A 144,179-nucleotide genomic window follows, 5' to 3' on the forward strand; every position below is an offset into this window, starting at 1 on the left:
GAGAAGGAGAATTATCTGGGAAAACATTTAAAGAAGCATTTGATGCCAATGTGACGTAAAAGCTATTATCATTTCCTTCAATAATCATTGTGATAAAAATTTTCGAAAATGAAGTGTAAGACTTGAAACTCCAAATTCAAATGGTAAAATTTTGCCCTGTTCATCCTTTAAATCTACGTGTATAGTATCAAAATACCGTTTCTCAACTTTGATATATTGTCGTGGGTAAAATATAAATGATTTCATACGGCCATATTCATAATCAACAACACTTACTTTTCTTAATAATCCACCGAATGGGGACTGGTGTTTTACAATATCTATGCATACATTAATTTCACGAGGAATATGAAAGTCTAAATTACACGGATATGGTGCTTGTAATTTAGTAATTCTGTGATGTGTCCAAGAAGACGAGTCATTATTGTCCCCCGGATTTAGTTGTATGGATGTATAACTTTCTGGAATGTCTTTAGTATAGCCAAATACAGGAGCTAAATTAGGTGCTAATGATATTTTTATATTTTGATCAGGACCGATCATTCCTTGAATGTAAAGGGAATTATTAGATCTGTTAACTTGAAATAAATTTATTAGAGATTCTATATTAGCAAGTACATGAAAAATACTAGAATAATATCCGAATGGAACCGTATATTCGCGCTTGTTGCTTTCACTTGTACGTTTATTGTAAATATTTGTTATAATCCTATTATCACCGGGAATGATGTTATAAAAGCTCCAAACAATATGTAATTCTGTTAAACATACTTCCCATGCACCTTCTAATTGAAGAGCTTCGTTTAATTTCGTTGTGTAACTGGCAACGGTATTATTCTGAAATATATTCATGCTTGAATTAGAAGGAAGTGTGATATAAAACTCTGGATGAGTATCCATACTGTAACACAGCTAAACTTATACTATGCTTTGAATTGAATATCTGATTCTTTTATCCAGGAATTAAAAGAGGAGGGATAACCTAACCATTTTACATATAACATTGAACCCTTTTTATTAAGAATTTTTTCAATGAGAAAGGTTCGATTGAGTGACGAAACTACTTTTTGAAGCTCTTCTTTATAGAAAATACCCTCGATATCTTCCCCGTTTAAATCACGAAGACGAAATGTAACAGGATTAGACGGGATTCGTTTTGTAATTACAAATATTTCATACGACCATTTAGGAAGATATCCTTTTTCAAGTTTGTGTTTATATTTACTAATACGGACCCAGTCGCCTACTTGTAAAGATGTTTTTACTTTATCTTTTTTATTTGCATTATGTTCATACAATGTCCTCCAAACTTGAAGGAGTGTGTCTTCATTTACATCTACAGGCCGTAAACGAATACTCCGGTGATACGTATGATTATATGCATGGACAATGTCTGGTAAAACGTTAATGTATTTATAAGTTTGATTCGCGGTAAAGTGTTTATAAATTTTTTCTTTCAACGTCCTCAAAAATCGTTCGCATATAGCAGCTTTCAATTCGGAATGTATACTATAGTGTTTTACCTGAAAACGTTTGAATACATCACGTACGTGAGAGTTATAAAATTCTTTTCCTTTATCAGTTTGGCAATAAACAGGTGGGTATTTGTATACAGACGATTTAAATATTTGCGTTATTGCTTTACTCACGGTATCACCTGATTTATTTTTTATGGGAATACAATGAGCATATCGACTGAAGATATCAATAGCACAAAGAATGTATCTGAAACTGTTATTAAATTTTGCCACTGCTTGCATGTCTGCAAGATCCATTTGCCAAGTTTCATTGTAAGTAGTAGCAAAGTACTGTTTTCGGGGATACGTTTTACGTGCAGGCCGATGCAAAGTATACACATCTTGACTTTGTAACCATTTCTTAACATCATACCGTGAATACTTTTTATTACTAGCTTTATAGAGCTTTTCTATGCCCGATAGTCCCGCTGGATGTTTTGGGGAATAATAAATTTCACGTAATTTCTTTTTTCCTACACGTTTTCCCATTTTGTAATAAAACTAGATATTGGTGATTTCTGTCTTTTCTGTTTCCTTGACCTTGAGTGTGGTACAAATGAATGACCAAGATATTCCTGAGGAATGTTAATTTCATGAAGAATATTCATAAACTGAGACATACCAACCGGATTGCGCTTTCTTTTACGCGGACGAACTACATCATTAATCAAGTCAACAATATTTGATTTTTCAATGGGTTTACCATCAATACTAACAATTCCGTGTTTATTCCAAGAAATTTTAGAAAATTCCAAAAGTTTTCGTAACAGAAGTTCAGCACGCTTTTGAAAAGTTTTTGGCACGGATTCGATTATTTCATCGATGCTACTATTTGCAAGTGTTCGATTTTCTTCTTCTTCTTTTTCTTTCGTTTCTTTATCATTATTGTTGGATATAATCGGAAGATAAACGGGATCGCTAGTATGAGAAATAAATTGGAGATATGCATGTAAAGCCTGTTGATACAACTTCCATTTTTCTTTATCATCTATATCGGAACGCTGAAGGATGTGTCTCATTTCTTCGTCCAGTTTTGATTGTTGTTTTTTAGATTTTTCAACTGATGCATGCATTTGAGAAGCTAATCCTTCAGGGACAAGAATCATTTTCTGCAGCTTACTCATCGTGAGAAAATAGTTCCCGCTAGACCACTAATAATCGGAGCAAGAAGTAACGGCAGTAGTCCCTTTCCTGTTTGTACCAAAAGTTTTCGTTTTCTCCGAAGTGATACGCGCTTGGCGGCTAATTTACGCAAAATACTTTTATGCCTTTTGAGTCTGGCTTTTTGTAATGGTGAAATAGGAACATTACCTCGTAATGTGTTCGCGGCACATTGTGCAATAGCTCGTATAGCGCCAAGTGGAGCAGAATTTAAAATATCTTTGCATCGTTTCCCACGTGACTTACTAAGAGCACGTAACGTTGTTACATGTTTCTTCAAGCAATTCATCTTGTGAACTAACGCAACTCGAACGATTTCATGCATTCTTTACTGGGAGCATAAACGATCATATTTTCCCCTGGAAAGATGTTTGTGCGCAGACGCAAAGCATCTGGTGTAGATTGTGTCATATCAAAAAGTAAATACGAATGAGGGTCTCTTGTTGCGTCTTCAAAAGACTTTACAACATCATTTGCACATTTGGGCATAATTTGACGAGCGAAATATTGAATTTGAAGTTTATCGCGTGGGTTTTTGAAGCAAATAATATAATGGCTATTTAATGATATATCCCTCATATATCGACCTTTATGAAAAATATTTTGTACAATGTAAATAACAGTAAGATTTTTATGATGCGAATATTTTGTAAATAAATCTACAACAACTTGTCCGTTTTCAGTCATTAAATCATCTACAATTATGAGCCCTGGTGAAGGTGGATGAAAAACTTGCATGTCTGGTAATCCTTCTATAAAATGAATAATTGATGTGTTCGATTTTAACTGTGGTAATACAGATCCATAACACCAAGTAATACTTCGAAAGTTTGTGGAAAATAAGTCATTTTTATGTTTTAAAAGTCGATCCACAAATACTGTCTTTCCAGCTCGTGTTGGTCCAGAGACCAAAATTGTTGCTGGATGAATAAATCTCAAACTCATACTAATAATTTTTAGAAATATTATTCACCTTTAAATGCTTGTGTGATACTAAAAATTTATACGCGTGATATACGTTTATGTATTAGTTGGTGAAGACATATCCGAAGGGGAGAGAATTAAATTGATTATCATCATCATCATCAATTCGTCTTCGCTTATTAAACACCAATTGATGACGTGTATCCTGAGGAGCAGACACTATCTTATAACCCCGTTTTCTCATGATTTTCCTTGGGTTGTGTAATACTCGTTTATCTATCTGCCCTAAGACCATGGTTTTAAAGTGTTCATAATTTATAATTTGTTTATTACGAAAATTCAACGTAATTCCCCTAATTTTAGCAATAACTTTAGTTTCCCCACTTGAAACATTTCTCTGTCGATAGCAATAATTCTTAGAGCCAAGACAAATAAACGAGTCGATTACCCAACCTTCAGGAATTTCATTAGTCAAGTCCCCGAGGTACGCACCTGTAGATAAACAGGGAGTTTCACCATTTTTACACACAAAATGAACACTATCTGTATCACAATAAAGTAAACGGCCTTCTCCAACTTGTTCCATGGCCTTGTACAAGTCAATTCTCGCATGTGCCGTAATGAACGCTGCCAGGACAACATTTGACGTGCGATTTGGTTTATCGTAATTTTCCAAATTACGATAAGTTATGCACATAATGTCCCCTAGAGGAAGAAGAGAATGAATTTCATACTGCGGCCCGAACATGTATTTATTATACTCTTCAACCTTTTGCACAAAGACAGTTTCTAGCATATCTGTTCTTTGAGCAAACTTGCCATACTGACTGTTAAGGAGCAGTTTACATATAAACCTTAAACCCGGATTATATTCTATCTTGCTTGCATCTAATTCAATATTTTCATGCTCCTTATAAGCAGCTCTATATCTTTCTTTATCAATGTCAGTGACACAGTCTGAGGGGTACCCGCTGCTTTCTTGTTTTATTTTTAAAAAGCTGTTCACATAGTTTTCAAATACACCATGTGACTCATTAGGCACATACTTGGCCATTTGAAAATCCCACACTTCATATATTTTTTCTATAAGATACCCCTTTTCCAACGCTAACTTAAGCTCTTCACTCACCCATGTTCCATGCAGGAGTCTTTCGTTTTTTGTGTGGGAACACTCTTCTTGACTTTGTCCCTCCATGCATGTACGACACAAACCAAACATGAGTTTTTCGTTAGCGCTGCAAGGCAAGACCGGCAGGTATAATCGACGCGGCGGCAGCACGGAACATTTGATAAGACCGTTTATTTTATCAACGGGTGGAATATCTCTTAGGTATATCTTTGGATGTCCGATAGGTAGTGGTTTGCTTTTCATCTGGTGGGGATACAATGATGTAAAATCGTAATAACGTACGTGTGTATCCTCGTTTCCATTAGTATTCACATCGTAGAATAGACGGAATCCTTCTACACGTCCACCTCGATATGCATCCCTAGGAATAAGAGGATCCACTAAACTCGAACATTCATTGCGAATGAACGCAGCCAATGACGAGTTTCTTCGTACATCATTACGAAATTCACATTCCCATTTCTCCACAACAGTATAACCTAAACTTTGTAAACGTCTTGTTACTCCTATCGTGCGCTCATATCTTTGCGCTAATGTTTCCCCTGTGTCTTTATTTAAAACTGCATTTTTTTCTTTATTAATACAACTGACGTGACCATGCCAGTAACAGCCATGAAAGGAAAACACTGTTTTTGTGGAAGGCTGAAAACCATCCACTTTAATACCAGCAATTTTTCTTTCATTTCCGTTACCAGCATGTTGTATTTGCTTTCCAGTGGTTTTTTCTAACCAAAGCAACCACTGAAGAGCAACTACACTTTGTTTATCTTGATGTCGAAAACCATAGGGTGGAATAATTCCCAACTGGTTTTCATGCAAATATTCGCTTCGAAATATTTTACTCGCTAACGATGCAAGCGTAGGACATGAGAGAAATGGCTGCACATTGCTTACGTTTTCAATTAGTTCCGAAAATTTTTCAATGGCCGAAATAAGAATTAAGACATCATTTTTACAATATTCTAAAAGTTCTTTTTGAAAATCAAAAATTACTTCATCTTGTACGCACTGTGCATGCCATTTCAACAATTCTTCCCGATCCTTCTCCATTCTACTATCAGGGTCATAGAAATGTAAAGGAGGCATTTCCCCAACGTAATTTTGATGCTCACTGGTATTCATTAAATATGGGAAATCTCCCTTCCGTAATAATTCTGTATTCAAGCCCAAAGATTTCGGCAAATCTGCCAATTTGAGGGGCATGTAATTAAACGTGTCCCTGAAAATTTTCCTACCCCCGATGTTCATTTCAATGAGCTTATTACCTTGGAGAATTACCTTTGGTGTTATCTTACATTCTATGAGAAGATGACGTAAAACGAAGAGGTTATCATATCGTGCTCCGTTATGACTTAAAAAGATCTCCTTTGCGAACGCAGGGCGCGGCTTTAGCGCATATCTCACAAACTCTGTAATAGAGGGAAAAATGTGAGTTCGAATGCCACAGGTTTTACAATGCTCCAAATCCGCATTGCCTATGCATGCATGACACCGCTGCATGGCTATACAAAGGTTTACTTCATGTTCTTTAATGTTAGGGTCGTCTGTATCTTTTAACATGGTTTCAACATCATAGGCAATGTACAGATATTTCTTTACTTTAGCTGCTTTTTCTTTTTGAATGTAGCATTGGTGATTTTCCTCTACAAACTTATTACAGAGTGTGCAAAACTTTTCGGAGCACGTGTGAACAGATTTTCGACGTCTATAGTCAATTATTTTCAAGCAATGTTTACACTGCTTAACCTGTTCACAAATGGATTTGGAGCGAGAAGAACTTTGTTTGTGTCTATCAAAACAACCTTGACCCTGAAAATGCCTGTGACATTCATTACAAAATTTAAGTGCTACATCCTCATCCTTGTCTACAAGATGTGATTTCTCACAAGAAGAACACTGGACTTTACATGTGTGATTTTTAATATAATTATATCCCATAACGCAATACCCACAAAAATAACTTTTTTGAAGAAACCCCTTGATATTACGAATCACGTCGTAGTGATGATCGTTGTAAAAGAGAAACAGTTTCTGAGGAGAATACTGATTTCCTTTATAAGCAACGTTCATCACTCCGTTCTTTTCTTCATCTTCTTCGTACACGACTATCTGATATGATGTGCCAAAATGCTCTTGAAATTTTTCAGCATCATCCAGTGTTCCTCCGTTCACTGACAAATCAACATCAGCGTCCTCACACAATTTTTCAGCTGCAGCTCGCTGATATTCTTCGTTTCGTATCATCTTTCTCTTCTCTTCACATGTACTTGCACTTACAATAGTTTGGGCCACAACTATTGCACGTGCAAGACACAGAGTATCCTTATTTCTAATCTTACAAACTAGTTTATTATTCTTACGATTAATGTCCCTTTCGTTCCCTTCTGCCAGTCGGTCAGTACGTGCGACACGTCTTCCAGTTCCCCTACGTGGACTAACTACATAAATTTTGAATGTAATGTTAGGGCCGAAAAAAAACTGCTCATTACTGTTCAACACATTTTGAATATGTTGAAAAACAACATCTGAATTAACATTTCGCTTCTGGCGAAAGGGAACGTAGATTGGGGTAGAATCAGGAAGATTGTTATAAACCATTATGCCTACCCTTGCATCAAGATCTACATTATTTAAAACATTATTCAATACATAATCTACAAGGTTTCGTACCATTCGTTCGGGGTCATCAACCTGAAATTCGGGGTTCAGTCTCAAGGTAGTGATATGCCCAGCAGTACGATATCGATGAAATCTTCTCTCCTCTTCGAATATTACTTCAAACGGATCTGCATTTCCTTGACCCTGCCCACCCTGACGATTGTGATGTCGTACGGGTTGCTCATGAAACGGAAGTGTTTCGTCAAGAAATGCAGCTAGCCTCCGTTGAAAATTTCTATCATTCCTAACTGCATCATCTTGACGAAACACTTCAGTAAACTTTTCATATGCTGCAAGTCGTGCATTGTCACTGTCGAAAAGCCCCAACTCAAAGTGCACTAAAAGATCCCCCGCTCTTGTACAGCGATCTAAGATTTGTCTCCAATGATGTTTAACTTCATTTATAAATGCACCATATGGAAGCGTTGGTCGAACTCCCCCAAGAAATAGCTTCACAAATCTCTCATAAATTGTAATGAGTAACATGGGAATGTGATAAACACCCAACATAAAACCCTGTAATATTGCATCCAATGCGTTACCTGCCTCATGTTCACGCCTTTCTTCCTCGTTTTCTGCCTGACGTCCTTGTAAGTTATCCTCCACTTCTCTCGAAAAAAATACTTCCTCATCTCCATGTAACAAATTCCTACAAGAAAATTCATTATTTAGTAATAAGATAAACAAAAACAATAAATATTATTATTAATAATAATAAAATACAAAAAGTACGTAAGAAGCAACTGTAAAACGCAAAAAATCAGACAAAGTATAAAAATGAAAATAAAAGTAACGCTAATGATAACTATTATGCTCAGCTATGGTCATCCTTCTAAGACCTATACTCATATACTTGTATACCCATCCTTCTAAGTACCTATACAGAAAAAGAGATACAATGCTTAACATGTACTAAGGAATAAACTAAAATCCTTAATACTTTTTCAAAAACTTGAGATTAATTGTTTTGTATTACTTTAAAAGTAGATGCTTTTCAATTTTTCTTAGTTATTTTTCAAAAAAAAATGATTACATTATAAGAAAAAAACGTAAAGTTTATTTCCCCTTCCTCTGCATTAAAAGTCTTAAAGAAATAATACTTTACAATTCCTATAAAAATTTTATGCTTCAATATACTCATTTTACTTTCTAACAATATAGCTTATTACCCCCCCCCCCTTCAATTTCTATGACGTTTACTTACAAGCTTTCCGCTTCCAAGAAATTTCCTCTTTCTTCATCATCATCATCAGTTTGAGTTTGTGATTCGTTCTCCTTCCCAAATGCCTGTGTTAACGAGAACTCCCACGAAGCAGACGTAGAAGCTTGTGGACCTTTCTTCAATGCTTCCTCGAAGGACCTATCAATAGATAAAAGAGATACAATGCTTAACATATAATAAGGGAAAATTTCTAGTTCTATTTCACCATAATGTGACTATACTTTCTTAAAAAAACTGAGTTTAAGTTTTATTATTACTGTTAAAAGTAAATGATTTTCAATTTTTCTTACAGTTACTTTTCAAAATAAAGTGATGACATTACAACAGAAAACGTAAATTTATCTTCACTCCCCCCCCCCTTAAGATCTTAAAGAAAAATACAAAATTCCTGTAGGATTTTTTCTTCTTCAGTGAACTCAGTTTTTACAAATATTTTAATATTTTTAGTTCCTTCTCAAAGAATATACTAATGTATTGAAAAACTAAAGTTTTACAATTTCTGTGACGTTTACTTACAAGCTTTCCGCTTCCAAGAAATTTCCTCTTTCTTCATCATCATCATCAGTTTGAGTTTGTGATTCGTTCTTCTTCCCAAATGCCTGTGTTAACGAGAACTCCCACGAAGCAGACGTAGAAGCTTGTGGACCTTTCTTCAATGCTTCCTCAAAGGACCTATCAATAGATAAAAGAGATACAATGCTTAACATATAATAAGGGAAAATTTCTAGTTCTATTTCACCATAATGTGACTATACTTTCTTAAAAAAAACTGAGTTTAAGTTTTATTATTACTGTTAAAAGTAAATGATTTTCAATTTTTCTTACAGTTACTTTTCAAAATAAAGTGATGACATTACAACAGAAAACGTAAATTTATCTTCACCCCCTCCCCTTAAGGTCTTAAAGAAAAATACAAAATTCCTGTAGGATTTTTTTCTTCTTCAATGAACTCAGTTTTTACAAATATTTTAATATTTTTAGTTCCTTCTCAAAGAATATACTAATGTATTGAAAAACTAAAGTTTTACAATTTCTGTGACGTTTACTTACAAGCTTTCTGCTTCCACGAAATTTCCTCCTTCTTCATCATCATCATCAGTTTGAGTTTGTGATTCGTTCTCCTTCCCAAATGCCTGTGTTAACGAGAACTCCCACGAAGCAGACGTAGAAGCTTGTGGACCTTTCTTCAATGCTTCCTCGAAGGACCTATCAATAGATAAAAGAGATACAATGCTTAACATATAATAAGGGAAAATTTCTAGTTCTATTTCACCATAATGTGACTATACTTTCTTAAAAAAACTGAGTTTAAGTTTTATTATTACTGTTAAAAGTAAATGATTTTCAATTTTTCTTACAGTTACTTTTCAAAATAAAGTGATGACATTACAACAGAAAACGTAAATTTATCTTCACTCCCCCCCCCTTAAGATCTTAAAGAAAAATACAAAATTCCTGTAGGATTTTTTCTTCTTCAGTGAACTCAGTTTTTACAAATATTTTAATATTTTTAGTTCCTTCTCAAAGAATATACTAATGTATTGAAAAACTAAAGTTTTACAATTTCTGTGACGTTTACTTACAAGCTTTCTGCTTCCACGAAATTTCCTCCTTCTTCATCATCATCATCAGTTTGAGTTTGTGATTCGTTCTCCTTCCCAAATGCCTGTGTTAACGAGAACTCCCACGAAGCAGACGTAGAAGCTTGTGGACCTTTCTTCAATGCTTCCTCGAAGGACCTATCAATAGACAAAAGAGAGACAATGTTTAACATGCAGTAAGGGATAAGAGTCCTTTATATACTATTAACATGAAAATCAATTTCAACCTCTTTTTTTCTTTCTTTCAAAATTAAAAATTTCCTTTCATAAATATAATTCTCAACATTTATATATATATATATATATATATATACACATTTACTTTAAACACTTACATCTGAGTTCCATTCTCTTCATAATACTCGTTTTCTCGGCGTCCTTGTTCATTCTCATCCTCCTCCTCCTGAACGTCATCTAAGAGCTGATCTAGTTCGCTGTAATGAAATAAGTTTTGTTACGAATATCTATTCTTTAAAAAAATTAAAACATAACCATAATAATAGTTAGTTCTATTTCTTAGTTAATGAGAATTGTTTTTTACATATGAAGAATTTAATAAGATTATTAAAAGAGTATTTAATTATTTTACAAACTATTTTACGTTGTATTTAAGTAAATAGGGTTCAATTATATACTTTCTTAATTCTTTTTTATGACAGTTTAATAAATTCTAGTAACTATATTAAAGCTTTCAAACTATATAAAAATATTCAAATTGGTTTACTAGTTATTATAACTTATATTCAAAAAGTAAAAGTTTACATATGGAAATTCATTATACTTACTTCAACTCATTTAATATCTTATTCCAGCCATCCATTCTACTGACGAATGCACACACAATTCTCTCTCTCTTGCTCCTCCCTTCTGGTGCTCGTGATTGCATTCAATAAAATGTAGAAAATCCTCTTCTGCCATCTTTTTATATCTACAGTAGTACTTAGCAATAAACAAATACCATATTCTGTGTTCATTCATGAGGTCAACGTACATGTTTGCCACCCCGTGATTAAGACTCACTGCAAAACACCCTACTCTGTGCTTGTTTATGAGGTCAATGTACATGTTTGCCACCCCGTGATTAAGACTCACTACAAAATACCCTATTCTGTGCTTGTTTATGTGGTCAACGTACATGTTTATCACCGCGTAATTAAGACTCACTATCGATAACACGTCATTATACAACAGTTTCAATATCAACTTATTCACCAAATTCAGACTTAAAGGATTTATTTAAACCTTTTGCCTTCTCATACAGTAGTCCATAAAATATATATATCACGTAATAAATTATAAAATTACTTTCATTAAATACGAACAATATACTCAGTTAATATGTTTAGTTCACTATCTTACTAAATAGACATTCTCACAGAAGTACCTAGTTTTTTTTTTTCAGGAAATACAACCCACATAATTATTTTAGTAATTTCTAGTTACTACATCTATTGCCATTACCATTCTTTCAAATTTCTTCATTTATTCTTTCGTCTCTTAATTCTTCATTCATTTCGCGATGTCTAACAACGCTGAAAATTTTACATAAATAATCCAGTATATATTGGTTTATTTTCATGTAAGAGAACTAAGTTTGTGTATCCTCTGCGAGTACATAATCAAATTTTTCATCTTGCGTTTTTATTACAATCACGAAGAATCAAATCCGACACCACTTATATGTACATCTACACACTTTACACACTCCAACAACATAAAAGAAAACTTAAGAGTACACACGATTTTTTTTCTTTCTTTCCTTCACCATGCGAAACACTGCTTCAAACTTAAGGCATATTCCTCCAACTCAAGATTCAAATATCTACCAAGAATTCAACGTTCAAACACATAAACATACACATAAAGTACACGAGGTAAGGGTGTTATTATGAAACCTATAATACATTTCGCAAAACCCATTATTTAACCCCCCCCCCCTTAAAAAACGGGAATCGAAGCCGAAAACACTCACACATGTTATTTTCTAATTTAACTTTTTTTAAGCACCAAGTCTTTCTGAAATCTGAATTGACAACTAAAATAAAATTCAAATTCAGTTTACATATTCCACCATTCAAAGCATACGCTAACATACGGATATACTTTTTTATACCATATTTAAAATATTCTTTCTTTTCTGTTTGCAATTATGACAGTTCCACTAGACACACGCACTTCTACAAAAAAGCACTAGAATATATCTAATATTCTACCGTAATTTACTACTTTCGTTGCGTTTTCAAGGGCACAATAATAATGTCTTTCATTTTTAATTCTATGAAAACAACAGGTAATGCCATACAAACAATTAATCTTCTTGAAGCTGGGAAAATTCATGTCTTCTAAGTCTATTACATTTCGTCCAAGTACCTTCTCTAAATATTTCGACTTTTCTTTTCCTTTCGTATACACGTTCCTACATGATTTACTGTATTCTATCAGTAAATTTTTAACTTCATAAAAACTTATGTCCCCATCATTCCAACCAATTCCATGATAATTCCCTCTTAACCAAAAAACACAACGTTGCTCTTTCTTTTTCAGTTTACTTATACAATAAGGGGATCGTATTATCCATTGCCGAATAAAATACATATTTACTCCAACAACGCAAAGTTCTTTTATAATAAATTCATTTTTATTATTTTTATATCCCTGAAATTCAATGACTGCATCCATTTTATGCTCAAATAAAAAACCAATACTTAAAAAATGTCTTATTGCAATCTCATACAAATATAGTTCAGTTTATCCACAGTAACTCGTACAATCAACTATTCAAATTTGATAATGTGTCGTCTATTAACCTGTGATTCAAATTTATTTACATGCAAACATCATAAACAGTGCAATCACTTATATTTGTTCTCTTATAGCATGAAGTCATCCCTTCAAGATCAACTCATACAAACAATTAGTCAAATTTCATAACGTGACTTGTATCATCATATGATTCAAACTTATTTATGTCCAAGTATCGAAAACAATGACACACGCGTACAATCACTAAAGTTTGCTTGTTCTCTTGTATCGTGAAGTCATCCCCTAACAAATACATTTACTCTGGTCATTCATATCAACAAAGTTACATATGATAAGACGCAGCATCCACCATGACGCATCGGCTCTCATACAAACATATCAGCAACGTCACCTCAACAATACGTAGACAATGCACTCATCCAAGAACATGATCTTTCATCACAACAACTGGCAGTGCTGCATACATGATCTAACCCATGATCTCCTATGATATTGACCTTTGACCCCAATTGCACAAAGTGCATACGTCAACTAACTAAAACCTCAGACTATACCCATGATCTGCTATCATGTTGACCTTTGACCCCCTCCCCCACAACATGACCTTTGGACTGGCACTGCTGCATACTATCTACTGATAATCATATTTATCGTGATCATAAATGCTTCATGAATTTATCCTATTGTAATCTTTCTTATTTGCTGGCACTTATATTCTCATACATTCGTTGCATTTTTGTAGTTTTTTTTTTTTAAATACTTAGTTTCAAATTAGCAAAGAAACTATAATCGATTCTATAATGCAAAACTGATTGAACAAACTTTCTAAAATAATAATATGATACTACTTAAACTACGGCCCTTGACAAAAGATAATAACACATGAAAAAAAGACAAACAGCTCGTGAGAGAATTCACACTGTTAAAAATTAGTTTCATTGCTTGAAACTAAGCGAATAAACCTTATCTAATATTAAAATTTTGAGTTCCTTCATGACTAAGCGGTTAGCGTAGTCACGTTGCGCGTAGGAGACCCGGATTTGATCCCGGAGCGAGCTCATGTGGTTCGGATTTCATGTTAATCAGTAGGTTCACGTCTTATATAGCCTCGTTGCTGAAAGGGACGTTAAACTCAAAATCCATTCCACATTAATAAAATTTTCTTCTTTCAGTTTCAAGCGAAACATTTTAATTCTTACCGGAGTGACTTCTCTCATAAGCCTCTGATATGTAATATTATATTTACTTTTGATACAGACTGTACAACTTTGTATTGTGTTGCAATTATGTTTTCCAGATTTATCTATGATGTTTGGAGAGTATTTGATGTTTCGAACCACACAAATGTCTCCCCAGAACCATTTTATTCTAATACCAGTAATATATGTTGGGTACATCAGCAATACCGAGTGATTAGAACTTCGCTTTTCTGTGTATGCCCAGACTTCTATATATTGTTCCGTTACATCAGTGGCGAATCCACGGGGGTGTGAGATGGTCTACTCTAAGCTTAGTTAACTTTCGGATAAATAGACCCACTTTTAGTGTCATACACAAGGCTCAAAATTTCTGTGCACCATTTCGCCATAGTATCTTGAAATACGAGTCCGGTGCCTACAGAATTTAAGCCTAAACATAGGGGAGACCGGAGCTGGTTGGCGAACTTTTCATTCTTTATTTTTTTATGAGTAGATGGTGCACTGTATTGCAATGTAATGGATGTGTACGGACAGACCAATGTTTCCTCTAATAAATTCAATTTTTGTTTTTGTTTTGTTGCTTACAGTTTTCAAGAAATAAAATTTTCTTTCTTTTAAAATGGAGTATGCCAACCGACCCCTACTAAGGGGCTGGTTGGCTGATATTGTGGTTCTAGTTGGCATACTTTTTAAATATAGCAACAAAAATTGGATTTATTAGAAATAAACGTTATTTTTCTAAATTCTATTATATATATTGCAATGAAGTAGGCTATTTGAAGTTTGAAATGACTTTTATTCACAACACTTAAAAGAATCAGCATTATGAAATATGAAAACTTCTTTCTTTCATTCTAGCTTGGTTGTCATGACATTGAAAGCTACAAGATTATCAAACCACATTAGTTTTAATATGATTTGGTGTAGGTTAATTCTTCATATTATTTCAAAATGTAATTAAAATAACTGAACTATCAAGAGACGTAGTTTATTTCCCGCTGTCACAAAGTAGCTAAGAGAAAGTAAGATATGTTTTAGCTGAATTATCGGGAAATGCAGTTTATTTCCTACTTTCCACAAAGAAAGAAAAAGCAATAGCTAGGCCTCTATTTCTTGTAACAAAAGAGCACATACAAAATATTCTTGATACTGAGAGTTAGGTCTATTCAGAAAATTCAGAGTTTGGCATACAGTCTTATCTCGATTTCTAAATTTTGACAGTAGTCCAATACGTACATGCTATTCTCTAACATTGATGTAAAAGATTGGTAGAACTGTAAACAACACAACAATAATCAAACAATGTAACAATAAAAGTAAAATGAAATAAAATTCCACACGGGGTTGTTTCGCGCACTTGCCAACCAACCCCAAATGCTATACGCCAACTAACCCCAAGCCCATCTTGTGCAACAAAGTTGTAATTACTCAGCAATTGTTTGGCATTTACGTTTTATTGTTTGAATATCCATAAAAACAAAGTTCAGATCTAATACTATATTACTCACCTCTGTACTCCAAGTAGTGACGATTCTGTGATGTTGTAACGGAGAACTGAAAAAAATACTTCAGACTGGTAAAAACATTCTTTATCTAATAGACGCCATAATCCGCAAGTTACAAATTCTATATGAAGGTGGCAGCTGCATCCATAGGTCGCTCTTTTATGACAGCAGCAACAGCTCATTATGTTAATTAATGAAGGAGTTATATGCAGTTCGTCAACCAACCCCTGCTGCCAACCAGCCCCGGCCTCCCCTATAGTATTAGTATCAAATTGAGTTTGTGATATTATGTTGGCTGGGTTTCGGAACTGGCGCCAAAGTCAGATTGAAATTTTTCGAGCTCCTTCGATATACACGGTGTGTCAAAATAAGTGTTACAATCCAATATCTCGCGAACTATACATCAAATAAGAAAAATGTTGAGAGTCAATGTACAAAACACAGGGACCTAAAAATGGGTCAAATACGAGGTTCCCCCGTCCTCCATTTTGCGGTAGGAGAGTGTACGTGAAATTTTCAAATGGGAACATAGGTTGATTGATACCTCGTTCGAAAGAGCTTAGAAAATTAAACATTTTTTGTAGAAAACAATTTTTGATATGGGGCAACTTTTTGAAGATGGCCCCCGAAAATTGTCCTGTATCAGATAAAATTTCCAGGACTTATTAATCAGGAAGGGCTGAGTAGGAAATGATGAAACAAAAAACAAAAAAGGAAAAAGCCATAGGCAACGTGGAACGGTGTTGTCGCAGTGTCCCCAGAGCCCGCATCATGGGGCCCCGGTACCAACTTGAAAATTTCAAATGGGAATATAGGTCGAGTGATACCTTGTTTGATAGATCGTGGAATGCCAAATAGCTTACAAGGGACATCACCCAATTGTCCTGCTCCGATTTCAATGAAATTTTTATTGCTGATAGAGGACATGTATTCGTTACTTGTGATGACAGAAATTTTTGCCATGGTGCATGTTTTCTATTTTTTAAATAATTTTTAAAGGTTGTGATGTGATTAATAGAGATTGCTGCAGAAGTCCTTTACTACCCTTTGTAAACGAAGTGTTAATGAAAGAACAACCATGTAGATACGTATAGGGCATAGGGAAAAGTCGTATGGTACGTATGACCTTAACGTCAGCCATCTTGAAATCCGCCATTTTGAATTAAGGTCAAGTTTTTTAAATGGGAATAGGATAATATGATACATAATTTCGGGCTGGAATTTAATCAGGAAGACAATGGTGCACTTAGTTTTAAGATGCGCCCGTTTGGGGAAAAGTTACAGGCATATTAATTTTGTTTATACCTACTATGTGCGTAAGCCCCTTACCTCCGATTCTAACCCGCGTATTAATGATAATAAGTGGATAAAGGTTTCGGTAATAAATATTATGGCTAGAGGGAAGTGATACGATAAGTGCATCATTGACGACAGCCATCTTGAAATCCGCCATTTTGAATTAAAGTGAAGGTTTGAAAAATGAAAACCATAGCATGTGGCACCTAATTGTAATAGTAAATTTTCCCCAAAAAACAATGGTATGCTTGTTTTTGTTCTATAGTTAACTAGTATGAATTTATGACTTTTCTAATGTACACGAAACGTCCATTATTCGATCCTTCAAATTGGCAACACTTCTAATTTTCACCGCATGTTTTAAGATTCCAACTGGCACTTTGCAATTGTTGCCATGGCTCATGTTTTCTCAATTTATTACATTTTTTTAAGAGTTGCGATTTGTCAGTTCATGAATAGTGTTGGGATAAGCATCCAGCAATCTTTCTGAATTTTGAAGACTTGCCATGTAATTATTAATTTCCTAGGCAATGTAATTATTTATTTCCTATACCTGCCCTTCGTTTACTGACATGAATCATCACACAACGAAAGAACTTCAACTTTGCATTCAGGTAATACCGAAGACGTAGCTTGTAATGAATAGTAGATGAGACGAGAAATGAAATGAAAATTCACTTCAAAAAGGAAAACGACATATGATTGTTGTGTAAATCAGTGGTCTTTTGTTTTGTTTTATATTTATTTGTTTATTGTATATTTATTTATTTTCCATGGCAATATTTTAGCTAGTCAGACAAAAAAGTCATTCGTTTTCTAGCGATTGTTGTCGATGGTTCATGTTTGTAAGATTTATAATCAGTGTTGATCGGGAACTCGATTAAGTTACACTTCTTTATAAACAATTTACCTCTTTTCATATTTTGTTCACGGTACAAACAGTGTGTTGGGAACAGTCATATTATGTCTCTCTGTTATTTTCTATCATTGCTGCTGTTCCTTTAAAGTTGTAAAGTTGTATTTATTTAAAAAATACTGTTTATCGTTTGTGCAACATGTAGGCTACATTTCAAGATAATTTTGAGTTCGTGTAACACCAATTTGTTATAATTTTATTTGTATATCTTTACGTAACATAGGTCCATAGGTTCCTCATGTATTCTGGCTTAAAATAAATGCTTACACTGCCTAGGAAATTAATAATTACATGGCAAGTCTTCAAAATTCAGAAAGATCGCTGGATGCTTATCCCAACACTATTCATGAACTGACAAATCACAACTCTTAAAAAAATGTAATAAATTGAGAAAACATGAGCCATGGCAACAATTACAAAGTGCCAGTTGGAATCTTAAAACATGCGGTGAAAATTAGAAGTGTTGCCAATTTGAAGGATCGAATAATGGACGTTTCGTGTACATTAGAAGAGTCATAAATTCATACTAGTTAACTATAGAACAAAAACAAGCATACCATTGGCTTTTGGGGAAACTTTACTATTAAAATTAGGTGCCACATGCTATGGTCTTCATTTTTCAAAACTTCACTTTAATTCAAAATGGCGGATTTCAAGATGGCTGCCGTCAATGATGCACTTATCGTATCACTTCCCTCTAGCCATAATATTTATTACCGAAACCTTTATCCACTTATTATCATTAATACGCGGGTTAGAATCGGAGGTAAGGGGCTTACGCAAATAGTAAGTATAAACAATTAATATGCCTGTAACTTTTCCCCAAATGGGCGCATCTTAAAACTAAGTGCACCATTGTCTTTCTGATTAAATTCTAGCCCGGAATTATGTATCATATTGCTTTTTTCCCATTTAAAAAACTTGACCTTAACTCAAAATGGCGGATTTCAAGATGGCTGCCGTCAAGGTCATACATATCATATGACTTCCCCGTATGCCCTATACGGATCTACATGGTTGTTCTTTCATTAACACTCCGTTTACAAAGGGTAGTAAGGGACTTCTGCAGTAATCTCTATTAACCACATCACAACCTTTAAAAATTATTAAAAACTAGAAAACATGCACCATGGCAAAAATTTCTGTCATCACGAGTAATGAACACATGTCCTCTATCAGCAATAAAAATTTCATTGAAATCGGAGCCGGACAATTGGGTGATGTCCCTTGTTAGTACAAAATTTGTTTTGATTTCGGGCAAGCCTGTTTCAAAATAGCAGCCAAAAATGGTTCCACTTTCAGATACAAAGCGTAGTGTTCAAATTGAGTGTTACAAGCCAATATCCCGCTAATTATGCATCAAATAAGAAAAATGTTAAGAGTCAATGTACAATACAGACGGCATAAAATATGAGTGATACACGAGGCTCCCCCATTTTGGAGGGAAGGGTGTGCGTGGAATTTTTAAATGGCTACATAGGGCGAGTGATACCTTCTTTGATAGGTCGTGAAATACCAAACAGCTTAGTACATTTTTTTACTTCAGGCAAGCCTATCTCAACAGCATTATCACAAGCTAATATCCTGTGAAGTTGTAGAATAACGTTGAGTAATTCTACGGGGTATTTGCGATGTTAAAAATTGTAATTTGAATCACTGTAAAGAAAACAATATTTCAACACTTACCATGCCACAAATGATGCTCGATATGCCCTCCATCCTGCTCCAGACATCTTCGTAAGCGGCGACATAGTGATATTCGTATAGTATGTAGCATCTCTGGAATGATGGATGCACATACACGTTGAATAATACGCGCCTTCATATCATCAGTAGTTGTCAGTACGTTGGATATTACCCGATCCTTAACACAACCTCAAAGGAAAAAAATAAAGTGGGGTTAGGTCAGGAGATCGTGGAGGCCAGGGTTGCCCGAAATCAAAACAAATTTTGTACTAAGCTGCTTGGTTCTCCACGATCTATCAAACAAAATATCACAACCTATATTCTCATTTGAAATTTTCAAGTTGGTGTTGGGGCCCCATGCCCTGGGGACACCGCGACAACACCATTCCACGTTGCCTATGGCTTTTTCCTTTTTTGTTTCATTCTTTTCTACTCAGCCGTATCTGATTTATACGTATTGGAAATTTTATCTGATACAGGACCATTTTTGGAGGCCATCTTGAAAACGATGCCCCATATCAAAAATGGTTTCCTACAAAAATTGTTCCAATTTTTAAGCCCTTTCTAACGAGATATCACTCGACCTATGTTCCTATTTGAAAAATTTTCATGTACACCCTTTCCCCCAAAATGGGGGACGGGAATAACCTCGTATTTAAACCATTTTTAGGCCTCTCTGTATTGTACATTGACTCAACATTTTTCTTATCTGATGTATAGTTCGCGAGATATTGGCTTGTAATACTTATTTTGACTCACCCTCTATAAGAAGTCTTTCTACTCAATTAAATGTTTTATTTATCTCCACGATATTGTTCTTAAGTTTTTCCTTCATAAGACATCCAACAATGCCAGTCTTGCCTCATTCTCATTCTATGCAATAGGATAGATAAACGTACTTCACCTCCATTAATTAATCTTATTTCCTTCTCAATATGCTCATTCCGGTGGTGTCCCAGTTGATCTTCCGTAGCCGTGTTGCTTCTGATGACAGAAGCTTCGCAATATACATAGCAATGGGCAGTTATAAATAGTAACGAAGTCAGTAATTCTAAGTATTATTAGCACCCTTTTCCTGTATGTGTACCTGAACATTGCCTTGTCCAGTTATAATTCAATTTCTGGAGAATGAGGACTTTGGCTTAACCTGTCACAGTAGTAGGAACCAACGAATATCTCGCCGAGTCAGCAAAATTTTTTGTGACGTCATAGGTCAAAGGTCAATGCCCTTGGCCCGGGGCCAATGAACTAGGAGTACATAGGACCACCCCCTCTAAATTTTGGCAGGGGTACCTTGGCCCACCCATTAAATTTTGGCAGGGGTACATAGGACCACCCCTCTTAAAGTTTGGAAATCGCCAAATCTAAAAATTGAATGTGGTAGCCTAGGACCAGGGTATGTACCTCTATCACTATTGGAGGTCTATGTCGTTCCCTTTCATGGGTAAAAAATTGCCAAAAATTAAATTTCGGTTTTTTTTTTACCTAATTTATCCCCTTTGATGAGGTCTTATTACCCTATATACAGTATTTACATGAGCGTATACAGGAGTTCATTAGCTTTCATAAGACATGGGCACATTAATTCACCCCTTTAAAATTTTGGGAGGGGTTCCTTGGCCCACCCCTTAAATTTTGAAAATTGTCAAAATTAAACATTTGGTATCATAGTACTGGACCCTAATATGTATCATGATAAATTTGGGTGGTTCACCTCGTTCCCTTTTAGGGGTACAAAATTGTCAAAATATAAACGTAAGCAATACGTTGTACCACGTGTTTGCTTTTTGACCTAATTTATCCCCTTGGATGAGGTTCTATTACCTTATTTGGTTATATGGTCGTGTATAGGGGTCCATTCCCTTTCATAAGACATGGGTATATTGATGCACCCCTTTAAATTTTTGGGAGGGGTACATTGGCCTACCCCTTCAATTTTGGAAATTGCCCAATTTAAACATTTGGTATCATAGTATAGGACTCTATATGTATCATGATAAATTTGGGTGGTCCACCTCGTTCCCTTTAAGGGGTATAAAATTACCAAATTTTAGTATAACCACGTGTTTGGTTTTTGGCCCAATTTATTCCCTTTGATGAGGTCTTATTACCTTATATGGTTATATGGTCAAGTATATTGGTCCATTTCCTATCATAAGACATGGGTATATTGATGCACCCCTGGAGGTGTACATTGGCCCACCCGTTTAATTTTGGAAATTGCCCAATTTAAACATTTGGTATTATAGTATAGAATCCTAATATAGATCACTATAAATTTGGGTGGTCCACCTCGTTCCCTTTAGGGGTACAGCATTGCCAAATTTTAGTACAACCACGTGTTTGGTTTTTGGCCCAATTTATCATCTTCGATGAGGTTCTATTACCTTATATGGTTATATGCTCATGTGTATTGGTCCATTTCGTATCACAAGACATGGGTACATTTATGCACCCCTTTAAATTTTTGGGAGGGGTACTTTGGCCCACCCCTTTAATTTTGAAAATTGCTCGATTTAAACATTTGGTATCATAGTATAGGACCCTAATATAGATCACTATAAATTTGAGTGGTCCACCTCGTTCCCTTTTGGGGTAAAAAATTGCCAAAATATAAACGTAAGCAATACGTTGTACCATGTGTTTTGTTTTGACCCAATTTATTCCCCTTGGATGAGGTCCTATTACCTTATATCATCATGTATAGGGGTCCATTTCCTATCATAAAACATAGGTACATTAATGCACTCCGGGAGGGGTACCTTGGCCCACCCTTAAATTTTGGAATTTTTCCAATTTAAGCATTCGGTATCATAGTACATGACTTCAACATGTATCATGATAAATTTGGGTGGTCCACCTTTTTCCCTTTCATGGGTAAAAATTTGCCAAAATATAAACATAAGGAATATGTTGTACCATGTGTTTGGTTTTTGGCCCAATTTATCCCCTTTGATGGGGTCTTATTACCTTATATGGTTATATGGTCATGTATAGGGAATCATTTTCTATCATAAGACATGGCTACATTGATCAGAGGTTATTGACCATCCTTTGATAAGGATTTAGCACGTTATATGGGTATGTACAGAGGTTTGTTACCTTTATATGTTCCCTTTTAAATTTGGGAATTATCAAATAACAAAATTCGGTAAACGTTTTCTAGGACCCATTGATGTCCCACTTATTGCCAAATATTTAATTTTAAAGGTTATTGATCTATTTTATCTTTTTTGATACGGCTTTATTATTGAATGAGTACAGGATTTATTACTTTTTCATAAGACAGGTGTATTTGTGTACCAATCTTAAATTTTAGGAGGGGGTTCATTTCTTATTGTTAAATTAATAATTGTTCTTAGAATTGGATGGTATGTCATTCATTGGGTAAATCATTGTCAAATATGAGTATGGTCACGTGATCAGTTATTGACTTATGATGAGATTAGGAGTCCAGGACATTAGTACATTTAAACTTTGTAGGATAATTTGAGAATTGTCAAAATGAAATTATGTCAATGGTTTTGATTATTCCCGCAAAATATAAACGTAAGCAACACGATGTACCATGTGATTGAATAGTGTACAGGGATTAATTTCCTTTGTTGTGGTACTTCTTAAGTTTGAGTACATGTTTCTAGACAACAGTTGGTTCTACTAAGGTAAATAATTGACGGACATTATGGACCTTATTGAACATAAATAATGATATGGTTAATTTTAAGACAGGTATATCGAGAGAAGTATTCTTTAAATATAGGAATTGTGATAAACAGAATTTTAACATAAAGCGCGAAATTTGAAACAATACTTTGAACTTTAATCACAGCTCATAGTCTAAGATCATTGGTGTTAGTTGATTTGACTTTGAGCTTTAGAAATCTGATGGGTAACCTTATTGCAACTTATGACTCATAGTCTAAAGGCAATAAATGCTACAACACTGAAATTTAGTCCCAAGTTGATGTAATCTGACACTGGCAAATTTATTGTTGATGCAATTTGATTGGATGATCACTATCTTTCGTGCAATCTGATTGGCTGATCACTATCTTTCGGGCAATCTGATAGGTTGATGAATTTCAAATCTTTGCTGCATTCAGTTTTAAATTTTGTTTAACATTTAAAAACCTTGGTTTCGTTCAACGTTTTTGCACTCATTGTTAAGTATGATCAAAACCGTTTATTTGTTAATCCAATAGTTAAAAACCGGATAACGTTTGACGGTTAACCGTGAAAGTTAAAATTTTTTGTTTGATTTTTTTTCAAAATTTGTTTGAATTGTTTTGTTTGATTTTTTTAAATTTGGTTTGAAAATTTTTCGTTTGAAATTTTTTCTTTTCAAAATTTTTGTTTGAATTTTTTTGTTTCCAAATCTTTTGTTTGAAAATTTTGTTTGAAATCCTTTTGTAATTTTTTTTGAAAATTTTTGTTTGAAATTTTTCGTTTCCAAATTTTTTTCGTTTCAAAATTTTTTCCCAAAATTTTGTTTCAAAATTTTTTGTTTGTAAATCTTTTGTTTGAAATTTTTGTTTGGATAATTTTGGTTTGACATTTTTAAGTTTGTGCACTCATTAGTAAAGAACCGGAACTGTTTAGAACAAAAACATCTGACAACCCTGTTTATCATGATGGAATAGTACACGTTAGAACATGATAATGCAACGTCATCAGTTTTGCATGAAATATAAATATCGTTCGAGTTAGTATTCATGATAACGTCATCATTGCTACTTGTCTGCAGTTTCTAAACACACGTGATGTGATGAAATCATTTACCAAGATTACTGATTTACAACAGAATGTATCTTATAGAATTTTAGCAAACCAAATAATACCTACAAAGTTTAGATTGCGAATCGTAGTGAAGCTTGAAAATGATATGAATATAATTTTACCAGCAAGATATTTACCCATCGAAGCATCAAAACAAGAACTGTTACGTTTCTTAAATACTAGATCTGTATATTTGTTACAAAGGATTCTTGGGTCGAAGTCATCAATTTGAATTTAGTATATAGGCGGATCAGTGAATTTGGTTTTGTCAGCAATTGTGATGAAATCATGAATTCAAACGTCAGCACATTCCTCTCCAATGACATCAGCAATAACTCTATAAAATCAACAAATTCCGTGTCAGTCCATGAAATCATTCGAGTAAGTGCGTTTCAGCAGGAAAAATGTGTACTTCAAACGATAAAGAATTCTTCTTCGCAAGCTATTATCCAATAAATATATTTCAAACAAAACATGTCACGGTTGGTGTCAGTGCTACAACATTTGAACCTGTGATTCGATTGGGTAAAGCATGGTGTACAACTGAGCTGTGAAGAATGGCAAATATTATGTTCACGAATAGATCAAATGAATGATTATTTTCATGATGAGCTAAATGTGACCATAGTCAAATCATTAGGGTCAAATCATGAAGTGGTGCTACGTACAGTCCTCGAGAAGAAGATGGTGCTGTTACGTAAAAAGAGTACATTGCATGAAGCCCGCAATATGGTGTATCTAATGCAAACGGAATGGAACAAATTCATTAATGTATTCCAGTGTGTTAAACATGCAGTGGAAGTGTGCAAAAAACAAGTATATTCCTGAAAAAGTACTATTTTGAGAAATGTTATGCATATTGTACAACAGTTATCTAGATGTAATGGTTGTCAACATCGTTCGTGGCTGCATACCTGTATTGATAAATAGTTTATTTGTGATCAAATGGACATTGAGTTCCCACCAATTGATATTGCAATAGACCTTAAAAGACTTCAATTGGAATTAAAATTATACACTAAAGACAAACTAGTGCAAGAAGTTCAAAATACATTGTATCTACAATATCCAGATCCTATATCTGGTATGCATGTATGTGATTAATCAGTGTAGTGTAATAAATTGATCCATTTCAATGATTTGTGTTTTTCATTTCAAGTACAACCCCATGTTCTGACGTGTACAATTGCATCATGATAAACAGGGTTGTCAGATGTTTTTGTTCCAAACAGTTCCGGTTCTTTACTAATGAGTGCACAAATTTAAAAATGTTAAACCAAAATTTTCCAAACAAAAGGTTTACAAAAAAAGTTCAAACAAAAAATTTTGAAAAAAAAATTGGAAACGAAAAATTTCAAACAAAAAAATTTCAAAAATTTTACAAAAATATTTTAAACAAAATTTTCAAACAAAATTTTGAAACAAAAAATTTTGAAACGAAAAATTTCAAACAAAAAATTTAAAAAAAAAATTACAAAAGGATTTTAAACAAAATCTTGAAACGAAAAAATTCAATAAATTTGGAAAAATTTTCAAAAAATTTCGAAACAAAAATTTTCAAACAAAAAATTTCAAACGAAAAAATTTCAAACCAAATTTTCAAACAAAAATTTTGAAACGAAAAAATTTCAAACGAAAAAAATTTCAAACCACATTTTAAAAAAAATTTCAAACAAATAAAACAAATTTTGGAAACGAAAAAGAATTCAAACAAAAAATTTCAAACAAATTTTGAAAAAAATTACAAAAAAGATTTTCAAAGAAAAAAAATTACGTTTCACGGTTAATCGTCAAACTTTATCCGGTTTTTAACTATTGGACTAACAAATAAACGGTTTTGATCATACTTAACAATGAGTGCAAAATGTTGAACGAAACCAAGGTCTTTAAATGTTAAACAAAATTTAAAACTGAATGCAGCAAAGATTTGAAATTCATCAACCTATCAGATTGCCCGAAAGATAGTGATCAGCCAATCAGATTGCACGAAAGATAGTGATCAGCCAATCAGATTGCACGAAAGATAGTAATCATCCAATCAAATTGCATCAACAATAACTTTGCCAGTGTCAGATTACATCAACTTGGGACTAAATTTCAGTGTTGTAGCATGTATTGCCTTTAGACCATGAGTCATAAGTTGCAATAAGGTTACCCATCAGATTTCTAAAGCTCAAAGTCAAATCAACCAACACCAATGATCTTAGACTATGAGCTGTGATTAAAGTTCGAAGTATTGTTTCAAATTTCGCGCCTTATGTTAAAATTCTGTTTATCACAATTCCTATATTTAAAGAATACTTCTCTCGATATACGTCTTAAAATTAACCATATCATTATATGTTCAATAAGGTCCATAATGTCCGTCAATTATTTACCTTAGTAGAACCAACTGTTGTTTAGAAATGTGTACTCAAACTTTAGAAGTACCACAACAAAGGAAATTAATCCCTGTACACTATTCAATCACATGGTACATCGTGTTGCTTACGTTTATATTTGGCAGGAATAATCAAAACCAATGACGTAATTTCATTTTGACAATTCTCAAATTATCCTACAAAGTTTAAATGTACCAATGTCCTGGACTCCTAATCTCATCATAAGTCAATAACTGATCACGTGACCATACTAATATTTGACAATGATTTACCCAATGAATGAGATACCATCCAATTCTAAGAACAATTATTAATTTAACAATAAGAAATGAACCCCCTCCTAAAATTTAAGATTGGTACACAAATACACCTGTCTTATGAAAAAAAGTAATAAATCCTGTACTCATTCAATAATAAAGCCGTATCAAAAAAGATAAAATAGGTCAATAACCTTTAAAATTTAAATATTTGGCCATAAGAGGGACATCAATGAACCTAGAAAACGTTTACCGAATTTTGTTATTTGATAATTCCCAAATTTAAAAGGGAACATATAAAGGTAACAAACCTCTGTACATACCCATATAACGTGCTAAATCCTTATCAAAGGATGGTCAATAACCTCCGATCAATGTAGCCATGTCTTATGATAGAAAATGAATCCCTATACATGACCATATAACCATATAAGGTAATAAGACCCCATCAAAGCGGATAAATTGGGCGAAAAACCAAACACGTGGTACAACGCATTGCTTACGTTTATATTTTGGCAATTTTTTACCCCAAAAGGGAACGAGGTGGACCACTCAAATTTATAGTGATCTATGTTAGGGACCTATACTATGATACCACATGTTTAAATTGGGCAATTTCCAAAATTAAAAGGGTGGGCCAAAGTACCCCTCCCAATAATTTAAAGGGGTGCACAAATGTACCCATGTCTTATGATAGGAAATGGACCAATATGCATAACCATAAAACCATATAAGGTAATAAGACCTCATCAAAGGTGATAAATTGGGCCAAAAACCAAACACGTGGTACAACGTACTGCTTACGTTTATATTTTGACAATTTTGTACTCCTAAAAGGGAACAAGATGGACAACCCAAATTTATCATGATACATATTAAGGTCCAGTACTATGATACCAAATGTTTAATTTTGACAATTTCCAAAATTTAAGGGGTGGGCCAAGGAACCCCTCCCAAAATTTTAAAGGGGTGAATTAATGTGCCCATGTCTTATGAAAGCTAATAGACCCATGTAACTATATAGGGTAATAAGACCTCATCAAAGGGGATAAATTAGGTAAAAAAAAAAACCGAAATTTAATTTTTGGCAATTTTTTACCCATGAAAGGGAACGACATAGACCTCCAATACTGATAGAGGTACATACCCTGGTCCTAGGCTACCACATTCAATTTTTAGATTTGGCAATTTCCAAACTTTAAGGGGGTGGTCCTATGTACCCCTGCCAAAATTTAATGGGTGGGCCAAGGTACCCCTGCCAAAATTCAGAGGGGGTGGTCCTATGTACTCCTAGGTTATTGACCCCGGGCCAAGGGCATTTACCTTTGACCTATGACGTCACAAAAAATTTTGCTGACTCGGCGAGATATACGTCGGGGCCTACTATTGTCACAATTGGTGAAAGAAGGTTAGAAAAAATATCGCCGTATTGGACACGCTTGTTTGTGATGGACAGCCTGTCCTCTCCTCGTGCAATGGGAAGTTTCAGTCTGGACAAGTGAGAAGTGCGAGTAAGATATTTGGTAATAAATCGGGTTGGTTCCATGTATACCCCGATTAGCAGGGATATAATGGAGGGTATACTCGGGTATACGCTACATTCGATCCATAGTATATTCACTTCATTGGAACGAACAACTGCTTTTCATGTACTGTATTTCAAAATAAAAAATCCCACTAAACAGCTAGTCTTCAGGCTGTTGCTGCGAATGATGTCTAAATTCTCTTAAAATGTTTGCGTTTTCGGGGGATGAGAATCGACCGAGAATCCCTTGTATAATGGAAAACAGTACCCAGCCTGCAGTGTTTTTAACTCAAGATGTCTCATGCGCTGTTCCTGCCTTCTGAAAGTTGACCTATATTATTATAATAAAATAAAGCCAAGCTGTTTCCAAATGCTTTTCTTGGAAACACTTTTGTTTCTCAAGATCAGTGAGAGATAGAGTTGAGTGGTGAGGAGTAGGGCCTACCTTCATGTGGTGACATTGAAGTTGTTTTGTTTTGACACAGCAATGACCGCAGTTTCTACACCCTCTTTGATCCAAATTCAGTCTACCGATTGTATACAATTTGAGCGAGGCAAAATGGGATCCAACCAATTCCTTTCTAATCGCGGAAGGTAGTTCCGAAATAATGTGGTCTTTATTTTAGTTCAAGGGTTAAGAGGAAATTAATGAATGTATTTGCGCCAAGGAATCGTTGACCTCAACAAAAATAACAAAACATGTGATCGTTTTTTTTTTTCGTTCACATAAAGAATATTTGAAGAAAATTTCTTAACAGGAGGAATAGAAAAAAGTCAGGAAGGTAGCGCATGAGCATGTCACAGCAATTCTTGATCATTTCAGTGCAGCCATCACTTCAAAAATATTTGCTTAGTAGTGTTTAAATTTCTTTGTCGGTTGACGAATTAAGAGTTGCTTTGCAATTTGCAAGATGTCCAAGGTGTAAGAAAATTGGTTAAAAAGGAAAGGAGACAATAGTTGTGTAAATTCCTTGACGAAAACGTGGAAGCAAAGACATCGAGAACTTGTGAGGAAAAATCCACGATGTTAATTTGCCAGTTACTACTTTATAGAAAGATATAAGTACGAGGCGCATTTGAAAAAAAAAAAAGGTCGGTATTTTATTACAACCAACTGGCAATAGTAATCGGATCACGCTTGCGCAGTAACATCACTTGGTCCATTAATTATAAAACAACCATAGTTTCGCCAGTCATCTGTTTGTTTTCGTGTGTGCTGGAGCGTGCTAAAATGGCTGCGTGCATACACAATCCCGCCAGGTGCGAGGTCCGCTCTGGGGAAGACCAAGCATTTAGAGTGACGACTTGGTGTAGCGAGTGAATGAAAAAGTTAAAGAAAATCGTCGCTTCACCATTATCGCTCTACACACAGAATTTCCAGAGGTTTCACCAACAACATTGTTTCGAATTGTTCCAGAAACATTAGGATTTCAGAAATTGTGTGCCAGATGGGTCCCCAAAATGTTGACAGACGTCCACAAACAGAACCAACTGACTGCAGCACGTGCATTTCTGGATCGCTACGACAGAGAGGATGATGGATTTTTTTACCCACATTGTTACAGGTGACTATCACCTCTTTCTGCACCTAAAAAAGTGGCTTTCATCTCAACGATTTGAAAAACCTGATGAATTGAAAACGGCAGTGTTGAAGTGGCTGAACTCCCAGGCGGCGAACTTCCATGCAGAGGGTATAAAAAAAAAACTTCTGCCACGGTACAGAAAGTGCTTGGAAAATAATGATGACTATGTTGAAAAATAAAGTGGATATGTACTTGTTTTTACCCAATAAAACAATGTTGCTAAACTTACTTACCTGTTTCCAATTAAATATCGGCCCTTTCTTTTGAAATGCGCCTCGTATATTTATTAATTTATTTCCCATTATAAAGGTTGTTATGGCATCTCCCGATTGATGTTGAAGATGCAGGGATAACGTCCTTCGTTAAAAGCATTGGAAAGGAGACTACTTGGGGCCTATAAGTTAGGTACCATTCCGACATTTCATGGTGTGAATGAAGAAAACCCTCTCTTAGGATAGTTGATCTGCAAATGCTTTTTTACATTTTCTTGACCGATTTATAATTATTATTATTATTCGAATTTATATACTGTGTGAACGGCCCCAGGCTTAAATTTTGCTGGAAACAGCTGTTCGAGTAATTATACTTTTAAAAAATCAATAACCAACCATCCTCACGGGCCTTTATAAGCTTTTCTTTGACAGATTAAGTTAATGCTGGAATAGTACACTAGCTTATAAGTCCAGACAGCATCCTTTTCAAATACTTTAGTCTGGCAGTGTCCTCAAGACTTGATAATGTATTAAGCAGTGATGCAACACCTTTCAATATCTGAGAAAATGTCTGATCATGGAAATTATAATCTACCTAGAAGAGCTAGATTTGCGGGTTTTCGTACTTGTCTCCTCGCTTTTAAGAAAAAAAAGTAAAAATGCAAATTTAAATTAAAAATGTGGAAAAGATACCATTTTTTTCTTTTTAGTTTACAACTTTCATTTCTTTTAGGAAAGACTTTAAGAGGGAGAACGTTCTTTTTGGCTTCGTCTTTGTCTATTTTTCCAGGGTGTGTGTGTATTTTATTTCATTTATTTAACAATCCCCAGATACAGGTCAGAGGCCATTTTATACCGGATATCTAACAACAACAATGGAAAGGATTTGGGAAGGTATTGTCCAGAGCCTGTCTAGTAGATACTAACCCGGCATTTGCCTGGTAAGACTAAGGAAAATACTGGAAGAAACCCAGTCCCATAGTTTTGGAGCTACGGACCTTTAAAGTTCATTTTTTCATGTTTTCGGCAGCCTATAAGTCCGAAAGGAAGTATTTGTGCACCCAGGTTGGTCTATACTTTTTGTCTTATCTTGGTGTCAGAAATCACCTCCCGAACGTTGTCGGTGTTGTTTTGAAACACCCTAAATATAAATATAACCAAGGAAGTTCTGTCGCTTTTTCAACCACCACCTTCGAACATCGATATGTCATCTAAGACGTACCTAGAAGATGAAAAGTAGTCCCCAGCATCATCGACGACCTTCTGTCAACGTTCTGGGAGGCCATGGATTCCATCGCGGAAGAACTTAATAGGCCGTGAAGCGAAGTTATGCAAAATAGCTATCTACTTCCGCACTTTTCAACTTGTGTACTGCTGAGGTCTAAATTCTTTGGATCTATTGTCACCTGTTCTTAAATAACATTTGCACTCCTTATAAAAGCTTTGAATCGCTTTTGTTAGCACTCTGTTAACCTTCTTTCTGTTAATGATTTTCCATAATTATTTCCATGGAACTTTGTCAAAAGTCTTTTCCAGATCTATAAATCACACATATAAATCTTGATCGTATTCTACCTTCTTTACCATGATTTGCCTTAAAGTAAAAATATGGCCTTGCACTCCTCTTCCTGATCAAAATCCACTCTGATATTGTTCTAGGTTACTTTCTTGTCTTAGTCTAGTTTCCAATATTCATGAGTATAATTTTCCTGCAATATTCAACAGCAATATTCCTCTATGGTTTTTATAATTCCTTGTTATCACCTTTCTTAACGATTGGAATAAAAATGGCTATTTTCCAATCTTTATCTTTTTCTCTTGCTATGCCTTCTGCACAATCTGTAGGAGTGTGTCTTCCGCTTTCTGTCCCATATATTTCTACCATTTTTGGAGTTGTTCCATCATGTCCTGCTGCTCTTTCCGTTTTAATTTTCCTTGTTAGTTCTTCTTTTATAATAATTTGAACCTTTATGTCTTTGATTTCTTGTGAGTCTACTTTCTCTTCTTCCTCTTCTTGTTGGTAATCGATTTCTAGCAGTTTTTGAAAGTAGTTCTTCCATCTTTCCATTATGACTTCTAGTTTTGTCCGTATTTTACAATCTTTATCACATGTAGGTGTTCCACGTATTTACAATCTAAGTTTTAGAAAATACTATTTACGGCTGTACTTGTGAGAGAAACGAAATCCAAACAAAATGAAAGGTCGGTTTTGTTATATAGATATAAATTTATCTTAAAATTTTAATTAACACGAAGCAACTCAAGCTGTGTAATGACTTACTTGGAACAAGCGGCAGGGTTTGAAGAGGAGTGGAAATTTTGTTGTTGTTGTTTACTTCCAAAACAAGCGGAGAGTTATGTTCCCATAAAATACCAACTCAAACACAATAATGTTCCCTAATTTCTTAACATATTTATAGTAATCGAATTATTGGATCAATTCAGTCAGTATTTCGACAACACTTACTTAAGAATGAGGCACTGTTTTCGAACTTACATTGTATCATTGCATCCACTGTATCTGCCACCACGCAATTCCGTTTTATTTTTTCCGCACACATTTTTATCGAGTACTCAAAATCACAGGAACATAAATTATACACAACTTGCATTCGTTTAACTCAGTCTTTAATTAACATATGTCATACATAATCTGTAACCAGATGTCTGATATTTTGCATTAACAAAATACAATTGAAAGGAATAACATTACTTTCCAATGTAGTATCGAAAACTGGATTAAGAACATGACTAGGCATCAAAGAATAACAAAGTTCATAATATTCTCTAATCTCAAAATGTAAAAGGTACGCAAGTGTATCATTTCCTCAGTACTCATAGAACAGCAAAATTCGTGATTTATGCGTATTTATGTATTATATTAATTGTCTGATAGGGAGAAAGGTACACTTCCTTCTAAAGCTCCAATGCATTTTATGTACCATGCAATAAGCAACAACAAGACGTTTAAATATAAGTACTATATACAGAATGCTGTATACATTTTAATACAGCAGGAAGATTATAACAAAAGTGATCCCCTGATGAATCAGAAATAAATACCTACCGATACCTAAATACTTCTTTCTAAATATATAGTAGATAGTAGTGTACCGTTTTGAACAATTCAATTATAATGATCGAATCACTACGAGAATCAAGTAAATCATGAATTGTCCGGAAGTTAATCGATTCTTACAGTGAATCACTTACCATAATCGATATGCATGAGTTAAGAATCACTCAAATTGAATGAGTAAAATAGATAGCATTGCTTTCGCAACATGGAGCGCAGTGGGAATAAAAAATGTCATGCGATTTCACAATAAACGAAAGCTAGAGAATGAAGAGAAACACGAAATAAATGAAAAAAAAAAAAAAAAAAAACGTGTACAATTACGTGCTACTTGCTTCTTGTCAGCAGAGAATACTGCACTAATTTTTCTTCAATTTTAAACAGCAAATTTTGTCAAACTTTGTCATTAAATACCTGGCACTATATATATAAAACAGGATGCTATTTATAACAAATATCACATACGAGGAAAAGTCAAGCATTACTCACACTTTCACCATAACTCTTATTAGATTATGCGTACCATCTTCTGCTCTTGTATGCTATACTGTTGTGGTAATGCTATGAGAATTTGATAGTAATTGCTCCATTTTTCTTTCTTGTATTGCAGAGAGCAAGGCCATTGCGCACTACGGAAGAACACCGGACAATGTCACGATTTTTCTGGTCTGAAAATTTGTCAGAAACTGAAATTCATCGGAGACATGCAACATAATACGGAGATAGTACTCTACCGCGTAGATATGTACAAATATTGAGAAAAGTTTAAAAGTGGCCGAACAAGTGTGACACGCGAAAAAGTAGAACGTGTGTCAAACGCTAGCACTTACTCGACCGCTACAATAATCAAGACATATGTTTGATCAGAATACTCAAAGGAGATGAAATGCGGGCCTCTTATTGTAAACCAGAATCCAAGGAAAATAAGGAGTGAAAACATATATTATAACTAATGAAAGACTCAAACTTACGCTGAAAAGGTGATGCTGACCCTGTTTCGGGACTCAGCCTATATTGGAACACTACGTAAAGTTAACAGTGCAAGATACAGTGAGTTGCTGGCCAACAATCTGAAGGCAGCATTTCACATCAAATGGCCAGACCTAATGTTGAAGACATATTTTTTTCGCATGATTATTTCCCTCTGTTCTTCCTTGGTGCACACTGCCAATGGAGTGGCTATGTTCTTTTCGCAACAGAAAAAACAAAAATGGGCAAATTAAGATCATATTCTTATAACATTACTGCAGTGGTATAACATTATAATAAGTGAAAGTAGAAGGCAGTGCGAACAACATAAAGAGAGTTGTGGCGAAGTTCAGATAACTTATGACATTCCCTTGCATTTGATTTACTTTATATGAAGGAATACAAGAAGCTTGGATTATCTGAATAAAAGTAGTCTGGATAGGTCTGGTCTGTGACTTCTTAGTTACCATGTCGAATAAATCACTGTTGCATCATTTGGTAGTTTGCTCTGATAATTTTCAATGTAACGAAAAAATATATCAACAAATTTGTCTAAAATATTGTCATCGATACCATAATGCATTCTACGAATATTCTAGTTACTAGCACATGTGCCCTAGGTAAATGTTCTGGATTTCATCCCGAATTAAGGACTCTCAAGTTAAACAGGCATTGTCCGTTTGATCTATGGTCACATTCTACTTTTGAGTTAGTTTCCACTGTTTTCTCTCTTAGTTTACAGATAATTTTAATCATATTAGGATTGTATCACAAATTAAAACCAGGTAGTTTTCCTGGTACTATCAATTGCATTTTCAGATCAATGATACCAATTATACATTTATAAATCAATCTTGGAAGCACTTACGTACATAATGTATTTACAATTTGAAATATTTCACTCACTTGTAAATTAGGATTCCCAGGACACACATTAAGATTAGTGGTTGTTATAGTTAATAAGAACCATTACGTTGAACGACAGCGAATTATTTAGTTTTAACATCTTATGAAATCCTGCATGGTGTTTATACGTGCAGATAGATAAAGATGAAAGAATACGTAAAATACAAGGGTGGGAAAAACGAGACAGAGATCAGGAGAAAATGCATCAAAACAAGTGAAAAGCACTGTACTACCACGGAACAATTGTTGTACCCGTCTACTCCTGCGAATAAACTGTATGAAATCAAAAAACGACTATCTTACACTGAGGGCCATTTAAATTTACAATGAAAAAAAAAAAAAAATCGAAAGTGTTCTAAGTTCTATATCATCTTTTTTAATCTTCATTAATTCAAGTCGGTAATATAACTTGGAAACTGCAACAGTACATTTCAGCGAAGTTTTCATTTGAAACTTTGGAGCGGGAAAGACACAAAATTCAAAGTAACGGCAAAGCATACAATGAACTCTACTACCTCACACTACATAATCGATGCGATTAGTACAAAAAGGATTGTGCTTTAAACAAGAGCAGTAGCAACTCAAAAGTGAAGATAGAAAATCAAACAAGACAAGAATTCAGGTGAAACTGCAATGCTAAATAAGGCGATGCTTTATCTACAATATTATTTAATATAGCTCTCCATAGAACAGTAAAAGATATAAATAAACGAGGAATCATATTTACGATATTATGCCAAGTATTTGCATATGCTAACGACTTGAAAATAACAGCTAGAACAGACAATGAATTAAAAAAGCACGTTTCTAAAAATAGACGGAGACAACTTGTTAGATTTGTACACAAACACAGATAAAACAAAATACATGTTGCATTTTTTTTTTTCCGCGTAAACCAATGAAGCGCGGGAGACTTGCTTCAATATAGATGTATAGGGGACACTCATGCGCAGTCGTGAATTTTTTCCTGCCCGCAAAAAGCGTCAGTTGGTGGCAATCGACTAACGAGTGAAAACGTGTAGTGAGCGGCCGTCGATTTTTAGCTGTTTGTAAAATGACAGAAAAACTTGAGCAGCGATATTGCATCAAATTTTGCCAAAAGCTTGGCGATACCCAAGCGGAGACCATTCAATCGGATAGGTGCATTCAACTCTGAACAAGAATTTGGGCAAGAGAAGAGTGTCCGCTCCGCGGAATTTGATTCACGCTTTCGCGCCAAACATTATACCTGTGTGTTGTCAGGCTCCCTACCACCCAACATGGTTCCGTGTGACTTTTCGTTATTTACCAAGCTGAAAATGCCAATAAAAGGGACACGATTTTAAATTAAGAGAATACATCATGCGGAATGCGACGGCATGGTTACTCACCATTCAAAAAACTGCGTTCCAGAAGTGTTTCCAACAAAGGCGGAAGCGCTGGGAGAACTGCATGCATTACCAAGGAGACTACTTTGAAGTGGATTAGTGATTCGGATTTTCAAATCAATCAATGTATTTTTGCCAACCAAAAGTTCGATATTTTTTTGAACACAGCTCGTATATATACACATAACAACAAAAGAAGCAAATAAGAAACAGAAAATTAAAATTTGAGTGAATACATTCAAGGAAGTAAACTGATTTCGGTAGTTGTTAGATAATAAAAGCAACACGTCCGAAACAACAGAAGACAATAGTGCAAGCAGGAGATATAGCGTATTATGCTAACAAAAGATATTAAAAAACAGAAGCATAACAAATAGAACTAAAATGCAGATATACAGGAGGCTAATTACGCCAGTCATTATATATGATACAAGAATGAAGGAAGAATACCAAAGAGAATGATGCAAGGAAGAGTATATTTTAAAAAGAAAAGAGGAAGACCAAAGAAAAGGTGGATGGACTAAGTGCAAGACCACCTAAAGCCAATGCAGGTAGTAAACTGGAAGAAGACAACAATAAACAGGGAGGAATGGAGACGGATAGAATCGGGGCCCAAAGCATCACTGTAGCACCATGTGGTATGGGAAGGCAAGTTGCACTTCAAAGGATTCATTATTATTATTATTATTATTATTATTATTATTATTATTATTATTATTATTATTATTATTATTATTATTATTATTATCTGCTTGTCGGCAGGTCCCGGGACTAATGAGGTTTCTTTTCTTTCTTTCCTACATTCCGATGTGCAACTTTTTCCTCCACGTTCCTCGATCTTCAGCTTCCTCTTTTTACTCTTTTTTTTTTTTTTTTTTTTTTGTTTTCAAATCATCGATCAGTTGTGTTCTTCTTCCTACTCTTCGCTTTCATCTTTCCTTCCATTGCGTTATGAAGAATACAATCTCCTCGCGAGCGGTGTCCAACTAATTGGTCTTCCTACCAAGGATGCTGGTCATCGTCTTCTCTCCTACCCGTGATAAAAACATCTTCGTTTGTTACGGTCTTCGGCAAGTTTTATCTTCTACATCATCACATTTCCAAGCTCTCTAAATATTTCTTGCCTAACGTCTCTAAGGTTTAAGTCTCCGAACCATACAATGCAATACTTCACATATAGCCCTTGACCAGCTTCTTAGTGCAATGTTAAGCCTACTAATTAGAAATGATCTTTTATTGTTGAATACCTCTTTGGCCGGTAATTCTTGACCTCATCTCTATGGAGCCGTGGTGACTCAAAGGTAGACAGTTCACTTCTGGTGCATGAGATCCCTGGTTCGATTCCAGCTTGTGCCAAGTGAGGTTTGTGGTGGACAAACACCGTATGCGTGAGTTTCCTTGGGGTTCTCCGGTTTTCTCCCATATTTTTCATTCCACCATTTCATTCATCACCGTCTCCTTTAGCCTACGTGGCAGAACTATGGGACGAAAAATTGAAAGGTTTCATTCTTTGACCTTATATCTTTGATGAAGTAAGTCTCTCTCGCTAAAAGACTTCCTAGATATTTGAACTGCCGACCTCTTGAAGCTCTCTTTGTTCTAATTGAATCCGCAACGGCGTGTTTCCAAAGGATATTCTCATGACTTTCGATTTTTCTGTCAATTTCCATGATTCATATGAGTGAATAAAATGATCAAATTGTTTACATGAACTGGAATAAAAGATCGATTCATCACCACTAACAGTACAGTAAAGAACAAGGCAATCATTCTTTTATGTACTTGTGTTTTCACTAGAGTGTATGAATAATCATGGATATCATTTACTAAGTTATATAGCAGAGAATAGTGTCAATTTTGCTTTGATATAACTAAGATGAAAACATGACATTTTTATGCATTTTGAAATAGCATAATAATCAATTACTTTGATTGGAGTAGCGTCCCGTTCAGCAGCGAGGCTATATGAGACGTGGACCTACAGCTTATTGTGGGATCCGTACCCGCCGGAAATCGAATCTGGATCTCCTACGCCGAAAGCGCGTACACTATCCACATAGCCATGAGGGAGCTCAGCAGAAAAATGAAGAGTAAAGACCAGTGCAATGTAAAGAGTCTATCCGGTTTGTCATAAGGACCAGACTGTGTCACGTGATCAGGTCAGAAGTCACGTTGCGTGCTAATTTGAGTCTGGAAATTCCAAATCCAGATGTGATATTGCAAACACGTAACCTCCGCGTGGGGCGCAATGAGTAATTGAAAGAAGATGCATATACTTTGTCATTATTATTGATTTTACTCAAACAACTTGACTTTTGACAATGTTTTATTCATATTTACCTTATGTGGTATATATAGTTTTTAAACTCTTTATGTCTTTGCAATAAGCTTTCAATTAGCCATCTCCTTATTATAGTTTTCGAGATAGTATGTCGACGACTTCATTTTTTTAAAATTGATTTTCCATTTACTTTAATATTCATGTTTCGTGATTTATTTTTTACTATGTTCCACCCATTTTAGGACAATTTCCATTTTGAATGTATAATCTACATGGTGTTCTATATTTAAGCTGAATTTCTGCTATCTTCCTCTTTTGGATTTTCAGATAAGTGGGGGGATTATTGTTTTTCTTTCATTTTCCACTGGCATTAATGTTAACGTCTCGTGCCTTTTTAACTATGTTCCATCTATTTTAGGGCAATTTTCTTTAGAAATATAGAATCTACAGGGTCTTTTCTATATTTAAGCTGAATTTCAGCCATCTGCCTCTTTCGGTTTTTGAGATAGGTGGAGGAATTATTTGTTTTTCATTAATTTTCCGTTGACAATGTTAATGTTTCCATTTTTTTTTTTTTTTTTTTTTTTTTTTTTTTTTTTTTTTTTTAAATAATATGAAGTATGTTCCATCCATTTTAGGACAATTTGCTTTTTGAATATAGAATCTACATAGAAGCAAAATTTCAGCCATCTCCTCCCGGACAGGCTCTTTCTTACGTATCTATATTTAGCTTTCAAGTTGTAAGCAAAAGCTATTGTAAACAGCCTCTCTCTGTTTGTGTATATAATGAAAAGGGCATTTTTAGTTTCTAAGTTGTCAGATAAAAAGAAAGCAAACTGAATTTTAAAAACAATTAAATACATTCATGATTTTTTATGACTACAACTTCTGATAAAAAAAAGGGGCAACATAATGTTTTGTCTTTATGAGAAACATAATCACTAACATAATATCACAATAAACTGACTGTGAACAAAATGAAATGTCTTGAGTTACGAAGGTCAATTAAGAGGCCTAATCACTGCGAAATTAAATTAAAATGAAATGAAATCTCTGAGTTTTACGTCCCACGGTTATGCCGGTTAGGCTAAAGGAGACGGTGATGATGAGTAATGAATGAAATGGTGGAATGAAGAAAGTGGGAGGAAACGGGAGAACCCCGAGGAAACCCACGCACACGGTGTTTTTCCACCACAAAGTTCACTTGGCGGGGGCTGGGATCGAACCCGGGAACCCAAGCACCAGAGGTGAACGCTCTACCGCTGAGCCAACGCGGCCCCGAAATCAAAATACCGCTAATTTTAAGTACCTAAGTAATTATGTGATATCTTCAAATTGATAAAGGATAATTGAAATGTGGAACAAGAGCACGCTAGACAATATTATTTTGCATGAGGTACCGTTATCACGAGTCACCTAGTAGCTTTCTTGATTTGCAGCTATTTAGAAACACGAAAATAAATGCCGATTTTCTAAATGGCTGGAAATCGAAAGCAGATAATTGAGTGTTGATAACGGCATCTCATGTAAAATAATACTGTCTAGCGAGCTCTTGTTCCACTTTTCGATTGCCTTTTATCTATTTGAAGACATCACGTAATTACTGTAAAATTAGCGGTATTTTAATTTTGCCGTGATGGGGCCTCTTAATATTTTGTGACATTCAATTCGGGATAGATTTAAGGTAATTTGTTCTATTAATCTGATTGCAATGTTAACACTTAATTAATTAGACAAGAATGTCGACAGTCTTTTGACGTTTATTATTATTTTATGCATGTTGAAGTCCCATCTTCAGTTTGCATACAACATACTGAGTCTCATGAACTGTAGTGATAATTATGTCACGCTGAAACTTAAGAGTATTGGCCACACTACATGAAACTTTCCAACAATTCACAGCAATTTGTTTTGGAATGCCATGTAAGAACTTTTTTGTTTTTAAATTTTAGGTATTGTATACAAACATGAGAAACTTATGTATTAGAACTGCTATACAGCATAAAACAAATTGAGCAAATTGAGAATATCAATTACATTTCACTTTAAGATTCTACTTTAGTAGCTGACATTTTATTATCTGTACCAAGATATTACTCTAGAAAAATAAGGGTATTGCACACTATATCGATTAGTGTAGTCAGAATTTCTGAATTTATAAACTGTCTCCGAAAGCAAAGAGGAACTATAATTGCATGTACATATAATTGTGGATAGAAGCAATTTCAATTTCGAGCAAGCGTGGATTTATGGGCAATCATTTATAAATTATGCAATTTTCTGTTCACTTTGCTCAATTTTTACGTACTACCAGTTATTATCTTAGCCTGGATTCGTATTCACACTATGCATAATTAAGTACTAAAAAACAATTACCTGACTGAAAAAAAAAAACACCATCCGCCTTATGCAGAGTCGTTTTGACGTATGATTAGCATCATACTAAAGATTTGACTACTGCAGGAAACAAATGTTAGTCGAACTCTTTAGTATGGTACTAATCACGCGTCAGAAAGACTCTGCATAAGGTCCTATATATCTAATCTAGGATTATCAATATCAACTATTTGGTCGTTGTTCGTTTTAACTTCAAAACAAAACAAATAATAAATATAAAGGTTATAAACAAGGAAAAAAAATACAGGTCACCTGATTTCAACTATGTACAATGAATATTCTATATATGAAAGGTATATTCCTACATCTCAAAAATAAAACTTGACTGGTATACTGTTCTGTTGACATCACACACCATTTACCACAGACAGTCACTGATTTTTGTTGACTGTATACCTTATGGTGTTCCATTTACATGTCACACATTTTTTATATATTACCAAAAAACTTTGTAAAGCACAGACATATAAAAAACAAGCAAACACCAACAATCGACAACCCAAACAGAAGGTAACCATAACAAATTTTAATTAATTTAATTCTTCCAAATAAAAGGTACACGAAATTTTTGATTTAAAAAGTACGCTAATAAACTATACCGACAAATTACAAGAGGCGATTCCTCACATCAAAATAAGAGAAAAATTTCATATGGATCTGTGGGGAAAAGTACATAGTTTCAGAGCTAAAGCTGTCCAAAATCGTGAAAAAGCTAAATTTCGTTTTCGAGAAACCGTGGAGTAGCTGCTCTTGTTTTATGCTCATAGGTGAGAAAACTGAAATATGTATACCGTGACAAAATACATATCAACAAGCATTATTCCGAACACAAGAAACCGTGGAGCTGGCCCTCCCTAACAATTCCGACTTCCCGCCTAAGCATTCCGTGTCCAATGTTGATAAAGTTTTACCTTTTGCCTACACTGGACTCCACTTTGAAATCAGAGCATATCTGAAAATTCTGTTGAGAACATATCTAGGTATTATACAGGATGGCGCAGTTAAAAGTAGTCCGCTTTCTCTTTGAATGTGAATGCAATATTTCGACTTCTGAAATTGAGTAAACAGCTACAACAATGGACTGTTCATGCAATTATCGATTGTTATTCCTTCAACAATCGATAACATATAACATACGACAAGTGGCTTTTGAATAACATCAAGGATGTAGACCTTTTCCATTACATTATGAGTGATGAAGCATGGTTTAATCTCTCCGGTCACGTGAATTCACAGAACACGAGGTACTGGGCAACTGAGAACCCTAACACTATTTGTCAGCAACCACTCCATGATGAAAAAATCGGCGATTGGTGCAGTGTAACAGGAACGCGCATCACTGACATTACCCTCAATACGGTTGCATATAAGAAATTTTTTGATCCATTTTGTGTTCAACTCACTGAATATGAAATATAATACTGCTTCTTACAGGAAGATGGGCCAACATGCTACACTTCTAAGGTATCCCTGGAACGAGTCTATGATGTCTTCTCTGAGAAGAGAACTGTCAGCAAAGGTGTGTGGTCACCACGTTCGCCTGATCTAACATCATGTGATTTCTTCCTGTGACCAAGGTCCTAATCCACACACAATACAGAAACTGAAAGACATCACCCATGAAGTTGCCGCCATCGATGTCCGAACTTTACGCCGGGTGTATCTGAGTATGCTTACACATGCAGAGCTTGTGTCGCTGGGGTCACTTTCAACATCTTCTATAAATGTATTTCTCACTGTATTCTTTCCTCTATTTTTCATTGTAAATAAATGATACGTCCGTTTCAGCTCTTCGTTTCTGTAATTTCGCTGCAATTCCTTTATTCTTACACGGGCTACTTTTATCTGCGCCACCCAGTATTTTATGGGGAATACCCTGCACACCCATTGAACATTGATGAAATATGCATTTTTGTATTGCGTACGTACGACTTCCTTTATGGGCCGCCTTCTTCACATGTCTATATGATTTTTTTCCCTTTATTTTGATGTAAGGAATCACCTCTTACAGTTTGTCGGTATAGTTCAATAACGTTCTGTATAAATATCCCCAATAAATTTGCCTTTCTTGTTTCGTCTTAACAATAAAAACTTAATTAGTGTATTCAGATGTTTTTCCATGTATATACGCAGTGGCAGCTCCAGGATCTTTTGCAGCCTATTTAACTGACATTGCACTCCCTCTTTCTACCCAAATGTTGTTCTATTTCTTTGAATGTTTCATAAGTATACTTTAACCAAACAATGCATCATTCTGCGACTTGAATAGTGATATAAAGATTTGGTCATTTTTAACATGCAAAAGTAAATAAATAAAAATAATGCGAACTGAGGTTTATCATAATTCACTGGCCATTTTCTCCCCTAAAGGAAATACATTGACAGAATAGACTTGTCTGATATCATTAATGAGCAAAGGACACGGCGAAAGAATTTAGAACCGATATATAAATGTTTCAAATTCAAATTCTATCCTTAAATCTTAAAAAGTACCTATCGCCCAACAAATATCAATGTGTTGCTACTATTTATGGGCTCTGCATTATCTTGTCGATCCCATATATTCTCCACGAGACAGAATCGGGTGTTCTATTAGACAACACATAGCGAACTTTTCAAAAAAAAAAAAAAAAAAAAATGGTAGTGTCTGATTTTGTGCCCTTAACTAATGACATATTTATCATGTGCAGCATAATACCAGAACAATGAAATATACTTTTATTCCTGAAAAACTGTATTCCACATCCAAAATCTTTTTTACAGCAAGATCTTAAATTCACAAACTAAGGCAATCCATTATTTTTTCTTCTTTTTCTATGGTGTATTACCAAATATGGCCATTATTTCTTTTTTGTCCAACTAGTTAAGTCTGCCGATACTTCGATAATGGATATTTCTGCGGCTGTGGTATTTTGGTATCGACAGAAAAGGATGCCATTGGCGAGAAAGTTTTCAGGGTTAAATAACTTTCCCAAAAGAGTTTGGCCCAATTTGAAACATTACTGTGGTAAAGAATAACAAAACCGAAAAAGTTAGAGAAAGTAATACCGCAATAATACCTTAAAGTTACCACAGACACATGCTGGACGTTCAAAAATGATTCTCAAATAGCGACTCTCATTCATCGGTTTTGTACATTTCTAAATTCAAAGGCGACTCCTAAACAAGAAACCCTCTGATATATCTGCTGTATACTCAAGAACGATTCCAGAAAAGAAGCACCTGATTTGTCTGTTGGGCGTTCTACAAAGGTCTTGGAAAGATGTTGTAGACCATGAATAACTATTTTTGTAAAGATGTTCGTGTTTCATCTGTTGAATGTTCAAAAAACATTCCTGGAAAAGCGACTCTGATTCACCTGCTAGAAGTTCAAAGACAATTTTTGGAAGAAGATCCTCTGAATAAACTGGTGGATGTTCAAACGATTCATCTTCTGGAGATTTAACAAGGTGCTCCTGGATGAACCAAGTGATCGCAGTTTACTGTCCTCAATTATGGAGCCACCACTGTGCATACGGAAAGGCAAATTCCAATATCGTTATTGTGCCTTAAGTGTTAACTGCGAAGAGACCACTACGTTGTGTGATAAACAAAGCACAATTAATAACTACCATACAAGCAAGGAATACTTAACGTGATCTCTCATTGGTTAATACTTTCTTTGGCACTTTATAATATGTACCACTGAAAATTTTGCACTCACACAACACACACTCACAAACGCGCACGCAAAATATGTGTAATGTCACTAAGGAGCGCACAACATTGTTGGTTATACAAGGCACCTTAATATTTTAGAAAATAAATAATGTTTACCATAACAGAGTATCGCACCTTACACTGTCACTTATTTTGTAAGATAAATTTAGAGAAATATATAACGGTATAGGGTTGTATTATGAACGAACTTGATATAATACAATAATTTAGATATTTACTTGCCTGTAAGAAAACTGAATTCTAGAGAAGATAAATAAAAAAAAAAAAAGTTCAATTTCAAACAATTACATACTTGAAAAAAAAAAATAGAAGAAAGTTTATGGAGAGCAAAGAAGAAATATTCTGCCCTAACATTTTTTTTTCTTTTTTGCTTGTTTCACCTCAGGCTTTCCGCAATTTGAAACTAATTAGTTAAAGAAATTTCTTAATTCATCAGCAATTACTATTCTGATCTATATGATCAAACCAATGGTGTTTTGAGCATCTATCAAACCACTGCTTTACAACTAACGGTGCAATATTAACAGATGGATTTTGCTTCAAGACAGACCACATACAAATATCTACTACAGATATGGCATTTCCCAGAATCCAATCTCCTTGACGCCTCAAAGTAGAACTTAGAACCTGAATAACACTTGATTTCTCTTTGTTGCCGCCGTGGATCAACAATCCATGAATCATGTCCAGCCATTGATCAATCATTCCGCTATACAAAGCTCCGTTTGATTCATAGGGTAAAACGGATTTAAATTTCACTTCCAACAGACGACAGAAGTACCTTACAATATTGACTTCTCCACTGATTTTCACATGGCCTGCAGGGGATACAACTAACGACGGATCTTTCTCACCTTTAGTCCACACAAATATTATTTCAAACTCGTTCCAAACCAAAACCTTTTTAGCATTATCCGAAAGATTAAATGCCTGCATCAAGTTCTCTAATTTATTTCCAGAATTATTGTTACCACGATGAGAATGCTCCCCTGAAACGCAGTACGTTTCGCGTAAAAGTCGCATAATAACTAGCAATGAGTAAGGTGGGTACCTCGGATCAGCATAGATAGTGATTTTCTTGACTTTATCCTCTTTAGCTGTATTTTCTATTCCCCGTGTATTTCCCTCTAGATGTGCTTCACTGCCATTCTGACCGAAATTCTGCTTCAACTGGTCGACTTCAGATTGAAGAGTGCCTAACTGTTCCATGATGGAGTCCCAGCTCTGTTCCAAAGAGCGTACAATGTCTTCTAATGATGTCCCATCTCTGCAGAGCGGAAAGAACATTTTATTAGTACTAATGTTAACAATTATATGCCAGAGAGAGAGAGAGAGAAAAATATGTATTCAGACTAAATGATAGTTACTTTTAAAAAAGATGAATTGTGAGTACAAGAAGTAGGTTAGAAACAGGCTTACCACCATGCAATCGTCAGCAAAAGACCATGTCTTATAAGACAATAAGTTTGGAACGAATGATTTAAATTGGCTGTCTGAAAAGAAAGTACAGAAAAGCGCACTACAAAAACGTAAGTTAGAATATGAAAAAACAATGCATATGGCACCGTCTAGTAGTTACATTCTCCTTTATAAATACGCCAATATTAGAGGAATTTTGCTTAGTTGTTTTGTATAAGGGGCTTGCAAAATGAAACCAAATGTGCTTGTTTTGTCAACGAGGCTGACACAGCCAAAGATGTCCAAACTCATGAGGTCGGAGTTCACGAGATCTAAATGATGATGATAAGGGTGACGTTGAAAGAATGCGAGATCCAAATGATGATGTTAATGTGACGTTGGATGAACGCGAGTTCCAAATAATGTGAGAGTGAGGTTGGGTATGTGCGAGTTCCAAATGATGTGAGAGTCAGGTTGAGTGAGCGCAATTTACAAGTGACAATGTGAGAGTGAGGTTGAGTGAGCGCAATTTACAAGTGACAATGTGAGAGAGAGGTTGGGTATGTGTGAGTTCCAAATGATGTGAGAGTCAGGTTGAGTGAGCGCAATTTACAAGTGACAATGTGAGAGAGAGGTTGGGTATGTGTGAGTTCCAAATGATGTGAGAGTCAGGTTGAGTGAGCGCAATTTACAAGTGACAATGTGAGAGTGAGGTTGGGTATGTGCGAGTTCCAAATGATGTTCGAGTCAGGTTAAGTGAGCGCGAGTTATCATAGCTCCGTACAATTATTAGGCATAGGCATTCCTGAGACATCAACATGGTCAGTGATACTGCAACAGCATAAATTCAACAAAAGTATAGTGTTGTCAGATCTGGCGATTAAAAAGTACTAAAACAAGAATTAAACCAGTATCAAACATGTTAGTTTTTCTAAAACTATTGTTCGTTATTAATACAATATTCAGCAAACACAACTTTTATTGTATTATACAAAACCAATAATTTGTGATTTCATTTGTGAAAACAAGAAAGCAGCGTATTCTTAAGAGATATAGCCTGCAGATAATTAAAAGTAGCCCAAAAGTAGCGTGTCGCCCAATTTGAAATTTTGGTAGTGAGGGCACTTTAAAAAATCGCCCAATCTGGCAACACTGATCCGAAAGGTATACAATTATATACACATTTGCCTTTATTTTGACTTGTAAAAGAGTGCTCCTTAGTCTTTACAATACCTGATATATATCCTGGAACTAGTAGAATGAAACATAGTTCGTAAACTATAGCAGATAAAGACATGAGGTTTTTTTTGCAACGTGTTTTACGAGTCTCCGAGCTTTATTAAGTTGCCATAATTGAGTAGTATTCTTATTATTCTAATCATTGTAATGAAATTAATGGTTGACTTTTTTTTTTTTTTTTGTATATTTGCAGTTTATGTTGTGGGCGACAATGAGGACAGTACAGGAGAAGGTCCAATATGTATGGTGGCAAGCTGAGTCTGATAAATCATCAGTAACTGTGCAGCGACAATTCCGCCAGAAGTATGGACGAGATCCCCCATCAAAACAATCCATAATTAGATGGGCTGCAAAGCTTTTAGAGACAGGTAGCGTAATGGACTTGCCGTGGAGTGGACGGCCAGGTGTGGCTCAAGAAGTGATAGACAACGTGCAAGCGGCATTTAAGCGCAGCTCTTAGAAATCGGTCCGTCGTGCTTCACGCGAATTGCATGTCCCGAGATCCGATTGTGAGAGACTTTTAGACAGATATTTCCCTGGGAGATGGATTGGCCACGATGGCCACCGCGCTCCCCTGATACCACTCCCCTTGGATTTTTCCTTTGGGGGTACGTCATAGTATGTACTATAAATATGAAGTCAATATGTACTAATAAAAAGGGAAGAGGAGAAGCCTAGCTCGTTACCACAAAGCAAATAAATAGTACGACAATTTAACATGTTCGGTTCCATTAATCTGGTTCGTTCTCTATAATACATGGTAGCTTATAGATTAAGGAATAAGCGCAGAGCCAAATAAACTAGTTGTCCCGTACTTAAGATAAGAACTTGTGGTAAGTAGCTGTATAGTTAATCTCCTTAAGGAATTTTCTTCCTGTTCTTACTTTTCTTCGTCGTTTATACATTAGAGTATGTACCAGCTACTGTAATCTCATATCGCGCAACTACGTAAACTTTAAAACAATATTGTTTCTCTTTTCTCTACTGGCTAAGGGTAGCTCTCTGTGAAACATCTTGGGCCAAGGTATAAAGCGCAGGTAACCCTTACAGATTGGCGACCCAAATACAGAATACGCCTTTTGTATGAGCACGCTTTAGGAATTAAGGTTTATTTGTTTTGTTGTTATGGCATATGGAGTACATGTGGTGGCATGAGAAAAGTGCGAGAGTGAGTTGTTTTGTTGCTGTCGGAAGTATTATCTAAAGGTGGAAATTTATGAATTAGTTCAACTTAAGCTTATTAAAGTCAGTATTAATGAAATTTGATAAATTAACAGTAGAGATAACTACGTTGGAACGTAATTCTGACGTGAGTACTGGTAGTCTTGACACTCGCGAAGGAGGGTACGCTTGTTATAAACAGCTTCTCCACGACGATGGACAAACCTGTCCAGGAAAAGATAAAGCTGTTACGTGTAAGCGTTGTTTTAGATGGCTTCACTTTGACTGTATAGATATGCGTGACACGCCTAGTGTTTATGAAACAGTAAGCTCAGACAGGTTCCACTGGATTTGTGGAAAATGTGAAGTAAACAAAACGGTCCAAAGTAATGGAGAGAATCGAGACGAGGCGAGTGAACTCATTCTTGTAGTCGCGTCGTCTCCAGTTGCTACATAGGACAAGGCTTTAATGTTTGAACGATTGTTTGCTAAACTTGAAGAAACTAATGCCACAAGTACTCACACCAGGGGCGTCATTTCAGACTTCGCTTGGAAAGGGGGGGGGGAGGACAAGAGTACCACAGACATAAGACATTCATGTTTTGTACTAGTATGTTAATAGACAATTGATTAAAGTATATGTATTTCTCAAACTTTTTTTGGGGGGGAATTGCCCCCTCCTGCCCCCCGTATATGACGCCACTGACTCAGACCAGTAAAAAATTGAAAATAGGCTTCTTAGTCAAATGTGTGAAATTGCTCGGACTAATAAGGAGGCAAGTGACAGAATTTCTGCTGCTAATAATGAGACAAATAGCAAAATTGCTAATATTTGTTAAGAAATACAAAATTTTCTCTTATTATTCACAAGATTTCCTCTAAAATTAATGAACTCAATGGTAGAACTGATGACTTTCGGTCCAGTCTAGAGAACATTTCTACTTACGTTACGTGATTAAATGTTAAGGTTAAGAATGTAAAGGATCAAACACACAGGGAGTAAGTTACTGAAACGTATAGTCTACGCAAATTGAGGGAAATGAAGGAAACATTCAGAGTAATTTAACAAAAAATGAAGTATTACAGGTGAATCATAAAGAATTTATGAGTGAAGTAGGAACATGATACCGAATCTGAAGCGCCTCGTCAGTTTTTACGTAATTTTGAAATATGCATAGACATGTATGTTTTCACAGACGCAGAGAAGTTACAGATTGTAGAAAAATCAATGTTAAAATCAGATAATGATGGTTTAGATCAGTTTCATACGAAATTAGATCATATTAGGATTTCGTACGCCTATTTAAAAAGTAATATTGCTCTCCACAAGTGGAAGCACAGAGAAAAACTCTTCAAGCATTGAGATTCGACAAAATAAAGTTTGAAACACTGTTAGACTTCATATGGTACGTTGTTGAACCTTATTACTGCATAACTGATGTGCTCAATCAATTTGGAATTATAAAATTAATTATTGGATTCTTGCCTCGTATGTTGCTCGCTTGTTAGCAATACAGCCATGTTCAAGTGTTCACAAAATGATGAGTAAAACAGCTGCTTTATCGAGTTTACAAGATTTGCTATCATTAAAGTTAAACTTCCGCTTAAGAAAGTTTTTGTTACGTAGGCAAAGGTCATAAAAGGAAAAATACAACGAATATATAGTTGTAGTCAAATGGACTTTTTGAATTATCCCGCTGCCAATAAAAACAATAGTAGTTGCCCAATAATACTAAGTGTGACTCTAACAATGCTAGACTCAACGGTAATAATTATAATGTCTTATCAAGATAATAGAATATTTTGTCGAAGAGGAAATGGACGAGGTAAAAGTGGAAACAATTTTTGAAATAATGGAAGAGGTTTTAATCCTGCACATGAAAATAATAATGAAATCGCTCTGCTGAACGAAGCCAAGCTCCGTTACCAATGACGACATGTTGGAGACTATTACTAAGTCTTGCACGACGGCATTCGTCTAACTTCATCGATAATAATCATAGACAATACCAGTCTGGTCCTTCCTTGTTGTTTAATGTGAACTTCGTTGTAGAGGAGGTAAATAAAATACGGAGCGAAAATTATTTCTCTCCGCCCCCCTCTAGTAAAAAGCACTATTGGTGGTTTAAATCTTTCCCGTACCATCAACAGGGGTTGCGAGTCATGCCTAATGAATTGGGAAATTTGGAGACAACCGAAGCACAGATTTCATTTCGCTAAATTATGTTCCTACTCTGGTTTAACATTTGGAGTGTTTGCTGAAAAAGAGAATCTGTGGTGTCCAGATCTTCAGTTTGAATATTTCAAATCATATCTTCGATATTCCTTTTTTTTTTTTTTTTTTTTTTTGTAATATCTTCGTACTGAACTCATTATGGGATGTCCTTTCTTAGATTACTTTTAAGTGTGGTTGACGGGAAAAGAAGGAGATTCGCTCGCGAGATAATTCAGGGAATCTTGCCATCATTACTACTGACAAACCTAGTGTTCTTCGGGTTACCATTTCTTCGAAAGAGATTGAAGTCGGGCTCAATTTTGTAGCCGATACACTCAGTAGGCATCCTGAAAAACTTCCGAAGTTCATTATGTGCATTTTCTATCCATTCGTGATAGGTCAGTCTTCAATGTAGACGAAATAGTCAAGAACAACAAACAGCTGAGTCGTGCATCAAGCTAAGATTTTCTCTTGAGACTTTTTCCATTCGTGCTATTCTTCATCAAAGTGTATTGTATTTTAATAATCCGAAAACTCATCAATGGCTTTTAGTCGTACTGCAGAAGTTGGTAATTAAGATCATTGACATCATTCATTCTCATAGACACTTCAGAGTAAGGACATGTTGCATTATGCCGTTCTATCTTCTAATGAAATAAAAATAATTTAAGTATTAAACAGTACATACGCGATTTTGTTCCCAGTGCTGAAACGAAGTCCGTCAAATTATCGCTAAGGAAGTTTATATTGAAACGAGTGTACTACATGAGAGATTGGATATAGCACTTGTGCGTAAGCTCCCTTCCAGTCGAGATTATCAGTACGTATCATCTATTATCGACATTTAGTCAAAATATGTGTGCTTTCTTCCATTGAAGACTGGTCGATGTTGATTATTACTGTGTTGGAAAAACATATTTTCATATTTTTCCGTGTCCCAGAGCGATCTGATTAAAGTTCACAATTCCTATCACATTCACGGCAAAATTATTTTAAGAGACATGGAATTAGGTCTACACTTACTGCTAGCTACTCCCCTAATGCGAATGGCATTACGGAGAGAGGTCATAAAGAGCTTAATCGGATTATACGACTCGAATGTAATGCGAAACACTCTAAATGCAGCCAAGTGTTAAAGGTTTTCCAGGATTTACTGAATTGTTCAATCTGTAGTATCATTAATCGTGCTCCAGCTGAAGTGTACTTACAAAATTCAGCCATCACTACAGGGTGGCCCAAAAGTAGGTATACAGTCCCATACTGACTAACTCATTGCTTTTTATATTATTTCTTATTGTTGTATGTCAGTTAGACTTAGTTCCTTTGTTATTTGTTCTTAGTGTCTTTTTACTTATATCTAATGCTCGAAACAGCCGAAGCAAATAAACCTATAAGCTAGAATATTATATTTGATCAATGCCGGGGTGTATACACACTTTTGGGCCATCCTGTATGTTTAAATGATCTTTCATTTGGTCTCCTGGCCTGAAGAAAGTCATTAAGATTGACAAGTTAATTGTGGTTGACTGAAGCAACTACAAAACGAGAGAAGAAACTAAAGACAACAAGAAGTGATGAAGCTCAAAGAAGATAACCATGTTAAGTTACGTATACATCATCTCTCCTGTACTGTGAAGAAATAAGTCAGTAAATGTATAAAGTATTATGCCGGGTCGTACTTAAATCGACTATACTAAAAAAAACAGCGCTATTCTACATACACACACAATGGTGAAGGTATGGGTTCTCGTAAACGTTCAAAATCTTGTTTAATTTTTCGGCCGAACGTAGAGCTAAACTTCCTAAAAATTATCCAAAATCACCCTAAAGTTCTCTTTGTCATTTATCCATTATAACTATTCCATATATTCTAATACCTGTATACTTTATATATATAGTGTTATTCTCTTGTTAATGGTTATGTATTATTGTGCGGTTCACAATACGGGTCGATTTTTGTTTCAATTGAAGTTCCAATGTAACTGACTTATAGTTCATCGCCATTGTCAGTTTCGCCACCCAGACTAGAGAAGGTCAGGGAATAAGTCCTAGAAATATTAATTACAATTAAAAGGAAATGTCTTTTACCATAAGTTATGCCCCTACTCCTCAAATATTGTTCATTGAAGGTTTGATGGTATTTTTTTGATCGTGATGTGTATAACACGCAAGTATTCTTTATATCCACATAGGTAGGAAATCCATCTATACTTGGATCTTGAATATTTAGTCTTTCTACGTTGTAAGTTACATGTTCTTATGTCATTTCGATTGTCTTCATACATATAGTACAACCGATTATTTGGCCCAGGAAATTTTGGGGTCACTAGTAACATTTTTTGAACTTTATCTCTTAAAATAAGCTATTAACATCCATTTTTCTATTTCTTCATTATTATTTTAAACTCGTAGTTTTCGGTTCCTGAAGGGACAAGATTGCAAGGTTACTGCGAAATTAAGAACATTGAGCTATTTATAAGTATATTTTTAAGCAGGGAAGTCCAGTCATATTCTGGTTCATATACTGATATCCAACGGTTTGCATCACGTTCACCAATCAAGTTCAACATCAGTTTCTTTATCTAACTGCACCTGCAAAAGATGTGTCATCCAAAAGGGTAGTTCTCAGTAGTACTTAAGCAATCACCACTAAGATACTCACGCAACAATTTTTAAGAGTTTGGCTACATGATATAATTTAAAGTACTCACCATCTGCTTCTATAAAAATTGTTGCGGAAGTGCCGCAGGATTCTGGAACATGTATATTTGGATAGGACATATTTTAGTTCCTAAGTGAAGTCTTGCCCCGACTACGATAGGTCCCATAGTATTGGTGCTATGGACCTTTAAAGTTCATTTTTTTCATGTATTCGGCAGCCTATAACTCGAAATGACGGATTTCTGCACCCAAGTTGGTCTATATTTTTGTCTTATGTTGGTGTCAGGAATCATCTCCCAAACGTTGTTGATGTTGCTTTGAAACACCCAGTATATGGGCTATATGTAATTAACCATATTATATAATGTCATCTTGCTAGTGTCATAATAAATATATTTCCTTAGAGTATATTTCAGGTTCAGATTCATCTGAATAGGCGATGTGATTATCGTACAACATATATTTTAGGTTTACATAAAATAAGCTTGTTTTTGTAGATTTCCTCGAAAAGTACGCATGAAGATTTACATTACGCATTTCATTTTGTAGAAGTCAATGTAATCTATCGACTCTCATATGTTTTACTTTTGGCCTTCTTTTTTCGATAAACCTAATAATATTGGTGAATATTTAATATTTATTGTGCGATGGTTTCATGAATATGAGATATTTTAGTTTTAACTCTGCAGCGTAGTGATGCACTTTTTGTATCATTCTAGTAGACGTTCAGCTGGTTCTTTCACAGTGATTTTTTTTTTTTTGAATCAGTCAAAATAGTTTAGGTGTTTGTTCCTAGATATCATGCCAAAATATTTTCCTCGTATAGCCACGTGTTTGACTTCTGTCCACAAATTCATCCAGTTAATTTTAACTAATAATAATAATAATAATAATAATAATAATAATAATAATAATAATAATAATAATAATAATAATAATAATAATAATGCTTCCCGTGCAACATGAGGGTATAAAATGTGTATTTTTCTATGTCGCAGAGTTAAACGTAACGACCGGTTAAGTCTTAAGCTTCATTTTGTCTCATCTTCCAGAAAATACAGTTGCTTCTTAGAAGCTAAGCCCATCATTATCTTTTTAAGTTGTGAATCGCAAGCTAAAAATAAAGTGACATTTCTAAGGCACAACTCAGAAATTAGAATACAGTAATGGGAGAAAGATACCATGTAAAGCGTCAACTTATACACAAAAGGGTAGTAGCTCTTGCGAACGGTTGTCAGAAAGAAGAAAATCTCAATATTCCATGTGTAACGTCCAGTTCCATTACGAAAGCTTTCTCCCTGAGATGCTACCTTCCCAGGTAATATATTATTATTTCTTGTCAATGTCATATTCCATATTTATTTGTTTTCAACTGTGTTATTCTGCAGATGGTCCTAATAATTTATTGCTTTCAATGCACTGTTTATGTATTTGTGTTGTTATATTTTTAATTTATGTGCTTTTGAACTAATCAAAATGGTGGATATTATGGAATTCTAACTATCTATACGACGAAAATTTGATTACTCTGTACATTTCTATCCTTGGTTTCTAGTTTTGGAAAACATAAGTGAAAATCGAATTAATATAACCAAATGTTACAAGATATTAAAATAGTATGTTTGTAACTGTTAGGAGAAAGTTGGCAGTATCTGTAACTTTTTATTTTATTTTATTTGGGCCTGGAAATGTTTCTTTAACGTTTCTCGATCTTCAACTTCCTCTTCTAATTCCCAATATTTTCTTCTACTTTTTAAAACCATCAATCAGTTGTGTTGCTCTTCCTATTTCTAGCTTTCCTTCCATATTTCTTCCTATGGCGGTATGAAGACAATCTCTTCGCAAGATGTGTCTGATCCAATTGACCTTCCTACGAAGGATGCTGACTAAAAGCATCCTCTTCTCTCCTACCTGCTTTTAAAATACCTTCGTTTGCTACTCCTTCTGTCAATTTTATCTTCTCCATCTTCCTAAGAAACTAAGCATCCGAATTTACCCTTTGACCGACATCGACGTCGCCATATACTGAAATTTTGATTCCCTATAGCGGCTGAAGGAGGCCCTGCAGGGCATGCCATTATATAGGATTTTCGCTTTACTTTGAGATTAAGAATAACGCTTTGTTGTTCGTAGGCGCCCGAAATTTAGCTTAAAACGGTTTCTTTAAACGGTGGCGTACGCAAAAGGGAGTTTCTAGGTTTTAACCTTCCTTTGAATCAGGTTTTATCAAAACAATAACGGTTATCATAATAAGATATGTATATTAAAATACTGAAACGATATGAACTTGGGAGTTTGCAATTCCCTTGATGAAACTGTGCTTTCGCTACTGTCTTTAAGCAGCAATTGAAATCAGTCGTGGTTCCTAATTTGAAAATCGAAGTAACAAAGAAATCAATAAGATTCATTATTTTGAAAAACTTTTTCACATCAGTGTTTACATGTTTAGATTACTTGCAGCTTCACATCTCAAAAATTACTTAACATTGCTTACAACAATAGAAAATAAAATACATTGCTTTTAGGTACTTTGCTGAAAAAATGGTTGTTTCAAGATCTCGGCTCAAAAATGAACTCGCCGTATCCGCGGCAAAATGTATAAAAGGCATATCAACGCTTCAACTTTTGGTTTACCTTTTACTCTATTAAATGTATATTCTAAGAAGGTAATTTATTGCGTCATGACACTTGAAATACTGTCATTGCCGGTATATGTGCTTTTACTTTCCTGCTTGAGATTTTCAATCCTTTCAAAGAAAAAAAAAAAAAACGAACCTCCTATACAAAAGGTGGATAGGGTGAGTCACATGCTACCTGGAATCAGTAGAAACTTTAGAAAGTTTTCAAATATTCTTGCTTTCAGTACCCTGCCAATTGTGGTGAGTTTTTGATCAATTACTCCCTAGTTTTGGATCAAAGGAAGGTCACCAAATAAGCTGTGTCGGTGCAGTTACGACGTTACTTTCATGTACTTTTTATTTAAATTTAAAATATAAATCAGGAATCAAATTTCAGACTTCAAAATTACAGAAATTTCCTGTACAGTAGTTACAGGATTTGATAGTATATAGTACAAGCTGCAAAATTATGGTATGCATACGAGAATAATTATCGTACAATTTCCAACCCTATTTGTAATTTAAAAAATGCAGGGAAAATGGATCAAACCTAACGAAATTCGTAAGGACCTAGTGTCATTTTTTTGGACTTAGTCTCTGCAAAGTAGTCTTGGTTTCTGTGGTCACAAGTGTACGAATATTTCGATTATTAACGCTAATGACTGGCTTGACAAACGTGAATAATAATATATTTGCTGGACTAAAATGTTATTTCAATTACATCTGAACTCCTAATGGAACACTAGAAGTCCATATCGTTTCAGTAGGTATTCTGTAAGGTCAGTTTACATTCTTACGTGTGCTCTGCATGATGAATTTAAATGCCGACTTATGGTTTTGTCTGTCCAAACATATATTTTACCAATTAAGGTTATTTATTTTATTAACATATCTCTAATTTGTTCTTGTCCTTCGATAAAGTGTACAAAACAAATATAATATTAGCCCTATACCTATTGATCTAAAAAAAATTTTAAAAAAATGCAACAAACGCGTGTAAATCAAAGAATTTGCATTTATTATAATTTCAGAAAGGCAGTGTCTGTGGATTATTGGTCGACTGCTCATCTTTTGTGCGTGGAGCCCCTGGTTTGATCCCGCATGTCGCCATGATGGTTTCGGAGGGGCATGGGTTTTCTCACTGTTCTCCCACTTCCTTCTACTTGATTCCACCATTTTGTTCATTATCACCACCACCGTTCCACTTAGCCTCGAAGCATAAACGTGGGAAGTTAAACTAAAAACACGACGCCACCAAGTGGCCAATGGAAGAACATGGAAAAACAAAGAAAGCACCAAGCAGAAAGCAAGTAGAGTACATGGTATCGGTAGAAATGCAGCTAAAACAGGTATCTTAAGAAACACGTCCAACATAACGAAAATATCTCTAAAATCTCCTCACATAACACTAAACACAACCATCATTATATCATTAAGAAATTGTGTTGATTTAACTGTATTTCGTATTCCAAGAAACATCAGAACCTTCAAACTGCACTCTTGTAAAATTCAATTTTCCCGACTTAGCACTTATTTACTGGAACTAGCCAATATAGCCTCGATGCTGAAAGGGATGCAAACCCCAACCTAACCAACCAACAGTAGTATTTTTACAAAATACATCCAAATGTAGTTAGTTGCTACAAACAAGCTAAAACGTAACTAATTTTCTTCTTCAAGGATCAGGACTACGACATTTTCAGATATAGTATAAGACATCCACACGGAATTTTGCTTGGAACATACTCAAATACTTAAAAGGATGGTTGGAGACATGCTAACACATACAGTATAGGTACATAGCATTCATTCCAGCTTATATATCGAACATGCAAAATTGTTAGTATAATAAAATACGGCAATTATACATAATTACAATGCTCTTTTGCTCAATATACTGTATAAAGAATAACTGAAAGCAGCATCATTTTAAATGCAATCCAAAACGCTGAAGATTAAACATCACGATGATCTTGTATATGGATCTAATAACCTCCATATGCGATTATTCTTGTCTGAAGTCTGGAATTTTTCGCGCTGTCAATGAGGCAAGAAACAGCCAACAATCCATTCGTTTCCAGACATTTTTCTCTGAATGTCTTAAACAGGAGACTATTAAATTTTACGTAATATTTTGCGCTTTCTGGAAAATTATACAGAATAATGCTATTATTATTTGACTTCTGCAATGTTCTGAAATCAGTGAAGCATGTTGCATCTTTAAGGCAAATAAAAGACATCGAACAATTGTTTATCGGTGTATGTTAAGGTATTATACAAAACAAAAGCAATCTTTGAAAATAGATAACAAAAGAATTTATTATGTGAAAAGAAATCAAAATTGTTGGAAAGCAAAAACAACCTGATTGACAATTTCAGTTCTCTTATTCGAAAAGCTAATTATGCCCTTAATATATAATTTTTACTTCGCAAAAACATTAAACTGATTCAGTATATCGACATTAATAAAATTCGTCAATATCAACTCCAGCAAACTATCTACATACCAAAATCCCTGATAAAATAAGGTATATTCCAATCAACAAAAACATACCGTAGTATTATACTAATTGTCGAAGTTCTTTAACTCTCCAAGTTTCCACGGTTTTGTATTCAATTTGACGAACCACTTATTCGTAATTTTTTGAAAAACACTAGATGTAACTCTTGAAAAAAACATAATTTGTTCACTAGTTAATAACGTACTGTGCTATTATAACCTATGCAATTACTTGGAACATTTCTATTATGTCCATTAAACTCAATAAAATTGCATAAAAACAACATTAAAAGCTCATGTATTAACTTCCCTAATATCAGAAGCTGACGGTAGTACTTTTTTCCACGGAACTGACGCAGGCAAGGTTTGGAACCCACTAGATTAACTATCCCAGACGGCAGCACTTTTCGTGTCTTACTTATGGAACAGCAGATGTCTGTTTCATCAGATATGTTCCAAGGCCAGGCGATGATGAACACAGTTAAGAAAGGACATACATCCCTATGCCTACCCCCTTTTTTTCTAAATAAATAAATAATTATTAAGTGGATTTCAGTAAGTTCTTATTGTAAAGTGCATTTAAACCTTTAGAAATACAAATAAATAAAATTCCAATGGTAACTTCTGTAGATGGTATCGCCATCGCCATTTGTCATTTCTTATTACAAGATAATAGTATTATAAAACAAAGAATAACTCCCACTAATATTGTACTAGTGTTACTCAAGCCGCGTAACAGGCCCAATTTATAACGAGTACCAAACGATCATTACTACGAATTCTGAATGGAAATACGTATGTAATGCTATCATGAATATATCTGTTACTAATTTAACGAAAGCTGAATTCTTGAAAGAACATTTATATAGAGTCATGAGTGCTGAAGAATCCCTTTAAACATTTCACTGAAGAGAAAGAGAGCATCTTAGGTATATTTCATATGAATATGGGTAACATTGAATTTTGTTAATAGTACGTTAAGCGAACACAAAAGGCTAAGAAATCATGGGTCACAGAACAGATGTTGAAAAAAAAAAAAAACGCTAAACAATGAGTTACGACGGAAAATAGACAGAACAAGCGAAGAGTTATACCAAAAAACAGAAGAATAAGAAAAAGTTGGGAACTGTAAGGAAATGAAATCGGTGGGACTTCGGAGGAAACAAGGGGGTGTTACGATGATAGTAGAAAATACAAATAGGAAGGTGGTCGGTCGACCAGAGAAGTGAAGTCTTAGGAAGATGAAAAATGTTGAAGACTTATATCAGAGTAAAGATATACCATCTGGCCAAGATGTTGAAGTAGAAAATGAAGTACACGAGGATGATAAAAGGGTTTAGTATTCTTCGGTATGAATAATAAAATCCACATCCAAAATGAAATCTTTAATTTTAACGTCCCACGATTATGCCCTTTAGGCTAAGAGAGACGATGATTAAGAGCCTGCCTTACTAAAAAAATACAAAATTTACTATTTTTCTTTTGCTTGTTTATTCATCAGTAAAGGAGATAATTAAATGCAAGTCACCACAATCATACAAAATGTTATTCTACAACAGAAAATATGAACCTAAAGAATGTTCAGTGTTGCCATCCATAGAAATTACAGTGTTGCCAGAAAAACAATTTCCCTAAAATCTAAGTTAAGGCAGCGAGTAGAGGAACATACTTAACTGCATTTGGTTACGTATCATATTGTTTTGGTTTCCTGAGAACTACTTTTTAAATAATAGTTGTATTTAGTTTGTAATAAACAAAATAGTTTTAACATACAGTTATTAAAACTAAATAATAATGTTAATTAAAAAGTAGTTCACAAGAAACCAAAACAACATGATACGTAATCAAATGCAGTTGAGTTCATTCCTCTACTCGCTGTCTTAACTTAAATTTTAGGGAAATTGTTTTTCTGGCAACACTGTAATTTCTATGGATTGCAACACTGAACATTCTTCAGGTTCATATTTTCTGTTGTAGAATAGCATTATCTATGATTGTGGTAACTTGCATTTCATTATCTCCTTTCACTGATGAATAATCAAGCAAAAGAAAATGGTAAATTTCGTATTATTTTTAGTAAGGCAGGCTCTTAAGGCAAGTGAATGATGATGGAAAAAATGAAATCTTTAAGTTTTACGTCCCACAGATATGTCAGGTACGCTAAAGGAGACGGTGATGATGAGAAATGAATGAAATGGTAGAATGAAGAAAGTTGAAGGAAACGGGAGAACCCCGAGAAAACCCACGTACACAGTGTTTGTCCACCAAAAAGCTCACTCAGCGCGAGCTGGAATCGAAGCAAGGACCTCATGCATCAGAGGTGAATGCTCTACCACTAAGCCACCGTGGCCCCATGATAATGGAAGAATTGGTAGAATGATAAATTGGGAGTACCCCGAGAAAACCCTGGGACACAATGTTATCCACCACAAACTTATTGGTCGGAATCGAACCAGGGACTCGTCACACCAAATGTACGTGCTCTGGTCACTGATTCATCGTTCCCTTCTAACGTAATAAAAGTGTTCCATATAATTGCGCAAATTGTAACAACACAGTTCGTTATTACTCACAAGTAAACCTTACGTTTGGGTGAATCGAGTTGCTGACTGAGACACATATGAGAAAGTAGTACTAAATGTGGTCAGTATTTCAGTGAAGTTGTAGGTGCGAAGCTCCAGGGGTTTAGGAGATACAGCTACCAGAACATCACATGGAAGTACAGAATAGTCTTCATACAGTTGGAGGTAAAAGCTCTGTAAGACCTCTTGTAACGACAAAAGGTGAATAACAAATATATGGGTACATATTAGGACTAGGGGGAAGTCATATAGTAAGGGTATACCTGACGGCGGCCATCTTGAAATCCGCCATTTTGAATTAAGGTTAAGTTTTTAAAATAGGAATAGGGTCATGTGATACATGATTTAAAGCGCAAATTTAATCAGAAGAACAATGGTGACGTTAATTTTGATTTACGCGCAATTAGTAAAAAGTTACAGGGAAATTAAATATTGTTGCAGCATATGTATTAGTCCTTTACCCCACCTTGTAAATTTTATGTTAACGATAATAATTAAATAAAAAACCAGTTGGATAAATATTAGGTCTATGGTAAGAGTTGCCTTGATGTCGGCCATGTTAAAATCCGCCATTTTGAATCAGACAAAAGTTTTAAACAATACGCATAACAGTGACACCTTACCAATAGCAAATTTTACCATAAATCCAACGGTATAACCATTTATGCTTTATCATTAACCAGCACAAAATTAAATGATCGCTCCTTACGACTACTGCTTTGACGGAATTATTAACGACAAATGTGTGAAGTGTAACTCGATTGCCTTTGTCAGGTGTGCTCACTTTGAGCAGAGCATTTGTGCAAGTCATGCGCTCTTTTCTGAACTACACATTGATTGTACTAATGGAGGACTTTTCTGGAATAAAGACCCAAATTCAATAATGACTCAATCCTACTTTGGTGATTTTTCCTTAAATTAGCAACTTGTTTATGCGATAACAAATGCTGGTTAATGATAAAGCAAAAATGGTTATACCGTTGGATTTATGGTAAAATTTGCTATTAATAAGGTGTCAATGTTATGCGTTTTGTTTAAAACTTTTGTCTGATTGAAAATGGAGGATTTGAACATGGCCGACATCAAGGCAACTCTTACCATAGACCTAATATTTATCCAACTGGTTTTTATTTAATTATTATCGTTAACATAAAATTTACAAGGTGGGGTAAAGGACTAATACATATGCTGCAACATTATTTAATTTCCCTGTAACTTTTTACCAATTGCGCGTAAATCAAAATTAACGTCACCATTGTTCTTCTGATTAAATTTGCGCCTTATATCATGTATCACATGACCCTATTCCTGTTTTAAAAATTTAACCTTAATTCAAAATGGCGGATTTCAAGATGGCCGCCGTCAGGTATACCCTTACTATATGACTTGCCCCTAGTCCTAATATGTACCCATATATTTGTTATTCACCTTTTGTCGTTACAAGAGGTCTTACAGAGCTTTTACCTCTAACTGTATGAAGACTATTCTGTACTTCCATGTGATGTTCTGGTAGCTGTATCTCCTAAACCCCTGGAGCTTCGCACCTACAACTTCACTGAAATACTGACCACATTTAGTACTACTTTCTCATATGTGTCTCAGTCAGCAACTCGATTCACCCAAACGTAAGGTTTACTTGTCAGTGAACAAATTATGTTTGTTTCAAGAGTTGTATGTATTTAGTGTTTTTCGAAAAGATTACTAATAAATTCTTCGTCAAACTGAAGACAAAACTGTAGAAAATTGGGGAGTTAAAGAACTTCGACAATTAGTATAATACTATAGTGTATTTTTGTTGGTTGGAATACATGCTATTTATACAAGGATTTTGGTATGTAGATATTTTCTTTATTTTATTGTGTTTTATTGGACTGATTTTGGAAGAGGATTTGGCATTGATGAACTTCATAAATGTCAGCTTACTGAATCAGCATTAATTAATGTTTTTGCCAAGTACGTATTGTTTATTGCGGATACAATTAGTTTTTCGAATAATAGAATTGAATTTGCCGATGAGACTGGTGTTCTTGCTTTTCGAAAATTTTGATTTCTTTTCGCATAATAAGTTCTTTTGTCATTTGTTTACAAAACTTGATTTTGCTTAGTACAATACCTTGACCGATAACTAATTGTCCGGTATCATTTTATTTGCCTTAAAGATGCAATAAGCGGGACTGATAATTACGTTTGATGTTCTATATTACATCAGCGTTTCTCAAACTGTGGTCTAAGGACTAGTGACCCCTCAATGTCTGCCCTTGCAGTCTTCTTAGATTGAACGTTAGATAAAACACAGAAAAAAATAATTTGCTTATCACATACTATATTTGAGAATTTCAAACAGTGTTTGGAAATTACATAAGTAAGCGTCTTTCTGTCCAGCGACTGACGTTTTATGAAATGTATTACTCTCTCCATTCTAATAAATTAATTGTTCTTGACAGCTTTTAATTATTACAAGAAACTAACATGTATTCTGGGTCTGCGGTGGCTCAGTGGTAGACCGTTCATCTCAGGTGCATGGGGACTTTGGTTCGATCCCAGCTCGCACTAAGTGAGCTTTGTGGTGGACAAACACCGTGTCTGTGGGCTTTATCGGTGTTCTCCTGTTTCCTCCCACTTCTTCATTCCACCATTTCATTCATTCTTCATCATCATTGTCTACTTCAGCCTGCCCGGCATAAGCATGGGACGTAAAGCTTAACATTTCATGTCATTTCATAACATGTATTCTCTTCTATTAATAAGAAAATAAAATTAAGGGAATTTTAAATAATACTAAATTAAGAACATAATTATACCAATATATATACTCAAAAGAGTTTTAGGGGGCGCAGTGGCTCAGTGGTAGAGCGTTCACCTCCGGTGCTTGGGGTCTCTGGTTCAATCCCAGCTCGCGCCGTGGACTTTGTGGTGGACAAACACCGTGCTCGTGGGTTTTCTCGGGGTTCTCCCGTTTCCTCCCACTTCCTTCATTCCACCATTTCATTCATTTCTCATCATCGCCGTCTCCTTTAGCCTAATCGGCATAGCCGTGGGACGTAAAACTCAAGGATTTCATTTTCAAAAGAGTTTTTCGAAGGGAACAAGAGAATTGCAATCTGCATAATATTCTAGTAAAAATGTCCTTCCTTGAAAAAAGTTTAGAAACGATGTTATTGACTACAGGACAGATTATAATTGCCAGTAAATGATGATAAATGATGGTGGACCCCGATAAACGCCCAGAGATACCATAGTGTACATTACTGACTCATATGGCTTCGGAGAAAACTTACAAACCTTCACATATACACAAAAGTGTCAGTGAGTCATCTTGAACCCTATTGATTGCTATACAATGCAACAATTCAGACTATTCCATCTTTCACTGGAATGTGATTACTTCTAAATCAGTGCCACTTAAAACTGTCGTGCTTCCTATTTAATGTGGCTTATATAATCTTGACGAAATATTTCTATGCTTTGTTTGTGTATATCAGTTACTTTGCTCAGAACTACTACAACATGTATCACTAAAAAAAAAAAAATAAATAAAAAAAAAAATCCCATTGATTCTTGTTGCATTTGTTGGAATTAAAGGAATTCACGTCTCTGCTGTTAGTGATATTTGGATCAAAAGATCCAATATATTTCAGGCAAAAATTTTCTTGTAGGCCTTATATCTGGAGAACTACATATAGTGTGGAAAAATCCAAACTATCACTTGACTCAGTATGATGTGCCAAAAAAAAAAAAAAAAAGAAAACTTGATTCTGGGGCCGTTCAAAAATTTTGTGGCCCCTGATCCAAAAAATTCAATATATTTCATACAATCAAACATTTTCTTATGCGCCCTATATTTTGAGAACTACATATAGTGTAGCCAAAACAAAACTAAAAATTTACTCAGTACGGCTTGCTTATTTCGTAAAAAATATGAAAACTCGATTTAGGGGCCTTTCAAAAATTTTATGGCCCCTGATCCAAAAACTAATTATTGGCCAAGATCGCAATCTTTTGATGCATTTTTTGGATCATTCCTAAAATTCTTGTTTCTATGAGTATATTTAGGGCCATGTAATTTATATAAATTAAATTTTATGTACATGTCAAGGAATCTTTTCTATATACAGTATTGAGTGATTCATAGGTAGCTTCATGGTTGTTTCACTATTGGTTTCACGTTTTAGATCTAAGTTTTCCAAACTATCCTTTACGTATTAGAAATGTTATTAAACTATTTTCTCAAATGTCGGTTTTAATTTTTATTGTCTGCGAAATGCAAACTGATGTCTGGCTAAATAGGTTTAGAGTCACTGCTGGATACGATCATCGCACCAGGTGAAAGCTTGTTTCAAATTGTCAGGTCACGTGAACAGCCATAACTGCGTACTCTGCGCTGATGATAATTCTCATATTGCCAGAGCAGCTTTTCATGATAAGACTTGTGGATGGGGCAAATTACCTAGAAATACTCTGTGACGTGCTAGCCACAACTCAAGACCAGTGTTAGCTTCGCCGAATTATTCTTTCAGCAAGATATAGGAACCTCCTCATCACGCTTTGGCAGTATGACACCTTTACTCAGCGTTGGTTAGGAAGATTGACCAGCATCGAATGGCCTCTACGTTCATAATGTCAATAGAGTTCCTTTTCTGGTGAGTAGTAAAGAACAAAGTTTACGAGAAGAATCCCCACATAATGGATGAATTAAAAAAGTACATCTCAGAAGCATTTATTGAAATTGATGTAAGTAAGGTTTTGTGTTGCACCGTGTGTCATAGTGTTAAGGAAAGGTTCAAAGCAGCATCCTGCAATGTTAAAGGAGGTCAATTTGGACATGTACAAGAATAAACTGTGTAAAAAAAAAAAAAAAAAAAAAAAAAAAAAAAAAAAAAAAAAAAAAAAAAGGTGTTAAATGAACTTACATAAACAGCACTGAACATAACTATACAAGAAACAGATACATATAAATGTAGTGTACAGCGCATACCCTGTAAATGGAAGGTTACTTTTGGCCCACTCTGTATATGAAGAGCGGGATTCATCAATTGGATGCAACAGCTGCTCGATGGTTCTCAATTTACTTCGTGAAATAATGGATTTGGTTTTCATCATTACGTTTCAGTCATGAACCAATGAAATGTTAGTTTGGAAACTTTTGTGAATTATGTACAACTAGACTAATAACTAACAATTTCAGTATATTAGTTCCGTCTAGTATCTTCTAAGAAGTACTGTACTAGGAAAATTAGCAGAAATTCCAGAAAACTAATTTTCTGTTGCAATATTTACTTATTTATCACTTATTTTTGACAATCGGAGACTCTTTAGCTCCTGATCTTACTCAGCAACCTTCCTGGTTCTTTACCTTGAATATAGTTAACGTACGACGGAGTACCTGATGTTTCACTAGGTACTGACAGGTGCTGATCTCTAGAGAAAGAACATCTCGTGAGTAAATCACCTACCAGTCTTTAGTTACATACAACAGGTAAATGCTTCAACATTTTTATTTTATTTATTTATTTATTTTTACATTTACTTATAAGTGGAAAAAATGAACTGAAATCTTTGAATTTAATATCCCACGATTATATCCTTTAGGTTAAGGGAAACGGAAAAAAAAAAACGGACACTAAGACTGGAGAAACTTCTTGTCCATCACACTCTTTTCCCGCTCCACATACGAAGTCACACTGACAGATGCGAATTTGAAATGTGTCTTGCGTTTCTCTCTAACCACTAATAGTGGGGATTAAAGCACCCCACCAAAATTTTTACAGGTCTTAATTGAATAAGGCAAGTGAATAGTGATGAAATAATTGGTGGAATGAAAAAGTGGGAGGAAACAGAAGTTACCCCGAGAAAACCCACGGAAACGACGTTGTTCACCACAAAATTTACTTTTCTGGGGATCGAACCAGGGACTCCACGCACCAGAAGTACGCACTCCGCCACTGAGCCACCGCGCCCCTTATTATAAATTGAAGACAGGCTTTCGTTATGAATAAAATAGTTAAAAAGGGAATACAATGCCTGATAACTTCAGTATCGATATAATAGTGTATAGTGTACAATTTGTTTGAATAATTATCAATTAGTGTAAGAATATTCTTCATAATTGAGGAATTCAACCCGATTTGCAATAACCTATTGAAAACTATGGTACTCTGGAAGTACTTTGAAATGGGTATTTTTGACCTTGCAAGAATACGGAATGGAATAATGTTAACATTTTCTAAACTTTTGGTATGTAGAAAACTATTATTACTATTTTCCATTTGCTTTTTTGGAGGTTAATAATTAAGAAAACAAATGGTATTGATTTAATTTGTAATTTGTAATGAAGAATTTATGTATTTCTGGCATACATTAAATGGAACAATTCGGACAAACTAAACTGTGCATGTCTATGAATCAGTTTTGTCCATAGGGCTTTAAGTTTTGTTTCGTTAATTTTGATTATTTAATAAAATTTGTTACTTCTTTCTTTTAAATCCAGCATTTGTTTAGGTACTATTCTTTATTGAAAGAAACCTGAAAATATGCATCTTTCTTCTTTTTTGACAAAAATAGATGCAACAATTTACAACTTCTACATTCTGCCAAAATACATCTCTGACCTCCGAGCTGTACTTAACACTGATACCTTTAACACATCGGGAAGAAAGCAAATAACAGCGTATTTAAATCACACATTGTTCTCGAAAAATTATAGAGAAGTCAGAGGTAATTCGAGTAGTTAGTCCACCACATTCACACCCAGCAACTCACCTCCTGACGTTTCTTGCCGAAAGACAACTGGTACTGTAAAAAAGAGCCGCTTCCCACCTATCTTCTCTAAATTCTTAATCTTCATTTAGTTCGATTATAAAGATCATTTCAAAAGAACTCCAATTTATGGACCACTATCATTTTTATTAAGTTTTAGGTGTACTTCTGAAAAATCTAGCCTCATCGTTGCAATGAGGACCACGCATTATACACTTTAAGTATTGCAAGGACTTGGCAATATTTAATTTTCCTCATACATTTCTTTCCTGCTGATTTAATAGTGTTCACACAGTTCCCATTTACTGAATTAAACAAATAATAATACCAAGGTCGATTCGCGAAGCATTAAAAATTTCAATGTATTCAGGTGGTTAGGACTACATTTTAAATTTTAGGTCCACGTCTCATATAGTCTCGGTGCTGAAAAAGACGTTAAACTTCAACAAACATTCAGTTCGTAAAACTATCTGTTAGTAACACTTTTTTTTTTTTTCTAAGAAATATTTATCGGCAATCGAGAAAGTTTAAACATTTTACAAGTGTGATGTGTATGTATATCCTTCATAAAACTTGCTGCTTCTGCTTCCACATGCCACAATAGGATTCATTTAATCAGCATAATTTCGAATTCACTTCTTGTAACACACACCTCGTACACATTTCATGCACTTAGCTTACTAAGTGGTCAATTCAACAAATATCTAATCTACACATCCCTTCTGGCTAAGCGGTTAGGGTACGCGCCTTTGGCGTGGGAGACCCGGAAAGTAACTTCTCATGAACAATTCTACAGCGCACACGCACACAATTTTTCCCAATCATAAAGGACATCAGAAAAATGTCCATCAACCTGCGAGTGAGTGTAGTTTACACCCTCAGATTCCCATTTGATGCGAAATGAAGAAGTGTATCCAGTAGCGGTACTGCATCAAAGTTTTCCAAAAGTTCGGTGATATTTCGTCGAAACCGTTCGGAAAATTAAGCAAGTTTTCGGCTAAAATATAATCATACTCTCGAAAAAAGTTCGAAGAATAAATAAATAAAATAAACACCAAATTAATAATAGCGAAGTGAAAATTATTTTCGTTCGTTTTCTTTTAACTACCATGAGATAGTTCATCAGAAGTACCTACCACAAGTCCAAAAGAGCTGACCTATACTTTAATGAGGTCTTGGACCATGCCTAAAAATAGCAAAAACTTGTCAGTTACACCACGACAACGTACCTAAACACCCAATTCAGTATTTTCTGAGCAAACAATCTACAGCCTGTTATAATCTCAATTCTACCAATACAGACTACTACTGCTTTTTAAATACTCCCCAACCTAAATATGAACCGATCCGAGTCACGAGAAAGTCCTATTTTATTCCATTACAAAAAAAAAAAAAAAAAAAAAAAAAAAAAAAAAAAAATCTATCTTCCAAGATAACGAAGTTATTGAGAGAAGAGCGTGCAGTCGCAAGCAGACTACTTTAAGGGGCACTAGGGTTTCAGATTTCTACAAGAGTAAGTGTACTTTTTCCAGCTAAAGGTCAGATACTTCTTGAATATAACACGAATATTCAATTAATCATTGCCCGATCGAGATGGTACTACTTAGAACATATTCTGAAACAAATACAGGACGTCCCGTTAAGGCCCAATATAGTCGACACTACATAATCAGTACACACATGCAACAACGTCATTTTACATGTAACAACCCCTTTTTACATATGCATGCGATGTATTCAAAAAACAGACTTTTATGAACAAAGTATACTAAAAAGTTATGTCATACAGAAAAAAAATAATGTGTGGATTTCTTAAGTTGAAATATACTATTTTAATTTACACATGTAGTTTAATTGTGTATATATATTTTGGTTTGGGTGTCTACAAAACTTCCGTCAAGAAAAAATAATGAACCTAATATTACGACATCCCGTCATGCCTCACGAGTTAGGCTCTTCGCTAAACTCACTTCTACTTTTCTTAATTTTAGTGATTAATTTCAGATTATCAGATAATGAAGAATATAGAAGGTGATGGTAAGGCACGTAGTATCTATAAAGCTCTTTTAAATAAACTAATAACTATTTTGAAATTTCTTCTTATGGAGCAGAAATTTGAATGCGCAGCTTAAGACATCATAGTTGTCGGGCACAAAATTTATACACTATACGAGAGGTCTCATAAACAATTGTTAGTTTTTTTTTTCTTTTTTTCTAGTAGTTTGAAAATTTGCAGACAGTCTTTGATTTCTTTTCCAGCTGGTAGTACAAAGCATATGGGTTTACACTTGAGTAACAGTTGATTCAATACAGCGGTACCACTATGCAGTAGCACCCAGAACAGCGTGGAGCTATTCGGTTTTTATGGAGTGAAGGTGTGAAACCGGTTGATATTCATCGGAGAATGAAGACAAAATATAAGAGTCCCTGTCTGTCACAGCGGCAAGTCTACGAGCGATGCAAGAAATTCACAGAACATACGACTTTATTGACTGATGCTCCCCGTCCGGGTCAAATTCATCGAGTTCTGACAGAGCAGTCCATAGCTGCAGCGGATCGGTTTATTCAAAAAAACTGGTGCGTCCCCCTAGTTGAAATGATTTCCTTCTGAATATGAGCTTCGATTCAGTACAACACATAGTGCATGACGAACTCCGCTACAAAAATGTGTCCACCAGGTAGACTTCTTGACAGCTCATGCAGGAACTGAAAGATCGTCGGATTGACACATGTCAAGAGCTGATGAAGCGTTATGAAGTGGGTGAGGATTTTCTAGCTCACATTGTCACCGGGGATGAAAGTTGGGTACGCCATTTTCAACCGGAGACGAAACGTGCAAGCAGAGTGGCGACAGTCTTCTTCGCCGAAACCAACAAAGTTTCACAGCCAGCTCTCTGCAGGGAAAGTCATGTTGACTTTATTCTGGGATAATAATAATCCTATTCTGGAACACTACATGGCCCGTACCACAGTGACTAGTGCGACCTACACCGACCTCTGAAGCCAGCAATACGCACAAAGCGAAGGGGATTCCTGAGTGCAGGTGTTTTCCTCCAACATAACGCCCGTCTTCATTCTGCTCTGACAACCATGAAAACGATCGATGACCTACGCTTCAAGTGCTTCACAGACACATACACACACCATACTCGTCAGATTTGGCAGCATAGATTTCCACGACTTACGTCCATTAAGGGAGCATCTTGAGAGCAGAAGTTCAAGTCTGATGAAGATGTTCAATCGGCTGTGCATGAGTGGCTTCAGCGTCAACCAAAAGATTTTTCTTACGCGGTATCGAAGCACTTCCTATTCGATGGTGTAAGTGCACTGAACTGGGAGGGGACTATGTAGAAAAATAATATACAAGCGCACATTCTCCTTGAAGTAAAACTGTGGTTTTCACTTGATTCTCCCTCGTACAAACTCTAGTAAGTTTTACAAAATACTGAAAATTAACAAAATTATTACAACCTAAAGAATTTTGGTGGGGGAGAAAGTTGATAATTTGGGGAACCAAATTGTGACAGAAAGAATATATTTTTAAGGAAAGTTTTCTTCTAAAATTTGTTAAAAATAAATCTACGCTAAATTGAAATTAGTTACAGATTGAAAGTGTTATACAAGTATATTGGCAATTTAATGGTTTCTTTCTTTCTTTTCTTTCTTTCTATTTTTTTTTTTTTTGTAATTTTTTTCCTTTTTCCTTAAAGTATTATTGTTTGAATACGTGAATGTACTCACGCTTAACACGAGCCCTTAGACTGGGACTTACATATTCCTTTTTATTATTTTTTTTTTGGAAAATAAAATTGTACATAAAAAAGAAAGTTCGCATTTGTTTTTATTTATAATCATGATAATTCTGTATTTATGTTTAATGCCATTTATTGTTGATGCTATTATTTTGTTGAGCTCCATAAAAAAATTATACAATAGCGTTTGATCGTCCATATCGTCTTAGCAGGTGATCGGTTGTGTTGCTCATAAGCGCTCCATGGTTATTATTGAAATTCGTTTTTTCCTTTCAACCAAGTTTTTCAATATCAGGAACGCTAAACTTCTCTGCTATAAGAGCGCGTTACACTCTCTCTCTAATAGCGTGAGCCAAAATACTACACAAACTCTGGGTGCTTCATAGAACTTAGTAATTGAAAGGATCTCACACAATTTGATATGCCGAAGAGTTGTTCACACATTCTATAAAATATACTTGAAGTGAACAAAAGCCTTTTGTGCAATCTCGCTCAAAAGTAATTTGAGATTGTTGATCTAGTTAATTCCTAAGAGCATTGATTGAGAATATACAGACTGTTATCAAAATAATGGAAACACACATAATTTGAAACATGTAACATGTGCGAGTTTTTAACACTGAAAATGAATGTGCACAGCACCTGGTCATGATAAGTGGTGTGTTAGGTGAACGTCTGTAGTACGTCAGGCGCGGTAGTTCGGAGGCGTGTGTTGCAGTGGACAGGGTGGTGATGAAGGTGAACAGTTTCAATCAGGCTAAATTGTGAATGCGCAGTTAGTTGGCGTAAGAGTATCTAAGGTTACTAACGTACTTGGTGTGCTGCGAAGAATATTGTCCAACGTGATGACGCCCTACAGAACTAAAAGCAAAACAAACACTGGCGAATAGTAATTAATGGACGGAAAAGAAGCCTTGGTAACTTTGATCACAGGGTATTGAAGAAGACTCACAAACGACGAATAGTGAACGGGACAAAAGTGACTGGCGGAACTGAACCAGAACCTGAAGCAGTCTACTGCTACAATCACAGTAAAATGCATAACTTAAACATCCGCAGTCGGGTTCCAATTTCCAAACTACTTATCAATGTGAACAACGCTTCAGCGCGTAGAAATTGATCCCGAGAAAATGCAAAGTGGACAGTCCATGACTAAATACGTAAGATAGTACGACTATTTTTCCACCTATTTTTAACAACAGACCGTGTTGATGTATAGCGGACATGCAAAGAAGTTTATGCTCTGAACTGTCTTTTCCCTGCTGTGAAATTTATGGCGGCAGGTCTATGGTGGGCCGAGATTTCCTTGTATTCCGAGAGTCCTGTGATTACGCTCACAGGATGCATTACTGCCAGTGACTATGTGGACATTTTAGATGCCCACAGGGGTCCTATAGTTGTAATGTTTCTGACAAATAACGCAGTTTTCCATGATTACAATGTCGCAATTCACGCTGATGGAATCCTTAAAGCCGTGGTTTCTTGAACATTGGAAAAACTAGAACACCTCTCCTGGTGCATCCAATTCCCAGATCTGTATAATACTAAACATCTGTGGTGAGTTCTGGAGCTGACATCCTCTTCTATCCTTACTGATGGAACTGAGCGCTGCTCTGACGAGGAATGGTAGAATATTCCTCTAGAAACCATTCATGACTTGTACCTCCATTCCACGACAAATCAGCTTTCTGCAGACTAAGAATGGTTCCACGCCGTATTAAGGCTTTACCAGGTGTTCCCATTATTTTGATAACCAACGTGTAGTGTTCAATGCATTATATTAGAATCTTTACGAAGTTAAAGAAAGCTACACTGAAATTATATAGTTATTCCAAGGTTGCAGAGAAATTAATGGAAGTATTACACAACTTTCCAATATATCTGTACTCTTGATTGCTACGCTGTCTGGAACCTAAACTTTAAAACTAAAATACAGAGAAATAAGATCTGTATCCGTAGTAGAAAAGCAAATAATATCGCTCAGCAATTATACCTATGACAAGGGCAAGGCAAATCTTAAGAAGTCAACAGAAGCAAACAAAGCAATAGCATGTCAGACTCAGGGCAAAGGATAAAAATTACAAAAAAATTAAATAAAATGAAATGTTTAACATCCCTTTAGGCTAAGGGAGACGGATGCTTAAGGCAAGTCAATGATGATCGAAGAATTCGTGAAATGAGAATGTCTGAGGAAACAGGAGTACCCCGAGAAAACCCACGGACATGATGATGTCCCAATTACTTGGCCGGCAATCGAACCACGGTCCCCACGCAACAGAGGTAAGCGCTCTACCACTGAGCCATCGTGCCCTCGATAAACAGACGCAACGAAGCGAAGCTCAGAAGCAAATTAAGTGTATTGTTTGTATTAAAATAAAGACGTGTAAAATACTTTTACTTTGTATCAGTTCCACATTAGAAGTTAAAGCCAGCATCTCTCTACCTATTATGAGACATACTCTTACGTGGTGAATACACACGAATGAGCGAAAACAGTAGGAAAAAAATCCGCATTTTTGAAAGTGCTCTTTCATTTTCTCGATTAAAAAAAAAAATAAATAAATAAAATAAAATAAAATTGTAATAACCAATTTTAATAATCTAATATGTGCTTTTCGGAACGACAGGAACTAGAATTTACGAAGTTTACACTGCATATTCCATTGAATTACTGAGAATTATTAGATTTCGACACGTACTATTTAATATATATGGTGGCTAAAAACATCTGAGAAACTAAGCAGTGGTGCAGAACATTTACCAAAACATCACCCAAACCAAATATGAAACCAGACTAGTGGAGAAGCTAGGAAACAAAATCATACATTCTCCTGTAACGAACTCAAAAATAAAAGGTAGTTCATGCGTACCAAAATGTACAATTTACAATAACTGTTTCTAAAATCATGTTTAATAAGAAAATAAATAAATTAAAGCAAAACCAAGTAATAAAGCTTAGCACTGAAATTTTATTTCCACTGAGGACTGCGTAACGATACACAAACACCACAACATTAAAGCAGCTGTCTTCCAAACTTATACAATTATCTACAAACCAGGTTCATCCAACTAGGATTTCTACATTCATACATACATTTCAAGTCACAATAAGGTCTCTAAGTTTATGAACAATACTTTCTGAGAAGTGAGATCGCATATACAAAAGGACAGACAGCACTCAAGGTAAAAAGTTATTTACTTAAAAAGGCCCAGAGAAAGAATTAGGTCTATACACCAAAATTACATATCGATCGTCTAATCCCAAACGCAAAATATTGAACCATGAACATGTCTGATTTACAGTTCACTAACATACAGTTTATCCAAGTGTTTTTGATTACTTTTATTTCACTTCACTGTCGCGTAGGCAAGAATTATAAAATACTGTTATCATTAAATAATGGCAGTGTGCTCACAATGTCTAGAAAATAAACAGTTTGTAACTCCACCAATACTTCTACGTGTCTTATGATACAAAAGTTATTTCCTACGTAAGTTTTCTTAGGTACAATATCTGTTTCGTAAATAAATACTAGCATGTAGAAACAAACAAACAACTTTTTAAAGCATTCATACTGGTATTTCACTTAGAACAGTCTCGCCTAGTAACGGAGAAATAAAGCTCGAAATACTTCTTTTAATACTAGGTCAAGAATTTAATACTGGGATTCTAAAAAGTACTTCCAATGTATCTTAAATAAAGAATAATGATAATAATTAAAAAAAAAAAACAAAAAAAGACCAAAGTATAAACATGCAAACACATAGCAAAGTAATAGTTACTTGTTTAAACGGCAGATTGGGTTGTCGTGAACCATCTGCAAATTCACTTTGGGTCCAACGAGGTCACGAATATTGTCCAACCCATATTTTATCATCGTTGGCCTGAAAAAAAGAAAGGTGGATTATGCAAAATCATATTATGAAGACAGTATATTAAGACATGTGTATTATGCATAATATTAAGACAGAGCACAATTTTAATGAAAATGTGTCATATTTTCATAAAACAAAAATCTGTGAATAGTAAACATCAATACGGTTGTAATTGGCTTTGCTTGCTATTACTAATATACTCATCAATACATGTATATTTGGCAATCGAATGTAACAGATCTTGCATTAATAATATTTACTATGATATCTGCATTTTTCCGACTTTAGTGGATCATTTGAAAATAACAAAGAATAAATAATAAAAATAAAAAGTGAGCTATTCAGTACCTAAAAAATAAATGAACCAATAACTTGGACTAACCTTACCATGCGTCTATTAGTTAATGATTACCAAAGTTTTCATTCGAAACTCGCGTCTTCCTCTCGGGAAAGGGAGGGAGGACTTTCTTAAAGCCTTGAATGCAAACTCCTAAAAATCATACCGCATGACAAAGAAGTATCAAACAAAATCCTTTTTTCTAGAAATAAAAACACCGTATTTACGCGATTCTAAGACGCACTTTTTTGTCGATTTTTTGCCTCCAAAATCAAGGTGCATCTCAGATTTGAGTTCTACAAATTTAGGCCAGATTAATTGGAGTTATACCAAAAATTGCCAATCCCGTTCGTCAGGATTCTGTAAAGAATGTGTATTATGTGTGTACAAACAGAATGCAAAACTAAAATCGTGCATTTTACGCGAAATAAAAACCATTTAAAATTAGCCCGTAAACCAGTGGCAAATGAAAGAGATGAATCATTCTTGTGAATTTATGACAACGGAGATTGTTCCTTCCCCTCCCACATACCGTGGCTGGGAGAAAAGAAACAAGTTTAAATAACTGCTGATTAAATGTTTGTGTGTGTGTGTGTACATACTGGTATAATATGATAGCGATAATGGATTGCTATAAATCTGACGCAAGCAAGTGTTGTACCGTAATTACATAAGAAAAAAAAAAAAAAAAAGTACCAGCTGATGCAGATGAATATACCGTAAATTTCAGCAGTAAGTTGAATCTTTCTTTATTTTCCCATAACATTATTTGTTTTCCCATGTTTATTAATTTTTTTCATTCTTTAAAATAAATACAGTATTTTTTTTTTTCCCGTCAACGGTGCGCGTAAATACAGTATACAAATATCTTGCTATTATAGTAACAACCATTCAACTTCTGAAATTACTAAAAACTTACCAGATTAGTGCAGATGTATTATAGAGTGCCCTCGAGGCTATAAATCGTAGTAATCTTCTACTTGTGAATGCCGTAATGCTCTCAAGAGTGCAACTTCTGTTATTATAATAGAAAAGTACTTTTATTTCTAGAAGAGAGGTTTTGCTTGAACTTCTATACCATAACAATTGATGCCACGTGATCATATTAGGAGCTTACAGCCAATGCTTTAACGAAACGCCGCTGAGGAAGATGAGAGTTTCCACTGAAAATTTAAGCAACTATTAAACGATATACGTATACCACGTTAATATTTGTAATCATGCGTCACGTTACTACCTTAAGCTGTTGGATCAATAACTATTTCCACCTTTTGCTCTAGGCCAGGAATCTGAAGCTGAAGTTTGAGATGTTATAATTGTCTGGTACTAAAGTTTCTCCACACTATAGACGATATTGAAAGCACAATAGAACTTCAATTATCCGCATTATTATTAATACTAATAAACTTATCGCGCTCGCATCATATTAATTCAATAGATACAAGGCCTCCTTGAAACCTTTATCATACGCTACAGTGTCGTGAACAGGGTTCACATGCCCCAAACGATCTTTTGTACTTAAGAGTCGTCTACAGGGAGATCTAAAACATTTATCCGTCGTACACTCTATAGAATATCCAAACCAACGTTGAAGTTTGCTGTCAAATACATATACCGGACATATGATTCGAGTAACATGCGTATCTGACCTCAAGTGGAATCTTCTACATACGAACCACTCGTGTGAAGATCCCTACTTAACAACGTGATTCAATGATAAGAGAGTGTTGTGAGGAAAATACGTAATACTGAAGGCCCTTTCTTTGTTTACAGAAATTTATTTTTATTTCTTTCTTCTGCCTTTGATGACTGTTTCCTAGAACTGTACTATCTAGAATATCGTGAGTACAATATGTTATAAAATAAATTACTACCCTCATAAGAACCTCACTTCTGTTACTAAAAGATCACATCATTACTTACAACGAATGTATTTGCTCAACCATTACTCATACATTTTCTTATAATATAAAGTTGCTGCAGGTGTTTTTCTTGACTCGCAACATTATTCAAAACTAATCAAATCTTTATCTTAGTGTCCTGCAGTTATCCATAGGATGTAGATGTAAGGGTGGTAATAAATGCTTTGTGGAATAGCTAGTAGAATGAGAAAGGACAAGGAAACGAATGAACCCCATGAAATCTAAGAACACAATGTTCTATTCACATAGCCAACAATCGAATCAGAATTCCTTCGCACCAGACGTGACTCAGATAATGAGTCAACCATACCCTTTCACTCAAATGCTGATCATTCTTAGTGTCATACGGAAGTTGTTGAAACTACTACTATAGTGTAACTAATATTTTCAACTGAAACTACAATTTGTCGCTGACGACAATAAAGTATTCTGTTTACTGCTGCGAATGGATTAAAAAAAAAATCTTTCTTCCTATCACGCATATGAATGTGAATAAGGAAACGAGAATACAGAAAATTTATTCAAGTACCTTTCAAGAGACAGTCCCCATGCAATCACATTGACGTTTTCTGGAAGTCCCATAGGAAGTAACATCTCAGGTCGAAACACACCGGAATTGCCTACTTCTACCCACTTTTTAAGTCCTGCGTGATAACTAAAGATTTCCATACTCGGTTCAGTGTAAGGATTATAAGCTGGTTTGAAATGCAATTGTGTAATACCCAGCTTTTTGAAAAATTCGTGTATAGTTCCTGGAAAGAGAGAAAACACATGAATTCACATTGTATTCACTACAAAATAGATTTCTTATTCCAGTAATGACATATAAAATATTCAGAAATAACGTAACAACACAGAAACGTTAAATATTGTAAACAGAACTAACTGTGAATCATATATTTCTCTTACTCTCTATAAAATAAAAATAATTTAGGTTACAAGTATTAGAAATGAAAATTAGAGCTATTTATGTTATCAAAAGATAATTAAGAGAACCCGGACTTTATGCAGAAACACCAGCAAATATTTTAATTGAGCAAATTTGCAAAGTTCATCGACAATTATCAAAATTTCCGAATAAACCTAACTTCGGCAAAGTTCACATATTTTATACCGACCTAGGCATTATGATTATTATTTATTTAAAAAAAGAAGTTACATTATTTTCCCAATATGTGAGGGTTGGTCACTTTCTACATAACGAAGTAAAACTATGTCATTTGAAAACAGTTAAAGGACCATGTTAGGAGGGGAAAAAACTTTCTTTTAGAATCCCTATATTTTTTTGTTCGCACTCAAAACTGAAACAAAGATATCTATTCTTCGCTCCTTTAAAGCCTTTCTTGCAAGCTAATAGATCAAGTATGATATCCACGTATGTCAGGTACGCACAGAATTTATGAGGTAAGTAAATATTCATTTATTCTTGAAGGGAAGTACAGGGTCCAGAAGAGAAATCTGACCGTTTTCAAACTGAAATTGTGATGAGCAAGTTCATACATGAGATATTCAGTCTAGTCCCAATTTTAATTTGAAAACAGATTTCTCTGCAGGATTCACTATATGTTAAAACGCATAAGAAAACTAGGAAATATATGTAAACATCCTAAGAACCAATAATATTTGATTCACTTAAGATTACAGATTCTTTTCAACATCAAGCTCATATGACACACAGTACAATGAAAGATCTAACCACATGCGTCCCAATCAAGAACCACATTAACAAAAAGAGATAACTGACTTCAACTAAGCAGGAGATTGCTACACATAATAACTTACCTATTAGATCTCCCAGAGTCAATCCATAGTCAGCAATCACTCCTTCAATCTGATGAAACTCTGCCAGGTGCGTAGCATCTAAAGTTTCATTTCGGAATACCCTGTCGATGCTAAAATACTTCACAGGACTAAATTCCTTCAAGAAAAGGAAAGAAAGAACATTATACAAGTTTTTGTTCCGTGAACTCTTCTATTTGCTCTTTACAAATACACTAACTTTTTGCTTAAAAAAACAACGTGCATGATACTTACTTTTAAACGATACAAGATAGCCACTAAAAGAACGAAACAGATTCATGATTATAACTCTTAACTCACCAATGCGTCTAAATACTTATTAATGGCAAGCTTTCCAATGGAAATCCCACCTTCGTCAGTTGGTTATTTTCTACAGTAACACAAACTGCTGTTTTAACCATATCTCATTATAATTCTAATACATTATTTTTCCAGTTCTTTTTTCTGAGTCACTGTTCTGAAGTTACGTAGAAAGAAGTTTTTCTATACATTGGCTTTCGTCAAAAATGAGTTGAGCTGATTTTTGATGATCCGAAAAGTTCCCTATAGTTACTCTAAAAAAGACAAACTACATCAATACATCTGTATATTACTAATAAAACTAAAACAAGATTCGTGATTTTCACATGTGGAGTGAATCATCGCATCAATAGGACCACTGCTTAAAGAATCTTCACATAATGAAAAGTTTCAAGAACAACTCATCTGTTATTTCGTACTTACTCGTAAAATTGACAAATCATTTATGTACTAACAGCTTCAATAATTATCTCTGTACATAAAAGAAGAAATCCTGAGTGAATGACTGATTAACGTCCAGGCCAAGCCAGAAACTTAAAAAAGTTTTACGTCCCACGGTTATGCCGGCTAGGCTAAAGGAGACGGTGATGATGAGAGATGAATGAAATAGTGGGAAGAAACAGGAGAACACCGAGAAAACCCACGCACACGGTGTTTATCCACCACAAAGTTCACTTGGCGGGAGAAATTTGGACAGTACATAGGACTTCTGATATAAGGCACCAGAAAAAAAATGGAAATTCTACGCAGAATGGGGGAAATAGAGATCGCAATTATTATAGCAAACTATCCGTATCTGGGAATCTTTGAGGGCTAAATTTCATGTCTCTAGCCAGCTGGGATCGAACCAAGGACCCCAGGCACCAGAGGTGAACCATCTACCACTGAGCCACCGCAGCCCCTTTTTAACGTCATAGGAGGAGGTTGTAAAGTCACTTAAAAAAATGTGTTTGAAATGAATTATCTATCAATTACTAAACTATGAAATTATTACAAGTTGTGTCAAAACATTATTTTAGTTTAGGAAAATAGGTTACCTAAATCAAGTGTTGAAGTGTTCTCCATCATTTTCAATGAACGATGTTACGATATCGAAGAAACTGCTAGTGTCAAGCGAATTATGGCTGACGCGTTAAAATGGAAGCTATGAGGTGCAATAAGAACAGCAACATGTGTTTATGATGAAAATAACTTTGACGAATGTGAAACGTTGTCATAGAAAATTTCACTATTAATAAATATTTGGACGCACTCCTGAGCTCAAAATGATAATGGAAGATAGCCTGCTTACCTTTTGAGCCAAATTATACAACATTCGCGCGCTAACAGCGGTTGTATGCGTCCTCAATAAATTTTTCTTTGCCTCTTCAATCTTCCAGTCATAGCCATATCCCTGAGACCCATAGCCACCTTCACTATGAACTTTCTTCACCCGTTCCAGATAATCTGGGGGAAAACCACTAGCAAACTGAGGTTCTGTAAAATAAGATAAAACTAATTACAGCAATTTCATATATAAGAAACAGTTTGAGAAGTTAAAATATCAATTACACGTCGGAAGAAAAATTATATAAACATTACAGAAGGTTGACCCGTCTTTGTGTGTCTGATTTTAACGTCTTACCTATCTTACGAAAAACCAAGAGACCACCGTCGGTTCCTTTGATATGAGCACCACGTGTTTTGACAACAGACCTGCACCGTATCTCTCATTGTAGAAGACTCCGTTGAAGTACACGATCGGGAATCTTGAGTCACTCGTCATGACAGGTTTCCAGAAGCCACGGACAGTGGTGACACGTTCAGATGTAAGTGCTCTCTTCAATAGGCCAAACACGCAAAAATCCATGGGACTGGTATCGTTCATCTTCACTGCTATGTTCTGGAAGCCTGGATGCCGATGTCTGTTGTTATCTGTTGCACAAAACTGTGAAAAACGGAATGTATGTGATGAGGCCTTATGCCATGTGCATATGGACTTCATTTATCGCATTTCCATACAAACGGGGCAGATGTAATGTATAAATTGGTGTGAGGGTATATTGCTGATAAAATGCGGATCTGGTTTGCAGTTTTCACGCACCTGTCGAATCGTTAATTTGCCTTCATAGCAGCATCCCGCGACAACCAGAAATCCCTTCGAGAAACTTGCTTTGCACTGACGAATGAAGTCAGGATGGGTTTTTGCGTCTCGTGAGGTGTACGAATTTTGCCACAATCTGATAGCTAAATCCATCCTTTACTGAATGTTGAACAAACGTCCCCTTTTCCCCGGATAGATGACGTTCGTAGAGGCGCCTGCAGTGAGTCTTTCTCTCCCACCGATAGGCCGAAGTAAGGCCACGTCCACGACTTCTAAACACCAATTGGAGCTTTAATTTGGCACGTGAGTTGCGGTTTACAGTTGACTGTGCCACGTGCAATCGTCTTGCCACCACACGTTGGGTAGGAGGGTTTTCTTGCAGGGTCATTCGACGCTACACCCGAGCTACAGGTTGAATAACCGCAGTACACACTCATTTTCTACTCCCCTTACTGAGTGAACGAAATGCTGGAAGGTCGTGGTGTTGTTGACCCCAATGCATATCCATTTTCTCTGCACTGTTTTTGAGTATGTGTCACGGAAAACTTGGCGTAGAAAAATGTTAAAACGTAACCTTTCTCAAACCGGTTCTCCTTGGGACCCATGATGCACAAACCACATACAAGCGAATTTGTTGCGATACTTGAGGCCTTTGGCTTTCTGCTGCTATTTGAATTTATTCGGATCGGTCATATCTGTGAGCAAGGATGAGGTTTAAAATCGGACACATATAGACGGATCAACCTTATGTTAATGATAAATAGGAAAAACAACCGATTTGTTCACACTATATCCTCTATAGGTACTAATACCGACACTGTGTTGTCCAATACAACAGGAATTAAGACGCAGTGTGCATTGTGAATGGCTGAGCACCGACCTCAAAAGTGAGGATGTTTGGTTGGTCAAAAGGCACACTGGGCACAGTGTAATGATAAGTGTACTAGCACGGTAAGCTAAAATTCGTTGCTCTACTGATCCTAACGCTCCAGGTAAACATCTTCTCTTTCAATTTAATTACGTATGCATATTTATAATGATATGGAAGTACAGCACTTACTTCACCATGTCTGAGAACTGAATATTTTATAAAAGAAGAGACTCTTGAGATGTACAAATGCAAGGGGCTTGGAAAAACATTTTCTTTTTTAAAAAAAAAAGCAAATCGGTGGACGCACTCTAGTTCCAGCGACTTGTTTATAGTTATTAACGACAAAAATGCTTTACTAAAATGTTTAATAGTGTTTGCAATAACTGTCCTGAAAACGTAGTAAATTTCGAGGAATAAAATCATTTAAAATTTAATAATAAACTAAAACCTCATTAAAACTACTCCGTATATATTACATTTGTTGAGGTCGCTTAAATTCGAGAGAGAGAACTTACAACACTATCCACGAATTTTTCATTTCAAAAAATCTGACACGACATAACAGTAAAAAATTACGGGGATTCTGTGAATAATGATGTTAAGCCAACATTATACTTAAAGCAGCCGTTTAGTTTTAATTTTGTAAATTGAACTCTCTGAAGCTCGGAATAAAATATCTCTCGAACAGAGAACAACATGTAAAGAACTTTTGTATTGTGTCATGGTGTATGATATTTTTTTTCTTTCCTGCCAGAGTGCATTTAGGCAACCAGTAAAACCTATATCAAGATGTATAACTTCCAGGTACTTGAGATGATGTTACGAGTAGGCAACTAAAACGGCATTTGGGACATGGTGGTTGCATAACCTACAGTTGTCGAAAAAAAATTGCAGTGGCAGTTTGAAATCAATAAAGACAGCCAACCCCGAACAGAACATAGCACTAATAAGTACTAGAAGTGTAAACGCACTTTTTTAATTGTAGAATCCAGTACGGCGAAACGAAAACTGCACTTGAACAAGTTATAAGAAGTTTAAAAAAAAAAAGCGGAAGTTTTATTTTTTTCCCAGAACAACTGACTTCTTTAATCGGAAAAAACCTCCGTCCCACAAAAGCCAGCTTGATTTTAAAAAAAACAACTTGACGTTAAGATAACTCGGGCATTTTATTTTATTATACGGCGTTAATTTTAACGGAGAAGAGTTCATTATTTGGGAACTTTCCAGCACGAAAGTAACACAAACCATACCCGTAGAGAAACCTGTCAAACATATTTATTTTTGTAAATGTCCCTGCCAACTTGACGACATCTACATTTTCAATGAAAAGGAAGCAAGTAACTGTCGCTGGCAGGCATGGCCAAAGTTTAAGACATCAGACTGGCCATCACAAACTCATCTGTTGCGGATTCGAATCCCGCTTATGGTATGGGTGGTATATATTATCTTTTCACCATTCATTATATTATCACATCTCATTTTTTTAAGTTCCCCCTACACCAATGGGTAAAAATGTGGGACGTAAACGTAAAAAATTAACTAATTAATTATTGTCATACTATAGTAGGAAAGCCTGTAGATAATGTTAGATTTTCTTACCCGATACGAAGAATGTGTCGTGTGCATCACGAGCTGGGTGCTGTTGAGGCTGGAACAGAGCGTCAAAGTTCCAGAAAGAGCTCTCAATAAAATTATTGGTAGGCATCTCAGTGAATCTAGAAAAAGATCAAATTGGGTAGTACAAAGAACGAAAAAAACATTTGAAGTACTATTACATTATAATGAAAAACTATCTTCTTAAAAACGTATAAGTAATAAGAAAGTTTTACAATTTTTTCATTGATTCAATATTATCAAACTACACTTTGGGTTGCAAAATATACACAGTTTCTTTCATAAAGCTCCAACTACTCACTTACAAGCTTCCTATTAATACTAATAAATATAATTAAGAAACTTTTTATCCTCAAGGAAATGATTTCAATTCAAAAGAAAACAACTTTTGCTACAATTTCTACAAGAAATTGCGTGTCTCAAGATAGTAATTGCATTATTCACCTTTAATCACATTTGAATTGATCTCATTTCGAGTTTAGTGTCTCCTGCAGCAGCGAGGTTATATGAGACGTGGACCAACAGCTTAATGTGGAATCCAAAACAACATGAACTCCCTTAGGGAATCGAACTCCGGTCTTCCACGGTAAAGACGTGTATACTAACCATTTAGCCACGAGGGAAGTCCCCTTTAATCAGAGAGCAGTGGAGTACATGTTGGAACTGTTGCCAGCACCACGAAATATAAATAAACGATGCATAGATCGACATATCTGTTAATTTGTAAACAATATAGAAATAGTTTCAACTCGGTTAAATTCTAATAAAACTTTCGCCAAGCTGCAAATCATTTCATATTAGTCACGACAGCCACTGCATAATGGTGAGTCTCACCGCATCGTTGCTCGTGCCGCCTATTCCTCCCAAGCTGTTGATCGAAGGCTGAATAACAGGCGATGCTGTATCTCACACATTGAACAGATTTCATCATTGCGAACACTAATGAGCTCAACGTAAATAGCTTACCGTCTGTAGAAAGTTCTATGTCAAGTTCCAAATATACGAATTACGACCCGTTAGAAGAAAAAACGCAAGCCTCGAAAGTCAGATTTGCTGAAGACTTCCGAACAGACGGAAAAGAACTCATTGTCTGCTCTTATAACAACGACCGTAAATGGAAAACAGAAAAGAAAATCAGGAAGCAATTTACTAGGGTCACTAGTGGAAAATAAGCTCAAAATTGGCTTACAAAGTTTGACGTGTCAAATAGCAATTTATTTGAAACTGTTTTGTACACCAAACATTGGTGCAATATTGTCCAGTAGTGCATAAAATGCCGTTATTTGGGAGATTTATGGAAAATAAGGCGAATCAGAAGATTCAATGTAACTTTGAAATGTAATCAAAATGGCATGAAATTAGAATAGTTCTGGGTAGACCATAAAGTACTCTATCGTGTAACACTTAGAACGTTTCATTGCGTTATCCTAATCCTCCCTACCTTACCCTGTTAGTGAACTAGTCTGTGTTGTTGATACATCCCCCATTTTCAAAGAACACGTTCTGAAATAATTTAGGACGTCATGATCTTAATGTACTGACTAAGAATAGACACCTTTAAAACATTGACTTATTTGCTCAGTAGTATTTAGCACTTATTACAAAATTACGCATAAAAGTTTCAGTCTTACCATTGGTTTCTGTGTTTAAAAAAGAAATCGGAACGGAACGGAATTAAATCAACACGAGAATGGAAAAACAAGATATGTCAGTTCTTGGCCATTTTCTGATTTTTCACACAGGTAGTTGGTCACACTCAGACCTATATTCTGGAAACAGTATATAAATGATTTCTCATCAGTGAACTGGAAGTATTTAAATTGAATTCATAAGGTTGAAATTTGACTGCCTCTACACATAATGTTTTGCCATCATCGTATAGATATGTAAGGCTTTGAGGGTAGTAAGGGCAAACTCTGCATCGAGTCCTTTTTTTCTATTTAACCAAACTAATAATAATAATAATAATAATAATAATAATAATAATAATAATAATAATAATAATAATAATAATAATAATATAGAAGAATGTTTCGTTAAGTTCGCTCTTACTACCCGGAACGCTTCATATATATTTCTAACAACGTCTCTCTTGCAAGATATGTTGAATTTGAAAGGGGCAATATACTTAAAGAATCATCATTAGGAATTTAGATTTCCTTGAGGAAAGAAAGAACAACAACTTGATTTTGATAAAATAGCAAATACTCACCCCATCTCCAAGAATATTTCACGGAATTCTTGACGCACTTTCAACAATGGATGCAAATGTCCTCCAGTCGGTGGGATTCCTAACGCGTCAAAATTATACTTCTTGAAAGTCCTAGTTTTCCAGGAACCATCAGCTATCATATCAGGAGTTAAATCCGTATCAGGTTTCGTGATAGTTGTGGTGAATTCATCACCCCGGGACAAAATATAGCTTTTAAGTATCCTGGAATAAAAACAAGCAACAGGTGACATTATATAAAGGGAAACAACCATTTTTTCCATCATAGTATACATTTAATTGTAATAAAAGCAGAAAAAAATCAAATCCTTAATTCCGTCATTCGAAGAAAGAGGCCTAACGTCCATTTTAGAAAAAGCGATTTCGTAATTTTAATTTTCTTATTATATAATCACACAATCCTGAATTCCAAGATGATGCGCCGCCCGCCTGGAAGCCTTACAGCTCCTTTTTTGTTATTTATTTTTTCTTTCCTTTCTACTTCTTACATTCATTACTTACTAAAGTGATTTTAGAGACTCCTTCTAGCATACACTTTGCTAGCATGAGTGATTATGTTGTTGTTGTTATGTTCCCTCTACTTTTGGATGAATATCACGTGTGCATAAAATTATCTTTACAACTTAGACTTTAATAAATTTAAAATTACACTAGAAAATAAACGGTTTCAACGTGTGACAAAATAACTTAGTTTTATTTTTATTTATTTTTTTATTTTCCAGGTAACGCAAATTTGCCGAAAAATGTGGACGCTACACGAGAAAGCTCAGTGTGTAGCCTGTTTCGTAGAGACGAAGTCCGAGACGAGAGTGCAACGGAACTTTCGGACACGGTATGGAAAGTGAACCAACGCCCCGACCAACTATTCGGGCTTGACATATGGAAACAGGTAGTGCTCTCCATAAACACGGGTGCGGGTCACACATCTGTTTCAGACGCCAACGTAGACAAGGTACGGCAGGCGTTTGCAAGGAGTCTGACAAAATCAGTGCGTACGGCGGTCAGAGTCTTGGAAATGTCATGATCAATAGTGCAGGAAGTCTTGCATAAGAGATTACATCTTTATGCCTACAAGGTGCAGCTGCCTCAGGCACTAAAACTTACAGATAAACCTCTGAGCGAACAGTTTGCAGTGGATATGCTAACGAAGACTGGCACAAAAAATGCTTTTTTTCTTGTGTGTGTGTGTGTGTGTGTGTGTGGAAAAGATTTGTTTCTCCGATGAGTCAACTTTTCATGTATCCGGCAGACTGAATATTCATAACGTTCTATATCGAGATAAGAGCATTTTCATGTTACATGTGAAATGGAAAGAGATAATCCCAAGGCCAACGTATGATGGGGAGTTGCGCACAATTGCATCATTGGTCTACTCTTTTTCAGCGAGTCTACTGTCAACAGTGGTATTTACGTGGACTTGTCACAAAGGTTTGCTATGCTACAACTGTAACACCCGTAACCTGACGTCATATTCTAGCAAGATGGCGCACCACCTCACTCGTCTATACCTGTTTGTCAATTTGTGGATGCAAAATTTCCGTATAGGTAAACCGAACGACATGGTCCGATTCGGTGACCGCTACGATCATCTGACCTCACACCACTAGACTTGTACTTATGAGGTTTTGTAACGGATCACGGGTACCGAAACAAGGCTACAGTCATACAGGACTTGAAGAGACACAGTCGCAATGTATTTGAAAATATTGCCGTGGAGTTCCTGGACAGTACATAGAAAGAAACTAAATACCGACTGAACGTATTCTGTGTCACTAGGGGTACACACATTGACGTCTATAAGGAAACACAACTTGATTTTGATTTGATTTGAGTCTAGTGTACCTTTCAGCAGCGACGCTATATGAAACGCGGACCTACCGCTTAACATGGGACCCGAACCACAAGAGATCCCGCTGAGAATGGAACCGGGATCTCCCACGCCAAAAAGTTGTAAAGATAATTTATGGACACACGGTATGTATATACACGCTGGACCATCTATCTTGATACGTTCGTGTAGCTTTTAAACTAATAGATATATAATGCTGAAATTTTCTAACATGCAAATATCGACAGGAGAACATTGTTTGACATACCCTACGATACCACCAGGTTAACAGTGTTGCCAACCCAACATAAAGTCAAAATCAATCCACCTACTATCACTGTAACCCATAGTTTCAGCAAAGTTCGTGAATGACTGTTTCTGCGTTTTACATGTTGTTCCAAACAGACTTCCAATTAGATTTAAATGTGAGGAACCTAATAGCCAGGCCAGATGCAACAGTATGGTTAAATAATTTTCAAATCGTGTACGAACGCTTTGAAGCCTTTGAAGAAGGTAGTCGTTGACTTGGAAGATGAGAATATTGCAATATTCCCTCATACTGGCAGTGACCACAGTTTGTCTCATATTGATAAGCATAGCCACACGCTTCAACACTGTTACTAGCAAGCAGATGACGCACATCATCGTCACCGATGGAACACAAAGAGGATCTCCTTCAACATTCCTCCACAAGCATAGCTGAAGATTGGCTATACAAGAGGACGTCCCACGGCAAAAAAAACGTAAGTTTTCAACAGGTCACTCCTCACCCAATATCCCTAGCAGCAAAAAACGTAAGTTTTCAACAGGTCACTCCTCACCCAATATCCCTAGCAGCAAAAAACGAAAGTTTTCAACAGGTCACTCCTCACTCAATATCCCTAGCAGCAACGGGCATGACATACTCCTTTCTCTCCAAGGACAAGAGATACATAACCCTACCTCTGTGCTGCAATGGGTAAGAGATATTCCCACCTTTCTTCCGTGCTGCAACGGACAGGAGGAATCACAGACCCAACTGCTATGGACAGAGTCATTCTTAATCGTCAACCTCACCCTCCGTGCTGCAACGAGCAGGTTTCCTTGTACTGAACTTTGAGGAACTCTTAGAAACTTACAGAAATGGCTTATTTGTCACCTGTTGCGTTACAAACTGTACAAAATACTTTTAATAATAAAAGGTGAGAGACAAAATAGCCGTCTACTGCTTGTTCTAACAAATATTACAATATCCACTGCACATGTATCAAGAAGATGGCAACACCTGCCTATTGAGATTGCCCAAATGCAGATGCTGCTTGATGTTTACATTCACCTGTATGATTTCGAATTGAGTTTTATTTACTTCCTTCTGCAATACCAAGGTTATGATGCAGAAGACATATTATTAACGTGGGCTCGAAACGTGAACGAGGCTTCAATCTAGTACAGTTGATGAGTGCAGAGACCATCATGCAAGATCAAGGCCGTTTCCCACCAAACAACTTCACCTTCAACCACTTTCCTGGGCCCAGCTTTCACTGGTATGAATCTGGTATGAAAAAATAGCCAAACACCATCACTCCCCACACATTGTGAGTGGAAGATTTATTAGGCTTTCCATTCACTCAATGACATGGATCATTGGAATACAGACAAAAACGCGACTTTTGCCCCACTTACATGTTGTTGGGGATGATGTCATTAAAGTTGGAGAATGTTACTAGGTTCTTAGTGCTATGTACTAGATTTGTGTGAAGAAGATGAAGGTCACCTATTAGTTTATTTATTCGTTTCTATGGTCTCGATTTTGATTATATTAATTAAATGATGATGTTATAAACTAGATGTAATACTAATTAGAAAAGGTTGTACGCTTGATATGCAAGCAACTTCTATGAACAATTCTGAATATATAATGTGGTTTACGGACGATTCGTATATGTTTCAGAATAGCGCTGGCTAAATACGCATTCAATAGGAAAAGAGGACTGCTAACATCAAGAAACTGTCGCTGGACATTCGAAAACGATTTATTAAGACACTGGTATGGAGTGTGGCGCTTTACGGATCAGAGACCTGGACATTGAGAAAAGCTGAAATATCCAAGCTGGAAGCATCTGAAATGTGGTGTTGGCGCATAATGCTCAGCATATCATGCACCGAAAGGAAAAGGCATGAAGACGTACGAAAGGAAGCTAATGGAGGACGACAGATCATGAAGATAATAGGATAAAGAAGAAACATCATGCTTGGCCATCTTATTGGATCACTGTGCTGATAGAGGGAAAGCCAGAAGGAAAACCAGGAAGAGGAAGACCAAGGCTAGAATATCTAGATGCAGTTACAAAGAAGAGACCTTATCAAAGTATAAAATAGCTCTCCCAAGGGAGAGAAAAGTTTTAAACTTTCCAAGCTGCTCATCAACCTGTAGCTGAGGTGACAATGAAGTGGTGTAAAGCGTAATGCGATAGCTGATGACCAGACCACGGTTAAGCTTTATGATACTTATAACAAACAGATGTTGGAATATTACGAAGACTGAAACAACTACACGTTTCCAGTCTGCTACAGTCGAAAGTGTGTTCTTGAACCCATTGAAGACGTGTAGCTTAATGACCATAGTAAGAAGTGACCTTTTTTCGAGGTACTCGATTAAAAATGTCCACTGCATAAAGTTTATTCTCACTAATTTCCAAAAAGTTGGTTAACCGAAGACTCCTTTGCACATTTACTCTGTCTGTGCGTATTTCCGTCCAGGAGACAAAAAAATTAAGAACCACTTAATGGATCATCAACAATTTTGAACAGGGTATAGAGGCTCAAAAGTTCTGAATTAGTTTTGTGATGGAGACGATCCACACACTGGACGTTGATTACCACAGAGCATAAGCGGTAATAGATAGCGAGAAGCAATTTCCTGTATTCTGTTAAGCATCCCAAAAATCCTCAACTCTATTGAGACCAGAAGTGACAAAAATCCACAACTTTCGGTTTCAATTTTGATCTACAGAGAGAAACAACGGTAAATGATTATGAAAAGCGTTTTATCTTTCTTCGAACAATTTAACGTCCTAGAAACAGGTACAATCTCCTCTCTTAGTCCTCTGTTCAATCCGCAAATGACACAAATTACAACTTCTGGTTCTAACGTTGATTACTATAAAGCAGAAACGATAATAGTGAAAAGCGGTTTTCTGCAAACAATTAAGCATCCGAAGAATGCATTCCATCTCCACACTAATTGCTCTACTAAAATCGGAAGTCGTAAAAATATATTACCACTTCCGGTTTCAATTTTAATTGACAAAATATCACGCCACACAAACCAAAGTCCTTCACGTGGTATACAAGAGACATTATTACTTGTTTATACAATGTGCTTAACATCGACAATCAAATCCTATGAATAATGGCTAGGCCAATATTTACTACAGGGAGGTACAGCATATCCGAAAATACAATATACTGAAAGTTAGAAACACCGAGAAACAAAACAAAATAAAGGTGGAAGTTATACAAGAATTAATACTGAACATTCAACGGGCTCACATTTCCATGCATAATCATACCAATCACTGTAAATATAATACTTTAACGAACAAAAATATGGCGACTTACACTTGACGAATTAGTAACCTCTTCCTGTACTCGTCCTTCAACTTGTCATCTACTTGATCAGCATTGTTGTTAACTATGTGTTGCATATCTGTCTGAACTTGATCTGTGATGGAATCAACATTCCTATAAATAAGAATCGGGTTTTTACTGTTATCTACACGAAGCCATTTAAGAGACATTGCTTTTCGGAAGCCGATTGAAGCATTTCGACCAGAGTTCTGCAAAGAAAAGACATATATAAGGTAAAGTTATTATACAGGCTGGAACTAATGAACAAATTTAAATTTTACATGATCATAGAAAAAAAAATCTTCGGAGCCTGAAGATGTATATTATGTCAATATGTACACACACACACACAAACAAATAATTATTCAGCAATTATTAAAACTGTGTCTTTTATTGTTTTGCAATCACACTCGCAAAAACAACACTAACACGTTACTGCTCATTATCTGTTTCCTCTTCGGCATCACTATCTTTTCCAATTTTGACTTTTGATGGCCAAATAAAAACAAAATATACAATCTTTACAGAAACGTGACTAATGGGATTAGCAATTTTTGGCAAAACTCCATGTAATCAGGCCTAAATTCGCATAACTCAAATGTAAGACGCAGCTTGACTTTGGAGGCAGAAAAAAAAATCAACAAAAATGTGCATCTTAGAATCGCATAAATACGGTACTTCGAATCGTGGACCACCATTTCAGCACGAACGTATACTACATGAATTCTATACATCGAGAAATAAATGGTGTCTGAAAAGAACAGGATATTTTGAAACGGATATAAAGAAATAATTCAGTTGAACGGTTTAATCATGACAATGAATAGATAAGCTGAAGAAATGGGTACGTTTATGTCTTCTAAATAACATTATGCAGATGACCATTTATGCACAAACATTTCTGCAGTCGACTGTGTTAGACGTTGCTCTTACGGAGATCCGTCAAAAAACACAGACGGACAAAGTCAGGGTGTTTTGGAAATATCGGAAAGATAGCAGGCCAGGAAATAACTTGGTCACAGAGCTGCCGCAGATTTCTGTATAGAATGGAACGTTGCCTAATCTTCTTGCTGGAAATAGGCATTATCACGTTGGGGGGAGGGGGGAGTTGTTCTTGTGCAACAAATGAGTACAACACAGCAACATAACGATCGGCCATTACGATGACTGCTAACTCATCACCACCTTTATAGCGCCACACAATGACAGCGTATCGCATAATTATTTTGATGGTGTGTAAAAGAAACTAGTGTAACTGATGCGGATTTCACTTGGCCCGACAACGAAAATTTTGGGTGTAGACGAAGATATTGAGGTGGAAATGAGAGCTCAGTCCAACATTAAGTGCTTCTTCATGAAATCATTGTCCTCGTTTACCTTGGTTATCAGTCGATTACGAACCACCTACTTCGTGAATTATCATTTAGTTTCAGATGCTGGACTATCTGCAACTTGTAAGGATAGAACTTTTTAAATTCTGCATCAATATTTGTTGCATATTTAACCAATGTAACCATAGATATACCAAGAGATGTTACGGGTTTCGCTCGATTCAGAGAGTTTCAATATTCTTTTGTGTATGGGCAGTGCGTGGTTGTCTTGGGAAAAATTTACCTTAGAGTTAGCCCAATTTTCTCAAAATTGCGTATCTATGTGATTACTGCATGGCTGATTGAATTAGTTTATGTCGTGCTGAATTCATATGCCGTCAAAATTATCAACTGTCATTGCTATTATAATATGCTCTTAATCGCAAAACACGCAATGTTCAACGATAACTAAACAACAAGAAGTGTAATGTACGATTATGCATGTCTCACAGTTACCTATCTTACGGTGTTGACAATCCAAGGTCCAAGAAGAATAAAGTATAACATTTCTTTCTCAAGAATTAACATTTATCTTCGTACGGACAAACAACTTTCCTACACACAATTCCTATTTGTAAAAAAAAAATAAAATAATAATAATAATAAAAAAACGCTTTGGCAGGCCTTCTAATCTGTCTCTCGCTTGCCTGTTAGTTTACCAATTAAACTACCAATGACACAACCGTTCTTGTGTTTTGATGCTCTATTTTTCAGATTCTTACTGTCCCACTATTTTAGACGTTCTGTTGTTTATTAACTACTGACACTTAGTACATTTGAAATAATTTAATACAATAACAGCGTAGAAATGAAATGAAATCTCATTCTTTTACGTCTCACGGTTATACCGGCTACGCTAAAGGAGACAGTGACGATGAAAAATGAACGAAAATTGTGGAATGAAGAAAAGTGGGGGAAACGGAAGAATCCCTAGAAAACCCACGCACACGATATTTGTTCACCACAAAGCTCACTTGGCGCAAGCTGGGATCGAACCAAGGGAATAACAGTATAGAACTAGTAATATTATATAGTATGCGAAAAAAATACTTTACATGTAGTTTTTTTTTTTTTTTTTTTTACCCTAGACTCGAGAATTTTCGCTCACCAACTTTGAAAGTTGTTAAATAGCGAGTTGAGTTGATTTTGAGTTTAACGTCCCGTTCAGCAGCGAGGCTATATAAGACGTGGACCTACTGATTAACGTGGAGCCCGATGTTAGATAGCGACTAAGTCTGAAATGTCAATACTGGTATTGAATTTTCCTGCAGTATCCCTGTTCAGTAATGTTGACAGTCCAAGAAATTTCAATGATTTTAAGCAATATTATACATTTCAAAAAAAGTTCCTTCTTAACCGTACTAATATCTTATACTTCTCTTTTGGGAAGGTAATAGTAATGCGACTTGATTGCCTACCAGCTTACATAGAACATTATATACAGCTTACAAAAATATACAATGCACTGGAAACTGACAATACAACATACGTACCATAAGATCTACATGACTAATTCCATTTTCAGGCACCGCATGGAAAACCAGTGCTTCATAACTTCCTCTTCTCGCCACTTCTCTGCCCTCAAATGTCGGCTCCCACTGCTGCCTACTTCGTTCCTCTGCTTTGATCACCTATAAATAGAACAAAATAGAAATTAGTACCAAAAAGTGATAATGTGAATACATTGCCAACAGTGAGCAATATACAAACAACAACTTTAACTTGAATTATTAGTTTATCCTATTAAAAAGCATTTCATCTGTGGATCATCATCTAAGCGGTTCAACTGATTTCAACCAATCGCACAAGCATAGGTTTTAAATAAAAGAAAAATTCAAGTACCACCAATCACCGAAAAATCGCTTCTCCCACAGAAGGCAACACCATTACTACAGATATGCACCGCTTTGTGAATGTTCGTGGGTCCTTGTGTAACTTCTACGAAGCGTTTTTTTTTTTTTTTTTTTTTTTTTTTTTTTTTTTTTTTTTTTTTTTTAACAGTGAATATAGCAAATTTTTTTTGAATAAAGCCTAGCGCAAACTTTGGTTTTTGAGCACCTTCCTAGTTATTATTATCAATGAAAAGGGTTCATACTTACACGGTACATCAATAATCTTTTATTTAAGTTTAACGTCCCACGATTATGCTTTGAGTAAGGTGATAATGAACGAAATGATGGAATGAAGAAAGTGGAATAAAGCGGGAGAACCAGAACAAATCCTAGGTACATGCTAATTTGGATAGGTAGAATGATACAAACACGTCTTTGTTAAACACATTGAAGATTGCAATGAGTTAAAAAAAAATAAACAAGCAAAAAACTAAATGATATGACAAACGAGACCGTGCCAATGTTTAAATCCCAAAAAATCATTTCAAGAACCATTATTGCACTCATTCTTGGCCGCTCCAAGTATGAAAATCAACGAATACACTCTACTTGCATGATTATGATTATGGCAGGGTTGGCAAAAACCATGGTTTTTATTAAAAAAAAAAAACAAAAAAAAAAGTTTTTTTTTTTTTTTTGGTTTAAATAATTTACTCTACGTATTTATATTAGATATGGACAGAAATTAGTTTGTTTCGCCTTGGTGTTATTATGCAACAACAAGGTTATGCTGGAAGGGGTCACATAAGCTTAAAGCGGAATCCAAACCGATTCTCGGCTTACATCCAAGAGAAATTGTCCATTTGGACACGAAACCATGGCTAATTGGTCACAAATGTGATTGCCGACTCGCTCACGAAGGACTCTTGATAAAAATACGTTGTACTGATCTTTACATAGGCTTACTTGTTAATATAATTGTCAAGAGTCATTTCAGAAGGACAAAAAGGTAAACAGTTACATAAGTAAAAACATTATACAGAATTATATATAAATCGGGGAAACTCCCGCCTTAGCCATTGGGAAAATACTGTTATTTAAATTTATTTGTGTGTAAAATTTTAAGGTCAACGTCAGATCACTACGCTAAAACTGGGGTATTAAATTACAAATTTGGTATGTAGATATCATTCAATAAAATTAAATCAATAAAGTCAAATCCAAGCTGATGTTGGAAGCTACGTAGGCAATTGATAAATTTGGTCAATTTCTATCAATATGTTTAAGCAACCTTGGCTTCTATATAAAACAACAGGCATTCATTCAAGTACAAATATATAATTTGGTTTCATTTCGTATGTTTAGGCTTAAAATCCTTATGAAATACCAACGTTATCATGGAGAAGACTTTCGCTTAAAGAGACACCTCGAATCGCTACTTGGTTTACATTTGAAAGATGGGTTGTGGTTCGACCGAGAATTGAACACGGGACCTCTTGATTAAAAGGTGAAAAGTAGATAAACGTAATGCGGATGGTTTGATATGTGGAAACGTCACCATGAAGTCCATATGATTTAAACCAGCCAACCCTGGGTTATGGCCTGAAATTTCAGGTCTGAATCCAATAACCAGATCAGAGTCTGTACGCCATTTTTTTTTTTCGCACAAATCTAACTTAAAAAGAGTAACTAGTTAATGCATAAGTTGATCATAAAATGCCTATCACTAATATCAATTACCCTCTGAGACTGACAGTTAAGAAGCATTCATCTATTTAGGTTTTGCGATAGTTTGTTAGTATATGCAAATGGTCAAGACGATTTACGTTTTATTTCATGTTACTTACGGACCAACAAATATATGAGTTCCGGGTATTGATTCTCAATGTAGCGATTGAGGATGAGATAGTAGCGGCTTATGAAATGATCTCGCTGGGACATACATATTGACACTGTAAAAACAATCATAACGATTAGTGAAGAAAAGTGTGCCAGACGGTTTCCGCACTTCATCTTGTTTCATATATATAACAATGCTGTAGCAAATCAATTAAGACACCTACTAGCAAATTGACATAATTAGGCAAGTACGTGAGATGGAATAGCCGGCGAACAGCAGGATATATAGGGTGGAAGACATAGTAATCAGTGGTGTTGTTTACAAGTGAAATACGTACAGTCGTAAACAGAGGTCCTTCAATTGATTTTTACTTTTTTTTAAAGACTGATCTTTAATTAATATTTAAAGAACATATATTACTTTCTATTATGTCCAAGGAAATTGATTTAGGCATCTGACTTCTGACTTCTCATAATATTTCTCATGCTGAATTGCAGATCAAGCTCTGCCACTATGCCGGTCTCAGTGGCCCATTACCAGAGAGACAAAGGCAATGCAACATTTTATTGGCGTAAATAGCAGGTCAACGTCTACTACCAAAACAAGTTTGATTTCTATTGGATAAGTTCGGTTGAACTCATGCACCTTGTTCAGCCGAACTTTTGTTCAACTCTTTTAAAATGGATGCCTAAAAGTTAATCTGAAACTGAAGCTTCCAAAGAGCTAGTTTATCTGTTAAACCAATATTTTACCTTGTTGGTTAGTTGGTTGAAAATTAGCATCCCTTTTATCACTGAGGCTGTATAAGACTTGGACTTACAGCTTAACGAGGACTTGATTGGATTCGATTTGAGTTTAGCGTCCCGTTCAGCAGTGAAGTTATATGAGATGTGGATTTACAACTTAACGTGAGATCCAAAATACATGAGCTCCCGCCAGGAATCAGACCCGAGTCTTTTGCATTGAAAGGGAATATTATACCTCGTGAACATGTTATACGTATTATAGATATCGTCCTCAATAAGGGAGAAAGAGTTAAGAAAAAGCAGTACATAATGTAACGTTTCGAGACTAAGAATTCCTTCATCAAACAAGAGACAGAGGCATATTCTTGTGTCTGATGAATATAGAAGCTACTGCGATTCTTTAAGTTTTACGTTCCATAGTTATGCCAGCTAGGTTAAAGGAGACTGACAATGAGAAATGAATGAAACGGTGGAATAAAGAAAGCGGGTGTAAACAAGAGAACCCCCAGAAAACCCCCACACACGGTGTTTGTCAACCACAAAGTTCACTTGGCGCGAGCTGGCATCGAATCAAGGACACCATGCATCTGAGGTGAACGCTCTACCACTCAGTCACGTCGGCCTTGCTACTGCTATAATATCAAAATGTTACACTCTATACTGTTCTTAATGAACTGTAACATTTCGATAGCTACTTCGTATTTATTACTGCACCAGGTAGTTATAATTCTTTCACTCTACTGATAATTTTGTTATATTAAGCTGACAATATTCAAAAAAAGATGGATGAAATTTTGACCCATTCAAATCTTTAAATTTTATTCCTAATCCGTGACCAAACCTACGAAAGTGTGCCGATATATATATATATATATATATATATATTCTATAAACAACATGTAGACAAGATTAATTTTCATTTGAAGTAATGACCTTGTCACGAATAACGTTGGGAGAAAATGGTTTATTTAAAAATAAATCAGTAAGTTATTACCTTCCTTAATATCATTGTCGGAAATTTCTCAACATATCAACTGAGGAATTTCAACTAAACAAAGAACAGTCCAAAGTTGGTTCATCGTATTTACACTAGTATTTCACATACAGAGCATACAATTAAAAATTAATTGAATATTTTATATATTCAAGACCTACGTGCTTTATTACATTTACGTATCAGGTTGTCTAAAAAGCATTATGCCTTTGGAGATCAAAATTCAAAATACATTTATTGTAACTGAAAAATAACATTATGAAATCATATATGGACCATTTTGTTCGATGACCTTCTGCTATTCTTCCGGCAACACTATAATCCCGTTGCAATACACCTTCTGTGATTTTTGGTCAATAATGTTTTGGACATAACCCACAAGAACAGAACTTACTGCTGCACACAGCATGTGCAACAACATTTGATGGAAAACAATTTTATGTTCATTATAGAATATAAAGATATAAACCAAAAAGGCACAGAAGTATTAACTAGTTTGAGTTTTATATAATACGCTGTGTTTCTAGAAGGATTACCTCATTTCACAAGGTTGTGTCGTTTACTTGAATCAAGATAGAACCTGACCCGGGTTCGATTCCCGGCGGGAGCTCATGTAGTTCGGATTCCACGTTAATCAGTAGGTTCACATCTCACATAGCATCGCTGCTGAAAGGGAAGTTAAACTGAAATTCAACTCAAGATAGAACCTTGCGGCAAACTGGAAAATAAACTTCAAAGTTCAAAGTTTTCCTTGGCGTCAGTTACAAGTTGTTGGTCAAGGTATTTCACCTCACTGCAGGTAGTAGTCTCCCTGGTGCTGCTAACTCCTTCCTTCACAACCCAGCGTGTGTTTCTGGCTTAATGGTTTGTGAAAAACCCTGTCTGTACGCCTTTCCATCCAACAATTATGTGCGAACTGCAATGCCGCAAAACAACAACAGGCGGAGATGTAACACCAGACATGTTCACGCAAGTATGGAACAAGTTTGACTGCCGCCTAGATGTATGCCATGCGTACAGTGGAAGGTACATTGAACATTTGTGGAAGATATATGAAAACAATGTATTTCTACTTGCACTTCAAACTTTATTCCACGCTTTAGGAGTGTGCATACCAAAAAAGACTTGCGAAATCGGAGGATTCTTTCTGAAATACCTTGTAAATCAACTACTTTTCAAACTATTAATTTTAGGATATTTGCCAACTTCCGCAGTACTTCACTCATATTTCACCATTATTTTTCGTCCACGTATGAGTGAGTCAGTACTTAAAAGCTGGACAAAATCCACACAAGTGACATTAGTTTATTTATTTAATCAGGGTATAATCAGGAATGTGCTATATTAACATCTGTTTACACTCCTGATTTTCTAGAAAGAACACGGAGGTTTAGTTATAGTGTTGTTCTAGTGAAACAAATTCTTACACACTTGAAACATTATTTACATCGTGCACGAAATTACAATCTTTCTAATTCCAAACATAGTGGCACACGTCAATAATTTATTACTTCGTGTGGCTCGTATCATATTATCCTACGAAACTTATAAATTGAATTAGGCAAAACACAGCAGTCAAAGTGATAGTAGCTGCGTAAATAACAAGTAGAAACGTGCATTAGTCTATCATTAAATGATGATATAATAGAAAAGGAAAGCTGTTTCCACAAAAGTTCTATCTAACTTCAACAAAGTCTAAAATCTGAAATATAATACACGGAGGAAAATATTCTCAAATTTACACTTGAAAGTTTTAGTACGGAGTATTTTGTGACAACTGTGTCTAAAAGATAAAATACAAAAGCAACAAGCTGAATGCCAAGACGATACCTTCAAAATATATGTGTCTTGGCAGGCATCCTCCCCCCTATCTCCCCTAGTAATGCTCCTAACATAAAATGGCTTCATAACGAACACTACACTTTCTTGTTTTATATTTAAAAACTGACACACTTTTGAAATCAAATCTTCTATTTAACGTCCTTCGTTTATATCATGTTAAGCCAAAAGAAGCCACGTGATGAATAATTATAAAATAATTTGTCGAATGAGGATAATGAGAAGCTGAAAATTTCCGAGGCAATCAACGGACAGAAATGTACAACACAAAATAAAATGAACTGGGGTTCGACCAGGGACCGGAAATGATTAGGTGATTAAACCAGAACGCAATGTATGACTTCGTTTGACATAATTCCACTTACAGCTGAAATTAAAGGCTTTGCTAATTCAATCCTTAGTCTGATACAGTTCCGTAGCAGTCTTTACCGTCTTCCAATGGATGAGTCAAATTTCTCACTTCCGCTGTCAACCTATGTGTAAGGTTCCAAAATTCACATCGGTTCGAACCGTATATCTGCTAGATACGGAAAGAAGAAACCGTTATGTTTTTCAGTTTATTTTCAAGTAAATAAGTACCCTTACTCCCGTATCTTTCACCCATTTGCTCTTTAAAATTTCTTTCTTCCGCAAACTAACATAACAATTGCAACTCTCTTTTTTCACTCAAAAATTTTCAAGCCAATGCAAAACATAACATAACATACATTATAAGTTTCATATGAAATTCATATCCTTGGAATCCACTGGAAACAAACAGTGCTGAAAGAAATGGTGGAAATACGTCATGCTTAATCCAAACATTGTAGCAATAGTAATCTATATGTATATATGTAATTGAGAAGATTCTGAAATATTCGATGCAAGAAAATGTACAGATATACTTCGTTAGATTCCGAACACGATTATCCAATGAAGCATATGAAAGGTATCAAACTAACCTAACGTAAACTAACGTCACGTCCATGGACAAATTTGCGTAACTTCCTCCAAGGAAATCAGGATTCGAGTGATCACACTGTTGGTTTGTGCCCTTTCATTAGTTGTTGTTCCACCGAATTTGCATAACTCGGGAGGTAGAAGCAGAAGCCAAAGAAAGGTTAGTTTTACAACTTGAGGCTTATAAACAGAATCACATTATAATAAAACATACATAGTGAAACAGGAAAGAAGGCGGGGTCAGACAGCTGTATATCCCCTTTTAACATCCTAGCACTAAAGCTACACTTGTAAAAGCAAAAATATATTGAGTCGTGCAGATTTACCTTACGAAAGCCAAATATAACACTTAAAAATATTTAAATACTTCACTTTTAATTCATTGTGCTGTAGGCATAATCACTGAGCGACTGACACACAAGGTACACAATCTAAGAATTAAAAATCTCCCAACAACGTAGCACGGGAAGTTTCAAGAATGCTGGCCCAGCACGCATAAGTTAAGGTGGGTTAGTAGCCAGGTTGATTTCTTTATCGAAGCTCAATATTTAATTCACATAGTAATGCCGACCAAGCGATAGCGAGTGAAGGCGGGTTGATAGCCAGGCTAATTACAACTCAATGCGGGTCCGTGTTCTTCAACCTTGCCCGCGGCACAGAGGATTAGGGCGCCAAACACATTCGCGAAGGCTCCCTGAATATTATATTATAGCCATATCACCCTACGAATGGATGTTTTTCTTTTATTTAATTTCTAAAGGTTATCTCTAGCTATGGCTTTCATGTCAACTACACGAAAAATGAATCTGTTATCTGGACGACATACTATACTACAGCATTTTTTTTTCATTTCACTAAGTCATGCTGCCATTATGCGCATCAGCACTTCCTTTGTTCCATATGTATCTTGTAAGTTAGTATTACATGAGGAGGAGGAATTTCCATATATACTTTACACCTTTATTAAAATACTAGCAGCGTTCACCCCGCTTCGCTGCGGTCACCCCGGAACGCAATAAACGTTGTTACTTAGATAATTTTTACTTTTTCGCTTTCAAGTGATATGATAAAAACCATAGAAGATTGCATTAAATGTTAACATTATATCGCCTGTCATTTATGTTAACCCGCCCCGCTTCGCTGCGGTCATCCCGGTGCTGGCATATTGTAAAAGTGTCTGTAAAAATAAGCAAATCAATTAAAAAATTTTAAACAGAAGATTCAAGCTATTTTCCGCTGTATATCGCCTGTCATTTATGTTAACCCGCCGAGTGACACGGTCATGCGGGTTGCATATAAATACGTTTATTTTTACCTATGATGAACTAATAACAAAGGATTTGTACGTTATGGACACTTGAATGGTCAATTATCTCAAGACACTGGTAATTAAAAATTAAAGTGATATGATAAAAACCATCTAGGGTCCAAATCCTAATAACCCCCCAAAAATGAAAGAAATTGGTTCAGCCGTATTAGCGTGATGAGGGAACAAAGGATTTTGTACGTTCTCTTTTATATATAAGAAGATGGTGTCAAAACTGACAGGGCAAACAATTATGGGTAAAACTATTTTATTTTCTGGTAGGAAGAAAAAAAGCCACCCACGAACTTACGCATGCCCTCCTACTATCGCTTTAACATCTGCGCCCTGGCACAGATGAATAATTCATGAGTACAGTCATATTAGCCACATATATTTAATCTGAAGAGCGTATAGTTCGTTTCCCTTACATTTAGTTGGTTTCCATGTATCAGAAAACGTTCAAATTATTATTTAGGGTCAACATATGATGACTAATGTTTTCCTGACAAAATCACCCACTACCTTAAGCTTGTCGTTCTACAAGGTGTGTTGCCACGATGAAACCTAACAAACCACCAAGAGGTATAGAGCTAGAAAGAGGGGGAGCACCAGAAATAAGACTAACTTATAACAGAACATATGGAGAGGTAAGGCGCGCGAGTACCATAGAGTGAGACCCCTCTTTTCAGTAAGCTTGGTTTCTGTTATGTCAGTAGTAATTTCTGGTACGGTAAATACATATAGCAATATTCCTTACAGAGGTGGAAAGTTTTTATTCTGAAATTAAAATAAGGTAACGAATGTTAGATCCCTACACTGATACAACTTTTTTTAAATGGCACTAGCCATTTACTTTTAACAAGAAACACCATTACTAGCTCATTCTTATGAATGCACAAAGTAAATCTATACGGATACAGTATAAAGGCGATTCACTGTACAAATTACTTTCCTCTTCACCTGACGCTACAAATTTGAAACCCTAACATTGCGAAATTTGGGTCGACATCTCATGTACTACAATTTAAATAAACGTTACCGTGCTCGGGGAGAGGGGAATACCATTCCGTCCACTGAACGCATAGCTTCTTCATTGTTTAACCAGATATAATGTAATAAAAGATTGCTTATTCTGTTCTGTGAATGATTGACAATAATATAGCTTACCGCAGTTGCTGCGTCACGAAGTGATAACAAGGCGCAGATTCAGAAAATGTACACTAGTTTTCATAAAATTTAATTTAAAATTTGCTAATTCATAAAGGAAGAATGATATTTAACAAGTTTACTTATGCAGACGGTAAAGCTGTAGCGTATACTAACTGCGTATTTTAAGTAGGTTACTAGTCTGAAACTCATATAACTGCTAAAAATGGTTAAAATAAGTGTGTGCATAAGCAAAAGGGCTGTATTAGATATTATTCTCTGCCGGTAGAGTGTTTCTGCACAGTGTACAAAAGCTGCATTTTATGTTTACAAGTATAGCGTCACTGGTGTGAAACCATTCCAAGTGTAAAAGAGCACGTATCAGTGCGAAACCCACATTAAAGTCTTGTAAAGGAAACGTAATGGAAACAAGCACCAACATAAACTAACCTAGCCTAGCCTGCTCTATTCTGATAACCTAACTCACCCTACCTTACTAATCTACAGCAGCGTACTAAGCTAAGTTACTCCACCCTACTAGCCAAGGCTAATAACCCAATTCTTGCTTGGTACGTGTTCTTCACATGACAAATCGTTTGGCTAAGATTTTGTTGATGTACCCGTGATCAGAGCAACATAAAGCTGTTTTAAATGTTATTTATCTAAAGACTTATGGTAATGTGAAATACTCACGATTACTCCTGTTCTTCCCTACTTCAGTTGTAAGTTTACTTTTCAAATATTTGCTAACTACCTGCTTGTTTATTCTTCACTAATTACTTATGGATGTATATTGTATTACTGTGCAAAAATAGTACCTTTCAATTGTCGTCTTGTAAACTTTGTCATGTTCAGAAATAACTAAAACAATGTTCCAATGGAACTATAAACTTGTTTCCTTACGTTATCACTGTGAGGGAGGATATAGGTTGGCATACACATGAATTAATTTCTGTTAGATGACTACTAAAATAAAAAAAGCACGAGCGGAGGAGAAGAGCCCACACAGCAGTGTGTCTTTAGGGAGCAGGGGCCTCAGCAACAGTGGAAATACGCATAAACATGTATGGTGGGAAAACACTCTATATAGCATGGCAATGAACGTATTACGAAAGCAACTGACCGAACATAGCGCCTTTATAGCGACAACCATTATGCACATACCGACCGGCCCTGACGCGCCTGTTCCATATAGATGCACCTTCGCGCAGGTCCACCGGCTTTAGTCCTGCACTCACTCGGTTAGATATCATTCGTGCATTATAAAGCCCACCTAGAACATGATGGTTTTCGCCCTTTAGACTAATTTCTATCTTGTATGCCTTGAAACAGTATTTACTAGCAAAAAATAAAGTCTTTCTAAAATATACCTACACCACGGAATGCAACTCCTGCCTTGGGAAACTGGCCTATGTTTAGCAGAAGGGGTCCAGCTCTTTTTCTCTAAAAAATGTTACAATTTGATAATTTCTGTCCACATTCGGATAGTTTAGTTAATGTTATATTAGTGTAGGGGTCCCGCATAATTTTCCAAAAAAATATAGAATTTCGCTTATTTCTACTAATATTAGGTTAGTTCAGGTTAGCTTAGGTCAGTTGAAGTTAGATATGGTTATGTTATGTTACGCCTAACTACTTGCATCGTTCATTTCTCCTGTAAATTTTGTGTTTTTTACGTGCTTCTGGACCCTTGTACTAAACGCACTCAGAAACTCTAAGTACTGACAGTAAATTTACTGACAAATGACAAATCTTGATGTTTGCAACCCTTGACATGTAGGACCTATTCTGCGGCAAAAAGACCCACAGCACTTCACTTCATAACCTCCTTAAGAATCACACACTGCACTTCGTACTCTTGTTTTAATATACATACAAGTATGATCTCTATATACTTTGATTACTTACATAATTCTGTAGTGAAACCAATTCACATACTTCTTCCATAGATTTTACAAATTTATGACTCCCTAAAACAGGACCGAGTCATGAAGGGGTGAAAATTGTGGGGCACTATTGCTAAGATCAATCGGCAAGTCTCATTCTACTTTAGCATCACACTTCCTAAGTTATTGGGTTAGAAACAATGACACATTTATGCTCCACTGTCAGTTCACATACGATGTCTTCACCACGGACCCTCATATAGCTCTAAACTTCGTTATTTTCCATAATTCGTCATCGTACAATGATGATCCTTATTACGCTCTTCGTCTGATTGATGCATCAATTTCGAATAATTTCTGTATCGCCTTAAGTTTTGGGAGGCCACCTGACGAACTTAACTCCAATATCTGTACACAATTATTCAGGCATGCGTCAACAAAATAATCTTAAGCGCCTTAGAGCATCTGCTACAGCAAGAATATTGATTAGCAATTTCATAAAAGGCAACCATATTCTTATACTGCATGAATAGAAATATTTGCAAAAGCTAAATGAAACCATCAACATTACGAATTTAACAGGTGCTGATGCAATCCTTGCTGCATTGTAATACTTTTTAACGAAACAAAATCAAACATGTTTTGATCAATGTAACATAGTAAATAGGCCGAAAGAATTAACCTAATTCAATCCAAGTAGTCTTTTCAGATTTACAAATGTAACATATTGAGAAATGATTTAGAATTGATGTTTACAATATGTGGCAACATACACAACGTGTACCATCGAAAGCGACATATCACTGAACTTACATTTCCCAAGGCCTGCAAGCTTTTTACGGCTCCAATTATTTTCTGATGGTTTACTTTTAGGTGATTTGCCAGGTCAAGAGTATCAACATCATTATGTTCCGATAAATACTGAAGAACTTTTTCCGGCAAATCGTCCATCGTACTGGTGGCTGCCATGCTGTCATTCCACTACAGTTGGCAGTGATACCAGATCATAGTCCAAAGTTTCCATTTGGAAGCAAAAGATTTCCCTCACAAAGGTGATTTCTTCCTACATAATAAATAATTTTATAAAAAAGCAAATAGAAATAAAATTTAGTACTTACAGATCTACTCCATAGAGTAAATATATTCCACTACTACCATATAAATATATTTACTATATACTACTATTAAATGAAAGTGATCAATAGGCTCATCGGTTAGGGTTCGGCTCTTATGGGCCGTATCACAGCCTTCTATATATGTATTACCTGACCAGCGAAGGAGTGCGGGCGGCCGATTTTGGAACTAAAATGCAAGCAGCAGTGTTTCTAACCGGATTACTTGTAATCAATCTATCACAGTTCTTTTTGTCCTGTTCGTAATAAACAACTTCACGCATATGCTCAAGTCAGGGGCAGATCAAGGGGGCGGGGTGATCGGGACGATTGCCCCCCCACCAGGATAGGGTATTTTTTATTTTAAAAATAAAACCTAAGAATTTTCACCTTTGTATTATAAATGTAAAATAAAACCTAAAATAGGTAGGCCGTACTTTTTTTTTTGTTTTACGTTGCAGAAGTCAAATAAAGCATTAAATTGCAAGAAATTACTTACATTGGCGTTCTTGCTAAAAAAAAAAAAAATATCCACCTTCGAAATCGCAGATGGCCATTTCTGTTCTAGAACTTCTCCTTTTCTAAAGTTGTTTTACTTTTATTTGCAATACACTCTTACCTTGATTTGACTTCGAACGACCCCCCCCCCAAACATTCAGTCTGGATCCGCCCCTGGCTCAAGTTAAGACAATCAGTTTCAAAAGTTATTGAAGTTACTTGCAGAACATCTTAAGTAACAAGCAAAAAAACTACTACAACAAGAATACACCCTCCATATTAACTTGCGAACAAGCTAGCGAGCAGCGTTTTACAGGTTGCTCCTGTTTTATAATGGCATCGAATAAAACGTAATCAATTTTTATACAATCAGCTTAATACACGGTAGAAGCTCACTGAATTGTCAATTGTACTGTGTTGTTCTTAAATTGGTAATTTCCATTCATATATCACTATTCACAATACATCTGCATTACTGCAAGAATGATTTACTACAACCACATAACTTACGGCGTTCTTTATAAAGCGGAAAGAGATTAAGCTATGCATAACATCCAAACTGAAACTTTTAAAAGCCGTTGGATACACTGCAGAGTGAAACTCTCCGCTCCCCTGTCCCACCGCGATTGCCAAGAAACTGATGTAAACACAACAGCAGCGCCATCCTTCCAAAACCGCACTGCTATCCTGGTCAGGATATACCATATAGAAGGCTGTGGCCATATGCATAGTTATTCTGCCGGCTACTTAGAGGCTACGCACGGGACACGTGATAATTTGCGTTGCAGAGTTCTCCCACAGGGTCAAACAAGCCCGTAACCTCACCGTAGTCAAGGGGATGGCTAGGGGTGTTTCAACGCACCGTTTGCTAACCCGTAGCAGTTTCTGTTGTTCTATAAAATACATATGCTACGTGCTGACAAAATATTTGAGTATGTTAATGAGTTTACGTTAATGAATTCGTTGAGCTGATTAAGCGATAAGAAATGACATATTTTGATGGCACTAATTTAAAAATATATATCAATTCCTGAAAGAAAATTGCAGGATATTTTGCTTCCGCTAGTGCAAATATTGAATATAAAATCAAAGAGTGGACTAACAACTTCTACCTGAAATAAAATAAGCGAGTGATACATGATGTTACAATTTTGGTATTATGTTTGAGATTAGCTTAATAATTGATTTCAGGGGACCAGTGACGATTTCAGGGATCAGCCGAGGGGGATTTCTCCCCGATAACCATAACATTCCCTCGGGACCACATAACCTATCACGCTCAATGTGGATTCCCAGTATTTTTGTTACTAATACATTTCATCCGGAGTATATTGAAATTCGCCGCCACACACATACACACACACAAAATACTGTATTTATAGACATAACTTTTATGCCCTTCTAAGGTTAATATTTACTGGAAAATTGTTTAGAAAACACAGTCTCGATAATACTATGGGCTGATTTCGTCAAGAACAAAATAAGGGTCCAGTGTATTTATAATTTATTTATAGTGGGATCTCTATTGTAAAGCTACATATTCACACGTTTTCTAGCTACATATCCTACTTTTTTTTGCGACTTAACAGACTTTGCCTGAAAATTAAAAAAGAACTGTATTCCTAATCTACACTGTTATTTTAACGCCTTTGTAAAAACAAAGTTCAGAACATTTATTTCATTTTTTTTAATATAGCATACATAGTATCTATGCAGTTGCTGCTTACGATGTTAATGCTTTATCATAGTTCAATTGAGGTTCGCAGTCTTACCCTGAACTTTTTTTTAACAAAATTTTAGCCTCGCTTGAGGTGTGGCTAGACCCTCAGCCACACATGTGACATAAAAATGTGGGAACAGTATTTATATACTGTTTCTATTTTATACATATTAAAATAGTATTTGGCCTTCTAAGGACGATTTTTTTAGACCTTTTATACATAAATTTCGCTATTTAAAAGACTATACAAGAAACGCATTTCCTAACGAGTGCAATAATAATTTCTATGTAAAAATTTTGCTGTCTAAAGCCCATGACTAATCCTCACTCCAGATAATCCTAGTAGTATTGGCTGCACTTCAAGACACTTTTTGGCCCCTGGGTCCCTGCCTCAGGACCCATGGTCCCTGGCCGGGGTCAATGACCTAGGGGTACATAGGACCACCCCCTCTAAATTTTGGCAGGGGTACCATGGCCCACCCCCTAAATTTTGGCAGGGGTACATAGGACCACCCCCCTTAAATTTTGGAAATTGCCAAATCTAAAAATTTGGTATGGTAGCCTAGGACCATAGTATGTACCTCTATCCGTATTGGGTGTCTATGTCGTTCCCTTTCATGGGTAAAAAATTGCCAAAAAGTCAAATTTCGGGGGTTTTTGACCTAATTTATCCCCTTTGATGAGGTGTTATTACCTTATATAGTTATATAGGCGTATACAGGGGTCCATTCCCTTTCATAAGACATGGGTATATTAATGCACCCCTTGAAAAATTTGGGAGGGGTACCTTGGCCCACCCTTCAATTTTGGAAATTGACCAATTTCAACATTGGGTATAATAGTACAGGACCCTAATATGTATTATGATAAATTTGGGTGGTCCACCTCGTTCCCTTCTAGGGGTACAAAATTGCCAAAATATAAACGTAAGCAATACGTAGTACCACGTGTTTGGTTTTTGGTCGATTTTATCCCCTTTGATGAGGTGTTATTATCCTATATAGTTATATGGTCATGTATAGGGGTCCATTACCTTTCATAAGATATGGGTAAATTTGTGCACTCCTTTAAAAATTTGGGAGGGGTACTTTGGCCCACACCTTAAATTTTGGAAATTGACCAATTTCAACATTGGGTATTATAGTATTGGACCCTAACATGTATTATAATAAATTTGGGTGTTCCACCTCGTTCCCTTCTAGGGCTACAAAATTGCCAAAATATAAACGTAAGCAATACGTTGTGCCACGTGTTTGTTCTTTTGGCCCAATTTATCCTCTTGGATTAGGTGTTATTAACTTATATGGTTATGTATAGGGGTCTATTCCCTATCATAAGACATAGGTACATTTGTGCACCCCCGGGAGGGGTACCTTGGCCCACCCCTTAAATTTTAGAAATTGCTCATTTTATATATGTGGTATTATAGTACTGGACCCTAACATCTATTATGATAAATTTGGGTGGTCCACCTCGTTCCCTTTTAGGGGTACAAAATTGTCAAAATATAAACGTAAGCAATACGTTGTACCACGTGTTTGTTTTGGCTCAATTTATCCCCTTGGATGAGGTCCTATTACCTTATATGATTATATGGTTATGTATATTGGTCCATTCCCTATTATAAGACATGGGTATATTGATGCACCCTTTAAAAATTTGGGAGAGGTACCTTGGCCCACCTCTTTATTTTGGAAATTGCCCAATTTAAACATTTGGTATAATAGTATAAGACCCTAATATATATATATATTACTATAAATTTGGGTGGTCCATCTCGTTCCCTTTCATGGGTACGAAATTGCCAAATTTTAGTACAACCACGTGTTTCGTTTTTCACCTAATTTATTCACTTGGATGAGGTCCTATTACCTAATATGATTATATGGTCATGTATAGGGGTCCATTTTCTATCATAAGACATAGGTACATTGATGCACCCCGGGAGGGGTACCATAGCCAATCCCTTAAATTTTGGAAATTTTTCAATCACCACACATAATTTTCATTACTATTGCACCACAATGTTGCCAGAGGTTTTAGTTCTAAACAGTTCCGGTTCTTTACTAATGAGTGCACAAACTTTTAAAAATGTCAAACCAAACTTTGAAACAAAATTTTTGAAACGAAAAAAAATTGGAAACGAAAAATTCAAACAAAATTTTGAAACGAAAAAATTCGAAACAAAAAAATTTTAAACAAAAAAAAATTTGAAAACGAAAAATTTCAAAACAAAAATTTCGAACAAAAACTTTTAAACAAAAAAATTTTAAACAAAATTTTGCAACAAAAAATTTCAAACAAAAAAATTTTCAAACAAAAAATTTTGAAACAAATTTCAAACAAAATTCTGAAACAAAAAATTCAAACACAAATTTGAAACAAGAGTTTTCAAACAAAAACTTTCAAACAAAAAATTTTCAAACTAAAAAAATTTTACGTTTCACGGTTAACCGTCAAACTTTATCCGGTTTTTAACTATTCGATTAACACAAACGGTTTTGATCATATTTATCAGTGAGTGCAAAATGTTGAACGAAACCAAGATTTTTAAATGTTAAACAAAACTTAAAACTGAATGCAGCAAAGATTTGAAAATCAGCAATCAATCAGATTGCAGGAAAGATAGTGATCATCCAATCAGATTGCACGAAAGATAGTGATCAACCAATCAAATTACATCAACAATAACTTTGCCAGTGTTGTAGCATGTATTCCCTTAAGACTATGAGTCATAAGATTCAATAAGGTTAGCTATGTATCCCTGTACACTACCTCATCAAGGTCAATCACGTGGTACATCGTATTGCTTACGTTTATATTTGGCTGTAATAATCAATACCAATGACGCATTCTCAAATTATCCTACAAAGTTTAAATGTACCAATGTCCTGGACTCCTAATCCCATCATAGGTCAATAACTGATCACGTGATCACAATGATTTACCCAAAGAACAATTACCAATTATTGATATGACAATAAGAAATGTACCCCTCCCAAAATTTAAGATTGGTACACAAATACAGCTGTGTCTTATGAAAAAGTAATAAATCCTGTACTCATTTAATAATAAAGCCGGTTAATAACCTTTAAATTTTGAATATTTGGCCATAAGAGAAACACCAATGGGTTCTAGAAAACGTTTACCAAATTATGTTATTTTATAATTCCCAAATTTAAAAGAGAACATAAACATATAGAGGTAATAAACCATATAACGTGCTAAATAGTTATCAAAGGGTCAATAACCTCCGAAATTTGATTTTTGGTAGTTCTTTACCCATGAAAGGGAACGATGTGGACCATCCAAATTTATAGTGGTACATATTGAAGACCTGTACGAAGATACCAAATGCTTATATTAAACAATTTCTAAAACTGAGTGGATGAGTCAAGATACCCCTCCCAAATTTTTTAAAGGGTGCATCAATGTACTCATGTCTTATGATAGGAAATGAACCTATATACATGACCATATGACCATATACGGTATAAGACCGCTTCAAACGGAATAAATTGGGCCAAAAACCAAACACGTGATACAACATATTGCTTATGTTTATATTTTGGCATTTTTTTTACTCATGAAAGGGAACAAGGTGGACCACCCAAATTTATCATGATACATATTGAGGTCATGTACTATGATAGCGAATGCTTAAATTGAAAAATTTCCAAAATTTAAGGGATTGGCTATGGTACCCCTCCCGGGGTGCATCAATGTACCTATGTCTTATGATAGAAAATGGACCCCTATACATGACCATATAATCATATTAGGTAATAGGACCTCATCCAAGTGAATAAATTAGGTGAAAAACGAAACATGTGGTTGTACTAAAATTTGGCAATTTCGTACCCATGAAAGGGAACGAGATGGACCACCCAAATTTATAGTAATATATATATATATTAGGGTCTTATACTATTATACCAAATGTTTAAATTGGGCAATTTCCAAAATAAAGAGGTGGGCCAAGGTACCTCTCCCAAATTTTTAAAGGGTGCATCAATATACCCATGTCTTATAATAGGGAATGGACCAATATACATAACCATATAATCATATAAGGTAATAGGACCTCATCCAAGGGGATAAATTGAGCCAAAACAAACACGTGGTACAACGTATTGCTTACGTTTATATTTTGACAATTTTGTACCCCTAAAAGGGAACGAGGTGGACCACCCAAATTTATCATAATAGATGTTAGGGTCCAGTACTATAATACCACATATATAAAATGAGCAATTTCTAAAATTTAAGGGGTGGGCCAAGGTACCCCTCCCGGGGGTGCACAAATGTACCTATGTCTTATGATAGGGAATAGACCCCTATACATAACCATATAAGGTAATAACACCTCATCCAAGAGGATAAATTGGGCCAAAAGAACAAACACGTGGTACAACGTATTGCTTACGTTTATATTTTGGCAATTTTGTAGCCCTAGAAGGGAACGAGGTGGACCACCCAAATTTATTATAATACATGTTAGGGTCCAATACTATAATACCCAATGTTGAAATTGGTCAATTTCCAAAAGTTAAGGTGTGGGCCAAAGTACCCCTCCCAAATTTTTAAAGGAGTGCACAAATATACCCATATCTTATGAAAGGTAATGGACCCCTGTATACGCCTATATAACTATATAAGGTAATAACACCTCATCAAAGGGGATAAATTAGGTCAAAAACCCCCGAAATTTGACTTTTTGGCAATTTTTTACCCATGAAAGGGAACGACATAGACACCCAATACGGATAGAGGTACATACTATGGTCCTAGGCTACCATACCAAATTTTTAGATTTGGCAATTTCCAAAATTTAAGGGGGGTGGTCCTATGTACCCCTGCCAAAATTTAGGGGGTGGGCCATGGTACCCCTGCCAAAATTTAGAGGGGGTGGTCCTATGTACCCCTAGGTCATTGACCCCGGCCAGGGACCATGGGTCCTGAGGCAGGGACCCAGGGGCCAAAAAGTGTCCTGAAGTGCAGCCAATACTACTATCCTTATTAGAAACATTTAAAGTATGATTTAATCAAGTATAACTTTATAGCATTTAGCTATAAAAAGTATACCTAAAAATAATACATTACGTAATATACAAAAAAAACTACAAAGAAATTAATAACCCTACAGCAATGTCTCCATTAATCAATTGATTCTTTTAATAGAATATTTTTACAATAGTCCAACTTAATTCTTTTGCTAGAGATCTATTTCCTAAATCTTTTGTATTTTTATTTCTCCTGATTTGATTATAATTAAGAATGATTAATGAGAGGTTAATGTTGACAAACTTTTGAATTTTCCTTCGTTAAGTTAAAGCGAGTTTTTGTAGTAGAGTGTGAATCCTTTTAATTTCATAACAGTTTGGGTGTTATCAGTTTTGTAGTAGTATCTCTTATGGCCAATGGAACCAAATTCAACAATATAATTATCCTTTCCTACCTAATCTTTCAATTCCCAAAATTACTTAAGAGTTCGTACTTCGTTACGGTTATTAACAATATATATAATAGAATCAGGATCAAAATACACAACATCTCTACACAATTTATTTAACATATAATAAAGTCTTAATGTTGAATGAACTGTTGTAAATGTCGATACATGAATATTATTGGAAGTTGAATTATGTAAACACGACTCCAAAAGTGCATTACCACCTGCAATTCTCCTTTTTCTGCAATAGTAGGCTATCCAAAAAGCTCAGTTGTTCAGTTGGTTGAGAATTCGAAAGGAGTTGGACCAAACCTCAATTTTCAGGTTCAGGTTCAGGTTCAAGGTATTTTCAAATATATCAGTGTGGCAAACTGCAAATAAGAGAATAAAATATAGAACGTAATATGACTGTATTGTGACGGTAATGGATGACATAAAAAGTTACAAAATGATACTACTTAAGCAGCTGAAACAAGATGAATGAAAGAAAAGATATAACAGGAAAGCAGTTTCTTTGCTTTTAAAAAAATCGTAAAAAAGAAAATAGGTTATATAATGTAAAGGTTTAATATAAACACCTGACCGCACAACCACAAACATCCATATAAAACGGAAAAAGAGACAAACACAGACGAAGGGACACAATTAGCGTTGTAGAATTGCGGGCCTCCCACGCAAGAGATAGAGACGCGACTTGTAAACCCAATTGTTATAATAATAATAATAATAATAATAATAATAATAATAATAATAATAATAATAATAATAATAATTCGATATTATTATTATAATTATTGAAAACACGTTTCCTTTTCAAAATCCTCTGAATCTGCCTAAGAGCATGTCTGCATATAGCGGTCATGTGTGAAGTTTTTGTCAATGAGCGGTCTCAAAAGTCAAGTGGGATGGAAGTCTCCGAGAGAGAGGAAGAAAGAAACCTTCTTATAATAAATTCTAGGTCAAAGTTCGAAGCACTTGTTTCTGAGAGCTGCCTTTTTCTTTCTTTTTTTCGCGAGGGGAAAAGTTTTGCAGCAAAGAAATTACAATATATAATATTGTAAATTTGCAAGTGAATTTATTTACATTGCTATTTGTGGTAATAAAGAAATTGTCATTGGAAGACATTATTGTAAAAATTAAGTTTTGTTTCGTCATTCATCACAAGTCATAGGGAACTCTATGCCTCGCCCCCATCTCCCAAGATCAATATCGAAAATTTAGGATATGGATATATTGATGTTGATATATTTGCGATATCGAATGTTGATATGTGTCAATATCGATATCAACGATATCGATATATCCACATATCGCACAGGCCTAGATCCGACAAATAATGCTTGAAATATACTGGAATCAATAATCAAAATCTATATATGTTCTTGCATTCCGTACCCAAGGTTGGGGGGGAGGGGCTGAACCCAATCAATCATTTTAAACCAAAAAATGTTAAAATAAAAGTAGTTATACTCCCCCTACCGTAGGAAACCATTACCGTAGTTTGTCTTTTACCTCTGTTTCTGATTGTCACCAGAAATCAGCGACAGTACACATACTTTACATAGTATAGCAATATACTCTATAATTTTTCACAACTAAGGAACCGGAAGATGAAATTTTTGTGATAATAAAATGGAATGTTCTACAAAATAATCACTATTGTCCTTATCTCTGAGTAATTTTGACACAGACTCAGAACTACAAGAATAATAGAACTAGAAATGAGAGATTTAATTCCTTTTTTCTCTCACAATAAAAGACGTCTGCATTTTGCTGAGGATCTCATTTGTTATAAATAAGTCCGCTATCCCGGGCTAATTCTGGTTACCGGGGTTTGGAGGTAATCGGTACCGGAAAGTGTAAAGTTTGTCGACTCTCAGATATCGGCAGTTTGTTAAAAGAGATTTCACTATTTATGTTGTTATTTCTTCGTTACAAAAACATTTGTCATTGACTACATTTATGATGAATTACTCAACTTATACATTCTGCATAAGAAAAATCGACACCTAACACCTTGCAGCTAGGTCATCGAATATATACCTTCTTATCCCACAATTGTGTCTCGTAGAGAAACATCCCCTCTCTCTCCTAATTTCCCCTTTCCCATATTAAAATCACCAACAACATGAGTACAATTCTAATTTCAATATATACATGTATTAATGTCAAAAAAGTGAAAGAATAAAAATGAGACGAAAGTTGATGTAGAGAGAAACTTAAACATATCTCAATGAAAAATTGAAACCAATAGGTATCTGTTAGACGTAAGGAAGTAAGGCAGAGAGAGAAAAGGAGATAGAAGAAGAGAAAGAAAAGGGAGCACGGATAAAAATATTGAATTTAAACGTATTAAGAAAAGAAAATAACATTATAAAAATCCGTTTGCAGAAACCCAACAGTAATATAGAAATAACGTTTTTTATTTTTGTCAGAACTGATCAATAATACGTAGAGGATGCTTGTAAAATTCATTAAGTCACTTTCAAAATGAATAACAAAGTTACTGCTGAAATTAAATGCTCACTTTTGAATGAAACTATAAAGTTCCGAGACACATCTAGGATTATGCCAAATGTTTAACACATCTCTATATTTCTACGTGGTTCGCTTGGAATAAGGTAGTGTTTATTAGTAGAAGTCCTCAAGCTTCTCGTCAGACAAAGATGCCTTTGTTAAATTGATGGATCTGTCATGTACTTGTCATGTCATGGTACGTAATTACATAATATCATGTACAGACATGTTCAAATTATTAGACTCACGCTTGAAAACTGCAATGTTGATGTTTCATTCCTAATTTCCTAGTTCTACAACATGTAATTTAATGGCTATATCACCAACATAGGATCCTTCATTTGTTTACTGTATAATTGGAGTGGTAATATCATCGTTGAAGAGCAGGTGGAATTAGTAGAGGGGAGGGAATTCTGAAAGTGGGATTTCAGTTGTAGGCAGTTACTGTGGTTTCTATTAACAAGTTACAATCCAAAGTATTGTGTTTGCAGCCGTAAGCAGTTACGACACTCAAAGCGTTTAATAGTCCGAATGGGCCAGTTCAATGTGATGGTGACGTATTTTGTTTATTAATCTTTTATTCTGTGAAATCCTGTAATCACAGCATAATGGGAAAAGCCAGAGACCTTCCTCCACGTAAAGTGGAAGTTGTCAATACACCTCTGGCGGAAGGAAGATATACATAACGACAAATTGGTTGTAGAGTTGGGATAGGGCAAAAATCTATGACTAAAATCTCTGTTGCGATGAGCAAGAAGGATATGTAACAGCAAAATTGGGTTGGGATTATATTTTATTTGTTTTGTTGTTTATTATTGTTTTCTTCGAGTAAACTTAGAATTATTGATTAAGATTTCTTTTACGTACGGGGTTTATTTGATTTTGAGAAAAACTTTAGCTGTACAGACACCTAATATTTTTGTTTGTGTTATTTACAACAAACTTGGATGAAAAAATTAACGTCAGTATGTGAAGAATTAAAATAATATGAAAGGATTTTATCATAGACAACAGTATTTAGAATTATGATAAACCTATTTAACACGAATGAACTTCACTTTATTCATTTTAAGAATTAAAGTTCTACGCAATCAAAGTCAAGTAGGAAGAAGTATATATTTTTATTTATTTTACACTTTTTAAAATTTAACATTCTTTTATTTTTCACTTTCTTTCTTATTTTTATTTACAGTTGCATTAACAATTGAAATAAAGTGTCACACAATGAAACGAACATGTTAAGAATGACATTAAAAATATTTTGAGTTTTAGATTTTTTTGTTTCAAAGTTCCATTTTTTAAATTTTATTCACAGTTTGCATTAACATTTCAAATAGAGATTCATATAATGAAACGAACATGTTAAGAATTACATTTTAATTTTTTTTCAGGTTTTTATTTTTATTTATACTTGCATTAACATTAGAAATAGTTCCATGTAATGAAACAAACATGTTAAGAATTGATTTTCAGATTTTAACTCTGCATTCTTCATTTTCAGTTTTTCACTTATTTGTTTTTTGCTTCTACTTTTAATTTTCTTTCCGCATATTTATTTTCAATTTTACATTTGCATTTTTATTTACAGTTGCATTATAATTTGAAATAGAGTTTCATATAATGAAACGAACATTTTAAGAATTGCAGTTCATATTTTGCAAATCACACTTTCGTTTTGTAAAGATATATTTATTTTAAAATTGCACTTTTATTTTACACTTACTTTGAAATAATGTTTCATTTAATGAATGAACATGTTAAGAATTATATTTTATTTACAGTTTGCGTTAGCATTCGAAATAGAGTTTCATGTAATGAAACAAACATGCATTAATCGTACGTACACTCATGTTCAAAATTATTGTCGCAAGTCCATAAATATGTTGTTCTGGCAACATAATTTGATAACGAATTGGCCCGGTATTTCTTATCATGTTAGTATGTGTATTATCGACAAAGACATGTATGTGGCAAATTTGATGCCATCATTTAGGAACATTTTATTTTACTCATTACAATTTTAATATTCATAATTCTTTTTCTATGAAATTTACCACAAATATATATTTCCCAATTGTACACATAGTGTCAGTATTAAAAATCCCCTGCAAAATCATAATCAAATTATATTCTTACAAGAAGACGGATATAGATATGCGACAGTAATTTTAGACACGAGTGTACGTACAAAGTTTTTTAAAAAACAAGTTGATTATGTCACGCAAACGAAATATCTGTTCGTGCGAAACTGTTTGATCGAATAAGATTAGGAAAAATAAGGAGTTTTATAAAGTACTATTCTTTTTAAAATTAAAATTAAAATTAATTTTTTATAACCCAGTGAGTGTATGTATATAAAGTAAAGTGTTTGATGTATGCATTCATTTACAAAGAAGATGTTAAAGTTTCAACATCCGTCTACCATTTTAATAATTGGTCCTTTTCGTGCAGGTAAAACCTGTTTTGTAAATCTTTTATCAAATGAACGTAAAAAAATGTTTACTATAAAATTTAATGAAATTGTTTGGTGCTATGGTGCAGTAATACCAGACTTGGATGCAAGTTCACAAATACGATTCTTCGAAGGTATTCCAGATATGAACAATTTTGAAACACAAGAAGATTCGTTATTAATATTACATGATTTAATGTCTGAAACAAACGGTGATGTTGCAAACTTCTTTACAAAATATCTACATCATAAAAAATAACTGAAATATTTATTGTACAAAATTTATTTCCGAAAAGAAAACATGCAAGAGATATAAATTTAAATGCACATTATATTATAGTATTTAAAAATTCTCGTGATAAGTTGCAATTTCAATATTTAGCTAGACAAATTATACCATGTTTTAGTAAACAAGTTGTGAATGTGTTCCAAGATGTAACACGTGAACCTCACATTTATTAATTGTTTGATTTAACGCAAAAACAAATGATGCATTACGTTTGCGCACATACATTTTTCCTAATGAAACAATGTGTGTATGCAAATGTAAAAAACAGTAATTCAGTAGTTTACGTTTAGGTTAGTTCAAGACGTTGAAGGTGAAACAGCACATTGATACTGTCCGTGCTTTGTGCAGATGCAAAAGTGCAAAGCGGAAACAAATTATACTTCATGCATCCGGTGATTTAATAGTACTATTTCGCAAGTTCCTAAAAATACAATAAAAGGAAACATTCCGTTGAATTCACGTCAGAAGGAACATTTACGTAGAAATAATAAGATCTTACGTGCTTTATCGGCGTAACGTACAGCACTTAACAAGAAAAAATATTACAAAAAGGTGGTGCGTTTTTACTATTAATACTAGGAACACCACTTGGTGCAGTAGCAAGTAGTTTAATTGGAAGGTAAATTATGTCGGAATTTCGCAAATGATTTCAGTTCCTGAAAATGCAATGCAACTAATGGATGCATATATGAAATCTATAAATACACATGAATCGCGTTTAGATGAATAAATGAATAATAAATTAAAAGTTACTGGTGTTAGTATTGAAGAAAAATGGAAGTTGTATCAGCAAGCATTACATCAAGATTTAAATTATACTTCAACAGTTTCACAAAATCCGATTACATTACCGATTATCGAAAAAGAAGTTCAAGAAATAGTATCTGAAGAAGATAAAAATAATTCTATTTTACCCTTTGTATCGGACACTTTACAAAAGCACATCGAAGGAAAACAGATCTATTATTAAAAGAATTGACAAGTTCAAATTCAATTCATTGCGACAATCGGAAATTGTACGTATTCAACCAAAAACAGTACCAGGTTCTAATATTATAGATTTAATAAATGATGTTGTACGTACAAGTAAATATTCAAGACATCCAATAGGTATTCATGAGTTAAAAGTTTACCAGATGAACTTAATGTCTTGCGTGAATTTGTTTCTACACCGATAGTAAAATCACATAGCAAAGTTAAAAAATCAACAAGTCCTTCAATAGTAGCACATATATTTAAAAATTAGAAAGAATATAAAATGTAAAAATGGTAACATTGTCAAAAATATATTATGATTATACGAATCCTGCTTCTTTATCAAGTATTAAAACATTACATCAGAAAACAAAATTATCAAAAAAGAAAGTTTCAGATTGGTTAGCGTCTCTAGATGCATATACACTACATGCACCAGCGCGTGAAATGTTTAAACGTAAACAATATTATGTAAGTGCAACAATTGAAACATTACAAATGGATTTAGCAGATATGCAAAATATTGCAAAGTATAACAAAAATTATAAATATATTTTGTTGTATTTTTTCACGGTACACGTATTGTGTTCGCATAAAAAGAAAAACAGGTTCTTAAATGGTTAAAGCAATCACAAAAGTTTTAATATTTAAACTACCCGTGTTAATTGTACAAACTGATTTTGATACAGAATTTTATAATCGACATGTAAAACGGTAAGTTAAAGAATATGAAATGAATCATTACAGTATACATTCGGAAATTAAATGTGTGTTCGCTGAACGATTTATAAGAATATTAAAGAAAAATTGTATGGTTACTTTTCTACTAAAAATACATATCGCTATATTGATTTTTTTGATCAAGTTGTAGAAAATTATAATCATACTTTTAATAGTAGTATTAAAATGGCACCTCCAAGTTCGGAATACGTTGTACGGTAATAAAATAAATAAAAAGAAAATAACATTTAAATTTCATCAGAGTGATTATGTACTCTCATCAGAGTAAATATAAAAACAAGTTAGAGAAGGGATATTTACCAAAATGGCCCAACAAATTTTTATAATTAAAAAATTTATTCCATCTAAGACACTTACTTATAAATTAAAAGTTTGGGATGGGAATGAAATTAAAGGAATATTTTATACAGAAGAATTACAAAAAGTCAATCTTAATTCAAAGAAAACATTTTAAATTTAAAAAGTATTAAAAGAAAGGTATGATGTAGGTAAAATGGCTAGTTTATCCGTCAAGTATGAATTCATGGATTAAATCAAATGCTGTTCAGTCTTCAAAAGGAGTTCAACGATAAAACATCGTTTCTATGTAACTCTACCTTCAAATGCCAGTAGTGGATTTTTTAATAATCCACAACTTCTTCTTTTATAGTAAGACTTGCACAAACTATTCAGTTAAGTGATGGAGAATGGTATGTTGCATTAACACAACTTAATATACCATTTACTTTTATTGTATTTGTGAAAACGAGAAAATTGTAATTCAATATATTATTGATGATAAACTTAAAATTATTGATATTGATATCACAGCAGGATATTATTCTTCCGTTCATTCTATTTTAGAAATGATTCCTGAATATGAACACCTGTTAAAATATTATAAAAATAAAAATCCAATTGCTACTAAACATTCTTTTAAATTAAAAGATCGATGTATCATTGGAATCACACATGGATTACAACATGTACTTGGTTTTATAAATGAAAATATAAGTGATGTACAAGGTACTATTTTTGCAAAATTTTCTAATCGTGAAGTTCATTTTATAACACGTGCAAAATTTCTGTGTAATTTAGAATATAATATATCAAATATTATTAATGTTTTTGTTTATATTGTTAAACATCAGAAACATATTGGATCAATAGTTCGTAAAGTTAGTGCGTATAATATTGAACATGGAAATGTAAAATGTTTTCTATGTCAGACACCACATTAGGTTAAAGTTAAAAAGGCATACTTGAGCGCAATCAAGGTAAACTTAAAAGATGAACATGGTTTAAAATTGCAATTTGAATTTGGAACTTCAAACTTAACCCTTCACTTTAAACGAAAATGATTTCTGAAAGTGTAGATGATAGATTTTACATCACATTAGTTTCCAATGCTAGTAATGATGTATATCCTATAATTCATCGCATTTTACAAATCAATTACAAAATAATATTCAATTATCATAAACGGATTGGTATGTATAATTAAGTGAATTACATCTACCTTAAACATGTTATTATGTTTCCGATGGTGAAAATGTTATTTGGTATAAACTAAAAAATCATAAACCGAAGAAAGTAAAATTGTAAGTGGATATTATCCATCTGTACATATTATCATTGAAAAATTAAATAAAATTTTAAAAGATATAAAATTTTCTGTATGAAATATTATACAAGTAGAATGTAGTGAACGTGTTGAGTACGTTATCACGAACATTAGCATTACAATTAGGATTTCCTGAAAATAAAAATTGTGTACTTCATTCTCACGGATTTCAACAACCGTGTGTTGATATTGTGCGTTGTAACCGGGTTTTATGAGAAAAAGACGAGGAATAAATGGAGATGATAAGTTGTTAAAAAGTGATAGTGCCTTAGTAAATGATAAGAAAATACCTTGAAAAGAGGAACATCAATATGTCATAACTACTTGTCCTGAGATATAAGGTAATGAGACTTTTATGTAAACAAAAGTCATCAAATCTTTAATGTCAAATTAAAAGAGATAAAATTGTGAATATAAGGGGACGGAAAAAAGAAAGAGGAGGATGGATACAGCCTGGACGGAGGCTTATTGGAGTGAGCCATGTAGAAAGGTCGAAATCAAGGAGTTTGGATGAGAGGTCTCTACCTTCACCTGTAAGTTCGATTACCTCTAGAAAAACTCTGCTAGAAAAGATATTCTGAGTCATGGTAATTGGTCTCCTGACATATCTTATTGTAAATCGTATTGTGCAATTAATCTCATTGTGTACATAGTGGATATAAATATTGTACCGAGCATCTTGAGGTAAATGAGGGTTCTTTTACTTACTTCTACAAAGAAGAGATTAGAACCTACCTCCCATGCTTTAATGAGACAGCCCGGGTACGGGTAGGTGTGAATCATCTGCCATACCTAATTCTACTTATTCAATTTTAATCATTTTTAGCAATCATGGCTCCCCTGGCGACATACTAAAGCTCAGATTTCTTTTTAATCTGGTTTTTGCATCCTTTTATACAAGATTCTATTTTTAAACCTTTTTTCTCATTTCTTGGTGAATGCTGATGGTTTTTCTCAGTGCAATTATTTTCATAAATTTAATATCCCAATAATTTTTGTTGTTTGGTTGAATGTTTCCGTATGCCGTTCACGCGTATTGTAGTGCAATCACAGAAATTATGTGTAAACATCACCAAGATGCAGTCTGTTACTAATGATCTTGCTAATTCCTGGTTACATTTCACTCTCCCAGTCGCACCGGCGGCCACCTTGCAGCTTTCTTTAACCAGACTAACAATGTTACCTGAAATACTCAAGTTAGTGGGTCACTCTTAACTAACCCGTCTGCTGTTAATCACCACTCACAGGGCACAGGGTTGACATTCCCGGCTACTTCCCCACCCATACAGGGAAATTCAGTTGATACCACCATTTCGATTCATGCAAACTCAATCAGCATATTTTCGGCTATCCCTTTAGAACGTGCAGACCTATTCATTACTAACTTTGAGAGAACGGCCAAAAATTGCAGGTTGGAAAGAAGAAACGATGCGTTCTATCTTCCCCTTATGTCTTGCAGACATTCTTCTATATCGGTACAAAAGTACCGATTCACTTTCCACACTGCCACGAAATACTCTTAAAGATAAATTTCTAAGGCAATTTGGGCCAAACGATCTACCTCTCTCCCAGCTGAAAAATATAGATCAAGAGTTCAAGAACCTACAGAATCAATCATCCATTATTTATATGCAAAAAATTCTTATCTACCCATCTAGATCACCTACCCTCCTTTGATGACTTTTTGTTGGATTCTATTACGGGACTATTACCTCACTTTATTGTAGAATTTTCGCAAAAGACTATTCAAGCATTTGAGAAACTTATAGAACTAGCAGTTACAAGGGAGAGAGCAGACAGGTTAGCCCAGTGGCGCCTAGCCAGCTTAACCACCACTCCTACTCCCCAACACAGACCAATCAGCAAGACCCTTTAAACAGTATAATTTCTCGTTTAGATTCCATTGAAGTCCAACTTAACAGACATCTTAATGCTCAATCTATACAACATATGGTTGCATTCATGGAAAATAGTAAACCGCAGTACAGACAATAATACTCAGATCGTTCACCGCAATTCCTACTCTCTCAATATTTCCTTTGGCGGAATGACCAGACATATCGTTCTAGGCACCGATTACACAGCAGGGAACGGAATTATAAGAATCCACCTCAATCCCCACCCACTACTCCCACACCATCATCAGATCACATCCATAAATGTTGTTCTTTCCAAACACCAAAGCAACAAAAAATTCTAAGAATACATATCAGAACTCTCCTCAGAAGAATTTTAATGGAAAAAGTCGTCCTCTCTTTAGAAAAGGTGGGAAAAACCGGAAGGGAGCAAACTACAACGAGGCCGCCTTGGCTACTATATATCCTATTCCTTACCCACAGTTTTACCCTCCACCATACCCATCTCCCTTTTTCCACTACTTACAACGTCCCAAACACCTAGTGGTCCCAACCCTCTTGTATCAACTTTACCGTCGTTACCCTCAACAGAGCAGCAGCCAAAAAACGGCTAAACTTGGAGGAGGACCCTCCTCCTTCATCTCCAACTCACCCTTCTCTCGATGACTTACAATCACAACAGCCAACCAACCCACACAAGAGCACACAACTTCGGCAACCTTTTCCTCCTCTCCTTCCTCCTAACATTACAACAGAAGAACATAATCACCAGTCTGGGAAATAGTGTGCATTGAATGTCCCATTGATCTTTAAAAGACATTTAACTTACATTGAGGGATCTATTGGTTCAAAAAGACAACTAATGATCCTTGACTGAGGTGCAGAGCTCAATTTAATTCCTAGTTATTTAGTTCCTCAAAAGCGCAGCCATTTCCTTTGCCTACGATTCTTCATGGTGTCTCTAACCTCCCTTTTACCCTTACTCTTACCACTTACATTACCAATCACAATAGTAGGACGTACATTCTCGGTCCTTTTTCGCATTCCACCCCTGCAGTCATTCCCCACCATTTTAGGAAATCAATTCCTTAAACACCGTTTAGCACAACTAGACTACGAAACAGGCACTCTACGCTTAACATATTTTGGGCGCAAACCTGTGCAACCCTTATCACCTACACTTGAGGAGGTTCATTTTCTTTCAAATTTTCAGACAGTTAAGAAAAACCACGAAATTGTTTTTCAAGTTGCTAAAACAAAAACCATTCCGGCGAATAGTGTTGGCATGCTACGACTAACAATTCCTCTAAAATCGAACATATAACACTTTTACATAAATTACCCTATACATGTCAATCTGTAGCAAAATCACCATTGCTTTCTGACAGCAAATCATCAAGTATTAATAATGAAGTTTCTTTAATTCCAAAATTGTTCATAAAGGGTATTCCCTCTCCACTGTTTTGGCACTTACATCTAATTTTTGTATTACTGCACCATAACACAATACAATATCATTAAATTTTATACTAAACATTTGATCACGTTCATTAAGTAAACTATTTACGAAACAAGTTTTACCAGCCCTTGAAGGACAAGCAATTAAAATAGTATAGATATGTTGAAACTCTAACATCTTGTAGTTAAATGAATTTATAGAAAAGTGCATTTCCTTTATATATATACATTTGACACCGAGATTCCTATGGAAGTGATCAAAGAGAAAATCTAAGAAATTGAAACGGTTAAGAATCACTGGGTCATAAAAATATTAAAACTTGAAATGAATAATTTTAACCCCGACATACCATGGGAAAAGATAATATAAAAGAAAGAATATGATTCAATAAATAAATAACGAGCTTCCAAAAGGGACGATCTACTAAAGATTGCACAGCAAACGAATCGGTTAAAGAAATAAATATAGATTAGAAATCAGTAAGAAATAAAGTAGGTATAAATAAGAAATGAATTAGGAGTAGAGAAGTGTTTACAGCTCGAAAACCAAAAGAGACATTCATACAGGTCACATCCACTCGTTCGTGGGCCTATAACTGTAAGGTACACTTGCACGTTTTCGTATAAGTTCTTCGTCAGTCGCGTCATGTTCGTCAATAGATTTATGTTTTTGGTTACCTCAGGGTGTGTCCCTTTCTCTCTATAGATAAGTATGCGGATTCCCTGTCTACGCACGATACTATTTGGATTTTCTATTACTGTAGACTAATTTTCCTGACACTAATTTATAGAAACTATCAAAGTTAATTTTCTTAGAGATCCTATCGTTTAGTGTTATCCCCCTAATTTTGGAAGTTTGCCGAATATCCCTTTTGGCATTTATTAGCCTCATAACCTAATTTTTGCGCCTAAACTGATAAAGGTTGTAAACTCCCAACCTTCCGGTATTTATCTGTCAGAGTACCCAAATAGTTTCCGAGCGGTAACAAATTTTCCTAATCTTTTTGTAGGTACATGAGGCTGTCGGTGTCATAGTAGATTGCTCTGTCTGGTCCTACAGATATTTGTACAGTCTAAGTCTAGTCCACGAAGTATTAAATGCGGGTATTATCACATTGGAGAACTGTAACGGTACGTAATCAGTTTCAATGTCTCGGTGATTCACAATTAGATGTTAATTATCAATTGGGACCACACTTTGAACTTTACATCTTGCCGTCGTTAAATACCTAACAAATTACACTCTGTGAAATGACTATGCGTTGCATCCATTTACCATATAATGAATTGAGGTAGAGTTTTGCTCATTGCCTCAATCGCGGGTTCATAATAATGTTATAATGCAAATGTATGCCTTCATAGGCATAATATTCATCGATATATTTCTGTTTGTCTTCTGATTTACAATAACCTGGAAAACCAGAAGCTTCCTGCTTCAACAGAAGGAAACGATTCACATAAGTCCCGAACAAACCGCCTGAATTTCCCTCTTCAGGATCCATGAGTTCAATTTCCATATTTCGTGTATATCGAGTATTTTGTAACATTGCGGTACAAACTCTGGGGTATTTTGAAGATAAAGGTGTAACTCCGGGGTACAAAATGTTCCTGTGACAGCTCAGCCACCATCACTATGAGTATAATCGTTAGTGTTTTCTTCTTCCATACATGTACAGCAGGAACAGAAGAGTAATCGAACTCCCGCAACGTACGGAAAAATTTAAAAGGGAGATCTTTTGCAGACAGGATGTTGCATTTTACTACACCGTGAATGTGGGAAGTCCGGCTCCTTTTATATCTTAGGTGAATTAACGGGCATAGGTTTACGAGCCACAACCCATGGATAAAGACTAGTTACATCGGTATATGCAATACGGTCATGACTCGTACAATTGACGTAAGAACGAAAGACCTCCGTATGTCCACCGTTATAATAATTCATAAGAAAAGAAATCAGGAAGATTTCTACAACATTCTTGAATAAACCTTTGTACTTCTATATCCGTCTCTACGTTGTTATCCCAAGAACTTTCCCATTCTTCGTGTAAGTTCATACCAAAACTTTTCAGATACGTATGATGACCATGGTTAACTCTTAGCTTTTCTCCATTGTATAGAAACAGTCATGAGTATCGTGCAGAATGGCGTCATGGTTCAAAAGGGTAAAAAAGTTTACATGAGCGATAGTAACACCATAACAGTCGAAGGCTGCCTTGAGTCCTTCGTACCATCCATTTACCTTGTACTTACCAATATACTTTTCCCCATTTATTCTAGCATGTTGAATTTCTGTCCCTAATTGGTCTTCCATATACATACATAAACCATTGTATAGCTTTAGTACTATACTTGGTTTGATGATGGAAACCCAACGCACGAATTACGGGAATAGTAGTCTCAGGTAAGTGCAAGGTACGATATGTCAGCATTGCAAAACTTGCAATAGCAGATGAGGTGAAAACATTGTAAATCCTCCGTTTTCTTTTCGATAATATCGCTAAATTTGATGATCGCTTCTTTTAGAATTCTAACATCATTTTCACAATAAGACAGCATTTCCTTCTGTAGGTTAAACTCCTCGCCAGTTTTTGGTGTCAAGCTTCCGATTTTTGTCTTTGTTCCGTTGAAATCGAGTCCGAGTCTTGGAACTCAAGCGCAGGATACGGAACGACATAATTTTGATTTTCTTCCGTGTTAAACAAGTAAGGGAAATCTCCCTTCTTTAAATTTTGACTAAGGCCTAAAGTTTGCAGGAGCTTAGCCAACTTCACTCCGAGAAAAAGAAACGAATCTGAAAGAATATACGATTACCAATCCTCATATTGAAAATCTTTTGACCCTGGATAAGGACACTAGGAATAATATGCTGCTATTGTATTCGATTTCTAAGACAGAAGACTCCAAGGTAGCGACTACGATTATGGGCCAAAGCTACTTCTTTCTGAAAGACAGGACGCTCTACTAATAGACTATAAAGGCCGTCTACGACTTAAAAGAAACGAACGATTTCCAACATTATCACTGAACGTTTTACACGGTTCATCGATGCCTTTCCTTATTCAGTCGTGACAAACGTGGCGACAACCAATAGGTACAACTTCGTGTTCCCTTTCACCGCACTCATTCGGTGCCTTCAACATCCTTTCTCGCTCTTAAAGTATGTACATAAACCTATTACATAGAGTATGTACAGGTCTCTGTCTCTGAACAATACATGTGTGGTTTATATCAACATGTGCATGGCACGTCTATCGAAAATATTCACCACACACGTGCAGATCTTCGAAGCCTTAAAGCAAATATGACACTACAATCAATGCAAACATTAACATTATCGCATACAGATCTACCCGCCTTATTACGCTCCAAATGTTTCTCAAAACATACATCCTCAGCAAACTATTACATGCATTACATTTAATCTTGTTATCAGTATAACCATGTTCATGCTTATGTTTGCATAAACAACACCGAGTTTCACATTTATGTTTTCGAGACTGATCATCATTACCTTCCGAACAATAATAACAATACTCCTGTACCTTGAGGAAAATTTTAATGTTCCGAATTGGTTTGAAATGGCCAACAGTGTTACCTCTTTGATAGTAGATAAAAATCTTATTTTCTGCAGGCTGTCCCGGGTAAGAAACTATATATTCCCGATTATTCTTTTCATGTTACTCATTAATTACGACTTGATACTACCCTTTCAAATAAGATTGGAAAGCATCAACATCTGTAAATTCACAGCCTTCCTTAGTTTCAACGTTAAGTACTGCTATCTCGCAGAGGATTTATTCTCTTATAAGTAATGTATTGCAATCTTTTCTTTTTAAGCTATACAAACTTTTCTGCCGAGCAGCTTTATTTTGCCGCATACTATGGGAAAAGGAACACAATAGATATTCCTATTTTCTATGCGTATTAAACGCTTTTCCAAAGAGGATTGGTACTTTGAATATTTGTCAACGGCACTAGTCTTACTTTCTCCACTGCCAAACATAGTGTCGGCGATCTGGAATCGAAACAGTACTTCATACCCCCAAAAAACCACATCATTTAAATTTAACTCATGTTCGGTTGAAGTGAGGACTGGTCTAGCAGAAATTGCCTTTTCTTTTCCATGTAATATACACAGGCTTGTTATTTCTACTATTGGTACTGTCTATATAGCCCAATATAATCCGAGGGGCGTGCATTTGAGATCACATGTTCCAACGCAAAATCTATTAAAGTTTCGATATAGGCCTCTGAGTTATCAATATTTCTTTCATCACTCACAGGGCTGACGGAAATTTCATGGCCGTAAGATGAAACTTACGAAATCTTTTTCTGCTTTCTCTTACAACTTCGATGTTTCTGTTTCTTTGATTTTGCCCACTATTATTATTATTATTATTACTACCACTTGTATTACTACTAGTAGTACCACTTTTACTACTACCACTAATACTATTAATGTTACTGTTATTTCCAACCATTGTTGGAACATACGCATATGATGGCCAGGCATTAAATATGATGACAGTGTTAAGAGGCATTAAATAGAGGATTTTCTCTTTGGATCTGTTGCGTGGATGGAACCAAAGCGTTATCCTCACTTTCAACCTTTCTCCTCATTTCTTCAACTGGTATGTCAACGGAATTTAGATTGCCAATCCCATCTAAAAAGGCTGTCTTCATCAGTGAATACATTTATATTATTGTGACTGAAGTTATACTTTTCTTGAGGAGTCATGACTATGGCATTATTTTCAGATAGGATTAAGCATTCTGCCGAAACAAACCACGTTCCAAAATAAAAAAAAAACAGATAGCTCCATATATTTTATCATGTCAATCTGACCTTCCCCACAGGGTAATAAATACATAGTTTTTGCTGAGCCAGATTATAACTTTTTGTACCAAAAAATCCATGAATAACAAATACAGGATATCAACACTGGATACTCAGTGCCCTAGAATTAACATATCATTATCTTGAGAGGCACGAAGGGCGCGTAACAGTACGTCACACTTCTCCGACCACCGATGTGCCAGCTGTTGCATCTCCACGTGCTGAAGACCCCGGGTAGTCGTTTAGGCCGCGTACCAACTCCTGCAGGTACAACTCATCCTCAAGTTTAAGCTTTTCTAATGGGCAGAAGAAATCCATCTAAAAGAGATAAAAGAGAAATAACTATTTTGATCTATCAAGTATACTTTTATATATCAGTTCAATAATAATATGTAAAACGAGAGAAAGACCAATCAATTATTTTCAAGCTTTAGTTAAATAATAATATGTAAAAAAGAGAGAGAAACCAGCCAATTATTTTCAAGCTCCAGTTTAACAATAATATGTGAATGAGAGAGAGAGCAATCAAATTAGTTTATGAAGAATGAGTAAATATTCAGCTTATTTCAAGTTGTAAACTATTCTTTTTCTAAATAGGTACAAAAATACTCTTTCAGTTCAATAATAATGACAAAAAACAAGCAGAATTAGAATATCATAATTTCGTTTTTCTTTTTAAAAATCCACTGACTACAAGAAATAGAAAATACACACCTCTTAATCCTTGGTTGATTTTTAGCAAATCTCTAAAAAGATGTCGATGTGTCTACGTCGATACTCTTGCCGCTCAAACAAGATGACTGCCTCTCCTTAAAAAGGATTTCTTTTATTGCTGCTACTATAGCTTCTTCAAGGAACAGTACAGCTGGATTAATATTGTGCTGTAATATAAAATCGGTTTCAATGCATACTTTATTTCTTTTTAAAATTTTACACACACACACACACACATATATATATATATATATATATATATATATATATATATATATATATATATAATAAAACAACTTTTCAGCAAGCAAGGGGAAGGCCTCCACAATCTTTTACGTACAACGGCGTAAAAGGAAATGATGGCGACACAGGGTAGATAATCAATATATTACATCCTATCATGCTCGACGATACCGTCACAACTAATGACACCTGGTGTCAAAATTTTAGATTACAGATTAGTTCAGTATTAGCTGTTGATCAGTGTACACGTCTGCGGTACAGTTTTCCGTGTCAAGGTAAGCAAAATATATACACACATATATACTAAGTTATTACTCCCTCAAAAAGTGTAAAACGTTTTCTCTAAAAGGGCCATTTTCTAGTCATTTCTGAACATTTGTTTGTTCCAAACATTTACTCTTGATTCCACCTATTACGGATATAACGTTGTATTCATAATGATATAATGAGCACCCTAGAGCTGAAACGGGTCATCGCACTGACACGGTGATTGGATTGAGACTCGGTAACCCACAGGAAAAAATAGACTTTCCTTATTTTCTTGACATAGAGTGTGTATTTGTGTGTGTGTATGTGTTTGTGTGTGTTTGTGTGTGTGTGAGAGAGAGAGAGACAGAGAAAGATGTAAGATATGATAAGGAAACCCCAAGAAAGATGGATGGACAGAGAAAAAGAGAGACGAATACATATATGAAAACTACTTACAATTACTCTGTATGATGAAGACTGCACACATTATTTATTGTGATTCTCGCCTTGTAACTTCTCCAACCAACGTTAGTGGCGAATATTTTATGAAAAAAAATGATGGGGGTTCGAACTCAGGTTTTCCGTTTGCAAGTCTAGGACGGTACCAATAAACGAACGGTTACTCTATCAGAAGTATATTTAACAAAAGGTATAGTGTTTATTTCTAAGAACAATAACAGATCAAGTAAGTGATTCGAATTGTCCTAGTAGCCCTTATAGTTATTATTTGCTCTTTCCCAATAAATATTTGTAAATCGTCTCATTTGTAATCATGATATAGGTGTTTGCTTCGACATTCTTACGAAGTGCTCATTTAGTATGAGAAGTCAGTCTTCGATTCTTCACAATCACTTTATGAAAAAAGTCCTTTGTCTTGACCAGGATTCGAATCTCTGTTCCGTATCTATACTACTCGTGAGTCCAGGACATTACCCCTACCCTACCCTGCCACCTGAAACTATAAATGAAATCTTACTCATTTCAGTTATGCGCTTTGTAAGGAACCTGCTTAATTCTGTAAGGTTATTTACACCAAAGTGCACGCCGACATCCATTTATTCGACGACCTGGAGGCAAATTAGTGCTCAATAATAAACGAAATAACATACAATCCAGGAAAAATTACAGAAATAATAACATACTATGCAGTAATTACGCCGTGCCATTTCAAAAGTGCGCTTATAATAATATAATAATAAATGTTCAACTTCACTGTGTAGTTTTCATTTCAACGAATAATAATATCAATATGCGGAGTCGATCTAACGAGCGTTCTTTGAAGATTAGGCAGTCGTTCCATTTACTCTCCCGTTTCCCGAAAATCCACGCACGTGGTGTTTACCACCATAAAGTCAATACGACATTAAATGGGATCGATCTTATGTATAAATAAAAGTCCGGACCAGTACTATACACGTTATTGTCGAATAATCGAGCTTGTGTGCAGGGTTACAAAAATATTTACTTACGTCTTGTGCCCATGGAAGTAGGTTCAAGTCTGTTGGGGACTGTAGAACACAGTTGTTATTAACATACTTTAGCTAAAAGTGTAAGTCCTAACGTTAGGAGTTCAGCTATTCTTTATTGTCTTTCGTTGCAACTAATATTGATTATGTCTAGAACCGCTAATTACTTTTGTCTTAAAGTATTGTTATTCTTTTCTTTATTTTAAAAATATATCCAAATAAATGCGACCATAATACTGTTATTTTGAATGTAAATGACATTTACAATTGATAAAGTACAAAAATTTAACGTTCCAACGTAGCTGCCAAAAAGTAAAACACAGAAGTGGGAAGTATTCGGGTTCAATCCCATACTCGTGGAGATCAAAAGTATTACAAGTAGCTGCCGAAAACAGCTTGCCCATGATGATTACGCTTACTAACATGCAATGTATTCAAGTTCTGTATTGTCCCTATTGGAAGTATGCATTCGAACACCAAACCTTCCACTTTTCTGTTTCTTTTCTAATTTTACAACTACGTCAAAACGTTAAATGTTTGTTCTTTATCAAGTGTAAATGACATTTATATTCTAAATACCAGTAATTATGACGCCATTTATTTGGATATAATTTTAAAGTAAAGAAAAGAATAACAATACGTAAAAACAAAAGTAATTACCGGTACTAAATCTTATCAATAATAATTACTACGAAAGACTAAAACGGACATCTGAGCTTTTAACAACAAAACTTACAATCTTGTTTAAGGTATCTTCAGGTCCACTGTGTTGTATAGTCCCCAATTGACTTGAATCCATGTCCAAACGCACAAGACGTAAGTAATTATTTTTGTAACGCTGCACAGAAGCTTGGGTTATTCGACAATAACATGTATAGTATTAGTCTTGTCTTTTATGTATACATAAGATCGATCCCATCTAATGTTATACGGACTTTATGGTTTATAAACACCACGTGCGTGGATTTTCTGGAAACGGGAGAGTAAATTGAGCAACTGCCTAATCTTCAAACAACGTTCGTTAGATCGACTCCGCATGTTGATTAGTGATGCGCGATTGCGAGAGGTTCTAACAATCGAAAGGTTCCTTATCGAGAGGTTCCGCTTATAGGTTCTTTTGATTGCTTAGCGAGAGGTTAGTACAATCTTAAGGTTTCTCTCGTTTGTTGCATTCGCTAAAGGAAATCGTCTGCAATTGTGTGCATTAACCAGTAGGAGTAGGTTTCAACTTGAATATTCGTACTTCGCTTTTATTGGCTAGCGCATATTCCATACAGTCTAAGGTTTATTTTTTTATCATTTCTTGCACAAAAACAGGTTTTCGCGATTATCAACATTTCGTTCATGGTACACCAATAAAGATTATAGCAAGTGTTGTGGAACAAATGTCCTGGTTTAATGTATGGTATGTACAATCAAATTGGAAAGAAAATGAAAGGAATATAGACTGTGCAGTGCGTAAACGCTGCGTAAAGCTATTTGTTTCTTTCTTTGTTTCAATAAACTTCGAGGGAGTATATTCAACAACCTCCTAAAGTTTCATGGCGATCGGATGGTTATAGGTAAGGTCCCCCAAGCAAAAATCCTAGCTACGCCCCTGAGGATAGATTTACTATGCCAACAAATTTTCGCGGGATTGTACTCAACAACTCAAAAAAATTCATGGCGATCAAATGAATGGGGTAGTAATACATGAAGGAGAGACAAACATACATATTTACTTTCATTATTATATAATACTAGCTGAAGTGCCCAATGTTATGTGGGGAGAATAGGTATATAAGAATATAAGGTCCCCAAAACAAAAATCCCGGCTACGCCACTGAGGAAAGATGTACTATGCCCTACCAAGAACCTTTGCGGGAGTGTACTCAAAAATCTACCAAAGTTTCATGGTGATCAGATGGTTATAAATGAGGTCCCCCAAAAAATTCTGGCTACGCCACTGAGGGCAGATTTAATATGCAAAAAACCTTCACGGGAGCGTACTGAACAACTTCCCCAAGTTTAATGGCGATCGATTGAATGGTTTAGGAGTCCATAAAAACAAACAGACAGATAGATAAGTTTCCCCCAAAAGCCTGGCTACGACACTGACGTTACATTTAATATGCCAATAGCCTTCCCGGGAACGTACTCAACAACTTCCCAAAGTTTCATGGCAATCGGATGAATGGTTTAGGAGTCCATAAAGGACAGACAGACGCACACACACAAACACACACATACTTTCATTTATATATATATATATATATATATATATATATATATATATATATATAGAGAGAGAGAGAGAGAGAGAGAGAGAGAGAAATTAGCAGAAATGCCCGCCGTTCGTTCATCTAGTTTAGAACGTCTCCCTTAAGACTCCGATTGTCCAGTACGAGAATAGACGCCACATCTAAACGAAACATTTCGTTAGAAACATCTCGGTCAGAACCTCTCTGTAAGAACATCTAGCTAAGAACCTCTCGTTAAGGAAATCACATTCGAAATGTCTGGAGAGGTTCAAACAATCGAAACGTAACATCTCGCAATCGTAACAATTGTAACATCTCGCAATCGCGCATTCCAGATATTAATATTATTATTCGTTAAAATGACAACTACACAGCGAAGCTGAACATTTATTATTATCATCATTATAAGCGTACCTTTGAAATGGCACGGCGTAATTACTGCATAGTATGTTATTATTTCTGTAATTTTTCCTGGATTGTATGTTATTTCGTTTATTATTGAGCACTAATTTGTCTCCAGGTCGTCGAATAAACGAATGACGGCGTGTAATTTGGTGTAAATAACCTTACAGAATGAAGCCGGTTCGTTACAAAGCGCATAACTGAAATGAGTAAGATTTCATTTATAGTTCCAGGTGTCAGGGTAGGGTAGATGTAATGTCCTTGACTCACAAGTAGTATAGATACTTAACATAGGTTCGAATCCTGGTCAAGACAAAGGACTTTTCTTCACAAAGTGATCGTGAGGAATCGAAGAGTGACTTCTCATACTAAACGAGCTATCCGTATAATGTGGAAGCAAACACCTATATCATGATTACAAATGAGACGATTTACAAATGTTTGTTGGGAAAGGGCGAATTATAACTATGGGGGCTACTGGACAATTCGAAATACTTACTTGATCTGTAGTATCCACTTTTCATGTTATTGTTCTTAGAAATAAACACTATAGCTTTTGTTAAATATGCTTCGGATAGAGTACCGTTCGTTTATTGGTACCATCCTAGACTTGGAAAAGGAAAATCTCAGTTCGAATTCACATCAAATACTAACTTTTTCCATAAAATATTCGCCACCAACGTTGGTTGGACAAGTTACAAGGCGAGAATCACAATAAATAGTGTGTGCAGTCTTCATCATACAGAGTAATTGTAAGTAGTTGTCATATTTATATTCGTCTCTCCTTCTCTATATATATCCATCTTTCTTGACGTTTCCTTATCATGTCTTGCATCTTTCTCTCTCTCGCTCTGCCACACACACAAACACACTTATGTAAAGGAAATAAGTAATGTCTCTTTTTCTGTGCGATGAGATGCGATGAACCGTTTCAGCTCCAGCGTGTTCACTCTATCGTTGCGAATTACAACCTTATATTCGCAATAGGTGAAATCGAGAGTGGATGTTCGGAACGGACGAATTTTCAGAAATGACTAGAAAATACTCCCCTTTTCGGTTATTTCAAGAGAAATTTTATTTATAATAATTTGACATATAATCCGTTTCCATCCTATAAATCAGTACGTTTTATCCACGTATGAAATGAGAAATATGCAATATTTGCTACGTCTATAAGAAACCAACATCCAATTTTCCTTTTAAACATTTGTAACTTATCATTATGATACAATTCGGATTTTTAATGTAGGCTCTCTCTGGTAGAAATTTAACAGTAAAATAGGACACATTCAATTTTTCTTTCTGTCTATTTTCTATATTTTTTTCTTTTTTGTTCAGTTTGCATTAGTAGTCTGGGATGAAAGGTGTGACCAACGATAACTACTATGTTTATTATAATGTATTTCAGATTTGTACTTTTAATGAACACTACCGAATTTGCAACCGAACCACGTAGAGTGTGTGTTAAACATTTGGCATGATCCTACATGTGTCTCGAAGCTTTATAGTTTCATTCAAGAGTGAGCATTTAATTTGACCAGCAACTTTGGTATTCATTTTAAAGTGACCTAATGACTTTTTAAAGCATCCTCTACGTATTTATTCGAACAGTTCTATCAAAAATAAAAGATAGCTAATTCTATATTACTGTTGATTTCTGGAAACGAAAACTGATTAAATCCAATATTGTTGTCTGTGCTCCGTTTTCCTGTTCTCTTCTATCTCCTTTTCTCTTTCTGCCTCACTTATGTACCTCTAACAGATATCTATTGGTTTCAATTTTCAATTGGGATATGTTTAAGTTTCTCTCTACATCAAGTTATGAATCTCGTTTCGTCTCATTTTTATTTTTTCACTTTATTGACATTAATACATGTATATATTGAAATAAGAATTGTGCTCATGTTGTTGCTGATTTTAATATGGGAGAAAGGAAAGGACGAGAGAGAGGGGTGTCTCTCTACCAAACACGATTGTGGGGTAAGAAGGTATATATTGGATGGCCTAGCTGCAAGGTGTTAGGTGTTGCTTTTTCTGATGTGGAGTGTATAAGTTCAGTAATTCATCATAAATATAGTCAATCACAAATGTTTTTGTAACGAAGAAATAACAACATGAATAGTGAAATCTTCTTCAACATACTGTCGAGATTTGAGAGACGACAAACTTTGCACTTTCCGGTACCACTTATCTCGAAACCCCGGTGGCCAGAATTTGCCCGGGATAGGGGAATTATTAAAAAATGACAATCTCAACAATGCAGACGTCTCTTAGTGTGAAAGAAAAAAATAAATATCTGATTTCTAGTTCTATTAATCTTATAGTTCTGAGTCTCTGTCAAAATCACTGACAGAGATAAAGACAATGAATTATGATTATCTCGTAGAACATTCCACTTTATTATCACAAAATTTTCATCTTTCGATTTGCTTAGTTGTAAAACATTATAGAGTATATTGCTATACTATGTAAAGTATGTGTACAATCACTGATATCTGATGACAATCAGAAACAGAGGTAAAAGACAAATTACGGAAATAGTTCTCTATTAAGGGGGAAGTATAACTACTTTTATTTTTACAAATTTTTTGGGCTTAAAATGTTTGTTCAGGTTTACCCTTCGCCCTCAAGCTTAGGTATGGAAAAGGAAGAAAGCATCTAGATTTTGATTGTTGATTCAATTATATTCTATATACTAAATTTTCGAGATTGATCTTCTATGGGTGCAGCGTGATATTAGGGAATAGATGACTTGCTATAGATGAAGTAATAAAACTTAATTTTTACAATAAATTCTTCTAACGACAATTTTTTATTAGTGCAAATTGCAATGTAAATAAATCCACTTGCAAATTTGCAATATTATATACTGTAATTTCTTAGACGCAAAAACGTTTCTCTTCCCGAAAAAAGAAACAAGAAAACACCTGTTAAAGGCTAGTGCTTCGAACTCTGACCTAGAATTTATCATAAGAAAGACTTTTGTTCTCTCGGAGATTTCCATCACTTTTGGCCTTTGGGACCGCTCATAGAAAAAAATGTGCACAGATGACCGCTATATGCAGATATGCTTTTAGACAGAGCCAGGGATTTGAAAAGGAATCGAGTTTTCAATAGTATATAATAATAATAATACTAATAATAATATAATAATAATAATAATAATAATAATAATAATAATAATAATAATAATAATAAATAATAATAATAATAATAATAATAATAATAATAATAATAATAATTGGGTTTACAAGCAGGGTCCCATGTCTTTATCTTGCACGGGAGGCGCGCAAGTCTGATACGAAAATGGTGTCAATTAGTCTGTGTTTGTCTCTGTTCGCGTTTCCTGTGGATGTTCGTTACTGTGCTGTCGGGTATTTATATTAAATTTTAGATTATTAAACTTTTTTCTTTTTTACGAAGGTTTTGAAAAACGAAAGAATCTACTTTTCCCTGATATCTATTTCTTAACGTTCATCTTGTTTGAACTACTTAAGCAAGATCAGTTTGTAACTGTTTATGTCATCCATTTCCTTCACAATAGTAAAACTGTCATTTTAACAATTTATTTTATTATCTTATTTACAGTTTGCCACACTGATATGTTTCTAACAAAATTGAGGTTTGGTCCAGCGCCTTTAGAATTCTCAACCAATTCAAGGATCGAGGCTTTTGGGTTGGCTACTCTTGCAGGAGAAGGAGAATTGCAGGTGGTAATGCACTTTTGGAGTCGTCCATACATATTGATCTTAACATTTTTAAGAAACTCGAACCATTTCTTCTCTTAAAAATAAACGGTCTGATATTTCCAATTGATCATCCAGAATTAATTCATACCATCCCTTAACATTTGTAACGTATTCAGTTTAACTCAGGTTTTGTCCTTGTCCAAACTTACTCCATGAAGAATTTAAACACATATTTGCTACTGCTCTTTTACCGTTTTTTTTTTTTGTATCTGCTCAGGGTTTAAATCAATGTTGAATGTTACCTTAATAGTGTTCATATAATTATCATTTGTTTTGAAATCATATTGCCATGGTGACGTTTCCAAATTAAAATTTATAAAATCATTAATATAATCTCTAGAAAGTTTACTACTTGTTTGAAAAAAAATACTGAATCTCAAGAATCTCAATCAATTCATACCCTTTTTCTCCAGTTCTATTTAAATCTATCGTAGTCCAAGTTCGTGTTCTCTGAAGCTATTTTTGTTTGACCTATCATACATTTATTACAGAATTGAAATATACGTTTTTAGTGCAATTATTTTTAACTACTCGGTTAGGAGAGAAGCATTGTACAACATTCTTACAGAATTTGGAATAGCGAAAAAGGTATTTAGATTAATTAAGATGGGTTTAAATAAATCCCAAAGTAAAGTCCGGGTATGAAAATTTTGTCCTCGAGCTTGCACGTCGAGAATGGCCTGAAACAAGTAGATGCGTTCTGGCCATTATTATTCAACGTTGTTCTGGAATACGCTATAAGGAAAATCAAAGGTAGCAACCAGGGTCTAGCGTTGAATGGGGTTCATCAGGTTATGGCATATGCTGATGATGTAAATTTAATAGGGTATTGTAGGAGAACAATAGAAAGAAATGCAGAGATCTTATTAAACGCTTGCAGAGACATGGGTTTAGAAGTAAATGCAGAGAAAACTAAATACATGGAAGTTCGTCTGGACCGTAATACGGCAAATTGTGGATGCGTTAAAATATCGAATAATACTTTTGGTAAAGTCGCTACTTTTAAATATCTAGGATCTATATTAACAGACGAAAATCAAATTTACGAAGAAGTTAAATGTCGACTAAAAGCAGGGAATTCGTGTTATTATTCAGTTCCAACACTCTTGTCGTCAGGAATTCTGTCGAGGAATTTGAAGCTTAAAATATATAAAACGATTATCATGTCGATTGTTCTGTGTGGTTGCGAAACATGGTCGCTTACTCGGAAGGAAAAGCATAGATTGAAAGTATTTGAGGACAAGATCCTGAGACGAATATTATAGCCCAAGAGGAACGGGAATGGGGAATGGCGGAAACTTCATAACGAAAAACTACATAATTTACGCGGTTTACCCAACATTTTTAGGGTCATCAAATCTAGGATGCTCAGGTGGGCAGGTCATGTAGATAGGATGGAAGAAACAGGAACGCTTTCAAAATCTTAACTGGAAGATCAACCGGGAGACGACCACTAGGAAGATGTAGGCGCAGACGGGAGGACAATGTTGCATCTCGCAGTAGGATCTCACAGAAATAGGAATACAAAGTAGAGATTGGATCCAATTGGTTAAGTATTGAAATCAATGGAGAGCTTTTGTGAACGCGGCATTGAACCTCCGGGTTCCATAGGCCATAAAGTTAGTTAGTTAGTTATTATTTTTAACTGGTAACACAGGATTATATAAAACCTTTGTCAGAAGATCTTTACTGGGCACATATCTAAAATATTTTCCTTATGGTATTGACTAGGAGAGACTTCATTTTTGTTATGCAGTGGCTATAGGAAATTGGTCGTAGTAAAAAGTTGGATATAAAGTACAAACATCAATATATTTCATGCTTTTGTAAACAACTTTTAATATAGAAGCATTAGTTCTACCTCCAAAGAATACATCTCTAAACTTTAATTTAACTATGATTTTTGTTTCTTGTTTCACCTTTTTGGAAGTTATATTCTTTAGTCGATCACACTCTCACATTCAAATGGGATTATAAGTATCCTTTTTATTTGTTCAGGCCTTCTTCTTGTTTTTCATACTAATCTACCATTGTCTTGTGAATAACACTATTAATAGTGGTCAATTTGAAACACCTATTACAAAAATGACAAAAAAACATGATAATGATACATTGTCTTTGTTCTAAAATCATAGCAATCAATTTCAGAACATCAAATAGTTACTTCCCCATCATTTAACACGTGCTTGATATTTTTATTATTATGAAGAGTTCAACCATGCAATAGTTTGTTTTGAATATTTTCTTTCTTTTTTCTTTAATAACACGAATAGTATATTTTGTAAATACATTTAGCTATAACTACCCATACAAACACTCGTAATAGATATTAGAATGGATCAATGTTTGCTATTTCAAAAAAAAAAACTTTTTCATAACTCTAAACATCATCTCCTTGAAATGTCAACATCTATGTCAGAATATTCTTTCAATTCCTTCTTAAAACCAAATTCATAGGTTTATGCTTTTTTCATGATATCATTTTAAAATTTTTCCCTTAGATCTTTTTTTTTTTTTTTCATTGTACGAATTCCATACTTCTTGAGTTAGAAATAGGTCCTACATAGTTTCGATTTTCAGGCTCATTAAACAATTGTGCAAAATAACCTTTATTTAACTGTTCTAAAAAAATGTCTTAGGAAGAGGTTATAATGATTGTGAAACAAAATTGATACTATCCTCAAACTTTATGTTAGCCTTCGGTCTTTCAATTAACATTATCTTTCATTCGTTATATATAATGTAAGGTTTAACAAGGCTCTTAACACTATTGGAAAATAATGTACTAGTCATAATGCTTAACATTATGGGCAATACATGTATAATCAATTTGCTAATTGATATTAATCACTTACAAAACTCATAATTTCCTTCAATATAAAAGTATTTGTTACCTTTTAAATCGTGAGCAACTACATAATTAGGTTTGTTTGTACCTGTTTGTTGTTGTGCTTCATAAGCAATATATATATATATATATATATATATATATATATATGTATGTATGTATGTATGTATTCTGTATATTTATATTTGCTGTTATGTTTAATATGCTTAACTATGAACTCTTTAATTTGTTGTTTGAATCAATCATGGCTCATAGATTCCATTCACTATCATAATTCCATTCACTATAGAGGTTCGATTTCTTCCCAATTAGATATGTGTTCATACATACTTTTACTTTTAACTACTTCCTTAGAATAGTCTTCCATACTACGTGATTTATACAACATAATAAACAAATTTGATATTTTAAATTCCCTTTTTGTATTGCATATACCTGTGTTATTACAATACTCTTTATGTTTTTTTTCTATTGCGTATAA

At 35.1% G+C, this 144,179-nt stretch overlaps 2 protein-coding genes across 3 annotated transcripts; both read right to left on the minus strand.

The window, feature by feature from the left end:
* Positions 1-3,691: 3,691 nt before the first annotated feature.
* LOC145687163 (uncharacterized) lies at positions 3,692-19,642 on the minus strand. The gene is made up of 7 exons (XM_081760625.1): positions 19,578-19,642; positions 10,548-10,646; positions 10,195-10,350; positions 9,662-9,817; positions 9,128-9,283; positions 8,594-8,749; positions 3,692-8,038 (listed from the first exon to the last, which is right to left on the minus strand). The coding sequence occupies exons 1-7, from the start codon at positions 19,640-19,642 to the stop codon at positions 3,706-3,708; spliced, it is 5,121 nt and encodes a 1,706-aa protein (XP_081616751.1). The 3' UTR covers positions 3,692-3,705.
* A 13,280-nt stretch (positions 19,643-32,922) lies between these two features.
* On the minus strand, positions 32,923-107,531 carry LOC145687960 (phenylalanine--tRNA ligase alpha subunit-like). 2 transcript variants are annotated; one of them, XM_081761567.1, is made up of 10 exons: positions 107,396-107,531; positions 95,243-95,380; positions 92,371-92,588; positions 86,925-87,146; positions 84,698-84,813; positions 81,436-81,620; positions 79,827-79,962; positions 78,574-78,796; positions 75,693-75,794; positions 32,923-46,294 (listed from the first exon to the last, which is right to left on the minus strand). In XM_081761567.1, the coding sequence occupies exons 2-10, from the start codon at positions 95,243-95,245 to the stop codon at positions 45,460-45,462; spliced, it is 2,040 nt and encodes a 679-aa protein (XP_081617693.1). In that variant the 5' UTR covers positions 95,246-95,380; positions 107,396-107,531; the 3' UTR covers positions 32,923-45,459. The 2 variants fall into 2 exon arrangements, with proteins under 2 accessions (XP_081617693.1, XP_081617692.1); XM_081761566.1 differs by lacking the exon at positions 107,396-107,531 and adding an exon at positions 107,091-107,275.
* Positions 107,532-144,179: the final 36,648 nt, after the last annotated feature.

Source organism: Thermobia domestica, chromosome 6, assembly GCF_964235325.1.
Source record: "Thermobia domestica chromosome 6, izTheDome1.hap1.1, whole genome shotgun sequence".
Taxonomy (NCBI): Eukaryota; Metazoa; Arthropoda; class Insecta; order Zygentoma; family Lepismatidae; genus Thermobia; species Thermobia domestica.

Coding starts and splice junctions, on each gene's coding strand:
- LOC145687163 (XM_081760625.1), bottom strand. CDS start 19,642: ATGTCGCCGCTTACGAAGATGTCTGGAGCAGGATGGAGGGCATATCGA. Junction 9,818..10,194: donor TTCGTGGAAGCAGAAAGCTT/GTAAGTAAACGT, acceptor ATCTATTGATAG/GTCCTTCGAGGAAGCATTGA. Junction 8,750..9,127: donor TTCTTGGAAGCGGAAAGCTT/GTAAGTAAACGT, acceptor ATCTATTGATAG/GTCCTTCGAGGAAGCATTGA.
- LOC145687960 (XM_081761566.1), bottom strand. CDS start 107,246: ATGGCAGCCACCAGTACGATGGACGATTTGCCGGAAAAAGTTCTTCAG. Junction 95,381..107,090: donor GCTTGCAGGCCTTGGGAAAT/GTAAGTTCAGTG, acceptor TTCTATTTATAG/GTGATCAAAGCAGAGGAACG. Junction 92,589..95,242: donor TTAGTCATGTAGATCTTATG/GTACGTATGTTG, acceptor TTTTCTTTGCAG/AACTCTGGTCGAAATGCTTC.